Source organism: Oryzias latipes, chromosome 3, assembly GCF_002234675.1.
Source record: "Oryzias latipes chromosome 3, ASM223467v1".
NCBI classification, from domain to species: domain Eukaryota; kingdom Metazoa; phylum Chordata; class Actinopteri; order Beloniformes; family Adrianichthyidae; genus Oryzias; species Oryzias latipes.
In genome coordinates, this window is record NC_019861.2 from 22,509,630 (window position 1) to 22,653,808 (window position 144,179).

A 144,179-nucleotide genomic window follows, 5' to 3' on the forward strand; every position below is an offset into this window, starting at 1 on the left:
CTGCTAAAATGAGCTTCATCCCTTCCATGTCACCGATGAGGGTTTAGCTGATATGGAATTTAATTAATCATTGACTACTTTATTGGCTAATTATCTTTTCTTTCAGCACCTCACAAAGGATTCAGTGTTCCTGCTACAATCTTTCACCCACACAGACAAATGATGTCAGACATCAAATCAATTCAAGGGCGTCCTGAGGCAGACCCACAATGGCGGTGGCTTCAGCCCACTGCAGTGTTGCTTAAAGAATGTCGGTCTTTAAAAAGGAAATGCTTGACTCACCAAGCAAGTAAACACTTTCAGTTCACACAGTCACACTAAGTCGGTGTACACTAAAATGGGTCCACAGGTCACACCTTCCTGGATTTTTTCTGTTACCAGGCTTAACTGAAGCTCATCGTTGAGCTCTGTAGTGGCCTCACAATGACAGTTATAAAACTCATTAGCAACAAGGCTGAATTTCATCAAATCCTCTTTCGGTAACAGCTCCATTGGGATGACACATAGGCCCATTTGGAATTTGACAATAATAGACAGGTTATGGTCACAAAATCTTTTATTAGCAGTTTTTTAACAAAATACGAATTACATTTAAAGCGCACTGTCATGTTTTAGCAGTATTTGTAAGCTCTTCGTGCTAATATGTTTAAAATCTACTGCAAAAGAGGATAATAAATAGACATCTCACAGTGCAAATGTTACAACATATAAATTTGTTGCATAGAAAACACAGAAAAAAACAACAAACAAAAAAAAACCACCAGTGTCATTTTAAGGTTATACAGTGGACAGACGACTGTTCAATAGTGATAGATGAGAGCAGTACAACATGGTAAAGAATGGAAAATGTTGCTATGTACAGGAGAAGCTGTCAGGTACTTCGCTCTTCTTCCTCGCATCGTATTAGACCAGTTCTGAATCTGCCCAGCATCCATTACAATCATCAGTCATCCATGCAAAAGGCTTTCAAACAACATCATGACTTCTATATCTCCTATTTTACACAAATGTATCCCTCTCTGTGTTTTTTACAGCTACAATATTCCTAATAAACAAAAACATGCCTACTAAGGCAGTATAGACGAACACTTAAGGGGGGAAAAGCAGACGCCATTTTTGATACATTGCTAAAATTCTGGCAAGGTTTAAAAAAAGAAAAAGACAAAAAAAACGTTACAGTTTTATCTAATTTGACCAGCTTTGACCACAACTATAGGACAACAAACTTTAAGCGTCACACATTCTCCACACTGCCCTGAAAATACTGAAGGTACACAAAAACACAGACCGGTAGCGGATAGACATTCAGTAGGAAACGTGTTCACAAATTTACATATACTCTTTGAATTAGTGAATTTTGATGCCAACTGTTATGTGAACGCTCTTTACAACCAAGATTCACCAAAAGCGTAAAAACGGATCACAATTAAACTAAATCTAAGTGTCCACATTACACCATTATCATCTCAGAAATGACATTAGATTACGTGATGTGGCCGTGGTCACTTTAAACACCGACACTTTGTGTAAGGATTGACAGGTCAGTCACTTTGAGAAGCAACACAAATAGGGCCTGATATTTACCAAAGGTTTTGGTGTGCTTCAAACCCTGACACAGTTAAACCGTGAACTGGGCTTTCACACCGAAAATCTCATTCAGTCAGGATGAAAAATTTAACATTAAAATTTATGATCTAGCTTGAAGCTTCCATACGGTATTTCTGCTTTTCCACATTAGTTACATCATAAATGATAAATGTCAGCTTATATTACACCCATTGAAAGCTCCAAAAAAGCTTACACATTGCAGACAGTATACAAACACACAGGAACTACTACATGATCCTTTCTTCGTCCTTAAGTAATCAGCTCTATTACAAGTGCAGCACAGCTGTATGGTGGCAAACGGGAAAACAGCATATCTTGCTCGTCAAAAATAATTGTCAGCTTTGACCTTGTAGTTCTGACACACTTGATATATGCAGAGGGAAGGATTTACACTGGAACTGCTCCAAAAGATAAGTAGTTACAGGAATAGTCTCCATCCACAAACTGGCCTCATTACACGAGGAGCTTCCCTCTGACTCCACAGTGATACAAACACCACCCAAGCTGATGTTCAGATTAGTTACCGGTACTGGATTTAAAACCATGCTGCCTCTTGGAGTCTAAATGTTTAACTTGTGAATAAACACTGACCTGTTTTCCTACAGTTCATTTGGAAGATCAAATTAAAAACACACAGATGTAAGACGAGCCGCGGTCTGGAAACTGCTGTGTGATCAAACAGTGGTTGACGGATGAAGATGAAGCCATGAGGTGGCTAAAAGCTTTTTGGTCATTTGTATGGAGTGTCAGGAGCAGCATTTATACCAGCACAGTGACGACTGTGAAGTACATTTTCAGCAGCAAGTGCTACTTAAACGCAGTCACCAGTACAGAGCTACTTTGTCTGCAGACTTAACTGCTCTGTTAAAAGCACAGAGTGACGCTTAGCAATAAAACAACCTCAGATTTCATTTTCAAATGCACTGTTAAGTTTGTGTATGTACAAAATATGCTTCTATTCAAATGCAAAAATAATTACTGTGTAAGTATGAGAACCTGAAGAAAAGAAGGTCCACAGGAGTGATAAACCTTTCAAACTGCAGTATTTACAACATTTATCTCATAAGGGGAAAAAAGTTTTTCATTGAAAGCAGGAACTGTCAATGAATGAATCATATGGATTAAGAGCTATTTAATTTATGCTGGTATAGTTTCTATTCCGGATATTTATAAATCTGTATTCCACTGCTCCCTTTGGTTAAACTGTGCTGATTTGTACTGTAAATATGAAAAAATATCTAGTCATTTTCATTTGAATGCAGAAGAAAATGTGCAATTAAGGAAATAGTTGCAGATTTGTCTCATAAAAGTAATCTTTTTGATAGAATATGATGTCCCTGGATTGCCAACCATCTAATGTGCTAATTATTATTATTTTAACAAAAGAAAAAACAAAGAAACAAAAGAAATGCATTGCACTTGATACTTCCACCATCAGGACTAAGAATAAGGCATTTTATGGGATGACATTAAGAAATTATACACCCATTTAGTATATAAAATAAACATCTATATAGGCTATAGCTCAGTAGGTTTCCTCCAAAAGAGTGGAGGAACAAATTTCTCGTCAAGCAGTGGTTCTCCATAGAGAAAATATGTTTTCATGCAAAATAAGAAACACATTTTTAGGGAAAAAACATCAATTAAATGTTAGAAAAGAATACGCAGTGAAGCCTATGAGTATTGCACAGGACTGCACGTTTTCCGTGGCACATAACGTGACGTGAGTGTGCCCTCCCAAAGGGCAACCCGCTGCACTGAGCCCTGGAAAAAACAAAACAAAAAGAAAAACCATCACCCAGCATCTCCCACCACAACAGTAAGGGACTGTCAGCCTCATCCGGCTAATGTGTTCTGAAATATCACAGGACAATGTGTTGCATCATTGTCTGCCCGAGTGTGTTTGTAGCTGACCTGGAAGAAAGATAAAGATTTAACAGGCTGCAGTCATAAATAAGGTACCCGGGGATCAATTACGCGCAGATTGCGCGCGGCGCCAGCGAGCGCTCAGATAAAGTGAATCCATCCGTTTTCCCATTCCCGTGGTGGGGACATTTTCAGGCCGTGGCGTCGGACTTTGTAGTTGTTCCCGTGATTGTTGTCCCAAAACTCCCGTCCGCCTACACAGTATTTGATAGCGAACTGCAGCGCGCCTCCGTTGTCTAAGTAGGTTGGCATCACAATCTTGAAGCAGAACTTGTCGGTCACGCCGTCGCTAGAGTTGGGGACGTACGTGGCCAAACTGTCCATGAAGGTGATCCAGTTATTTAGGGAGTACCTCAGAGAGACGCTCTTTTCGAAAGCCATGTTCAGGACGCGCACGAACCCGGAGAGGCTGAACTCGTCTGCCTCCACGCTCTCCAGCAGGACTTTCACCTCCCGGACTTTCTGCTCAAAGCCCGGCAGCGTGCCCGGGTTTGTGAACTGCAGCTCCATCAACACGGGCTGTGAGGGCGCGCGGGGGAACTTCGTGTACAACCAGTGCAGGTTTCCCTTGTGGAGTTTAGCAAGGATGCGCTCGGGCACCTCGGGGTCATCTGCATCGTTGAAATGCTTCACCGATATGAGCTCCAGGCCCAGCGAGTCTGCAAAACGAACCTTCTTCTGGCTGGTCGGACTTCTTTGGCGCACGATCTCCAACTTGGCCCTCTCTGTGGGTGTCGGGAGCGATTTGCACCTGCGGCGGAGGTTGGGGCTCTGCGGGGGCTTCAGGAAGATTTCTCTGCCCCGCGGTCTTTCGTCCACCACCGGGCTATCGCTGGGCTCGCACGAGCCGTTCGTCACGTCCAATTCCTCCCCATCTTCAAGCCTCGGGTTGGCCGCCGTCAAGCTCCCGAACAGCCCTGCGATGCAGCTGTAGTTCCGCGGGAGGCAGTTCTTTGGGGGCAGCATGACCGCGGCGGGGTGCACGGACTCCGTGTTCATGAAACGCCACAGCGCCCGCACTGCAGAGCCAAGGTGTTTGTGATGGGGGAGACCGGAGGGGGAGCAGGCGCCGTGAGGTGGCGGTGGCTCTATCGCACACATGCGCACGAGCTGCGTCAGAAGCTGATGACACTCTGCGGCGGTGGACCAGTCCAGGTCCTGAGGACAGGTCCACTGCTCCAACCGGGCTTTTTTATTTTTACTCTAGTGATATTTGCTTTTTGAATACGTCAAACTTTATTAGTTTTAATAGCAAATTAAAGGAAATACCAAAGGGGGCGTGGTCAGCTGTGCTGCTTTGTAGCTGTCTACGTGCAGAAGGTAACGTAGGGACAAGCAAAATGGTTCCGCCATCTAGCTCCTTCCTTTCTCCTTACGACACTGTCTTTCTGGCAAGCCTGGCGCCCTAAATGGGCTTAGCAGCCCTGCTTCTGTTGGAGTGTGGGTCACGACATGAACATGTGAGCGTCCACGCACTGTGGGAAAATCACACGCAGCATCACTGCTGCCTGTCGTCACCGGCACAGCTGATCCATGCAGCAGAGACCCACGCTGCCCGCCTACTCTCTATACGTCACACGTGTCACGTGAGTCGCCTGGGGTTACCACGGCAACGGCTTTGCGGCTCAGTCTGAAGGTATCCGCTGCCGCCTCTTCTACACTTCAGGAAAACTTCAAGCGGAGGGAACCACTTAACATGCAACAGGAATTGAATATTACTCCATTTTTTTGTGAGTCAGGACTTTTTGTAATCTTAGAGCAAAGCTTTATGGGAGTTTTCCCGACCAATCAGTGAAGCCCTGATTTCCTTTTTAGTCTAGATTTAGTCACAAACTACCATGCAGATCCAGCCAGGAGATGATCAGGTTGAGGAGATGAGAGCTGATGGACAGCTTTCATCAGAGGAGGACACAGCTGGGCTCCAGACATGCAAGTTGACTCAAAGGAAATATGTTGACGCCCTCCTGGACATCAGTGAAGAGATGAACCTAAGAGACCAAAAGCCATATGAGTATTACTGTTACTCTGGTTGGGAAGATGCTGTAAGTTTCTTCACTTTAGCCGTAAAATGTATTCCAACATCACAGTTAGCAAAGTAAAGTCATGTTTTTGTTAGATGTGCCATATGAATGCCACAACTTATGAGTACCACAGAAGTCTGACATATAAATTCCACCTGTATAAATAAATTTAAGTGGAATAGTTCATGGTAAGAGCATACAGGCAGTAGAGTTGTTTGTTTTCAATCACATTCGTGCTTCTTATTCTGACATGCTTGTGGTTTAATTCAGATGCAGAAAAATACATCTAGAGTTTGACAGTTTTAACTCTATGCTTGTTTTTTTTCAAAAAGGTCTGCGGCTGGGCCAGAGCTGCTCCTCTAAGCTGCATACTTATGAGCCAAAAAAGTCATAAGGATGCTGAAGCTCTTATCCCGTCATCTGTTCACCAAACACCCTCTAGAGAAGAACGCTCGGCCAATGTGGCAGATCTACGTGACAAGTCTCAAGCAGGACTGTATGGCTTAAAGAAAACTGTGATATTATACCCACATGCTGGTGAAGGAACTCACCCAATAGATGCAAGAAAAGTACTTTTTTTGAATGCCCCTCAGAAAAATCTGAATTATTTCTTTGCTAAAAAAAAGCTAGAAGAGGAAAGGATCCTTCAAAAGGGAAGTTTAAGGCCTCACCGCTGGCCCTCCAAATGCTTTGTCTTTGAGAAGAGGCCAGCTAAGCCTCGGCGGCACAACCAAAGACCCCAAAATACAGCTATTCCAATTAGAAACTTCCCATTTCTCCCCGCCATCGAACCTCCACCTGTCAATCAAAACGTTCAGTGTCGTGGTTGCAGAAACTTAAATGTATCAGAGAAACACAATTTTTATGACAAAATGTTTGTGTTTGATAAGAATGAAACAACAGTGGCAAGAACAGACACTGTTACCAAGTCTGAACTTTACAATGCAGCCTTGTTACCAAAGGACAACTCAAGACAGAATGATCCTTATTTATTCCCTGCTTTAATTGGTTCCTTTCCAAAAAAGTATCAAGTACCTGTCTGTCAGTCTTGACAAATGTTACCTTATTATCTTTTTAAGGTCAAAATTATCCTACAAGCTCCTTCACTGTAACAGAAATCTGTGAAATAAAATTGTTTATAAGTCTTTACATGTATTAAAGACAATTTTAGTGTTTTCTTGTTAACATAACTTAGAACATTTAAAAAAATGTCTTGATAAATTGTTTCTTAGTTGTAATAATTTCCTGGCAATAAACCTTTTGGTATTACAAAGGCTATTTCTTTTGTAATAACCGTCGGATTTGTATTGAATATGCATTTGTGGAATGAGTTTATGTGGGTTTGAACCTTTTGACAGTGTAAACCCAGTCTAAAAATGCAGACAGTAGACCTGCTGTGATTTTCTTGAACAGTCGTGTCTGCCACACATGCACCAGAACCTGGACATGTGGAGGAATAATCACATTTAACCACGAGTCCAGGTTCTAATAATGGTTATTTGACTGTAGGGTCTAAGTGTAGAGACTGTTATTTCTTTTGGAAATCCCTATGTAGAAAAAATAGAGAGAAGATTCTCCAAGGTGGAGGGTGTGGCTTAACAGCAAAAAGGCCTCGATTCAAATCCCATGGGATCTGTGTGGAGTTTGCATGTTCTCCCCATGCATGTGTGGGTTTTCTCTGGGCACTCCAGCTTCCTCCCACTGTCCAAAAACATGCTTCATAGGTTAATTGGTGATTCTAAATTGCCTCTAGGTATGCATGTGAGTGTGACCCTTCAACGGACTGACAATCTGTTCAGGGTCTAACTGAAGGGATTCATTGAGTTCTGAAAACGCCAAGTGCTAATCCATTACTTCAGCAGTTTAGGAATGAACACTTCCCTCTGAAATGACAATAGTACCTGCATCCAAAAAGCATGGATTTGGGAATAGATGGAATGACCTGTCAGAGGTCACAACCTTTTCCTATGTTTTGATTCATCTACTGCAACATATTCCACAAACACCTTTCTCACCAATCAGGGATAGCAGTTAAATAACAGGCTTTTCAATAGTTCAATACCGAGAAATATAGTTTTGACAAAGGCTTGCTATTTTTACGATGCTTATTATTCTTTTTATCATTCTTTTTCGTAAAGTCTCCAAGCAATATTTTGTTCTGTTGTATTTTTCATGAAATAAGTCAAAAGTTCAGTAAATTATTTTAATTATTTTGGTCACACTAAAAAGGAATGACTTTTATTATGTCTATGGTCGTTTTACAATATAAATACATTCCTAAAAGATTTGTCTGCATAATCTGGATGCCTATTAAAATGACAAATAGTATATGTGCGTCATTTACAACATTTCTGTTTCAGCTCTACTGTTTAGTATTTATAGGAACAACAAAATAAGTGACACAAGACATTAATATTCTGCAATTTATTAACAGCTGTAGTGAGGACCAACAAATAAAGAAGGCAAGAAATAATTTAAAGGCAACAAAGACAAAATCTACCCAAATGAATATTTTGAAAACATGCATGCATTTGCTTTCATTTTTCATGAATTCCAACAATGTTACACTTTAGTCAAAGCAGCAGCAGACAGTTTTTCCTCTTCTGCTTTTCTGTGGGAGGCAGCTAATGTTGCATAAAAAAGGCAAACTAATCGTGCGAGTCTTGAACACAGAAAATAATGACACTTTAAACAAAGAAGACACACACAGAATTTGGCGTAAGGTGCATGTTTTTCATGGGCACAGCGTTCTTTTCTCTACATTCTTCAGTTGCTGTAAACTTGCAGCATAAATCACCAAGTCCTTTAATGTCTGATACTACATGAGCACAATCTTAAAGACAAAACCCAAACGAGGACATTCCTACATTTCATGCAATCATTACGGAAATGGTTTTTCAGAGTTTGCCAACATGCATTGAGACAACACGGATATTCTTCAAGAATTACAAAACATTTCCAAGACAAAAGTCTGTGTAGAAGAACCAACGAAAATATTCTGATCAAGGCACGGGCAAAGACAAAAGTTACCTTTGATCAATTACAAACAAGACAATTCTGAAGCTGAATCTTTTGTTGAACATTGTACCAGGATGCAACTCAAGTTCAACTAAAGCCAGTTGGCTTCCATTGAAACACTGTTCTCATAAGGAAAACAAAATTCAACAGGACACCTTTCGGATGACTAACATCTAATGAATAAATAAGCCACCTGCTAATCATTGTGCTACAACACAGTAACATTGTTAAATCAAGCTAACGGTGCTGCTGGTGTATACACTTACACTCAGCTTATGAATAAGTCAAGTTGAGGAGAGGCTTGCCCCATTCTGCTCTTGAATTGCTTGAAGCCCGCACACACAGACTTCACAACCACAATGAAGGAAAAAGATGTGCAACAACCAAAAACCTTAGCCTGTGCCACATCTACACATGGATCCCAGAGGTAACAGTTATGAGCAAAAGTCTGCTGTTAGAAGGCCTGCTTTATCTAAGAGACAGCTCGTCTTTTTTAATTTATTTTTAAAGTTGAGCAGTCTATTGTTAAATCTATTGTTAAATCTATTGTTAAGAGTCAGTCATGAAGGGAACAGGTGCTGTGTCTGTGTCCTACGTATTCCTCTCATTTAGAAACTAAATATCCAATATTGCATAGTAAACATGTGCAGACAAGATAACATGAAAAACTATCACATACCGTAACAGTTTGACTAGTTTTCTTTTTTTTTGACAGATAAATACGGCCAAGGAAGTCACTCCATTGATAAGCAGGTCTAACATTTATGAAATGTCATTTACATGACTGCTAGTAAGACTAAACGGTACAAATCAGTCACAGTGGTTATACACTAAAACATTTAGGTTCAAAATAACTGTCCACACACACACAATGTTACTTTATGTGCAATAAATATGTAAACTGTCACAAGAGCGGAGAAATCATGCCCACTGAGCGAATAAAGTGCAGCTGAACGGTCAGGAAAAGCTCTGGGCATTATGGAATGGTTAGAAACATCTTATGGCAGACTTCCTTTTACCAAGACTGTGGTCTTTCATAGCACAGATGAGACCTATCGGTCATCTAAAAGGCAGACTACACTGCAAAGACTCAGAAACCCATATCGGGAGGAATTTCAACTGTTGGGTTTGTCTGGGTGCTGAAAGAGAGCACACAGCTCCTCACATGTCTGAGTTTCTACAGAGCTTAAGTGAGAATCCATGTTCCACGCCATGTCCGCAGACAGGAAGTCGTCCATGACCGTCTGCGTTTCATTGCTGGTCAGAAAGAGGTGTCCTAAGCCTTCTGCCTGCCTGGTTACTGTCTGAGTCTCTGTGCTGTTTAACAGCCTGACATGCTCACCCTGACCTACGTGGGTCTGCAAATGAGTACCTGTTGCAAATGCAGGAAGATCAGTCTGTGTTTCAGTGTCTGAGGACTCTGTGCTAATAGAAAAGCTTGAATGTCGCAAAAGGGTGCTCAAAGGTAAGTTACTTCCAGAATTTAGCAGGAAATTGAGATCAGTCTGAGTCTGAGTGTCGAACAGTTCCAGGTCACTGGCTTGAGGTCGGGTTGATCCATCACTTTGGTCCAACTCATTCATGAGGAAAAAATCCGTCTGTGTTTGAATGTCCAGAGATTCTAGAGGGGAGTCCCCAGACAGCCCGCCGAGTTCGCTCTCTTCCGTTTGTGTATGAATGTGGACAGCATTGAGGAACTCCTCAAAGTCAAACTCTATTCCAGTGTGCTGCTCCTGAACAGAGGAGAGGCCTGAGCCACAGACGGTGGAGGCCTCCGTAAGGGCGTGGTGGCCCGTCATGCTACCAGACAGAATGTTTTCCAGGTCATTTAACAGAGTCATCGTTTGGGTCTGGTTGTCAGCCATGTTGCTTGAGCTAAGCTCTTGCGTCTGCACCCCAAAACTCATGCCGCCCACTGACTTGGAGTCCTGATATATGGTGCTGCCTGATGTCCCCAGGGACTCATCGAGATCTAGGGTTGTTTGGGTGGAAACACTCTGGGAGTCAAAACCCAAGAGGTCAGAGCACATAACAGCCGGGTCTTGAACCTTCTCCTCCAACTGTGGTATAGAAAAGTGTGTCTGTGTCTGCCTGGTTTTGTATGGGAGCATTGTTGAAGACGGAGTCTGAAGAGGGAGTTTGGCTGTCTGACTGTCTGTTTGAGCTCCAATCGAAGACTTGGCTTTGGCTGGAAAGAAGAAGGTCTGAGTTTGAACACTGACTGGCAGGAGAATCTGGGCACTCACACTAATGTCCGTTTGAGAGAAAGATGAAACGGAGGGCTCAACAAGACCACTAAACTCCATTCCTTCCTCACCCTCTGTCGGCATTCTCGACAAGATGGACTTGTCTCTTTGGATGTCGGTGGAAGAGCCCCCTCTTTGCTGTGCAGCCATGCTGCAGGCTAAATCGTTTGCGTTCACAGCTTTCAGATTCACCTGCACCCCTGTACTAATGGGACCTTGGTTAGAGAAGCAAGCTGTCTTGCTTTCCTTAAAAGCACTTTTTGCATTGACATCCTCTGCAGTGTGTGGCAGGAGCTGAAGGGTACTGACAGAACACTGGCTGTCGACGGCAAGAACCACAGACCTCAGAGGGCCACTTTCAGTAGAGGGAACGAGGACAGGCAGGTGAGCCAGCTGCATGACAGGAAAACTGACCAAAGTCATCCTGGGTTTAGGTAGGAGAAACTTCTGAAGGCTTCTATTGGCGGTGGAGCTCTGGTTCAGTGGATCAGGAGTGTGTGCAGTTGAGTCAGTAGGGAGAGTAGTCTCTGCATGCTCTTTCATAGCAGGCACTATGGAGTTGGGAAAATCATTTGTCTTAACCTTTTCAGAGCCACTCAATAATTTCTCCATTTTGCGCTTCTTTACTGGAGGAACTCTGCAAACAAAAATAAGTAAATTAAAAGATAAATAACCACCTAAAACACTGAGGTTTGATGGTGACGTACCTGTGCTCTGACGGAATTTCATGACCTGTCCTGTAAATGTGGGACAGTAAAGCTGCCCTGCTAGCATAAGGGCAGCCACATGTACACTGGTAGGTCTTCCCACAGTCTTCTATGTGTCTTTTCAAGTCCCATTCTGTGCTGTAGCCATTACTGCACTTGGAACACTTGTGCTTTTTTTCGGCGTGCATCTTCATGTAGTGCTATAACACAGATCAAACCACAGTAATTAAGTAAACTAACATTAGCCCTTTTTCTTACGACGGCTGAGTTCCTTAAGAACAACCCATAGTTGTTACCACCAACCCATAGTTCTACTCAATAATCTCAGAGATGGTGTCTTCTAGTTGAGCCATGTGCTCTGACACACATCAGAGCTGCTAAGGAGAAGCTAAAAACATGACAAACCCACTTAAAAAGTTGACCTGGCCTTAAAAAAATCTATCGATCCCAAGCAGATTGAACACCTGCGGGATGCGACGGGAAAAAGCCGTATCCACGGAGAACCCAACGCGCAAACTGCAGTCACCCCCCCGTCAAGACCTTTTGGCTTCTCGAGCGGGACCTGCGTGATATTAGATAGGTGAGTTTAATGTCATGGTTTTCTGCTGTTTTCTCTATTAAATAAACAAACACTGACACAACAAATGAAGGACCCAACCACAGTTATATTGTCAAATAGATTTGGATTTTTTGCGAACAACAGCCTTTAACAAAGGAAAGAAGAAACGTAAATGGTAAATGTTACATAACAGCAATTCATCTATAATTAACTGACAAAATGTTAAAGATATCCAATCTACATCTGGATAGAAAGGCTATTCACACTGTCAGAATTATATGTATGCTAATTCTGATACTAGAAATTAGATGAGAGAACATCAATGCATGTTGTTGTTATATAACATGGTGACAACAGAAGGTGCGTGCAATTCTGAGAATTATGTATGACTTATTAGGTAACATTTTTATTCCGTCGTTACAGAAACCATTTTCCGGAGACAACAATTCTCAGCTCTGACCAAAAGCTTCAACTTTCAGTTGTCTCTGTATAAGAACATCAAGAACAGCAGATAAATGAGAATTTACTAACTTGCTTAACAAGGGAGAACTGGGAGAAGGGTCTGTTAGGTCCTCTTGGACAACCTTCCACAGGACAACAGTAAACTTTCTGAGAGGCCTTCATGTCCTTTCGGACTGTAGGATTGATGATGCCATCCTGAAACACACCAACAGAAACAACAGATGAGAAAAACAGCACAATAACCATAGCTTGCACTTTCTCCTAATAGAAAACTGGGCAGAGAAGGTTTCCCAAAAATCTTATTAAAAAAACAAAAAAAAACAAATTTTTTAGTCAGCTAATTAGTCTAAACTCCTATCTTTAATCTAACGGAGTATTAAGAATCCACACCATTACAAATAAACAGCCTGGATCTAAGCTGGCATTTATAAAGCTTAACCTTAACATAAGTAAGAACAAAGCATACGGTACTCAAATAGCTGCAGACTGCCTCATATAGACACAAACTGGAGTCATTTGTCATCAGACAGTTAATAGGGAAAAGACGTTCCGATTCACCGTCCTGCCCCAGCAGGGTCAGAACAGTTTTGCAAAGACTTGAGATTGATCTTCTCTGTGGGACTGAGCGGCGGATAAATGACATCAACAGTCGCTAAAGTTCTACTCTTCTTGTCGCTAAGTGTAATAGATTGAGAGGCACAAAGCTGCCTTGCTTTGTGCCAAGCCAAACGGCCACATTAGCTCCAAAGGAGGTTGAACCGAGTCCCCTAAGAAAAATAAGAAAATTCTACTGATATATAGATGTTTTTTTTTAAAGAGAGAAACCCAATATTTCATCAGAGATATTGTCAATATGTGACCTAATGATACTTTTTGTGAGAGTAATGAAGCTAAAATATTTATGCAGAACAATCAGAATGCCAATTCTAGAAAAATTTTAACACATGTAAGCTCCTAACAGTATAAACAACGGCGAATTCTTCTCAGTTTTTTCAACAGTTAAAACATGTTTGGCAGATGGGCAAGTGTCTAAGATCAGAAATAGCACTTTCTTTGAATACTCTTCCACTTTTCCCTCTTTGACCATCAACAACCTGTTCTTATTCTTACTCACAGTCGCTTCTGTCATTTAAAGAACTCAGTATGTTATAGGATAACACTGAGTGACCTTAAGAAAGAACACATATTCAATAAGGAAGGACATTGACTCAAAACATCCCACAAGAAAACTCAGTCCAGCAAAAAGAGAGAATGTAAACCTTTGGGAGAAACGCAATGAATACTTTCCTTGTTAACTACTAGTCAATAATAATAATAATAATAATAATAATAATAATAAAACTGCATGTACGTACATACATCCACCACAACTTACAAATCACAGTCGTTCATTCATTTGTTGCTTAAATTATCCTAAACATGATAAATAGCTTCACTCTTTGCTGTTGCAGTGATGCACTATTTCTTTGAGTTTAACCAGCAACAATGTCCGTTGGTTTTTAGTGGCATAAATTAAATGTATTTGAATAATTTATAAAGCTAATAAACATTACAGTAAAAATGGAAAAACTTGCATTTCCAATGTCATCTGTTTTGTTGTTGGCGTAATTATATTATCTTAACTCTTTGCATCTAAATTATAACTGGAAATGAAGTCAAACATTAGATTTAGGAACTGACAGCGCGTTTTGCTAACCCTTTAAGCTAGCTAGCTAGCTAGTTTTAACTAACAGTTAACTAGCATAAGCTTAAAATTAATGCATTCCCTTTAAACAAATGCTAACTACAATGCCTTGTTTCTGTTTGCTACATCACTCCTGCTATAAGCGCTAGCTATGAGTTTGAATGACTTGCGTTTTTATTAGTTGGCAGGTAAAGTCAGCAGTAATTAGCTCAGCCGGCCATTGGTTCCACGCATGCTAACTAAGTGTTCGTGATCAGAGTGATTACCTTTATTCTGTGCGATTTAACAAGATGCATGTTCAATGCAGGTGTGTTGGGAAGAATCTTCCCGCATCCTTCCACTGTGCAGAGGATGTTTTTCCTCACTTCTTTGGTCAGCTCACTGATGGTGGGTTTTATAATTTCGCGACATAGCGGCAGGGAATCCTCTTCGCTTTTGAGAGCGTCTGTCGTCGTGGAATCGCTGTAATTCTTCTTGTTTATCGCAGAAGCGGCCATGTTTGTGTTAGAGATCCACGCTGTGTTTGCCGGAGCTTCAGCTGCAGCTAAGAATGAACACTCCATACACTGAACATAACACAGACATAACGAACGCCCCTCCACTCTGTCCGAAAGGCTTTCTCACCTCCACGTCATATCCAGGATAACGTTCTGACTTCCGCTTTACAAAATAAAATGCAATTCATTTTTAAAAGCATCTTGGCGGATATTTGTGCAGTGTACGAACATTTGAAATATTTTTATTTTTTGAACTTTAAACATACACATAACTACACACAAAAAAAGAGAGAAAAATAAAATAAATAAATAAAACAAAATATATAGAATTGTAGTTTAGGGATTGTGATACAGCATGTGATGGAGTCATGGACATTTGAAATATGACGACGAGTTTTTTCTCGTCATGACGAGATTAATGTCACCATGATAAGAAAAAACTCGGCACAAAGTTTCGAGAAAAAACTCGTGTCGAGATAAAAGTCGAAATAAAGTTTCGTAAATTTAGGAGATAAAAAAGTCGTAAATTTACGAGTTTTTAATCTCATACATTAACAAGGAGAAAACACCGAAGTTTTCTGTTTATCGGAGCCTAGCTTGAAGATGAAATATGTAGAGCCTTTTGTGAAGCTTTGTTTCAGGATTATTATAGGTTTAAAACAAAGAGATTCTGAACCTTTTGGCGACTCAAAATCAGATTATTGTCAGTGGAGCCGGCTTTCCGGGGTTCGGTGTCAGTAAAGCGGACTTTCATATGTAAAATAAGGAGCTCAGAGACACGATTGGGTGTAGAGGACCGCTGCAGACTTTTATTCTCCTTTTCATTCACATAACCTGAAGTTCATCTCACCTTACGTCATGAACCTGTCATCCGAACACCAATGCGGAAGTAAACGGTGTTACATACGCCACCTCCTGCAGATGAAGCGTCCTGTTTCAGCATAAAACAACAAAGTTGAATGAAAATTGTAGTAGCTTGTGGGAAGGAATGACAGGCTCGTTGTTTTCTTCAAGTGTAACTTTATTCTCCAACCATAGCCGGCTCGCGCCGTGTACAACCTGCTGGCAGCTCCCCGTCCAGCTTCACCCCTGAAATCCCGGGGTGGCTCAATACTGCCCCCTCGCGGCCTGAACGGCAACAGCTCCTGTGGCTATTCAACAAAAATAGTCCGTTATATTAGCATTATTGAAAAAACCCAAAAAAGTGCTCCTCCTTTTGACGGAAGCGTCACATAGGCGTAGTGGTCTTTGGTGGAGGAAGAAAGGATTGAAGTGGACAGCTGCAGGGATACCGACGGCTTCATCGGGCTGCAGAGATCCTGCAAAACCACCCATCAATAAATAAAACTTTAATAAATCAAACAAATGAGCTTCCAGACATTTGGAACGTTATCAATAAACATTCAGATCACCTGTTCCACCAAGTTTAGTCGGTCTGCTCTGTTGCTGCGCGTCATTCACCTGCTGCTCCGCATGCTCACTTCCACTTTAATCTCGTAAATTTATTTACGAGCTAAAATTTTGTCAATTTGAGTTTTTCTCCTAAATTTACGAGTTTTTATCTCTTAAATTAACGAGATAACATAACACTGAATACTCCTGAAAGACTGGCAAGATTGCGACTTTAACCTCGAAACTTTATTTCGACTTATCTCGACACGAGTTTTTTCTCGAAACTTTGTGTCGAGTTTTTTCTTGTAATGGCGACATTAATCTCGTCATGACGAGAAAATTTTTTTTTTCCCTCACCGTGGCCCTAAAACTCCGTCGTAGAAATATTGTAGCTGGGACTAAAAAAAAATAAAATAAAACTGATATATATATGATAATGGAAGCAAGCGTGGAAAGTTCATATAGTTAAAAAAAACTATTTGTTTTTACATCAGCAATGATTTATTTTTTTTAAATTATTTTTTTATTTGCCAGGGATTGAAAGGCAATGAATCTTATTTAAAATAAGGTTTCCAATTCCCAAAATGTAAATTACAAGTTTTCTAAAACAGTTTTCATATGGAATTTTGACAATCATGTTGTATTGAAAATTAGTTTAGTTTGTAACTTATAAATCAAAATAAAATGAATTCAGTAATTATTGTACCATGCCTCTATTACAAATCAAAAATCAAAGAATTTGGCAACACTCTGCGAATCCACTTGCAGAAGTTAGGGTTATATTCACAATCAATGCAGTATTTCTATAAATAAACACATATGAGAATTTGTTTCCTATTATTTATAGCTAAAGTATGACATTTTACTGTATGAAAACTTTTCAAATTTTAAACTTTTTATTAAATTTGTATTCTGGTTTTTCATTGCCTTTAAGCTGGTTCTGATTTGACCCCATAGACTAACCACTATAATGTAATTTGAGAATTTAGACTCATAACCACATGCTTATCACTCGAATCATATCAATACACAGTTTATTTCTAAAGAATAAAAAACTTTATTATGAAGAGCAACTCACAAATGCAAATAATTACAGAGGAAAAAAGTTGAAACTAGTTTACAAAGGCAAAAAAAAATAGCTAAACAGTCGTGGTTTGTTAATGTGTTCATTTTCCCAGTTGTAGTAACCATTGTCAGTTTTGACCATCTAAATTGGTTTTTAATTCATAAGAACATCATCACATAACTAAAAGAGATCATTCTTTTAGTTGTCTTAAATGTCTTAAATTTTCAATTACATTTCCAACTAAAACGGTTACTAGTTTGTGTTTATTTTGCCTGCATGTTCACTTGAGGCAAATTTGGAAAGGGTAGAAATTGCAAGTTTTTTGTTCCCTTTTTTGGTCACATTATTATATTATATATATTAGCACATTTTTGTATCAAGTGCTAATATGTCAAATTGTTTGATTGTTATTGACTGATGTGTTTGTTTTTACTGTTTTGGGATTTTTGACCCATTTTATTTCTAGTACTTATTCAATGAAATTAAAAGCAGATTAGTTTCTTTTTCTGATCTTTAATCCATCAGTTTTGTGTTTGATGACCTTGTGAAGATGGGCCAGGAGTATTGTCAGTGACAACAAAGTAATTTCTTCCTTTTAATGGGATCGATGACAGCAGGGGTGTAACAGGGGCCGAGGCAATGCCTGCAAAAGAAGAGAGGCCACAAACTGGTAAAACCAACAAAGACATCAACACTGGTTACATTTTCTCCAGAAAAACTGTTTAAGCTCACAAAACTTAGAAGATAACAGAAAGTGGTTTGCTAAAATCCCGTTTATGCCATATTAAACATATTTGGAATGATGCTTGTTTATAAAAATACCAGTAGGTAATAGTAGTTTTTTTCTTTAGCAGTGGTCTCAAACTCTGGTCCTTGACGCTTCTGTTGTGTTAGCTTTCCAGTTTCCCCATCCTTAGTTCCTGATTATCTTTAGACCCTTTGATCAGTCAATCTCAAGATCCAGGTAATCAGCAATAACTAGAAAAAGTACTCTACTGCCCTCTTGTGGGCACGTTTGAAGCCGCAATTGGTCCACATGTTGAAATCCTGACTGTTGAAATGGTATTTACTTTATTGGAAATGAAAAGCTCCACTGTTGGTGTAGAAAATGAAATCTTGGTACCTGAAGATGCACAGGACCGGAGCGACTCGAGAAGGTCGATACTTGAAAATTTCACAACACATTTGAATGTTTCTTCCCGCTCCGTCATGGTCCTGTTGTTTGGGTCTCTGAATTTAGTGTCCAACTGAAGAAAACAAAGATTAAAACACAGTTTAAATATTTACACAATACAAGTTACTGAAAATAACTGGATTATGGGTATTAAGACCATCAGAAGACCATATAAACTGCAGACTGTAGTTGAGGTAACATCCCATCTCCAAAAGCCTGGTGAGCCATGTGTCGCCTGTGTGCAGCGACGCCGCCTTGTTCTTTTTCAATGTGCTGGTCTGTGCACACAAGGTAAGAATTTAATCACCACAAAAATTCCTATATGGAAATACACAAACAAATTACACAAATACATATACATTTACACAAGAAGAGCACACAATTATGAAAAAAAATTAAAAAGTGACTTCAAATGGTGAATGGCATATACTTGTCTAGCGCTTTTCTACCTTCCTTGAAGGCCCAAAGCGCTTTACAGTCATGGACCCATTCACACACACATTCACACACTGCTGCCGAACACTAGCGCCAATGTTCCAGAGGCAAGTTGGGGTTTAGTTGCCTAAGGTCACTTCAACATATGGGCGGGCAAGGCGGGAATCGAACATGCACATATTCTGATCAGGGGTCGACCACTGCACCACGGCCACCCTGCACCACATTTACACAGCTGTATAAGACTTTTAGGAATAAAACTATACATAAAACATACTTAATACAGGTTGATCCTCTTCCTCGGGAGGACTGCGATACTTTGTGGGAAACACCTGCAAAACAAACAAACAATAACATAAATACAAAAGCAAACTGACAAGAAAACATGTATGTTAAAAGCATGAACTCTTACAAAAGTGGACTGAACTGAACTGCAGAAAGTTTGAGAGGGCAGAAGCAAACCTGTGGATTATTCTGCATTGTTTCTAAGGAAAGGGAACACAGGAATCTTACTTGTTGGTACTGCCTCATGAGTAAGTCTCTGATGGAAGTAAGATTCCTTCCACTGAGGTTAGCCTCCTTAACTCCTTGATGTCTCGTAGCCAGAGTCAAAGCCTGAAAATACAACTTTTTTCTTAGATTAAGAGTTTCAAAAAAAAAAGAAAAAAGTTATGTCACATAAATTATGTTTTCCAAAATAAGTCATGCATAAAAAACCAAAACACTCTGATCATCTTTTGTAAAAGCGTTCTCAGTGGTCTATTAATAAGGATTATGCAGTTTTTAGCCAAAATTCAAAATCCTGTATAGTTTTCTAGGTCATAGTTTCTGCAGAGCAGCTGTAGTGCATTAGAAACGTGCCTCTAAGTTGTGGGCGGGACTGTGTATTTCCTGCATCACAAATAAGCTCATTTTCAAACAGCATTTTTTCATCTGCTCCTGATTCTCAACGATTTGAATGAAGAAATACTCCAAAACGCAATTTTAAACTTGAATTCTAACTACATGTTCTCCATCATCAGAAAAAGGCTAAAAGAACATATTTAGAAAACAACATTTTCATCTTAGTGGGTCTTAACGGATGTCAGGGACAGCTCCAAAGACTTCATGAAGCATCATGAAGAGCCCACAAGGAAAGCAGAAAGACAGATCCTAATCACAAACTCTGACATTAACAGCAGAAGCTTCCATGCAAGTCACCGAGCTATTGAAAAATACTAAATCAACAACCCTTTCCAAATAACTGGCTAAAGGCAGAAAAGGGCTTCAGGGCATCAGTGACCACCTTCCAATAAGAGCAAACTATGAAAGTGTTTGTAGAGAAATCAAAGAAAAAAGGCAAATAGTTCACAGAAGAAAACTAACAGAGGAGTCAATAAATGCATTTTAAATCAGAACTACAAGCACAAAGATGGAAAACCTTTTATGAAAGCAACGATCTCAACTCGGCTTGTGAAAAATATATGAAGAGGTTTATATCAATATAGGACAAAAACTGCCCATTTACAAAAAAGAAAACAATATGAGAAAAATCCATGGATAACAACTGGACTGAGAAACGCATGACAAAAAAAAAAGAACTACAAACAATTCTTAGAAAATGCAACGGTTGAAGCGAAGCAGCGATACAAAAAAATATAAAAACAAATTAACCAGTATCATGAGAACATGCAAATAAAATACTATTGTAAGAAAATATTAGAAAAAAGTAAATCAAAAACTCAACAGAGTTAGAAAGTATTGAACAGTGTCAATAGTGCTAAATTTAACCTGTGGAGTACCACAAGGGTCAGTATTAGGTCCAAAACTTTATCCTATTTCTAAATGACATACCGGTACACATGGTGTCAAATACACTCAAATACTTTTAATATGCCGATGACACAAGTATAGTTCTACAGGGGAGAATCTCAGGGAAGTTGTAAAAATAGTGCTTACAGAGTTAGAAAAAACTAAAACAATGGTTCGACATGAATAAACTTGCTCAATGTCAAAACTAAATTCATGATTTTTGGAAATCTCCACATTCCTGCAGACGTAGAAATAAAAGTTGCCATTGATAATCATGTTTTGGAAAGAGTGACTGAAATTTAGGACCACAAAATAAGCTGGAAGCCACAAATAAACTAAGTCAGAGCTACACTCATTCACAGAGCACATTCACTAATATATTCATCAATAATACTACCATATTTACAGTACAACGTAGAAGTTTGGGGAAATACTTATAAAACAAATCTACAGTCTTTCTATATCTTAAAATACATATCCATTGGAATAGTTCATTGTGTGGATTATGGGATACATACAAATGCACTATTGTTAAAGTCGCTTTATTGAAGTTTTGGGAACTAGTGAAACTTAAAACAGCACTCATCATCTTTGAAACCAAAAATAACTTACTTCCAGTAAACATACAAGAAATGTTCAAGGACAGAGATGAGGGTTACGAGTTAAGAAATCAACTGAACTTCAAAAAGGTAGTGCATTCATACAAAAATCTGCTTATCAATTTGTGGTGCGAATGTATAGAATGGGTTGGATGAAGGTTTAAAACAAAGCAAAAGTTTACCTGCATCCAAAAAAAAAAAATCTACAAAATATCACTGATTAATTTTTACAAGTCTAAAATGATCAATAAAAAGAGAAGCAAATGTCTCTTCTGCAGAGGTGCTAAACAGGTCATTTGAATGTTTTGAGGGAAAGAAAACTGGAAATAGAAATACGCAGAACCTACGGTGTTGTAAAATGGGGAGGATCATACAAGATTTCTCTTCTACCCACTCCTTTTCAATCGCACTGTTTTGTTTTATCTATTTTTAACTATTGTTTTTCATTAAGTGTTTCAAATAAAATTATAAAAATAAAAGTAAAAAAACCAAACATCTTGGAAAGACTGATAAGAGCCAGAGCTTCCAACTCCACCGAACAAGACTAAAGAGAAGAGCTGGACAAAACGTGGATGGTGAACGCAACTGTGGTCCTGACGGTAACACCGGGATGTGATGCTGCAACTGAGAGAATGGCTACAGGAGATTCCAGAAAAGATACAGTCAGTCCTACAAAAAAACTGAGATATTGTGCAAGACCAACAAGCTCCCGGGCCTCTAGTAGAGGATTTCATCTTGAAAACAAATCAGATTACTCACAGAGCAAATGGGGAATCTTTTTAAACAATACACCCGAACATAAAACCAAAATGCTCTTGCCTTCCACATGTAAGCAGACACGCACATATAGAAGAGTAGGCTTTTTTTCTCACCTGAGATAAGAGAGGCTTCAGCTTTGAGGTCAGATTCCTTACAAAGACATATGGCGTTTGAAGGTAGTGAACGACATATGTTGGTTTCAGGTGATTGGGTTTAGAAAAGCTGCTCCCCAATGCAATTCGAATCCATACAGCTTCATCTGTGTGCTTCTTTATTTTCACAGACATCTTAGATGGAGTGACAGAGAGGGGGTTAAACACCAACATTGTAACCTTTCATTAAAGGTTTAGCTACATTAAAAGGAAAAAAAAATGGCAGACTTACTTGTCTTAGAAGCTCACTGAGGTGGCATTTGAATTGCTGCTTGAACTGTGTCAGCTCTACGGACTGAGCATCATCTAGAAAACAGAGGAAAAGGTAAATGAGACAGGAAGTGGAAACCACTATTGGTCTATGTGGGGAAAAAATCTCAATGTTGTCATTAAAAGGAAGAAATAATAAACAGTATTTAAATGGACTATCATAAAAGGTAAAAGGCACTGGGATGGTTTGGACATGTTGAAAGAATGGATCGGGAGCGATTGGTGAAAAAGGTGTATGAATCTGATGTGAGTGGAGTGAGAATGAGAGGAAGACCGCGAATGGGATGGACAGAGGGGGTAAAAAGAGCTCTAAATGCAAGAGGGATGACTGTGGTGCAGGGGAGAGAGGCTGCTCAGGACAGGGATGGGTGGAGAGAGTTTGTGTATGAATGAATGGATGGGTGTGGTAGAGGTCTGGGCTTGGGATGAAGAGGCAAGGGGAAACCAGTCTTGGCTGAGGCAATGCTGTGGAGGTGCCCACACTGGGCTGTGCAGCTGACCCTGGTGCAGTGTGGTGTGGCTTAGACCAGACCTTAGACCAGTCACATACACACACACACTGAAGGAGGAGGGTTTGGGGAAGAGCAGGAGGGCAGTAAGAATGGGTGCCCTGTCTAGGCTACCCCACTTTGGTGGGACACAGCCTGGGTATATAAATAGATAGATCATAAAGGTAAACAAATTACATAAAAAAGAGAGAAAATCCCAGCCAAGGAAGTTATGCAGAAGAAGTTATGTTCAAGATCCCCAGAGATCAGGGACAACAACCAAACTGCGGTCTAACATACTCTCTGGTTCCAAGAGCTGAAAGGTGTACCACATCCCCTGATTTGGATTCTCCATGGCATCTAGAACAGACAAGAACACAATTACACATTAGACTAGAACAATACTGTTGTTAATCCAGCTTTTGCAGACAGAAGTGTAGTTAATGCCGTACATTTAATTAAGACGTAAAGCTATAATAGATGTTTAAAAAAAAAAAAAAAAAAAAAAAAAAGGAAGACAGAAATAGAGGAAAGAAGTGTTACATTACAGACATTTAATTAAGAATGAAAAGGATGGTCAACTTTAAATAAAGATAGTAATGATGAAAACAACCAGGAAGTGTCCCCCCCCCCCCCCAGTTCTCGTTAAAACAAACAAATAATAATAATATATACTTACGGATCATCTCCAGTTCTGCTAAATGTGTCAAAGTCAATTTATTTTCCTGAGGGAAAAAAAAGATGAAAAAATGTTAAAACGTCAACATAGTATTAAAAAAGACATGGCACAATTTACTATTGATTTGTGATACAAAAATATAACATTATTCATTATAACAAAAAATAGCATGCACCTCGCAGACAGACAGCAGTTTCTGTGTTAACGCCCATTTTGACTGAGTAAAATCCATAGCTTGCCGCTGTTCAACCGTCAGACGACCCCACTTGTCCAGTGTTGCTTTAAGCATTTGAGTCGGTATCCGTCGCACAAGACGCTGCAACAGCAATTTAGAAGTGTCGTCCATGGTTTTCCAGCGAAGTAATTTAACTCTCCTGAAGTTTAACCCGCTTTCTAATTTGACTGAGCACAAGGGAGCAACTAAACAAACCGCGTCTAAGACGCAAGACAAATCGACCAATCAGGTATCAGCACATTGCTTTGTGTGTGCTCTTTACTGCCCTCTGCTGTGCCGGAGTAAACGGGAACGGATGAGTAAAACGGAAACGTAAAACGGAGTAAAACGGAACGGAAGATTAAAAATATACCCGAGTTTAATACAAAACGCATTAGTTGTTGAATGAATCTGTAGACGAAATAAAAAAAATTACGGCACAGATAAAAGAAAAGCAGATATGAAAAACCATCTTTTTTAAACTTCCGGTCTTTAAGTCCCGCCTTAAATAGATGGCTACACTCCATTGGTTTATTGATCCATCAGTCTGCTACCAATTCGCTGTAACTTCTGTCAATTACGGAGAGACTCCACACCAGTAGGTGGCGGTCATGTACCTCAACGATATGTGCCATCCGCCATAAAACTCCACCAGAAGACGAAGAGGGCGCTGGAAAGTTACGAAAGCTTTGCATGTCCTCTTCTGGTGTCTGACATCGCGTTTGTAGCTGTGCTAACTGTTTATGTTGGGTTAGCATTTTTGTTTTTTTACAAATGGAAATTATTTTATAAAAGTAGTTAAATTGTAAGAGAAACGTACTTTATTCGGTGTGGTGTACATTTTGTTCCGACATATAAGGTCTGATTATGGAAGTACTTTGACATTAGCTAACTTAAACTTGTTGTATCAGATGAGAACACGTCTTTCTACGGTAAGTTTTATTCATTCCTATCCAGCACAGAGACACGCATATTTATATGACCGTAAAGAACAAAAAACATGAACCTTGAGTCGGTTAGGGGTGACTGTTATTTTTGCTAATATTGGGCATTTTTGTGTCTGCAGGTAAGTGAGTCGTGTCCTCTGGAACCTTCCTCTTCACAATGACAGAACAGCAAGGAGAGGGATGGGGAGGCGTTAGTATCCTTTAGAAGATTTGGGAATAGGTTGACCGTAGTGCATTTGTTACCACTTATGACCGACATTTATACACCATTTGGAGTTGTATTAGTTTTTTTTTGTTCATTTTTACAATATTCCTTATGTCTGTGACTTTTCAGTACAGCTGCAGTGGTTCAGTAAACCCTTAACTCATAATGCACCCTGACCTGTCCCCTCACCTGCACACAGATGAGTGCAATCAATTCATATCTCTCCTCAGGCAGTGCCACAAAGAGGTTTGTCATTTCCTGCAATTAGGTCGTTGCTGTGTTTTTTAATGATATAAAATAATATCTGTTTGTCTCACAACAGCACAATTTTTTGAAGTTCTTCGGCACTTGTAATGATTTGGACCGTGCAATGCGTGAGTGCCTAAAAAGAGAGGTCAGTTACCTTGTTTTAATCTTTAAATAGTGAACTCTAATGTAATGTATTGCATTAACCTGGTGTTTCTCTTGTTATCATCTTAAAGAGACTGGAAAAGCGAGAGCTCAGCAAGAAACACGCGGAGGAAATGAGAAAAAGGCTGAAAGAAGGACCGAAGGACAGTTTCTGAAGATGGTTTTACTTTTTTGGGACACTGAACAAAGCATGAAACTACACGAGTAGCGTTCATTGCTCTATTGAATCTAAAGGGGGTACAAGGCTATCCCTGCTTGTTAAAGTGTGCTTTACTCGAGCATTTAAACATTTGGAATGAGTGCATAATAATACAATTAGGTGGGTGTGCATAAAACACTTTGGATCGAGGTGGAACACAAACCTAAAGGTTAACGTTACAACCCATCTGTCTCCACAGAGCTGAAGATTTTTGCTGCTGTCATCACTTTTTTCCCCACTACAGCAGTGCCCCTCTGTGAAACTCGTGTAGTTGTAAGAAGTGATCATTTCAGCCCAATTAATGTCTTGTGTGCAGTGGATCTCAGGAATGTCTTTTAACTTTATTGTTCACGAAAGCAAGGATTATGCACCAATGAATGTTGAAAGTTTGGTACATTGGTGAATCATATTGATTCAGGTTTGAATAAAGCGAATTAATTACATGAATTCTTGACTCATTTAATAAAATATTACAATGGATTAGGCTAAGAATACTTTGATTTTCATTATTGCCTGATCAGCAAAAATCAAACTGTCTGACTCAATCTGTGACGAAGAGTCTTTGAGATCAAAAGTATGAAAAAAGGTCCAACCCCAAATTTGTTTTCTTATCAGGATCCTTTTTAGTGCTGTGTACAACTTTGCTAAGTGTTGTTGGGTAGAAACTGCCTTATTTTTTCTCCCATAAAAGATGTTTTCAAAAATAAATCAACTGAATCTCATTCTCCCTTTTCTCTGCTACTGGTGTCTACACCAGTGAAACGTCATAAAAGGCAGCGACATCTTCATCCACCTCTTTGGACCAGGAAGGACCCAAAGATAGGAAATTTAGGAAGATTGAAGACCAAACGGTGGCGCAGTGGTTGGCGCTCTTGCCTTACAGCAAGAAGGCCCCCAGTTCAAGTCCTGGCTGGAATAAGGAATGGCAGACTTGTGTTTAGTTTAGTTTAAACCTTTCTGTGTGGAGTTTGCATTTTCTCCTTCTGCATGCGTAGGCAGGGTTTCCAGCTTCCTCCTACCGTCGAAAAACGCGATCATATGGCAACTCTAAATTGTCCATAGGTGTGAGAGCTAATGTGTGATATCTGGCCCTGCGACAGACTGTCAACCTGTCCAGGATGTCCCCTGCCTTTGCCCACAAGTGGCTGGGATAGGCTTCAGCAGCCCCACAACCCCAAAAGTGATCAAACAGAAGAAGATGAATGAATTTAATATATTTTTATGTTAAATTTTATGTGCAAACAAAGTGGGAGAGTGTGCTGTTCTCTCAGGGAAGGAGTGGACCCTGCCACCTCAAGGAGGAAATAAGACAATATGTCCATACTACTGCTGCTGCATAAACATATTCTAAGAGAGTCAATCTGGTAATAGATAGATCTGACTGTAAAGGCAAAAGCAGAAACAGAGAAAATACTGTTGAAAGTATCAATAACTAATTATGACTGATAATCATCAATGCAGATGATGGTTGATGTCAGCCCAAAACAAGAAAAGTGCAGTGAGAGTGGGAGGGGAGGTATCAAAACATGACTGCAGTCATGTCAGGAATGTTGTATGTAGTGTGAGGATAGTCTATCTTTTGGAGGCTCTGAGGGAGATTGTGAGGAATGGCAGACTTGTGTTTAGTTTAGTTGAGTTTTATTTCTCCACAATGTGTCACCAAAACAAATCACCTCACAAAACAAACGTGGAAAAAATGGACACCTCGAAGCAGATGCTTATTATCAGGGATCCCACATTTTAGCCAAGCATAAAGGAATAACAATTTGTGGTGGAAAAAGAAAAATACAATAATAAAAGTAAATAACTAAAATGATAACATAAGAATTTAATGGTGGTATTAATGGAAATGTTATTATATAAGTCAATAAACTCCAACAACATAAACTCAGATGCGTATACACGTGTCACGAACAAGGAGAGACAACAGCCAATAATTGCAATTTCCGTTTCCTTTTAAATATGTATATTGTAGCACACTGTTCAATTTTGTTGTCCAAATTATTTCAAATTTGTGGATCTCTAGTGCAGACAGAAAAGGTGGTACATTGTAACTTCCTATTTTTCTCTTTTAGCGTATGCTTATTCCTGTTGTCGTGGTGATGAGAGGGTGAAAAAAGTGGTAGGAGGTCACACCACGACTCTGTAACCCTTGTGCTATCCTAGGCACTTTGACATTGGGAGTTGGGTCATATAGACCCACTAGACAGTGCTCTGAACCTTTTTCTTCAATGATTTGTGATCTTCACTGGTGTCCGTGGATTACATGAAATCTTTCCACCTTTATCCACCTTTGTCATGGTAGGGAGAACACGTCAATGTAAGGGTGGAGTCACCTAAGATAGCACAAGGGTTAATTTGTTAACAACACTACACTGTGCATGCATTATGATATGAATTGATTTCCAGTATCTTAAGGAGGCTGTATCTGTGGAAGAAAGGATCTGTTAGAGAATTTGCCGGGGACCAGGATATAGCTCTTGTAGCTGTCTTTTGTGTATTCGGAAGTTTTGCAGTGTAGGTAGAATATGTGTTATTCCATATGATATTAGAATAATTCAGGTGAAGCGTTGTTAAAGTGCCACTCTGATAATCTTTTGACCCATTGTAAAAGTCTTCCCAGTGCCGTCCTCCATCATCAAAAATACCACAAGAACATGTTAAAAACACCAAAAAGCAATAAAAAAAATGCTGTAAAGATAGAAAAAAAGATACATTTGTCAAATGGATTGGGGTATAGTTTATGAAAATATAACAAGGGTATGAATAATTGGACAAAATAATTAAACTGAAATAGAGAGCAGACCTATGGGCAATAAAAAAAAAAAAGTGTTTCATCCTGTGTTTCTGTTTTGACCCTGTTCCCTGATTTGACTAGCTTTGGGCTCCTTTTACAACATTTTTAACTTTCTTATTTGGCAACTTTTGTCTTCTACTTTAATTTATTGACGATCCCTACTCTGTATTGTCAAAACCACTTCCTGGTTTGGTTCCCAAAATATCCAACCTTAGCTGACTCTCTGATACAGTTAGCTTTTAATTCCTTGTTATGCTCAGACAGTTAATTGACATCTTTTACGTTGGCTGTTGTCTTCTCGGAGAGTCGACTTCATCTGCTCCCCGTCCCAATACCTCTAAATAATTAACCCAAAGTGGTTAAAACTCCCATTCGTTCTCCACCTCTTGCAAAACTGATTTTTCTTTCCAAAGCATGTTTCTCTCTTTTCAGGTCTGTATCCACCTGGCTGCTTCCCTCACTGCAGAGCGACAGTTTTATCTGTAAACATCATGGTGTGCAACTTATTCCTGCCAGAGCTAATCTGTCAGTCTGTCCATCACCACAGCGAGCAAGAAGAGTCGATCATTGATGCAGTTGCACCTTTCCCCTGAGTTCCCCCCTCACATCTCTCCACTGCTGCTCTCACAAGCTTTCTGCGTCATACTGTATGTATGTAAGGATACATATAATAGAACAGTTTTTTGATCATTCTAAATACTTTAGATAATAATGGGCCACCTGATGTAATCGGTTCGGGGGTGAAGGTGGACTTAAGAAAAGAACCAACTGGGTGGTAGCATCAAATGTCTTTCATTTAAGGCAGCTGGACAAAATGAGGTGCATTCTTCATCCAAGCCTTTGTTACCACAGCGCTGGATCACTGCAGTTCCTTTTGTGTGTGGGTTAGTGCTGCAGTTGGTTGAAAATGCCACTGGACGGCTTTCAACGAGAACCAAAGCAGCCTAAACACATCAAACAAATCGTTTCATTTGCACTGGCTGCATGTTCATCATTTCAAAACCCATTCAGAGATTTTCTTAGAAATCTTTGCATGTTATGGTACCTTTCTGTTACTTTTGCAGCCTTATATGCAGAGGGGACCATGCTATTTCCGCAGTAGCTGCAAAGCTCTGGAACAAGCAGGCAGTCTTCTTAGCTTTATTTTATTGAGTTTCTTTTTTTAAAACCCATTTTTGACTTTCACTAAATTATCATATTGGATTTTTATCACTTTTGTAATCATTTTATATATTTTTCATTATTCTATGTGTAATTTAATAGTACAGAACTATAGGTTTGTGGAAATTGTTTGTGTTTTATACATAAAGTTGATCTGAAGATTTGTCTGCAATCCATACATCCATAATAGTATCTCTACATATAGATATAGCACATTGTCATGTGCTTTTTTTGCAATTCTATTAACGCAATGCAAATAATTAACACTCTCAATATTGCATTTGCTTCACTCTTCATTGTCTAACATGTCAGATTTATGCCTACATCAGTGCAGTACTCATCATCTGCACCCATAGACCCATGCTGACAAGTGCTGTCAATCAGGTGTTAATCAGGCACCTGGGGTTCCCACAAGCAACAACAAAAAAGGGGGCACAACAACACACAAAACAGTTTGGCTGTAGCAGGAAAGATCTGACAACCTTTTCATGGGCTGAACCGCACATTTGAAGCACTGATTAAAATGCAGCCTCCAAGAACAGTTTAAAATGAAATTGTAAGATGCACTATTACAATAAAGGTTAATAAATCTACCTAATATTAAACAGCTTACATTTAAAGCAGATTATAATATCCAATTAAAGCATTTGTAAACTGGCTGTGGCTGCATCTAAATGAAATCCTTGCTTCAGGCACGAGTAATATCAGATGTAACCCAGCCTAAAACCAAATAAAAAATAGGAAAATATTGTTGTGATATTCAATTTTTAAGACAAATTATCTTAAAAGAATTAAACTGCAAAGAAAGTGAAGTGGTTAACCACTTGTGCTTGCAGTAAGAGCAACTAGAAAAGAATTTTGCAGGTTATGAACGTTTTTTGTTTTTTAAATTTAAGCAGCTCCATCTCATTATATGGACTTTTAAATGTCAGAACTGCAGACTTAGATTGGAGAACATGATATAGGTGGTTAAAAAAGAGACAAAGACATCCATCTTTAGAATAGGCATTTATAATAAATATTTGAGCAAAAATAAGTCCTTTCTGGGTATTTTTCATCTTTTAACTGTCATCCCAAACACATCATAAAGCACATGCCAGGACACAAACTTGGAAAACAGGACAGAGGAATTAACAATTCAAAAATAAAAGTATCTTGTATAAAAGGTGGTGTGTAAACAAAAGAACAAAAAAAAAAAAGAAAAGAAAAGATTCCCGCCTAATGTTTGGGAATCATTGTAACTAACACCCTGCAGGTCTAAGCGATTTGCTGCTGATGTACAGAAATTGCAGTGCTAATGACCTCGTTGCTTCATAACTTGGCTAAAAGCAGAAATGGAATATACGAACTGTTACCTTCTGACAGATAGGTGTATCTTTTGGGTTTTTTCAATGATTAAAGATTAATATGAATAATCCTTAAGAGTAAGAGGACCAATTTGTGTAAGTTCAAATCCTTTTTCTCACACAAGTTTCTTTGGGCTAAAATGATTAAGTCAGTGATTGTAGTTTAGGTTAATTAAAGTAGCTGAGAGGAAAAACATAAAAAGACACAGAACAGAAAAACAAAATTTCATTGAAGTGCAGCTAAACTCATTTTTCAATTTCTTTATACCAATAAACTCTGCAAAATAAAATCTCTCTTAAATTACTTTACATTTGCAATACACAATAAAAACAATCTCCCACTATTAAACAGGTTGAATTTTAAGTACCATTTACTATTTGATTTTTTATCTATATCATTATCTCCATCTAAAAGTTTTGGGATTATTCAAAAACACGACCGATACATGTTGTGGTGCCTTTGGAGCAAACAAATTTGCACAAATAAAGGAATACATAAATACAAATATAAACGCTCCACATTACTGCTACAATACTGACAATGCATGTACAAATTATACCCTAAAATTCAAGGCATTCTGACAGGAAATACATTCATGAAGTATATTACATGCTGTACAAACATTGCAGAGAGCAGTCAGTTTTTTAGGTCTTCTCTGAAAATTGGACAAGTTTTACAAAAACATTTACATACACCGGCAAACATTTACACTTTGGTAAAACAAAATAGATCCCTACATATGGTATACTATGAAAAATATAAAATCTTGTTCAAACTTTCTTTACATGCAGGTAAATACGAACTCTCCACGGACAAACAAATTCCACAATGCTGTTCACCGACGTTTGATTTCTTCTGTGTCCTCAAATATGTGCAGAAACAAAAACAGTAGTCAAACAATAGCAACACGATTATCCAATTTTTATCATATGACAATTACATTACATCAGTTCTACGGATGAACAATCACAGTTTAATGTGTGAGGTTGCTGCTTGGAGACGAGTTAAACTTCACTGATCCTTCTTTTGCTTAAATCACAGTCAGCAGTCACATAAGACTTCTAGTGTTCTGCACCTCTTTTCTGATCTTTATTAATATTTTTGATGCATTTTGATTACTTATTAAAAAAAACAATGCAATGCAGCTGGTTTATTAACCAACAGCTTTCATCTGACTACATTTTTGTTGGCGATGATAATGAAGATTTTGGGAAATAAAGACGTGAAACTTTTTTTTTTTTAATTTCTATTGAAAAAACTGAAAGTTTTAGATCTCTAACAGTAGCCTGTTAGTTTCTGTGGGAATTAATCAAGTTTCCTACTGTTTTACATACATGTTTTACATATGACTGAGCAGATTGGGGTATAACGCAATGGCATCTTAAAGCCAAACTTTGGTTTGAATCTGAAATAATTACAATATTATATTTAAGACAACGTTGAGAAAAACCAAAAAATATGATCAGAATAAACTTGCGATATTAGAACAGTACATTTTAAATAATGTTAAGGAATGCCCCAAACAAAACCATAAAGGGAAAGTAGATGAGTCTAAAAAAGAAGATTTGAGGATAAAACTGGTGAACTAACTTTGATTTCTTCCTTTGAAATGCCGGCAGGTGTAACCATAACACCCTTGCATCACTCCATTAGTAAATTTTACTGCTTCTTGGAGTGTGATCCCATTTACTGTTTGTAATTTGTTTTTTCTAAATAGATGCTTAAACAGATTCTTTAAAGTCTTAAAACCTTTAGACACTATGTGTCTAAATACAAAAAGACATATAGGGTAAAGTTAATCTTTTACAAGTTTATTCTTTCAAGCGTACACTGTTTTGCTCAAGACGGGGCTTAAATACAGCTGTGTATTAAAAAAAAACCATGAAAAATACATTTCCACACTAAAAAAGTATGGTTTGCAATTTGAAAAATATGATATATTCACTCAAACTCCCTTGTAATCAAGCACGACACTGATTTTCTATACCCCCATGATGTTGCTGTCTGCTTGTTAATAGTGTGCATTTGGCTCTTTGCTGTTTGACTCAGAAGAGAAACTGGATCCAGATGTCAAAAGAAATTCTGCTAAAAACCTAAATCACAAGAACAGTATTTAATTTTCTTCGTAGAGATGAAAGACAGTGCAATATGTGAAAACTCTCCAGGAGCATGGATGGACACAGGCCTTTAGGGCGTCCTCTGCAGATGCTCTCTCACATTGGCCAGGTTTAACCTTCTGGACGTGGACTTTACTTTTCGTAGGTTTTACTGTGAAGGTAACTGAAGAGTGCCTCCAGGCCTTTGGTTGAACACCACAGCTGCTTCAGAATCTGACACTCCTTCTCATTTACTTCTTCTAGGACCGACATGACGAAGCTCCTCACCAAGCATTTGGACTCTTCTAACACCTTTCATTCAAAAGAGGAAAATCTCATTTGAATATACTCAAGAGTAGGTTTTGTAATCTGAGCTTGGTTAACAACTTACCATTGCGTTACACAATGCCATTTCTTTTACACGCAGCATCACCTCTTGGTTGAACGTAGTTGGCCAGAAGACCTGTGAGACCAGACCTCGACTGCACGCTTCTTGTGCTGTGAGTTTTCTGCCGCAGAATAGCATCTCATTAGCCTGAAAGATAAAATGCAGTCTTGTTGTTTGTTGGCTTTAAGAAAACATATGAAGTCAAAGAATCTTGGAAAAAGTTAGAACTTCTTCTTGGATTTACCAAAGCCACACCCAGGATTTGGGGAAAGGTGTAGGAGGAGCATCCAGAAGGTGTTAGGTGGAGGGCTGCACATGGAGTTTGGAACCAGGCTCTTTCACTTGCCCAAACCACATCACACAGCGGCAAGATGGACGCCCCAAGGCCCATCGCAGGTCCATTCACTGCCACCACAATGGGTTTCTTAAAGTGGATGAATGCCAAGACAAAGTCCCTATGGAGTCCCAGAAGGTATCAGTGCAGAGTGTCAATATGTGATAGAAAGAACCCACGTCTTTAGAGAAAAGGATCTCCTCTTACCGAACAGCATCAGATATTCGGCTACTCTCTTTTCTTCGGTCTGTGGATAAACGTCCAATCAGGTATGACGGCTCCAGACCGCTGCAGAAAACAGTCCCCACAGAGCTGAGCAGCAACAACTTACTATCATCAGCAGCTGCGTTGCCCAAAGCCCGACACACTTCCTTCATGATCTGAGGGACAAAGACAATATTCCTTTTGTCGAACTGTCAACTTTTTCCAATTCCCATAATTAGTCCTCCATTATTTACATCCTTTGACTAATTGCTTGTTCAAAAAAGCCACTAGTACCTTCAGGGAATGTGTATAAAGAAGGGCTACACACAGTTTGGACAACCCTTAATGATCTAATGGATGACACTGAACAGCACTTTTGAAGACACCCTCTATTTCTAATTATGCCATCAAGTTTGATGAAATCATGCAATAGGCTTATGGGAGAAAATAAATGATGTTCTACAAAGCTGGCTAAGTTGGATAATATATTATCAGCTCCAGCAGCATCACCTACCTGAGCCTGGAGCTGAGCCTTAAACCTTAAAGCAGAGCTATTGAATGAATCCATCATTGCATTAGATGCATTTTCCTCTATACTGCTTGCACCACCGTTTCTAGGATTGTGTTAGGATGTCTGAGTAAGTCTGGACTGGACTGCTTACGCAATGTGCAATATTCAAATGCATTTCAAAAAATGTTTAAAAGCTTAAAACAAACAACAACACATGTCATTTTCACTGTGAAGAATAAACGTCTGTGGTCCTTTACATGCAGAATCTGCTTGCAGCTTATTTATGCTCCTCTGTGTAAAATGCAGAGTTTGAATAAGATGTGTACATTTTAACTTGCAGAGCAGCCTGTTTACTTGGCACTCTTCCTGTTAGCAGCAAGTCACCCGACTCTGTTGACGACACTTTTCAGCCATAGAGACACGAACAAATAGCATTAGATCTCAGAAATAAGCTAAAAGGCTCAAACAATTAGCTTTTTGATCAGAAATATTTACCATACTAAAATATTTTGGCCGAGTTAGGCACATTTTCAGAAAGATGGCTGTTTTTCTATTTGGTCGACAGGGAAAAGAGGTGTGAAGATTTTTCCTGGCAGGGGTGGGGGCTAGGTAAAAATCAGAAACAGATTATTTGACATGACAGACTTGTGACCTTCAGCCTCCTCTCACACACATCACCATCTCCCCTCAATCACCACTGTCTGCCGCTGCATTTTAATCAGATTAGCACTCCTGACCCATATTACCCGTTCAGTCTCAAAGTGAACTGATGTCTCCAAACCCATTCTCTCTTCTCAGTTGTTACTGATAGGCCTTCAGTGTGGGTGCAGCCCACATTTATTCTTCTTCTGACCCTGTCATACAAGTGCACTTGTGAACATGCTAAAAGATAAAAAGCATGTTTTTCCAAGAATAGAAAATTGCCTTTGTTTGACATTTAGTCTTTATGATAATGAGCTCAGGTGTAGCGTCCTCTGAAATAACATCATGTGGGTTGCATGAGTGTAAATTGTGGCAAAAAATGATGTTACTAAAAAGCAAAAAATCACATGTTTGCTTCTTTGCATGTGGCAAATCTGAACTCAAACTGTTGTCATTCTGTGGATAAGGCAGTCATTTAAACAAATCAGTCCCAGCGAGAACACTAGGATTTTCAAAATAACTGTCAATTACAAAGAAGTCTGGAGCTGCAGCAGCCAGGCAGTGATTCAGTGTTTGGTTCTCCTGGTTATCTGCTTTACCACATTACATGTGAGGTAACACATTGTAGAGTGATATAGGGCCCATTTTAACCACAGTTCAATGTTTTTATTTCCTTTCTTTTGAACTTTTTTTGTAAAAAAAAAAAAGTAAACCCTGACCCCCTATGCATAAATGAAAAGGGTTCCGAGGGGCAGCAACAAATCATATCAGTGAGCACAGGGAAATGATAAATCTCTCAACCCTTTGGGACTCAAAAGTTTAAATGTTAACATCAGGAAAACAAAACTCCACAAATAAATAGTGATCATGTCAAAACAACAGAAAGACTTAACAAGTAAGTAATAATCCCAGCTTTGGGCCTGCTTGAAAAATCTAAATCCTTTAGGTAAATTCAGGCAAATTCGATGTAAAGTTCATGTCTAGTTGAGACTAGGGATCCAACAATTCACTTTCCCCACAATTTGGTTCAATCCTCGGTTTTTGGGTCATGGTTTTGTTTCAGTTCGATATATAAAAGACAATCGGCTGCTCTCTGCCCCCTCTGCTCAACCCCGTCGCTCCCGCTGGCTCAATAAAGCCCAAAGACAGTTTCCACCTCTTTGACCTGTTGCTCTCCGGGAGGCAATACAGGTCACTGCAAACAAGAACAAACTAAGAAACAACTTCTAACTCAGAGCTGTCTTAGCTCTAAATATGAACAGAAATTAGCACCTTAGTTTGACTTTTTTCTTTGAAAGATCTTGTTACTTTCTTAGCCCTTGTGCTATCCTAGGCACTTTAACATTGGGAGTTGGGTCATCTAGACCCCACAAGACAGTACGCTGAACCGTATTAAATTCAATGATTTGTGATCTTCACTGGTGTCCATGGATTACATGAAATCTTTCCACCTTTATCCACCTTTGTCGTGGTAGGGAGAATACGTCAATGTAAGGGTGGGGTCATAGGATAGCATAAGGGTCAAACATCTTGTTACTTTTTTAATGTTGTTGTTTTCCGGGGCCTTTGCACAAGAGAGTTGCTGATGAATGTTGTTGTACCTATACCATGACAATAAAAGTATTTATGTAATACATAAATAATAGAGAAATACATAAATAGTAAATAAAACAAAACAAACAAACAAAAAAACCCAAAAGAATAAAAATCCTTCTCTTAACTGGCTAAAAAGCAAGTAAAAATTAAAAACACATTTTCAGTTGGCTCCTACTAGCCTTCTGAAAGTAATGAAAAACATTAAGTATATTAAATTTAGCACAACCCCATGTGTTTGATACTCTCAGTGTAAACAAACAAACAGATGTAGTATGGATGCAACAACTCACTCTCCCCAAGATTCGGCTTGATATCCTAACATAAGGTTAGGTTTTGAAACTGAGAATTTTGGCATGATTAGTTGAAACAAAGGCCAAATTATAAGGATTTTGCTCTTTTATGAATTTTTAGAAACTTTTCATAAACAGGAGCCACTTAAATTTTATTCACATAAATGAGCAAGATTTAATGTCTGATTGTGTTATTGCCAATATTATATGAGTCAAAGAAATGACCACATCATCAACTCTCATCAACAAATCAGAAAAAATGCCTTGTGATGAAAATAAAATATTTTACAACTATATATAAATGAAATATAAAAATTCATATTTTGTTGGATACATTTAGCAGATCCTTGTATTCAAAGTGACTATCAGATTTGTTGTAGTTGAGGAGAATGTAGGTTAGAAGTCTTACATAAATTCACACAGACAACTTGTAAACAGTTGCTTGACCCAATAATAACTATGTATTTACTGTGCATTTATTGGCAAACAACCCACTCTTTAATCTGTATGGTGAATAGACAGATTTAGGGAAATGTAACAGACAGGAAGTACATACAGTACATTTAAAAGTAGATAAAGAATACTTTATTTAGTGTTTCTGCAGGTACAGTAAGCCCAGACATGCGAGAGTATCATCTGAAGGTTTGGGGATCTTATTGTATAATACTGTGGAAACACCTGTAGGGATGTTCTTTAAAGTTTGCTCAGCTGTTTCCATTTAGAGAACACATCCGTAGACTCTCTTGTTCCTGCTTCAAAGGCTGAGAGACACAGCAAGAGCTACGCGAGCTGTTTGATAAGCTTGCAGCTTACTGGCTTATCGTGACGCATGAAAACACACACACACATATGTGCACACACAGTTTAAGCTACTTGAGTGCCTGTGGACTACAGACTGCAAAACCTATGAGTCTGCATTAAAGACAGACTAGGCCTCTGGAGAAGGTCTGGGACAAGGTCTGGAGAAGAGAATAAAATTCTGTCTTTGTAGTGTAATTAGGCTGAGATGGAAAAACAATCATCCATGTCATTATTGTGACCAACTCCAATCACAATGTTAGAATATCTAATAAAAACATGAATGCTAAAAAAAGTATTACTGGGACTAATAACCATAGACTGAATGAACAATCTATGGATGGATAACCTATGATGTTACACATTAGATTCTGATTGGTAAAAATGAAGAATCAAGTTGGCCAAAATTAGCTGTCAACAAGGAGCCGAAAGTGGCCAATTGGGGGGGCAAAGAAAAGTGAGGCCAGCCGACAGACATAGTCTCTCCAACGTGTCCTGGGTCTTCCCCGGGGCCTCCGCCCAGTGGGACATGCCTGGAACACCTCTCCAGGGAGGCTTCTATGAGGCATCTGGACTCGATGCCCGAGCCACCTCAACTGGCTCCATTCGATGTGGAGGAGAAGCGGTTTACCTCCGAGCTCTCCGCGGGTGACCGAGCTTCTCACCCCATCTCTAAGGGAGCACCCAGCCACCCTACGGAGGAAGCTAATTTCAGCCGCTTGTATTCGGGACCTCGTTCTTTCGGTCATGACCCAGAGCTTATGACCATAGGTGAGTGTTGGAACGAAGATCGACTGGTAAATTGAGAGCTTTGCTTATTGGCTCATCTCTCTCTTCACCACAATGGACCGATACAGCGACCGCATAACTACGGACGCCGCTCCGATCCGCCTGTCAATCTCACGCTCCGGTTTCCCTCACTCGTGAACAAGACCCCCGGATATTTAAACTCCTCCACCTGGGGCAGGGACACTCCACCCACAGAGAGATGGCAAACTACCTTTCTCCGGTCGAGAAACATGGCCTCAGATTTTGCGGTGCTGACCCTCATCCCAGCTGCTTCACACTCGGCCCCAAACTGCCCCAATGCACGCTGGAGGTCCTAGCCCGCTGAAGCCAACAGGACAACATCATCTGCAAAGAGCAGAGAAGAAATCTTGTGGCCTCCAAACCAGACCTCCTCCGGCCACTGGCTGCGCCTAGAACCGTTGATAAAGGGCAGCCCTGCCGGAGTCCAACGCGCTCCTGGTACAGGTCTGACTTACTGCCGGTATGCAAACCAAACTCTTACTCCGGTCATTCAGAGACCGGACAGCCCTTAGTAAGGCTCCCCGGACCCCATACTCCCAGAGCACCCTCCACAGGATACCATGGGGGACGCGGTCGAACGCCTTCTCCAAATCCACAAAACACATATGGACTGGAAGAGCGAACTCCCACAATCCCTCCAGCACCTTAAAGAGGGTGTAGAGCTGGTCCACTGTTCCACAACCAGGACGGAAACCACGCTGTTGTTCCTGAATCTGAGGTTCGACAATCGGACAACTCTCCTCTCCAGTACCCTGGCATAGACTTTCCCAGGGAGGCTAAGGAGTGTAATTCCCCTTTAGTTAGAACACACTCTCCGGTCCCCCTTCTTAAAAAGGGGAACCACCACCCCTGTCTACCAGTCCAGTGGTAAAGTTCCCAACTGCCACGCGATGCTGCAGAGACGTGTCAGCCAAGACACTCCTAGGGAGTGTCTCAGGTACTCAGGGCGGACTTCATCCACTCCCGGAGCCTTGCCACTGAGGAGCTTGTTGACTACCTCAGTGACTTCAGCCTGTGTAATAGACAGCCTCACCCCAAAGTCCTCGTTCTCTGCTTCTTCAACAGAAGGCGCGTCAGTGGGAATGAGAAGATCCTCGAAGTATTCCTTCCATCTGCACTGAAAACGGTGCCTATAGAGAACTGATTTCCCCTCCTGAGGCGCCGGATAGTTTGCCAGAATTTCTTTGAGGCCAACTGATAGTCTTTCTCCATGGCCTCACCGAACTCCTCCCAGGACCGAGTTTTTGCCTCTGTAACAGTCCGGGCCGCAGCTCGCTTAGACTGCCGATACCTGTCAGCTGCCTCTGGAGTCCCACAAGCCAGCCAGCCCTGGTAGGACTCTTTCTTCAGCTTGACGGCATTTATATTATGAAATGTGACTCACTATGAAATTGCTAGCTACCAGGCAACAGTGGTCATTTGGGAACTGCAAAGCTTTTTACTTATAAATCCTTTATCAATTTTTAAATAAAAACTGGGCGGAAGTATCTGGGATTGGCTCCAACCCCCGTGACCCTGCACAGGACCCTGCAAGCATAAAATTTCAAGATAGTCTTTTCATTTCATCCTGTTGTACATATCTAGCCCTAACAGAGTCAATTGAAGTGTTTTTAATAGTTTTGAGTTTTGGACTGGAACATTGTCAAGTGGTGATGAATCAGATAGCAATCTCAGCATTCAGGAAGAAAGTCTGATTTGTCACAGACAGCATACCAGAGAAGTCATTTATCACAGCATGGCACAGATGATGCCTGACACATGCCTGTAGAGGGGACCCAGCTGGTTAGTAACATCTAATCAGAGCAGCTTCTCAAAATAAAGAAACCCAGCTGACTGTGTGCAGTCTTTAAAGATATTTGCTAGAAAGTAATGCTTAAAGGCTTTTTAGGAAAATTACTTAACTCACAAAAAGTAAATTGATTGCCAAATTTTAACTTTTTTGGGGGGGTAAAATTTAATGAATTAGACCATCATTTATGATATGAAATGTTTTATAACTCAGAAAAACTGAGCTTGGCTTAAAATATGTGATGTTTGCTGCAAAATCTACATGAAATGACATTGGAATAAATGAAATCAACCCCTAAATACTTCTAGATTCCTTGTTTATGAGAAGATAAAAAAACAGCTTTAATTTTAATTTCTGAAACTGGCTTCAAGAATGCTCCCTTCCAGTCCTGGACAAGTACCCGTAGGGTTTTTATTACAAGATTAAATTAAAAACTTTCTAATGAATAAAAAAGCCCAATACATTTTTCCATGTGATAAAATGTACATTCTAGCAAAGGCCCAAATGGAAACAAAGGAAGGATAGTGTGTACTCTTGAGCTCACCTCTGGTGTGAGAGCATTGTTGTCTGTTGTTTGGCTTGAAAGCAGGATGTGTGTGAACCCTTCTTCTTTCCTGACAACAATGTCTCTGAAGCGACAGTTGCTCTCGTTCTGTCGCACGTTGTACCTGAGCCGCTTGTCAAACACGTAGCCCTTCTCCTCCGCCAGCTTCCGCTTTACTGAGCCCTGGACGTGAAGCTTTCCATTGGCTGCAAGCGAATCAGACACAGATGTTCAAATGTGGCTGTCAGTTTATGGCAAGTGATGACGAAATACAGGTAGTTTTGCAATAATTTCCTAATATTTTGAACTTTGTATCTAATTTGGCCGCTATACCTGCTGCATGAAGGAGACACAATGTAGGAATGATGAAATCCTTAACAAAAACCATTTATTTTGGTTGTGTGGATGAATGAAACGTGAATCCAAATGGTGCTTCTAAAGTCTATAAAACTGTATATTTTTAAGGCTGCATACTAAAAATAATAGAGAAGTTGTCATAAATGTTACACATTTACATTAAACTTATGTAGAACAGCATTATCACTATAAAAATGTTGATGAATTTTTTGCATTAGGCCATGTTGACAGGTGAATCTGGGAGTGCTACAATACTGGGGTATTTCCTTAGGAGTAAAAAGCTTAGAATCTAAAAGGCCTTAATGAGGCGACGGTATACATGTTTACTAGTATGGCAAAGATGAAGTTATCATGTTCTGACAATGCTGGAGCCATTAAGGACCTACTTAGAGGCTACACCCTGAACTTAAAGAACCACATGCATAATGAATTAACAACATTAATGCAGAGCTTTTTTATGCTTTTGTGTTTATGTTTTAGTGATCCTGCTTGAAGCACAAGACTCTATTGGGTTAATGAAAAATAGCTGGCAACTGGAATGTTTTGATTCGCTAATTTATGCATTAGCTAATGCTAATAAAATGTTCATTTTCACCATCTTTTAAGTAACATTTAGGACTGATACTAATCTACAATGTCTATGTATCAAAGTCTCACAGTATGCTACTAATCAATTTTTGTTAACTGCTGAACATTGTGACTTTGTAAAACTCGTCAGACACACAACTTCAAAATTAAATAGTAACATTTTAGAACTTCAAAGAGACAAACACTGATATTAGTTTAGTCAAATAGTGGATCCTCGTTTAGAATGAACCAATTTAATTTTGAATTATTAGCACAGAACAGGCGTCGCAAATATTAGTTTTGCTGCTCATTTTATTTTAAAATCTTCTCTGATGTTGGCATTTATATTCTAAGCCTGATGTCTTCATTACATCAGCAGCTGTCATCTCTGTGTCAGCTCAATCCATTTCACTCACACACCTCTTTGATCTGTCGATTCTTTTTATTTTTTTAATTTAAGATCTATTAATGCTAACAACAAGAGTTTAGTTAAATTATAAATTAAAAACTAACTTTTCTTTGGGAAGCTGGTAATCCTTGCATGAAAAGTACAGGGAGCAAAAGAAGTAAATCAAAATGAAGCCATGTAGTGAATAAATCCCACAGTTCTATGCAAACTAATTAAACTGAATTTTACATTTATTTTCAATAAAACTAAAGTAATATCCAACTTTGAAAAACATACCACTGAATATGTACAGTATGTAATGTTGTGCAGTTAAAGTAATGACCATTTCAAAAGCCCTTTTATATGATATAGACTCTCTTATAAAGTTCAACTGACCTTTTTAAATGACAACAAATGATTAACTTCAGTGGTTCAGACCCTGGACTGTGACCCAAGAGTTGGATTTACGTGTACTATCAACTGCGATGCAATAAAATAAAAACTTTAGGGATTGTGGTGATGACAGGGTGTACACATGTTTCGTATATGAAACATCTATTGCAAATAAAAGAATATGCAAACTTAGGTTTACTGGACTTCTGTGCCAACTACTTCTACATTTTTTACTGTCCATGCTGGGATTTGGATGTAAACCTCTACAGACTATACAGTCCAAAGGATTCTTGAAAAACAAAAGGTCAAATTTCAGGACCAAAAGTGATCGCTTCAGTCTTTCATGAGGCAAACTTTGAAACTATATTTCTTGCAGGAGGTTTTATTTAATTTCAGAAAAGTTTATGGGGTAAAAATGTAACATTACAAGTGAGGATTAATGGTTCAACACATCGACACCAGATGCCCTTGTAACTCTGAAGCACAGACATGCTGTGTGTTTTGAGGTTGCATTTTAAACTCTGAATTATAATGTACAATAATTGAAAAAGCCGGACATAAAATGGTTTCATAACACTAATATTGGTTCAAGCAACAGTAATCCAATCTATGGGTCTCATATTATTTGCGTAACAGACATGAGTCTGTGCCTTTGTGACCACTCGCTTTGACTATTGCAATTAAGCGATGCATATATTGAACCGGTTTGACTTCTAGTTTCCACAAGCATTTTTATAATAAAAAACACTTTATATAGCTAGTAATGCAAAATGAAAAAAGTATTGACATCCTATATTTTCTACATCAGAAATTATCTAAAAGATGCTTTTTTAAATGAAAAAATTCAAAATTATCTCAGAAGAAAAGATGACTAATCAATTTAATGAATCATTATTCCTTCTTAAGTAAAGATCAAACATTGACTAATAACAATTTTAATACAGGCCCTATCTGCAACGACTCGCATGTGGTAGGGATTTAACAATTCATTTAAGCAACAATACAATTCACACCATCATTTGTGGCTGCTAATATGATTCATTGTTGATATTGATTCATTTGGAACGATCTGATTCACTGGCTTAAAATGGATCCAGGACATCTTTAGCCAAAAATTCAACCAGTGTGACTCAGAGATAAATACCTGGATACTGAACAGTGAAGGTGAAGTTTTCCAGATTTCTTGTATTTCTTGCAAGATAATCAAGTATAAATTAAATATGTGTACAAACATACTAGTAAAAAAGAATTAATGGCAAATCCATTCACATTTTAGCTTCATCAAGTTCAGCCCACTGTTGTTTTTCTGCATTCTACCACACTGTGTGGTCACATGTCTTTGCAAAAATTTAAACTATTTTCCTACACACTGGGCCATGATTATTTTTTGCTGCCATCACATGTGTGTTGGTCATTATGATGCACTTAGTTGTTATAGTCAAATAAACCTATTGTGCTTCAATTCAAATGCTATTTTGATTTATTTAATACTGAAATGAATTTAGAATGGTATAGGTCAATTCAATTTGATTAACAACTTGCCTCAGACAGATCGATCTATTTCATAGGAAAATAAATTGATTAATCAATTAGGTAGATTGATCGTTATACCCCTAGTGGTCTTAAGCCCTTTCAAAAAGTTGCTACAAGCCTTTTAACTGGGACTTCTAAACTAGAGCACATCACCCTTATTTCACCTTCACCACACTGGCTGCAATTTTTAGAGACTTAATTTAAATCTCTTGATTTAGAATCTTTATGTCTTCTCTTTATCTTGCAGAGTTTTTGCACCTTCACACTCCTGCTTGACCAATAAGATCAACAGATCAAATGCTCCCGAATGTCCCCAGGTCCAATTGAAAGCTAAGAGGTGAAAGAGAATTCTCTGTGGCAGCACCTAAATTGTGGCAGCCTTCCACTTTATTTTTTCCAGTATTTTTATCCATCAAATATTATTTCATTATTATTTCAAATAGTGTTTCATTTATTTTAAAGTCCTATTTTGTATTTGTAAATCAGAATATTTCATCTAAAAAATATGCTTAATAGGATGATTGTTGATTTAAAATAGTCCCTTAGGTGTGAGTGTGTGTAGTTGTGTGTTCCTGAGATGGACTGACATGTAGTACGATTTAGCCACCCCCTGTGACCCTTAATAGATAAAGAGGTATAGAAAAATGATTGAATAGGTAGTTCTCTTTCCTGTTTGTGTGATGTGTATTTTTTCCTTTTGTTTAACTGCGCAACATTTTGGTGCTTTGGTTGTGACCCGTTTAAAATATAAAGACGTTACCTAGTTCAGTAGGAAAATGTGTTCCAGCGGTGTCTTTGTGCCCCACTTCTCCGTCCACTCCTTCTAAAGGTAGTCTTTGTGACCTTGCTGCTGTCCTGTACATGGGTGCTTCCATCTCTCCGCTTTGCAGTCTGCCGTCGGGATCTTTCAACCGGTGGAAAAAGCGAGGATCCCTGTGTGTCATGGCTTTACTTATTTTGTCTCCAAAAGAATGTTTTCCTGCATCAACACCTGCCCTCCTCTGCTTCTGAGTAGGTCCCAATCCTCCACCTCCAATTCCCAAACCAGAGCCGACTTTCACCCCCACAGGTTGTTCACAAGTTCTTTTTTTTTTAGGAGCCTCAGATCGAGCTCTGGAGTGTTCGAATGCAGAGGCATGGCCGATGGTGTGGGGGTGGCTGCGGCTATTCGGGAGCTTGGTTCGTTTGCGTGAGTGCAGTCTTAAACTGTTAAACTGGTCAATGAATTCCTCACAGTGTAGCAGGTGATGCTCGGGTTCCCAGGTGTCCTCTTTACTACCGTATCCTTTCCATCTAATCAGGTACTCCCACTTTCCCTTCTTGTTCCGCCTCTTGTCCACGATCCGCTCCACCTGGGGGCCAACACAGAAGAAAAGAGGGAGGCTCAGAAGACAACAAAAAACATTTTGTTTTAGGAAAACGGGCAAGAAAATATAGATTCATCACATTCAGCTAAGAGGAAAATGATTTTTTGTAAAATATAACCACAACCCTATCTATTTTACTTTTGAATTTTATCAATCCATCACAGAAAACAGAAAATGAGGATTTTGCAGTTTCTTACATTTAAATAGATAAGAGATTTGTAATGTTTATCATAGGTATACTTCAACTGTGAGACAGAAAGTATGAGAATCCAAGAAGAATCAAAGATATGGATAAAAAAAGTGTCAAAGTCTGGGTTCGTTTCTCCACTGCTGCATTTTGAACCAAAATGCAGCAGTGGCTGTTCTTGTGACACAAAGTCATTTCAGTTTTTTTTCAGGACCTTACTACATGTTAAGTATACCTGTTTTGAATGAGATGCTCAGGTTTTAGGAGCCTAAACACAAACAAGTTCACAAGTTTTTAAAAGTTATATTTGAATTGACTAGCATAATTTGTGTGCAAAAAATGTTTTAAATGCCCCGGTCCATTGGTTTCATTGTTTTTCAAAGACAATCCTTTGTTGTGTCTATTGAAGATAAACCAGCTAATAAATTTGAGGTCATACTGTCTCCACTAAGGCACATGTGTCAAACTCAAGGCCCTTTTTATGTGGCCCACAAGAGCATAAAAGTTTTTAATTTCTTAAAATAAAAACAAAAATTGGTGTGTATTTATTCATATTTAGGGGGAATTGGATTTGAAATATCGGATTGGGCAGCTATACATTAGGACTTAAACACTGTCCATATAACCTAACCTGACAGAATCAAATGTAAAAGGATTTATGCTAGAGTAACAAGCAAACATGTGTTTTCTATGCAACTGTAATTGTCACTTTAAAAAAGTTATAATAAATAAATAATGAGTTATTTTACATTAAGGAGTAGTCGCGTTTATTTTTCATTACATTTAGTTACATGTATAAGTTATATCTGGCCCTTTGAGGACAGCCACTATGCTGATGTGGCCCTCGGTGAAAATGAGTTCGACACCCCTGTACTAAGGTGATAAGTAAGCATTGAAATATCTTATGTTCCTAAAAAAGTACAAGTCAACACTACACATGATCATGACAGTTAGAGACCCTTCAACTCCCCTTGTGCTTCATTCTGTCTAAGGTCTGTGTGAGGGTCTTTCACATGTAAATGTTTTATTTTGTTTTTGAACATCAGATGAACAATAAATAGCTTCAGAGAACCAAGTATTTTTAAGGTTTTTCATTTTTGAAATTATCTTATTTACATTTTCCAAGTCACAAATGTTTAAATTACAAAAATGACTAAGACAAACATGACTTCAATCTTTTGATGCATTTAAAAAAAGTTCCAATCATGCCCACTAACCCCTGTGTTGTTTTCTGCAGACCAGCAGCAGTCGATTAGAAATGTGGGCTTCAAGCTTTTTTCAACGGCATTTTTTCATATCCTCCTGACTCACAGTGGTTTGAATAAATAAACACTCAGAAATGTTATTTTAAGCCTAATTTTTCACATATATGCCATCCATCATCAAAAAATTGCCATAGAAACATGTTAAAAACACCAAAACCCGACTAATTTCATTGGAGTTGGTAATTAGCCAGTTAAACTTAGTTGAGAAAAATATGAGTGTTCCTCTTTGACGGGGGTCATCAACTCAAATTTAAAGAGGTCCAGTTGGAAAACATTTCTTGAAGTTAAGGTAATAAAATGATGTTCTAAATATTCAGTGTAATATATTTTTCAGTAGCCGAGGATTGGTGGCACATCTTTATATGTAACTCTCACTTCTGAGTAATTGAGTAAACTTGAAACTTTGACAGTATTTAATGTCACATAACATAAAACACATGGAACTGTGCGCCAGACAGACAGCCACACACACACACACACACACACATGCACGCACACACACACACACACACACACAAAACAGGACAACTGCCAACATCACCAAGAAAAATGAATGAAAGGAAGATCCTCTATCCCTCATTAGCTTCTTGAATCCATTGTGTCTGCATCTTTATTATTGTGAGATTATGTAAAACATTGGAGAGTCAGTCACTGCATATTATGCAGAGCAACTTGGTACGTGGAAACAACTGTCTCCACAAATCCATACATTGAGGAAGACTCCTGGTTCTGTCTGTAAACAGCAGCTTTATGTTTCTTTAAAGTTAAAAACTCAGTTTTCTCATCAGCTCTTTTCTCCCCAAAGAAACTTTCCAAACACGTATTTTTCTTTGGCTTTTGTGAACTTTTAGCTTTGGGCTTATAACTTAGCTAGCGCTCCGAGCAAGCAGCCCCTATTCGGCACGCGACAAGTCAAGACGGATGTGGTAAACAGAATCCGGTAGTTTTACAAAATAAAACTTGAAAATAAAAATAAAAAAGTGGAAAGAATCACAGTTAGCGTATCAAGCGGCCCTCGGACCCCGGACCGGTACTGGTCCGCGGCCCAGGGATTGGGGACCCCCAATTTTTAATTTATTGGGAACAGGCAGTACGTCGAAAAATGACGAGTTGGGGGACACCCAATACGTCAAAAAATGACACGGAGAGGGCACAGAAAATATGTCCATATATGACAAGTTGGAAGTGAGTATGTGTTGGTTGCAACGACAACAATAGCTGCACCATTTAAAATAGAGGTGCCATTCGTATTAGTTTTGCGTCAAGTTTGGATCTGGGTCCGGGTCCACATGACCCAGTGTCTGGGAGGAACACGATCTGCTAGTTAGTGATCCCTGCTCTATGAGCTTCTCAAAATATCCTGCTGATTATCAGGTCCTCTTTGTAAGAACTTGTGATTCTGTATTACGTTAATCATAGGCTTCATTACTTTTTACTATATTCTTACAGGACTCAAGTTATAGCTTTGTGATGATTGTTTCAATATGCTTACTTTGTTGATGTTAAGTCACTTTGTAGTTCATTTTACATAAGTCATAATATATATTTCCTTGACATATTTATTATATCAATAAGTCACTGAGGGTGTATTGGACACATTTAGTTTAAGTGAACCAGAGTTCGTTTCCCTCGATAATCCGGAATTTTTTTTTTTAGTCTGAATACACCCAACCCTGGTCCGGGACCAGGAACTGCTCTCAGAACCATTTTTTGAGGTGGTCTCGATTCATATGCCATATGTTCATATGTCACAAACACTTAGTATACCTTTATACCCGACATCTTCTCATAACTGCAGTTGCTAGCATTTTCTGACTAACAGCACGCACGGCACGTCACCTTGCCAATATTCACCTTCCATCATGCCTCCGCCGTACCAAAGTAACAAGTAAGAAGTGTTGTTCCCGACGTTCAAAAACTGGTAATCGCAATATAACGTTTTAACTATCCCGACAAGAGTTGTAAAGCGCAGCACATCCGTCTTTCTCTTGTTTTAACCCATCCTCATAGTTCCTGGCCAATGATAGAAGAGACCTTTAGTCCCATGGTTTTGTTTAGAAGCTTTGGTCCTGAACCGGATACTCCGCTTGACAGCAGTCTGAATACAGACCAAACACAAGGTTCAGGACTCGATACAGAAAAAATTAAGTGGACTCGCTCCCCTTAAATGATTTTCCCAGTCTGACTACACCTTGTGTTACCTTTGCTCCTTTAAAATTGTTTCAAAGCACATGAGCATAAGTTAACTACCCAACATGTTCACATAGAACGTGTTTGTTTAGTGCAAATATGTAGTAAACACATTATGGTGGAGCGCATTGGTTGATGAATCAGTTGTAAGCATCTGTTGTTTCTTGCGCTGGTGTGAAAAAAAAATATGTGGAAGAACTGGAAATGCACTGCCCACGCTGGGGCTCTATCTGTATGTTTTGCCCTATCACAAAAGAACAAGAACAGGTCACGGTTCACAAAGAAAAACTTATTTATAAAGTGTTAAGTTTAAAAAAAAATCCTCAGAAAGATCAGAACACACGTTTATGGGCACACCTGTTTGTTAAAGAGCGGGTTGAATGATCTTCACTGATCCCCTTTAGCTAAGAATTAGAAATCAACAATACCATTGAACACTCATTTGCGATCATAAACCTGTATTTTACTGATTGTGTGTGAGGAAATACATTACATAATCAGAGTATTTGCCTGCCAAATGACTATTTCTTTATCCTCTTATGTCTTTGAGACCATTATGACAGAAGACACCTCCCACAGCTTAAACACAAAGAGGTTTATGTAAACATAAAGGTATAGGATTATTTTTTTAAATTATATCATGAAGGATTTTATTGTGAAAAATAACCTGTTTAAGAGGGGAGCTTTTAGGCTCACACACATGCACAAATGTTGGTTTGAACACATGCAAATACAGTTTTTTTTGTCATCTGGAATAGAAGTCAAAGCTCTTTCTATTTTTTATGATATTTAAAAAAGTCAGTTCACTGTTTACTTTTGTTGTCATGGTAGCCTGTGTGTTTGGGCTGCCATGTTTGATAGTATGCTTCTGTTTTCTTAGTTTGTTGAACATTTAATACACAAAGCAGTAAATAAGCTGAAGTGTATACAGAACCAATCCTTTTCCATTTGCCTCTTTTCTGTTCTGTAGAAGTGAGACTTATTATCTTTTGCAAGTAAAATAAAGCAAGTAGTTCCTTTAACTCCACTTCTTTCAATTTGTCATTTTTAGAGAGATCACTCATTTATTTTTTTGATCATTTTTTATAAAGAAATGCAACATTTATACAGTATACCTTCTAAGGATAAAAAGTGGAAAAGCTGAGACTATAAAACATGACTTTTATTTTGGTAAATACCCAGCCAAAATGTTGTACATGGACCTTAAACATGGTTTAAAAATGAAAAGCCCAAATTTCTGTATTTAACTTGACAGCATTGCTGCAAAGAGCGTGTTTTGAATTGAACACATTTTTGTCAAAAGACATTCTGAACTCAAACTTTTGGAAATCTCAGACTATAAGACAAGTGGGCCCTTGTGGGCAGTATAGCATGCAGCACTGCTAGTTGTCTCTTCGGCTGTGAGGGACAAGAAAACCCTGAGCTTTTTTCAAAAGATATTTATTCCACGTACATGTAGTATTTTGATTCTTTTTCTTCATTCAGAAAACACCATCTAATAGTTTTTTTGGTTAGCATAGAGCCTGATGAGCAAATGATGCATACTTTGTGTTTATGTCTGCTTACCTTCTTTCTACTTTCACTGTAACAAGAAATGAAGATCTTTGTTTATATTTTTCTTTTCCATCCTCAGGTTCAGTCATCTGTTTTTATCAAGATATGGCAGCAGTCTTCACGAAGCTCCAGTTGTTTCATGAGGTCATAACCTAAAGTATTTTTCTGTGTTTACAAGTCTCCCCTCACTTGTCTATGTTTTAATTAGGGGTGCACAATGTTGGATCTTTGTCAATTTTTGGAAAGATGATACTCGATGAACCTATACTTCCAGTAAATGGTAAATAGCGTATATTTATATAGCGCTTTTCTATCTACAAAGCCCAAAGCGCTTTACAGTCACAGACCCATTCACCCAGTCACACACACATGCACACACTGATGGCGGCAGTACATTGGATACCACTAACTGGTATCCAAAATTCTTACCTTTAGTTTGATTAATTGAAGATATTCAACCAAGTCAGCAGTTTGGTTCCAAATTAGCTAAAATAAATCCTGCTTATGATGAACCATTGCCACATGGCAGTGTGCTTAAATGTTTGGCATTATGGAATTATCTGCATTATATTCTGGTTTGTTTTCTTTATGATGTGTACTCATGAGAGTCATGTGATTTTTGAAACCACTGTGTGCTGTCTGGTTTTTTTTTTGTGTTTGGTTTTAGTGTATTCTACTGATAAGTCAACACAAGGCCAGATAACTCACTAAATGAGACTGGGGGAAGGAACACTTTACAAGTAGACTTTAGGGACTTTACAGGGGACCTGAGAGTAAAAGTACGTCTATCACTAAAGATTGCGAAGTTGAATTGTCGAGGATGACTCCGACTCCACCGACTTTTGGATGTGGATTTACCTTCCGGTATTATCTGCCTGAACTATTTACTTTGGTGAGAGGATCCCTTTATTTTGCTTTGGTGTTTTGTCCTGGAAACACCATGGCATGAAACTGAGCATTTGGTCACTCTGAGGGTAAGATTGCATTTTGGAAAACTGAAAGAATATGTAGTTACTTGTTGTTTTTTGCGGGTTTCCTGTTGTTGAAATACTGTATTGCCAGTTCTGTCCTTTTTTAGGCTTTCAGGCTGAGAGAATGTGTTTTAAGCACAACTTTCATTGTGCTTTGACTGAAAGATTTTTTCAAAGGCAAACCACAATGTTTTTAATCAAAATTCTAGTGTTCTCAAAAACCCACAAAGTTCGGATGTTAAAACAAATGGAATATTAGCAAAACAGTATTTAAAGATAGAGCAGCAAAAATCTCAATCTGTATCCATGTCTGTGCATTGATGTGTGTATTTGTGGTTCAGCATAAACCAGGAGTGTCAAACTCATTTTCACTGAGGGCCACATCAGCATAGCGGCTGTCCTCAAAGGGCCAGATTTAACTTATACATGTAACTAAATGTAATGAAAAATAAATGTATCTACTCCTTAATGTTACATAACTCATTTAATTATTTATCATAACTTTTTAAACTGACAATTACAGTTGCATTGAAAAAACATGTTCGCTTGTTACTCTAGCATAAACAACCCTTTTAAATTTGATTCTGTCAGGTTAGGTTATATGGACAGTGTTTAAGTCCTAATGTATAGTTGCCCAATCCGATATTTCAAGTCCAATTCCCCTTGATATGAATAAATACACACCAATTTTTATTTTAAGAAATTAAAAACTTTTATGCTCGCACATAAAATGACATGGCGGGCCTTGAGTTTGACACATGTGGCATAGGCATATGTGTAAAGGTTTTTGCGGCCAACAACTATTGACTTAGAGTGTGTGGATGTGTGTGTTTGTGGACAGGTTCAGCCTGATTACTCCCTTATCCGTTGTACCCATGACACTCCCCCCACCCCCCGTTATACGTGGTAAAGTGACAGTCTATTATACGATCCATTGACTGCATAACAAATAACTGGATATATCGCGCGTGATGTCACCCATAGAAAATGCTTGCTACAGGTTCCTTCCAAATAAAGTAAAATTATTATTATTATGATTAAATGAATTCAATGTATTCACCATTTTTCGGCGATATGTCCTTCGCCATGTGGGAAGATGTTCTCAGTAAGCCATGATTGGCCCATCTACGTTTCTATGATCACCACTCTCTCCAATCAGGAGTGAGCATGTTAGAAGGGCACACCCCTATCACTGAAGGCAGGCTCAGGAGAATCTGTCTAACGCTTATACATTCAACACAAGGTCACCTACTCTTTTTGAGGCATTTGATTGGTCAGTTTATAACTTGAATAACTTGCACTACTGCAAAAATGTAATGAAAAAATGTTTTATATCAGCAAGAACATGTTAATAAAAGGTAGTAGAGCAAGAATGGTTATTCTGATGAACATAATGGCCGAGTAATAGCTGTTTAATTCTCAATAGTAATCTATGGGATTTTAGCCTTTTTGGTTTGGGTCTCTTACCTGTTTTATTTTTCCATTATCATTGATGCTAAAGGGAAAAAAAATACCATAAAATAAGAAATGTTTATTAAACCACCAGGAAATATATTAATTTGCTTGATATTTCATCAATCCATTATTTTTAATTCACTTTTATTTTCCCTGCTAAATCACTTAAGGGGCAATATTTTTTATCCCAATTTCCATTTTTTTATTTTGTGACTTTTAACCCTGACATCATTAGCAGGGGAGAAAAGTTGACAGGCAATTTAGTTAATGGTTAGAACATTAGTGGAACTCACTTGCAAGACATAGGCTTTCTGTTGGCCTCCAATATGAAAAACAGGGGGGGGGGGGGGGGATGAGAAAGAGACACTGATGATATAGTGAGAACTGTAGCCATATAAGCGGGATCCAGATCTTTCCTAATATGAATGAGGAAGCTTTATATAGATGCTGAGTGTTTAGCTTCTAAAACTCAATTGCAGAACTGAAACTAGAGTGAATATGGCATATTTGCCTACATTACTGGGAGCATCAGACCTCAGTAAAAAAAAAAAAAGACGTAAAATTTGGATTTAGGATAAACATAACACATAATTTAGATGTTGCTATTAACCTCAAACTCCTCCATTCAGATATTTATCTTACTTTTCCAAATGCAATCTAAAGCACTAGACCAAAAATCAGCATAATCTGGCTAATATAGACCATCAGATAAACTATATTGGCAAAATAGGTGAAGCAGGGAGGGAAAGAAAGAGTGTTTGTGCATCAAATGTGTTGCCCTGTGTGTAGAAGTGCAAGAAAAGGCAAGTGGAAGGTGATATAAAAATAAATATAAATGTAGGCGGTGGCACAGGTGTTCTATATTTAAGCTAATTAGTACAATTAATGGGAAACAATGAACAAAAGTCAAGAAGTTCAGTAGTCAAACTTATTACAGTTGCAAGTTAGGTGACTGGTTTGAAAACATGCCTGCCATTATGTCAAGGAGACAAACCGATGAGAAGAATAATGCTTTGGAAAAGAAAGACTAGAGAATTATCTAATCTGGAGTAAATAATATTTTGCCTCGCAGAGCCATCTGTGAAACCTTTCATCAAAACTGTTCTGACATAGATATAGAAAATCTACAAGTGTAGCTACGGGATTTCCTTGTTTCAGAATGAACTGTTGGTAGCCTTGCAAGATGGTGATATGTTCAAGTTCTCCAAAGCATCCAGTTACCTTCGCTGACTGAATACTTTTACTCTAAATCATGTTTGTAAAAAAGCAATCAACCAAGTCTAGTTGACTTCTTTTTGGGCAATAAAAAAAAAGTAAATTAATCATTTGAATATTACTAGCTTTTGTTGGTCTATATCAGGGGTCGGCAACCTTTACCACTCAAAGAGCCATTTGGATCAGCTTTCCACAGAAAGTAAGACACATGGAGCTGCAACACCCTTTGGAAAACCCGATGTTTCCATTGGCATAATTTCACTTGTTTTTAAAGTTCGTGAAGATATAAGTTTTTTTTTGGTATCCTCTTTCATTTAATGGGTTCTGATGAGAACTATTTCCAGAGAGGCTACAAAACTAGCAAATTTGTCATAATTAACTAGCAGTTACAGTTTTTCTCCATGGGTTTGGCTCATTTCTTAAAACAGAAATTACATTCTGAAAATTCTAAGATCATTTGGCAAATCAGTCTTACAGATCAGCACAACACTATAGCTCACTTGCAAAATCTAATATAGCTCCCAAAACTGTTCACTCATGCTTCAAAACTAAATTCCTTTCCCATGTAAAGTCAGTGCCACGGAAATGGCAAAGATCATTCTCAATTGCTTTGGCTCATTTCTTGAAGCAGACCGGACGTTCTCAACACTCTTGGTGCTTTTGCCAAAATAATGTGGATGGTTCGGAACAACACCATGGTTCACCTGCAATAGCTCACATCTCTTCCAAAACAATTCACTCATGTCACAACTAAATTTCCTTCTCAATTAATCAGTCAGTGCCTCCAAAATACTTCGTCCCTTTGGCATTGTGTAGGCACTGCAAGTCAAAATAAGTAGATGTTTTGTCACTATAGCAGAGGACAACTGAGATATCCCTCATGTCCACCTTTCAGTCTTAGCTCAGTCCTTTATTGACAATGGTTACTGTACTGTTTTTGTAAAGCTAACAGAATACAATTTTATATAAAACTGAAAAAAAGAAAAAGGATTTTAGGGTAAGAGTAGCCTCTTAGGTTTAACAACACACATTGCACTCCTACTGCCAAGGAAATTGTAACCATTATCATTCACACACATAAAGTAACTTTCATACATCAGAGTAAAAAGAAAATGTATACAGCATAATATACTTTATAATATAAACAAAAACAATGAGAATGATATGCAGCCTACAGTGCTGTAAATAATGGTTGAGTTTCACAACTAACAGTTTTTCACTGGTCGCTGTCCTCACCCTCCCTCTCTTGGCCATCGTCCTCAACCTGCTGGCCATCCACACGCTGCTGTCTGTCTGGCCACAGACTCTCCTCCACATCACAGCATATATTCTCCCTTGCGATGCAACGAAGGAAGAAATGGCGTGCATACACTGATCTCCTGTACACACGCAGCATCCATTGCATGGAGCAAGGACCTCTGATGTTGAGCCCGATGCTCATTCACTCTCCACCTCCAAGCGGAGAAAAACTCCTCAATAGGATTGAGGAAAGGAGAGTAAGGTGGTAGGAACACTATGACCATCCTTCTATGAGAAGTGAACCAGGCCCTGATGAGCGGGCCACGGTGGAAATTCCCATTGTCCCATACAATAACATATAGTGGTGGGTGAGGCCCTACGAGACCTCTCTCATTTTCAGGGATCAAATCAAAATGAAGGCAGTCCAAGAAGAAGGGGGGAGCTTCTGTGTATTGTTTGGGCCACGACTTGGGATGTGAGTGGCCACACCATGCTCAGATATGGCAGCACACATAGTTGTATTGCCCCCTCGTTGGCCTGGGACATCCTCCTTCGTAAGTCAAGTTCTAGTTTCACCTGACTGTCAAATGCCGTAGTAAATTTATCAAACGTTCCAAGGGATTCATATATCGTATTCATGGTAGGGCTGCACGATATGAGGAAAACTTGCGATATGCGATATTAGTGATCAATATTGCGATAACGATATATTTGCGGTAAATAAACAAATAGAAAAATAAACAAAAACATCATTCCCATTTCATTGCAACAGTTTAAAAATTATACTCCAAATGACCCTCATCGACATGGGGGACAAACGTCAGGGTGGCTAACCCTGGTCCTCAAGAGCCTCAACCCTGTCTGTTTACCAATTCTCCCTAGACTGCTCGATAATGATAACCAAAATCAGGTGTGTTCAGTCAATCAGGATGTGAAATCACTTGAGTCAGCCAATCAACAGCAAGCTGGTTAAGGAGAGCTGGAAAACAGGCAGGGTTGAGGCTCTTCAGGACCAGGGTTAACATAATAGGCCTCCATCTGATTGGTCAACAATGGGAAGGCGTCCATCTGATTGGTCAAAGCATAAAGGGATTTATTTGATTCGTTAAATGCTTCAAGCTGCTAGAAGATTGTTTTAACACATTTTGGGTTTGCGATTTATTGTGATATTCGCCGTCTTTTGCGATATGCATATTGCAGAGCTGGATATTGCGATAACGATAAATTTGCGGTATATTGTGCAGGCCTAATTCATGGTATTATGATAATTATAATTTTGACAATTGAACAGACTATTGTGCATGTGATGACTTACACAATGAAATGATGCTGACTCATTTTGGAGCGAACAACCATTAGACTGAGAATCAACAATCAGTTTAGATCAACAAGATCTATTCACTTGAAAATTGTGCTAAATACCTGTACTTAATCAATTGCAAAGATGTACTGAGACATTGAGACATGTACTAAGACATTTGCAATTTGATGAAATTAATGAGAAATTCCATTCTATTGAGAACAATTGCCAAGTGGTTTGGAGGTTTGTCCATGTTGTTTTGAGAATGTAATTTCTGTTTCAAGAAATGAGCCAAACCTATGGAGAAAAACTGTAATCCACTCCTCCAATAGATTTTTGTCAACAAACAACATTTTTTCTTTTCTGGATCAGGATGGTTTTGGGCAAAAGCTGCTTGTTTATTCTGGGATGTCTCGCCGCCACATTTGAGACTTTGTTGTTTGCTAATTCCTCATTACATATCATCATACTGGTAAAGTTGTTGAAAGCAAACTAATCTGCCCAGGTGCCATTAAACGTACTGTTTTCTTCAGGAACTTCAATTTTCTAAAAATTCTCCACCGTTGTCCTACCTGGGTCGGAACATTGTTGGGATTACGCCGGCGGGAGTCGTGGCTCTGACACAGGTCGATAGTCACGTAATACTTTACTTAGAAAATGTCTATTTTTTTTTTTATTAAATCCTAATACTCAGCCAGTTAGTATTTTTATGAACCCGTCCTGTTTACTGCTTGCCCACCGTTGCCGTCAGCACAGGAGAGCCGCTCCAGGGGTGAGCAGTTCGCCAAGTTCTGACCTGCTCCTGGTTCAGATCTGCTCACAAAAATACAACAGCTGGTCGACAGACAACCCAGAGAGGTTCTGCATGATGAGGCTTTTATTCACTACTCATTCAACCTCATTCAACATGTACTGTCTTTTTAGAAGAACTTTCCATCCCATAACAGACTCTGGTCTGCGTTCACAGCCGCAAACACACCCTCTCAGCGGGTTCACGCTGCTTTCCTCCTTCTGCCCACTTGCATATCCAGGCGGTGTTAAAAGCACCACGACAATAGAACATAATAGTTATTTTACAAAACCACAGAGAGCCAGAGCACAGGGATGAAAGAGACGCTGGTTGCCGACCCCTGGTCTACAGATATAACGCCCCCCAAAAACTAAAGATCAGGGCAAAGCTACTTTTCTTTGCTTTAAGATCCGGTGGAATTACTTTAATTGCGTAAACAACTGAAGAGTGACGCTAGTTGAAAAAATGTCAACAATGGAGCTCTTGCTGCGATGCAAAAGGGTTAACAGCTTTTCAAACATAAGGTCATTGTAAGGAGGTATAGCAGTATAGCAGCTAGTATAGTTTAAATAGCTCTGAGTATTGGACAGGAATCATGCAGGTGCAGTAAACACAAAGCCTATAAACTTGACATGAACAGAGAAATAAACCACTCCACCGCCAGAGATAACAAGTGCTTACCTTCTCACGTGGTTGGTGAGTCACAAGTCTGATTTAGAGTACACTATGATCACATTTTTCTGTTCTAATAGGTCAAATTAATGTATGCACAATCTCAACAAAAACTCAGAACTCTTCTGCCAATGTTTGCCAAAACTCCAACATTTCTTCACAAACAGAAATGCCCATCACAACAGTTTTACATTAAATCGTTTCTGAGAATCATCACTTTACTACAACAGCATTCTTATAGTCATTTTGACATTTAACCAACGTTTGAAGCATCCTCCATAATATCATTTTTTAACTAATTTGTGTAACTGAAGACTGCCAATGTACAGAGATGAAATCTCTGGTATGGAAGTCCAGGCCTGGAGGGCCAGTGTCCAATGTTTTCCAACTAAAATGTCATTGCAGCTTATTATTAGCAAAACACACCTGATCCAGGTAATTACTCAGCAGAGGGTAGTGGCCCGGTTTCTGAAGAACCGGCAGGATGCTGGCCCCTAGAGGTCAACACCCACAGATTTTAATAATGTTTGAGTATATTATAAAAAAAATAGAATAAAATAAACTGTACTTGAACAAGGTGTGTAATGGTTCACTTTCCTCACAACTTGGTGATAACCATGATTTTTGGTTTGCGGTTTAACAACAACAGGAAAAAAAATTCACAAGACCTTTTTTTTTTAAATTGCTAATAAGCAAGTAACAATGCAGAAAAACCTCAGTTGGCTTATACTAAGCCTGGTGTATTATAATAAAAAAATACATAATAAATCCTTCTTACACATGTGTTTGACACTTTCTATGTAAACAAACTGATATACAGTAGGAATGCAACAATTCACTTATGCCACTTTTTGGTTCAATGGTGTGACATATGGTTAGGTTTGAAAATTGTGGCAACCCTACTTTGAACTGACATGATCTTTATTCCAAACTGGATACTTTTATTTTATATGTCAGAAACTCTAGAAATGTGCATCTTACGCTTAAGATGACAACATAGTGAGACAGTTTCATATGATGTTTAAAACAAAACACAAAGTCACTAGTATTAGCAGTATTTAGTTTGAACAATCCATGCAAAGCCAATAGAGCTGCAACACACCCTACTGCCTGAAATAGAGTTTAACTCAAAAACATGACTGGGGGAATGTCAATCTCTGGTTCATCCCTTTGGTTCTAAAGTATACTGCAGGTCACTGGATCCTTCACAAATGAAAAATGCATATATCTACTTCAAAACATTTATTTCAGTATGGGCTGTAATCCCAGACAACTATTAAAACATCAAATGTTGGTTAATTGGTTAATCTAAATTGTCCATAGGTGTGAGTGTGAATGGGTGTGTGTGATTGTGGCCCTGCGACAGACTGGCAAACTGACCAGGGTGTCCTCTGCCTTCGCCCACAAGTGGCCGGGATAGGCTCCGGCAGCCCCGTGACCCCGAAAGGGATAAAACGGCAGAAGATGAATGTTGGTAGCAGGATTTCTAGACAGTTGATGTTCATCTTTCAGCATATCTCTTAGGCCTCGCCACAACGAATCAGCTTTCACCGAGTCACACAGGTGGTTTGGCAGAGAGTTTTACACCAGATGCCCTTCCTGACACATCCCCACATTTTAGGCAGTAACCGAATACTCATTTGACTGTGAAATGTATAGCATATGTGTTGCATAGCTGATAAATAGAAGAAATCAGCATCAGAAAACCACAATGACAGGATTTACTTTTAAAGATTAGGATGCAACCAACAGTAGCATATTTTGGGTCAAATGTGGCTGGAAAATAAATGTATTTACAGCAGAAAAAATGATTAATTAAAGTTAAATAAAGTTTAAAGTCATAACACCATATGGGGAAAAGCAACTCTATTGACAGTTTCTCTTTAACTTCTGCTCTATCATACAAAAGATGATGCCAAAATTGACCACTTGTGCAAATGTATGTGAGTGTTGTGAGCAGATAATGTTATCTACAGGAACAGAAGAATGCCATGGACTTTTTTGTGTGTTTGCTCTGTCATGTTCCACAGACAATGTCGGCCCAATACGTTTGAAAAATCATCTGAGACCCCATTTGCCAGCACAGTGAAGTGTCTGTCTGCCTCAGGTGGAGATGAAGGGCTCCAGGATTTTGCGTGTCCCTTCAGCCAAACCCGATTGTTCACGCAACTTTTCCACCCATTCTTCATCACGCATCAAGCTTTTTTTTAATGGAAACGTGCGTCCAGACAGCCTGCAAACAGTCCCCAGTGCTCTGAAGGCTGGGAGGAGGACACATTTTTGGGCATGCACGCGCACCTTCAGAGCCCATCACTCCGTCTGGAGCTATTCACCATGCCCGTCCGCTCCGCTCCGCGCTGCGCTGCGCCGCGCCGCGCCGCGCTGCTGTCACTTTACCACGACTTTCCACTCGGCGTCAGACAAGAGTTCAGCCCCCCTTCAATTACATCTTATTCACAACAGTCTTTCACAATTCCCACAAAGTGTACCAGAAGCGACTTAAAGTACGAGCGCAAAAAACACAGCCTGGTCTCCGCGAAGCTCCAGCGGGTTAGTTTCGCCCGATAAAAAGGCTCAGGACACCGCTTTTTACATACGTGACGCCCTTCCCTTTACTTCCTAATTCCAATATTCGTCAATATTACAGCGCTTTTTTCCGAGGACGGCTCTTTCTCCTACCTCGTAAAGGTCTCCAGAAGCCATGGTGGGGTGCGGACAGCGGCGGAGCGGCGTTCTAGCCTGCCCAGCAGGATTTTTTGGGACCCTACTCTCGGCGTTCCGGCGAAAGCCACGATAGACAGGAATTAGCGAGCAGCCTTGTTATTCTGAGCAATCCGCAGCAGCAGATCAGCAGACAGTGTCAATCGAGCCCGGCGCTGTGCGATGGATCGTTCCACTCTTAAAACAAACAGCCAATCGGGGTGGTGGTGTTTACCCAGACCCGAGCGGAGGACCGGAAAATAAGCGCTCGGCTAAAAAAAAAAAGAAAGAAAAAAATAAAAGAATGCGCGGCGTGATGGTCTGCACGCCCCTCACATTACCGCCTCAAAGCAGCAACTCTGTGGGAGATCTGTTAGATGTCCTGTGTTTGTTCACACCATCTGAGTCCGATCTGTCACCATACCTGTCCACTTTACCGCCAAAGACACCTGACCTCACCTGAATTTGACGCAGTTCATCGACAGTCACAGGTTACCAAGGATTACCTCAAATTCACGACATTTAAACATGAAAAACCTTTAATGTAACTTAAAAAAGTAAAACAATCATACACTTTGTTACATGCACAATTGTCTTAATGGCAGACGAAATTTTACAAAATATTCATAAAAGATCATAATAATTATTGAAACATGGTTTCAACAGCATGTGACTTACTGTGACCCACTGATTAGCCATCTATCTATCTATCTATCTATCTATCTATCTATCTATCTATCTATCTATCTATCTATCTATCTATCTATCTATCTATCTATCTATCTATCTATCTATCTATCTATCTATCTATCTATCTATCTATCTATCTATCTATCTATCTATCTATCTATCTATCTATCTATCTATCTATCTATCTATCTATCTATCTATCTATCTAGACTGTGTTTTTGAGTATTTCTTCATTAAAATCTTTGTGAATCAGGAGCGGACAAAAAAATGCATCTTCTTGCAGAAAAATAAAACCATGTATGTGTTTGTTTTCCTCGTCTGAGCTGACATCTGGCTCAAACTTGTACAGCTGGATAGATCAGATATTGCTCATCATTTTTGTTGCATTGCAAATGTTAGCTTGGGGTTGTGAGGGGTTGTAAGCCAGCTGGAGAAAGCGTAAGCAAAGGGATCATGGGAAATGCACACAGACCACTAACAGTCCTGCTCACAACTCAGTGGTGAACTACTGATGAACTACTGCCACTGTAGGTACCATAACCATTCGGCCTGCAACAACCGTTCGGGGTCCTTCGACTGGTGCTGACGTCACATTATGTGGTCCAATGACGTGTAAGATAGTGATTGGTTTGGACAAATTACTATATTACTATAGAAGAAGATATCATGCGGTCCGCTGTAAACAAACAGCTCTGACACAAAGCAAGATTATCTTCTAAACGTGCTTTTATTATTTTTATTATTATTATTAAGTGCATTGCAGCCGAACGGACTGCGGTCCGAACCCTTATCCGAAGAGCACACTATAACAAAGCACCTTCCCTGCCTGCGAACACGAAACTACGAGACTTCAGCTGCTCTGATCAGAGACACGTTTCGCTTGTGTGGAGCAGCCGGTTCATTCTAACAGCCACAGATCTTTTTACAAAGTGGGTTGTGGCAAAATCTCTCTAATAACATTACAAAGAATAATGTCAGACACAATTTATGAGGAAAAGAACTTTAGGTTACAAAAGGAAACATGAAATGAAAATATGTAGAGCCTGAGCAGATCTCCACACTATGTAGTTTGTCCAAGTGGGGTTACCGTAATGTAACGTTATCCTCAGTCAAAAGGACCCTGAACGGTTATTGCAGGCCGAATGGTTATGGTATCTACACCACCCTACAGAAACGATGTCGTAGAAAACAGTTTTATTTATTTATTTTTTTGCGTAAAAATGCCATAATCAAAAGACCACTGGGAACGCTTTAACAATAGATGAAAAGATGATTGGAGTGGGACTTTGAATTTGTCCCTGCTTTTATGCACACAGGATTGAACACAAAAAAAAGAAGGTTAAACTTTAACCCTAAACCTTGACCTATACGTTTTTAGTCTATTGGGCATTTCTAGTCCTTGAAGGGTGGGGTCAGCCATAGTGCAGAGGTAGGGCAGCCAACCCCTCAATCAGAAGATCACAGGTTCAGTACCCACCTTGCCTACCCATGTGTCAAAGGGTCCTTAAGCAAGACACCAAACCCCACCCACATACACACACATTGGCTATAGGAACTGTGTGTGCATGGGACTGTGACTGTAAAGAGCCATAGAAAAGCACTATACAAGTATTCACCACTATACCATTTTAGCATGAGATAGATTGAAATGACGGCACTTTATCAGGTTGCTGGAGACTGGTGCCAATTCTCAGTTAAACCTCAGTAAACATGCACTAACCATTGTTTTGCCCATAGCCAGCCTAAAATAGGCCATGCATGTGTAGGCTTCTAATGGGTATTAGAAATGAACCATCACTAAAACGGAAAAGCATGGAGTTTTCTCTCTATGTATAGAAAAGAACCCAGAGTCAGTTAGCTGGACGCTGAAGAAGCTTGAAAGGAGTGCCAAGTTGGTTCTTGGTAGTGAAGTGCAGATACACAGATGGAACAGTCTAGGTTCTTGTAAGGGAAATTAGGATGGGGTGGAGGTAGACAGGGGAAACACAATCTTGATAGACTCGTACGAAAAACACAAGGACTTCACTAAACCAGGAAAGTGTCCTCAGCTGTCAGTTGCAGGGGGCACCTTAAGGGATAACAGAGCAGTTGTGGCAGACTAGTTGCACCAGAGCAGGAAGGTGAGCCACGCCCTAAGTTTTACAGGTACAACCAAACATGTACACAAACAAGATATATGGGGGGAATAAGAAGAAATGTGAGGGGAAAAGAGAGATTTTTGGATTGTGGCAACACTATCACCCTATTACACACTGAATCCTCAAAATATATCTGAAAGAAAGTAGCTTGGCTTTAAAAGCTAGCACATTTGCACTAACATTTTTTACAACTACATGTTTATCAAACTATTTGTTGATTAAGTCAGTGAGTGCATTCCTGTGTCAGTAATGGCACATGGCAGGGTTTGGTTGTCATTCATACACTAACTGAAGCAACAGTACACACAATAATGCTACATAATTTACAGCAGGAAATCAGTTTATCTGATCAAACTCTGATCTAACTTTCTGTCCAACGGTAACCTTGGTTTCTTCTAGATGTGCAGCTGCATGCCACCAGGCTGGTTATCTCACTTTGAGTTTTCTATTCGTGTGCAATTTAATGACAATTTAATGACAAGTCTGTCTAAGTAACATTTTTCTCATGTGATCTGGGCAAAAGTTGATGTTTTTTTTAATCACAAGAGCGCAAAAACAAGCACAATTACCTTTTTTCATTCCACTGAAGATCCAACAGACTCATCCCAATTTCTCAACAGAGGGGGAAAAAGTATCAGTGAGGTGAGTGTGATGGTCTGTAAAAAACAAAACGCTCATTTATGCCGCTCCCTTACATCAGGTCATTTGGAATAAAATTACATGAGCTCAGGAAAAGGAGAAAAAAAAAACTATCCACAGCAACCGAGTGTACCTGGCTGAAATATTAAATCCCCTAGTTCCTGAGGTGAGCAGCTCTGTTCCCCAAAATAACCACTCAGGAGATCTGTAGAGAAGCAACTGCAGAGGTTGGGTTCTTGTTAACGGCAGATGAATCTTGTTGACTAATACTGTAAAACTATTGTCTATCCTCTTTGTACCATGGCCCAGGATTTTGCTTCTGAACAGTATAGACTAATCAAAACACACATGAAGCAAAAACGTAGCATCTAGTAGGTTTTACGTTATAAGGCAGGGGTGTCAACTCATTTTCACTGAGGGCCACATCAGCAAAGCAGCTGTCCTCAAAGGGCCAGATATAACTTATACATGTAACTGAATGTAATGAAAAATAAACGTAACTACTCCTTAATGTTACATAACTCTTTTGTTTATTTATTATTACTTTTTTAAGTGAAAATTGCAGTTGCATAGAAAACATATGTTTGCTTGTTACTCTAGCATAAATCCTTTTACATTTGATTCTGTCAGGTTAGGTTATGTGGACAGTTTAAGTCCTAATGTATAGTTAGCTAATCCGATATTTCAAATCTAATTCCCCCTAGATATGAATAAATACAGACCAATTTTTATTTTTATTTTAAGAAATTAAAAACTTTTATGCTCTTGCGGGCCACATAAAATGACATGGCGGGCCACATTTGGCCCACGGGCCTTGAGTTTGACACAGGTGTTATAAGAGAACTGGACTGAATGTAATTCACCCATAGAAAATGGCTTTACTTCTACCTCCATTGAAATGAAGTCAATTCAGTCGCCTTTTTATTTTATTTTATTTTTTTTACAATTAGGATGCCGCCATGATAGACCCAGACACCATCAGTAAGTAGTGATTTTTTCAAATTGGTTTTGGTCACCATTTCTACAGCAGTAAAAGTCCAATCATTGGTGAGTTTGTTGGAAGTCCACACACCTGCCATTGTAAGTGGACTCAGGAGAATCTGTCAATTATACTTTTTGAACGTTCATCAGGTAGCCAGCGGGCACTACATACAGTACTTTCATTGAGGCATCTGAATTAGTCAGTTTGTGACTTTAACAACTTGCAATAAAGAAAAAAAATGCCCCCCAAAAATTAAAATGACCAAGAAGATGTTGAAAACATACAGTACAGCAAAAATTGTGATTCTGACAATTATAATAACTGAGTGATTGTTTATTTTTCAATAGAAGTCTAGGACGTCTACAGGAAAGTGAGGGGGAGAGGTCACTCGTTCCAGTTCTCATATAAAGTCAATGATTTGGTTTTAACCAGCTGGCATGGCTGCTGGACGCTGAAATTAGAGGAGTGTCATAGAAAGCAAACCAGTGAACGAGGAAAAGAAATAATATAAACTACATGAAACCTGCATAATAAGATCCAATGCAAGATTAATGCTGGTGCAATATATAGAAATGTAACTAATGTGTCAAAAATCTTTACTTTTTGTTATTGACATTTTTTTTTAACATTGGTGTAAGTGTATGTTGGAATGCTGGGAATAATAAACATAATTTGCTAAAATCTTATTCTAATTGTCTCCAGAACACAGTTTCAAATAATCAGTTTAATCTTTTTTCAGATGACCTTTTTGTTTTCTGCCATGATGTCATTAATTTAACAGCAGGTTAACTGCATGATTAGTGTTGTGCAGTTTATTTAATGAAAATTGTAAAGTGACGATTTAGACTCACAGATATTATTTTAATTTTTATAAAAAAAAATTGTAGTTTATTTTTAATCTGGTTTTATTGGACACAAGCTGCAAAATAAGTCCTGGATAGTTTTAGAGTCAAATTATCAAAGGGGTAGGAATGGTGAACTCTGATGGTGGAGGCGTATAGAAGGTGGGGCATAGAACAACTTGGGAAGCAAGAGTGAACGGTGAATGAAAGCTGAGCAAGGAGTTAAACGAGTCGACCAAGGAGAGGAGCGGGCTAAATGGTGAGAGGGTCAGAACGAGTAAGCTGAGCTGATGGCAGGGGCAGGTGCAGGAGACCGGGTCAACAAGGCAGACTGACATACAGGATGAGGAAATGGTTGGATCTGGGACACAAGGGGGAAACTGTCTTAGTTCAATGAGATACAAAGACAGGACATCAGAGACTGACGTGATAAACCTGGTGACAGCCACACCAGTGTGGCATTAGCAGAGAAACCTGAACTTAAGTGTTGCAACTGGATGACGTAATGGCAGGCGGGCGTGTCTGCTCATGTAAGCAGTAGGAAAGCGGAATCATCATACCTACTGCTGCAAATGTACAAACAAGTTGAGATAAACAGGAAATTGACAAAATGTAAAGAAAAAAAAGACTTCCCTAAAACATTTGTCTGGCTGAAAATAAGCCCTAATATTTGTTGACTGAATAATGGACACATTATAAGCACTTTGAGCATCTGGAAGAGCGCAGACACATCTAATCTATTATTTTTACCAACCTTTTTCAAACAATTTTACATGAATATCAGCAGCTAAAACATGAATATAAAGCAGCTACTTTAACAATCAAACTTCTGTTGACTCTTTACCAGCAGAAGGTGTGCAGCGAAACTAAGAAGGAACTGTGTGTTGAACATTAGTTAGAGCCAGAACTCCAGCGATCTGATTTTTTGCTACTACAGATGTCTTTGAGTTATGGAATACTACTTTACTTGTAAAACAATGCTTTTATGGTTTGCTGAAAATAGACCACAGTCTATTTCCCACGTCTGGAGCAAGTGTGCAGGTCTGAGTACTCATGAGAACTCTGGTCCTTAACAAGGAGTTGGACAGAGACTCATCACAGGAGGAGGTCTCGATCTGCTTCCAAACGAACTCTGGTTTGCTTTGCTTTGTTTATCTATGATGAATTAGAATCGGCTTTTTTCTGAAAATGATGAGAATCTTTTGCAGGGGATTACAATTCTTTTTATTTTTAGGAACAACCACTGACAGCAAAAAAACATACCTTTTTTCAAATTTGTTGTAATACACAAGGGCTGCTTGGTGGCACTGTGGTTAGTACTATAGCTTCACAAATCACAAATTCCCACTGCGACTTTTCTATGTGGGTATATCCAGGCACTCCGCTTCCTCCCACAGTCCCAAACCATGCTTTATAGGTTGATTGATTACTCTAAATTACCCCTAAGAGTGACAAAGTGCGTATGGGTGTGTGATTGTATAGCTACAGGCTGTCCAGACCCTGCTTTCGCCCCACAATAGCCAGGCTCTGGCAACTATGTGACCCTGAAAGGGATGTAGTGGGTTAAGAAAGTGGATGGATTGATGAAATACACAAGTGGAAAACTTAAGTGAGCCTACTCTGAGGACCAACTGATGGATAACAGTCTATTTTGAGTTGTAAGAGAGACATTTGTCTTTTACAGACTGTAAGAACGTTTACAAATTTAGACATAGAATAATATATGAACAACTTTGACAAATACCTCCAAACAGGATGAAAGCTAAACTGTAAAACTATTACTAAGGATGGAACAAAAACAAGACAGTTGACTGGACAAAATGAATAAAGAACAAGATCTTAAAAGTACTGTGGGATGACTGACTAAAAGACAAAGAGTTCTAGGATGATTAGCAAAGAAATCATGTAAGACTGAGACTGTTACTTTCACATGCACCTCTACCTCTTCCAACCCCTGACGCAGTATTGTTGCAAGTCATATCTGTCTCAGTTGACTCATCTAACTCAGGACAGGACAGGAACAGGAAACAGGTTGTTTCTACCTTCTGTACTGGGGGAATACCTCTTAAATCCAGTAATTAATAAGTAGTATGGCCCACTTTCTTAAACAGGGACTCTTATTTTTCTTTTAAAAGCAGTCTGATATACCAAAAAGTTATACTGTATGTTATTTTAAATAAATTATATGTATAATGGTGCAGAAAAAAGGTATTTAAAGCAGAAAGTTAACCTCAAGACTTTATAATGTAACCCTGGTTGGCAATGATAGAGGTCAAAGCATTTTTGTAGGTCTTCATAGGTTTTCACATCCTGTAGCTGCTATTTTGGTCCATTTATTCATTTCATGCAGATCTTTTCAAGAGCGATGATGTTCAGGCTTTCTGGGCAACACAGACTTTTAACTCCTTATTATTAAACTCCTTATTATCTATTGGATTGAGGTCCAGAGACTGGTTAGACTACTCCAGAACCTTACAATGCTTTTTACGTAGCCACTCCTTCTTTCCCCGGGCAATGTGTTTGAGGTTATTTTCATACTGGCAGATTCAACCATGTTTCATTCACAATGCTCTCCCTGATGGAAGGAGATTTTTGTCAAAGATCCCACCATACATGGCACCATTCATGCTTTCCTTAATATGGATCGGTCATCCTGCCCTCTTTTCAGAAAAGCAGCCCCACAGCATGATGTTTCCACTACCATGCTTCACTAGGGGCATGGTGTTCACAATTTTTCCCTCTCAAATACAGCAAGCAGTGTGTCTACTGCATAGTTCCATTTTGATCTTGTTTGATGGCATGCTGTTTTCCTAGTCCTCCTCTGGATCATCCAGATGATTTCTGGCAAACTTTAGGCGGGCCTGGACGTAAACTGGGTTAGGCGGGGGGGGGCTTTTGGAGCACTTCAGGATTCGAATCAACAAGAACATAGTGTCTTCTTAATAGTAACCTTTTTAACTGTAGTCCCAGCTCTCTTCAGGTCATTTTCCAGTTTCCCCGTATAGTTCTGGGCTGTTTCCTCACTCTTCTCAAGATCAATTACACTCCACCTGGTGAGATTTTGCAGTGACCTCAAGGTTGGTGGAGATAGTCAGCGATGTTTCATTTCTACCACATTCTAATAGTTGCTCCAACAGTTAATCTCTTTCCATCAAGGTGTTGGTGTTTGTTTTATTGTACATCGGTTTGTCCCAGTCTTGCTCGGGTGTGTAATCTTGTCTCTGGTGTCTTCAGACAGCTCTTTGGTCTTGGTCGTGATGGAGAGGTTGCAGTCTGACTGTTTAAGGGTGTGAACAGGTATCATTTATTTAGATATCCAGCTCAAACAGGTGACATTGATACAGGTAGTGAGTGGAGTATAGAAGAAGAAGAAGTAACAGGTTTGTGAGGGACAAAAGTTCTGTTTTATTTGTTGGAGCTAAATTCTTGTTTTTTGCACGATTATACAAATTCCATGAACATCATACAGCGGGATTGTACCATACCTTTGACGAATACTACAGACCTCTCTCATCTTTTGAAGTGAGACAACTTTTAGAATGATTGACAAATACTTCTTTGCCCCACTGGTAAATAAAAGAATCGACTCAGATGACAGTCATTTTTAAAAGTTCATATCCAAGTGACAATATTTTAGAACCCTAGCACTTGAGAACACAGGTATTCAAACCCACAATAAAACATTTTAAAGGCTTTATTTCTGTGGCATTAATCAGTGCTTGTTACATGTTGTATGTGCATGCCATGGCACCAATATGTCATGTCTTTTCTCATTAACATTTCCAAGCCTCAGTGACTCACTTAGCAGGTTGGACTTGTCAGTTTTCCCTTCAGGTCACCGCGACTAAAACATAACTTCCTCAGGTTTTATATGAGTAGCACTAGCTAAGAACAAGGGAAGACAGATGTTGTGTTTGTTTATATGTTTATAATGTTTATGATTATAAAGGAAAGCTCAAAAAAATAATTACTTTCATCGCTCTGTTATAAAAGCCATCAAAATCTTGAAAATGTCCGTCTTCGTTCACATGATCCTACCTTTACCTAAGGTGGGGTGATTATATTTTTCTTATTTTTTCCCCTCTGGAATCAGGCTTTTTTTTTTAGGAGTTTTTCCTTAAAGAAGCAGAGGATCTAAGGGCAGGGATGCCCAGTTAAGCTAAATCTGTTTAGTTTAGTTAAGGAATCAGCTATTATATTTTGTAAAGGATTTTAGGATTTTTACATTTACCGGTGTGAAGCCCATTGAGACAATAATTCTGAGCTATATAAATAAAACTAAATTAATTGAATTGAATGATGAAAATAAAAAAAATTACCTTCAGTCCCAGGACTAGGACCTCCTGTCATCACAGAACCCTGATCATCTCACACTGCACCAACATGCCTCTGACAACAGGGGGTGTCCTCCTCTCAGGAGCAGATTGTTTACCCCCTCATGCCTTCTCTTCTTCTTTTCATTCAGAATATAGTACGTTGATTGTTTGCTCCCAACCTTAGTGAATATGGGGGTAGGGAAAATCGATTCCGCGATGTATCGCGATAGTTCATTAGGTGATATTTGTACCGATTTAAAATACTATCAGGAGGATATTTATTCAATTATTTGAGCTTCTATCAGGGTCTGACTCTTGTTTTCCAGTTATCCCCTGACCGCTAGTTGGCAGCACTGCACATTGAGGCTCTTTGATCTGGTGTACACCACACATAATTACAAGATATCAGCGAGAACCAGCTTGTTTTGTTAAGGATCTTAGCCACATTAAAGCGCTCTCCTTCACCCTGTCATGTTGCCTCATCACACTTTATTGTTTCTGGAAAGAATTGGTGTTATTTTTTCCCCGTTAGTTTTGAAGTACTGTTCAGGCTCCTGAACCGCTTAAAATTACTGAAGAAGCTACATTAAGTAATGTTGGAACTAAACATTTTTACTATACATACAGAACATGTTTTTGCAAGAGCAACTGCAAAACCTAAGCAAATATACAATAGGAGCATACCTGAGACATTTTCTACAAAAATGACCAACAATATATTCACGCTCATCATGTTATAAAGTTAAATTTAAAAATGAGAAAGAAAAAGTTGGTACACTGAGGTTTTACTTTCTTGGGGTAAAGAACAACAATTATTTTATTTTAGTTCAGTTTTCAGTTTATTGCGACTATTGGTAACTTCATTTGCGTCTCTTTTCTTTTTTTAATTTTACCTGCTTTCTGTTCTGTTATTTTCCACAATTTCAAGTCTTTCTTTGGGTACAATTTTGCAAGAAGAACAAAACTTTACCTTTGCTTAAATAAAGACTCAGACTGATTTTTAACTGTGACTTTTGTGATAATGAAGGAATTATCACCCATGATGGCATCACTACCATACTACCACAAGAAATTGTATCCAAGGGTGCAAAGTTGCAACATGTTTGATTGGCTAGACTGAAGATGTTTATCTTTGGGCCTTTATACTTGATTGGTGGAGACAGTTCAAATATTTTTGGAATGCAAGAGTCAAAGGGTATAGAGACATTTTTTTTTACGTATTTCGCAATATAATGTTTGTGTTCCTAGGCAAGTTAAAGGTGATGTGAAACAGCTCATTGTATCTGACAAAAATGTTCTCAATACTTTTTCCTTTTACTCAATGCAAGATTTTTAGTTTGGACATTGATTTTGTAGAATGTACGCTGTTGTTCTAGATCTCTCCTCTGCTGTTGCTTCTCTCCATGCCCCAGTTGCAGCGCTCTGGGGCAATTGATGTTGGGAGCCCTCAACACTGCCTGTACTCCGTACTTCATCTCTGATCCATCCAGCAGGGGCTTTATTTGGCACCATCCATGGACTAGCTGCCAAGTGTGGTGCAATTCTTTTCCTCTTTTTTGCTGTCATTTTTTTATTTCTGTAAAAATCTCAATTATTGTAGATGTTTTTTAATTGGGTTTTTTATTCTTTCACAACCACCAATTTTTGCCAGCATAAATGTTCATTATTTTGAGATTTTTTTACTTTTTATTTTACATGTGCGGTTGCTTTGAGAGGGTTGCGTCAGGAAGGGCATCCGGCGTAAAACATTGCCAAGTTTACCATGCGACTCGTTCGCTGTGGCGACCCCTTATGGGAAAAGCCGAAAGAGAAACAACATTTTACATGTGCTGAATGTATTGGTTTTTTATCCTTGTCCATTTTTTAAATTTTTTTTTAAAATTCCACTTTCTCTTGAACTTTTCTTGAATGGGTTTCTTGTCCATTGTTGCCTCTAAGTATGTTCATAATCCTGAGATGTGTGTTTTTTTACTCCCTTTTGCAGCATGTGGAGCTTTTCCTTGTTTGCATTTTTCTTACAATCTTTACAATATTTTTTAACCTTTTTTTGAGTGAGATATTTTCTTTTTTTACAGCATGCATGTTTATCTTTTTGAGTTTTTTTATTTTTTATTTCACAACAAAAAAACAAAACAATATTTCTTGTTCTAGGTATTTCTGGTCGGTGGAAGTATAATTGAACTTGCCTCTGTTAATAATTTCTTTTAATAAAAAAAAAAAAAATCTTCATATTTAAGGTGTCTAACTAGATCTGTTACTTTTAGCTTTACAATTTTAACTTCTATTTACAGTTTTTTAAAATGCCAATCATAATTTAAACAACCCATTGTGGGTTGTGCGCGCTACTCCCCAGCTCTAGCTCTCCGTGAAGACAAGGTAAAACTCCATGTAAAGCCAATTTAAGAAGAACCCTCGGGAAAGGCAATTCAAAGAGAGATCTCCTTTCCATCGATGGCTGGAGGGTTAAAGGAGCTGCAGAAATAAAGCTACTGTAAAGAACAAACAGCAGCAGGAGACCTGGAAGATAGAAAACAGCATGTTGTTAGTTTAAACTGCAGTAACTTCTGTTTTGTGGGTTTATTTGCTTAATGACATAAATCTGTGTTTTATTCACCTCAGTCTTTGTCTTTCAACTGCTCCCTGTAGGGTCACCTCCGCCAAGCATCTGTCTTCATCAGGTTCTGTCCTCTCCCTCCTCGCTCACTCCAACCACAACAAATGTTTCTGAAAAGAGCTCAAACACAGAGACAACTTATGAGTGAGTAACCCACATCAAAACATTATTCCATGCATTCTTTAGAGCCTAACCCCTACCCTGATACTTAATCTACCCCTTACCCGTTTATCCATAACCCAAACTGAAGCACAAATAGCACTAGGCTCTAAATCTAACCAACTATATTGCATTTTGTCTTACAAGGAGTGGTCCAATGTCCTAACAAAGCTAACAAGGCTAGTGCAATGCTTTCTAAAATCTGTCCTCAAGGATCTCTGCCCTTCATGTTTGACAATTTCCCCCTGACTACCACACCTGATAATGACTCACAAATATAAGTAGAAACTAGCAGTGTGGCAGAAATGAGGATAAAAGGTCAGGAGCGAGAAAGCCTCATGTTAGATGTTTTAGAGATTAAACAATAGAGAAGCCAGATTGACATGGTTTAGATTTGGTAAGAGGATAGAGAGTGAAGAAAGGATGCCAGGATGAAATAACAAACGGTAAAACGGAAAGCTCCCAGAAAGAAGGCTTGGAAAGAACGAGTAAATTCATAAAAATATGGAAGTGGCACATTAGGACATTTACAGTTTAAAAAAAAATGAAGAAGAGAAAGAAGATAACAATGGGACAAAAAACAGGAACTTGAAGGTACAAGAAGGGAAACACCAATATGTAACAACAGGAAACCAATTCCAACAATAAGACTTAAATTTTGTCCTGAACTGACAAAAAATAAATAAATTTAAAATTGCAAAAATTACCGAATGCCTCTAAGATCGATAGTTTCTGACAATAGGGGAGTACCCGGAGAGAACCTCTACCCTCTACTTTATATTTAGACTTTGCGACCCTCTACACACACTAATGTAACTTCACGTTTCACAATCTCTGTGTTGCCAATATTCTCGGAGAAAACCCCATGTGCACTTTTAATTTAGACCCTGATATTGTTCTAATCGGTATTATTTTTGGTTGAATTAAACAAATAAACAATAAAAACCCTCGACACACATTAAGGTCTGTTCAAGTTTGCTAATCTCTGTGTTGCCATTTATTTCTGATTTAAAGGGGAAACCGGAGTGGCCGAGAAGAACACTTACGGCGTACTTTTAATTTGGACTTTTCTATGGTTCTAAAAGAAATCTATAGATATGAAGTGTGTGTGTGCGTGTGTGTATGTATGTTTGGCATGTGTGTGTGTGTGCATGCTAATTTCATCTCACCCATGGATGCAGCAGTAGGTCAGTCAGTTTGGGCCAGTCCTCCAGGTAGATGGTCATACATATTGGCAATAACCTTTCAAAATCTGAACAGAAAGGAGAATTACCGATGAAGATGAGAGCTTCATGTGCTCAAAAAAAAAATCAGTGAGCAGAGTTTTTCTTACCTTGTGACAGGTGTTTGCTGATCTTCACCATCCCTCTGAAAAATGCTCTTGTTAAAAACGGCTCACATTGATGCAAAGCTTCATGTAGAACCACACCCAGCTGCCACACCGTGGTCGGTCCAGCTCTGCAGCTGCAGTCAAATAGAAACTCTGGGGGAGCATGATTGGGCATGTCCAAAAAACACAAGCTTCAAATAAGTTTATGCTTGTTAAACGTTTTCGTATTTGCAGATGCAGATCTGTTACTTGCAAAGACTTTGTAACAGGATCGCTCCTTGGTGACGCAGCTTACTCCAAAGTTGATGAGACGAGCACGTGGGACATCTGAGCTTAGTCTCAATCAGGATTTTTCAAGAGTTTTATGTCCCGATGAAAGAGGTTTTTCTCCTGAAAATCTATTGCAGTATTGACCAACTATTTCATTATGATCTAAAAGAGATAAGTGAGGAAAAAGAGTTGACAATAATTTGCTTCTCAGGAGTGCAGTGTCTGTTTTACCAACTAGATTTCAGGCCATGAGCATACCTTCCACCTCAGGAAGTTTCTTTAGAAGTAGAGTAAGAACATCTGAGGCTACGAACACAATGGGCATTTGACGCACGTTCAAAAACTTGCGTTTAACCCACCGTGCTCACACTTGACAAGGAGTGCATGTCCACCAGTGCATGTCCACCACTTACAGTTGAAAAATCTCACAATTTGGGCACAAACAGAAAAAAACGTCCTTGCAATAGCGGATAGGGATTGCCATCATTCAGGAGAGTGGCCTTGGCTTATCTTTATTTGAACAACAAACGCAGAAATTGAAAGGTTTGTCGTGGCATCTGGGTTCACCAAACAAACTAAATCCATACGTCAAATCCAAATCGAAAAGGGCATTTTTGTGCATTTATGTAAACTTTTCATTGGAAGTGGCCACCAAAACGCCAGTTGCCGAGGGAGATGTGAGCATAGCTGGAAACTTCCTTTGCTACCTATACAAGCCAACATGTCTGTAGATGGGACTGGTCTCTCTGTAACTATGGTGGGTTCGCTGTGCAGATTGTATCAGTCCAGCAGAACGACTGGTGCTGCTTTTTCAAATGACTGACTTGCTGCATCTTTTAGTTTGGACATAATGGCCACCTCCATGAAGAGCCAATGGTCATGTTCATCCTGGGAAATCACAGCAAAGAGAAGATGAGGAGGAGATGCTGCATACAGAAGCACACTGAGAGCAAAGATCTTTATCAGGCTTTAGCTGCTCATCATGGGTCACACTTACCTTGGCTTTAATTGGAGATGGGAATGTTTGATGGCTCCCAGCAAGACATAAACATCTCTGGTTCAAAAAGTTGAAGGTGACATGACCAACAGGAGACAAACTCAGACTGTTCAGATAAAACCTTTAACAGGATTCAGAAATTCATTCATTTTCTATACCGTTTTTCCCTTTCGGGGTCACGGGCTGCCGGAGCCTGTCCCGGCCACTTATGGGCGAAGGCAGGGGACACCCTGGACAGGTTGCCAGTGTGTCGCAGGGTAGAATGTCCACAATCACACATCCATTCACTCTCACAGTCATACCTATGGACAATGTAGAGTTGCCAATCAACCTATGAAGCATGTTTTTGGATGGTGGGAGGAAGCTGGAGATCCCGGAGAAAACCCACCCATGCACGGGGAGAACATGAAAACTCCACACAGAAAGGTCCCCTATTGATGTTGTTTTTCACGTCCCCCAGCCAGGACTTGAACCAGGGGCCTTCTTGCTGTGAGGCAAGAGTGCTAACCACTGCACCACCGTGCAGGTTCAGAAATAATTTGCTTGAACTACCAACTCTGCTGCACATATTTGGCTTCAAAGTCAGCTCAAAACGAAAACATAAAAATGAAATATTAGTTCACTTAGATTGAAGCCAATATTTTTGTATTTAACATAAAATCAGATTTCAAAATTTAAATAATTAAGGAACTTTTGTCCAAATCGACCACCGACCGTTTAATTATTTGGCTGATTAGTCTTAGTCTGAGTCTTTTTGTTTGGTTTTTGGGTTCTCACTCTTGTTTGAACTTGATGATCTCTTGTTTCTTAAACAGAAGCGATAAAGCTCTTTCTCATCACATTTATACGTTTATCAAATTTGTGGCGACTTTCTGGAAAGGAAAATTATTTTTTCGTACTGATGATGAAAATCACAGAAACCCATGTAAGTTCAGTGAGCAGAGCAGATGCAGGAATTTACTTTCTTTTGAAAAAAAAAATCCTTGTTCTGCATTCTTGCTTGTTTGTAAGCAATCCACATTCTGTTTCTCAAAGTGAAAACACAAAACCCAAAAAACAAAAAGAAACAAAAATATGTTGCACTTCTTTAAATGACCCCTAGAGAGCGGTTTTGACACGAAGCAATTAAATGGGCTTTTTATGCTGAAAATACCAACTTTACAGCAACGTTAAGCCTGATGTCCAAATCTCTCATTGTTTATTTTGTGTATCGCATTGATGCACGGATGAGAATTTCAAGATGTTTTTCTTAAATGTGCTTAAATTTGTGCATTTTTAGGACCTGTTTTTGCAAGTTTGTGGACACATGATTAGACTCTTAGAATCGTATATGTGATACCAGAGATTATTGGCCATGTGCAAATGTTATGTCAGTGACTGGACAGACAACCTCCATTACTGATCAAGAGTCAAACACAATTTGTACTTTCAATCTAATATGATCTGATTCAATTTTCAGCCATAGCAGGTTCAGGTTGCCCTATACAGCCTCTTGTCTTTTTTGCTTGATTGTTCTGAGAAGGACATCAAATATCCATGATCCCTTAAACTGTGGCTTTCCGGTCATTTGGAAGAAAATCCTGATATACCTAAAGCCTGTTTCCACTTCTCCCTAAAAGCTACAAAGCATTCCACCTTTTTCAGCTTCCACCACTTGGTCTTCTGCTCTGCCCTTGTCCTCTTCATTTTCCTAACCACAGGAGTTGTTAGAATCTCTAACTGAAAGTAACTGACAAAGGTTGTTAAAACAACAATCCAGTTTTAAACATTACAAGATTCTAACTTGTTCAGTCACTAGGGGGCATCATTCTCTAACAAAAGTAAGGTTTCACAGTCCCATTTGAAGAGAGATCAGGTGAAACAAAGGTTGTACCTGGTTTTCTGTCTTGACTATGAAAATCCAAAATACTTTTTTGGCATGAAGCTTTTTGCAAAGTTAATTCAGTTATTTTCAAAATATGTAAACTGGATCATTAAATAAGTAAGCATAAATGAAGTGATAAATCAACAGTTATAAGTCTTAATACTAAAAATCTTCATTGTGAGCAACAAAAACTACTTCCTGAACCTTTTAGCGACTTAGTTACAAAAGCCTTATTAAAGTTTTAAAAGATTGTTTTCTTGCATTTCATCTCACGGTGCATACATTCTTTGTCTAAAAATCCAAGTCAACGAGATCTCATTCACACCAATAAAAATAGTTTATTTTAACTCTTATAGTTCTTCCATTCTTTCTAAACGGGAACATTTCTTCACCCTTTGGTCTCTTCCACATCTAACTCAGCTTATCAGTCTCTTTTTAATCTTTACATGACTGTCCTCACATTTCAACACAAGACTTTCCTAATTCTAAACTGACCTGTAGGACAGTCAAACATATAATTGGCATATTTGCTGACAAAAAAAGAAGGCTGGAGATTCACTGTTTGATGTGCTAAAAAAACAGCTGACATTTCAAAACACTTATTGTTGCTACATCCCTGCATTTAGCTAAATATTTTCCATCTACATCGCTTTAAAATATGCTTATTTGACACCAGATAACTTGTTAACTATGTGTTTGAGAAAGCAGTTTTTAATCACATGTCCTTTACTTATACTATTTATATACTATATTTTTTACAAAGTATAACTTAAAGTTTCTCATAATAAACCGAGAGCTAGTGGCTTCCTCTTTCAGTGTTCCATCCAACCCTGTTCTGAACCACGCTTATGTGTTGGTCCATGTTCCTGCTCATTTTCTCAACCCACACCTGATGGGAGCTTCCATGCAAGATATGACAGTTTAACCTATTTCTTATTGGTTTGGTTAAGTTAAGAAAATGTTTCTTCTCTGAAGAAATTGAATCTGTCTTTCTGATAAGAGAGGTAAATAAAACAAGCAATGTTTAAAGGCACAAATGATTAGTCCTAAGGTCAGACATTATGCAGCTTCTTCTTTCAACAAAGGTGCAAAAACATGTTTAATAATTTAAGAAAATGAAACAATGAGGCTTCATAAATCAATAGAATAAAAATAATAAGTACAACAGCATCAATATGTTATCTAATTCTCTATACATTTTCACGTGTTTGATGTGTTTGGGGTCAAATAAAACAGACGCCACATAAGCCTCAACCTGAAATCTAAATCAGCCACAAGTCAAAGGAACCTGACATAACTGAGGCTAAGTTCAAAACATTTGAATAGTGTGTGATTAAAAAAAAAGAAATGATAAAAAAAGAAAAAAAGAAATCATTTTGGGTTTTCATTCTCTAAAATTCTAAATTTGGGCTGCACGGTGGCGCAGTGGTTAGCGCCCTTGTCTCACAGCAAGAAGGCCCCCAGTTCAAGTCCCAGCTGGGGGACCTGGAACAGAACATCAATGGGGGACCTTTCTGTGTGGAGTTTGCATGTTCTCCCTGTGCATGTGTGAGTTTTCTCTGGGGTCTCCCACTTCCTCCCACCATCCAAAAACATGCTCCATTGAGTAATCTAAATTGTCCCTAGGCATGAATGGGTGTGTGAGTGTGCCCCTGTGACAGACTGGCAAACTGTCCATGGTGTCCCACAAGTGGCTAGGATAGCCTCCGGTAGCCCAGTGACCCTAAAAGGGATAAAACGGCAGAAGATGAAAATGAAAATTCTAAATTTAGCCGTAACAACGTCAATCAAAATCTTTGTGAGGAAGTTAAAAAAATGCTCAGTTGTAGTTTGGTGTCCAGCAGAGGGCAGACAAGTGCTGCAAATGTCAATAAAAAATTCATACCTTCACTTTGCTCACTCGGCTGTATTAATTTTTACCTCATAACATACATTACATAATGATGTGTGTTACTTTTAAAAATACAAATTCAGAGAGGTTAGAGTATTTCTTTTGATTAATTTTGTAAGTTCAAAGTGAGGACATATTTTACAGTACATTGAGCAAAGTTTAGAGAGATGTGTCCTCCACCATTGTCTCCTGATAAACAAACCCACCAAATTCCAGTTTGTCAAAGTTTAACCATGACTTACCCTAATTTGTAACCAGCTCACATTTGCAAGTACTTAAATATTACAGAACTATAAGAACGAACTACTTAACTGCAAATAGTGTGATGCCAATAGTAATTGCTACCTGTGCAGTGCTCTTGTGATTCTAAATCAGGCCATTGTTAGACAAAGTTTCTGCACCTCTCATGCTAAAATTTAGCACTTCTATCAAGTTGCAACCTGTTCATGAACATGCACAACCAAGATGGTTGCCTACAGACACTTGCCTTCATCCACCAAGAAGCTGAAAAGTGTGACCACACTCAATTAACCAACTAATGTGTGTATACAACAACTGAGCATGCACAGAATACAGAAATTCAAGCAAATTAGGGAAAAAATGACTGTAGAATATAAGCAATTAGACATTTTTAAAATTAATGTTCATGAGCAACTTTAAACATTTGACCAATAATGCTAAAACCCTATTTATTTTTTCATTTGTCTTATCAAAACAAGTTGATTAGCTACTCAGTACGTGAAAAGTATTTCTGCCTCAAACATGACCTAGAATTTATTTCTACCTTTTGACGTATTGGATTTTGTCTTTTCCAATTGAGAGTGTTGATAAATCTGCAGTGAGCAAGAAGAAGCACATTCAATAAGAACTAAACTGCATTAAAAGAAGAATAGAGTAATAGAGATAATTACCACAATGGACATATTCTGCCTCTGCTACATGATAGTTGGGACAGGCTATCGCAATTCCTTTTGGTCAGCTTTTTACGCTCATTGTTTGGTGATATCCATCTGTATTATCATATAAGTTTCCATTTTTGCTTTTGTTTTGATTTCAAAAACACAAAGGATAAAAGGCCAAGACAGTTGTAAGTTAAAAAAAACATGATTCAGGTGCAGACATTTTCTATCACATAACCCCTTTCCTTTAGTTTTTGCCCAAGAATGTTTAACATAAAATTAACCTAATAAAAAATTATTAATAAAGACATAATAATGTGTATTGCAGGAAACAGCTTCAATAGTGTAGCAGTACCCAGAACCCAGGTTTAAATTCCAGTTCAAGCAAACCTCTAGTAGAGGACCTTAGGCAAGACACGATGCCTCACGCCGCTTACCTCTGATGCGTATAATCATCCTCAAACTCTGAGAGAGCGTCTCGAGTCCCAGTGACAAAGCTGAATTAGGCTTAACACAAGAGAATCTTACTACAGATTGATGATCCCAAACAACATGGGTGGATAACCAAGATTAACTGAAGTACCTTCTGAGGGTGTACTAAAGTATGTGAATTCAGCACTACTGTTCCTGCCACAACTGTCACTGAGACCACAAAGCCAAAAGGTACAACAGCAGCATTGATGCTTTAGATGCTTGTGTACAAGATAAATACCTCAAATAGGAAGCAGTATCCTCCATGAAAACAGAGGCTGGAAATAAAGACCATGGAGAAGTCAACCGGCTATTGGAGCAGAAGAAAGGTGTAATGAATAAAGGGATTCCCAAGAAGTACAACGAACTATCTATAGCTAAGGCATTGTGGACTGCAAAACCAATACTTTGAGCCTTAGCTGAGTACTTTAAGAGCACAAACCAAAAATCGATTGGAAAAAAACACCAAAAGAGCAAAGCACCACCTGATAGATAGAGCATTCACTTGGGTCTGCAAGACCAGACACACCAACCTGTGCACTGCATTGCAAGAAAGCTTACAACTTGATGCCTCACACATCCTGAAGTGGTTGAAACTGTAGACCAACAGAACACAGACAACATTTCCCAGGAAGAGCGGCACCTACCAAAGATGCCACTGTCTCTGAACTTTTACACAAAAATTGGGGGAATGTCTCTGGCAGATACCAGAAACAACATCTGATATCTGTGTCCAGATGAGTGCAGACATAGCAATAGCTAACATACTGCCCAGGACCCTCAAACTCCCAGGCTTCTAGTAGAGGAACCAAACTATGATGGAACCAAACTTCTTACAGGACAAATGTGTAATATATATTCCCCACATACCATGGATACTTTTCTTTACATGAAAATAAAGCTAATAGTATAAAAAGAAAATTAGAGTACGATATTAAATAGCACCTGCTTACAGCTGTCACAGAGGTGAGGTTTCAACAAGGTGATGCTATGTTTTCTGCAGCAAATATGAGCCAGTTTGTAAAATTCCATAGAGGTAACATATCTCATAGACTTGTATTGTTCTAAAAACATGTCTGGTATCACGTTGACATACTTACATAAACATACCTACATGTGGAGTTTTATGGGCAGTGATTAATAAAGCTTTCGTCACATGCCTACGTTGAAGAATGGGTTGATGACAAAAAGAGCATTACAGGTAATATTGCCATAACAAATTGTACAAGTTGATGCTAAAGCAGTCATCGAAAACTTCAGTAGACAGAACAAAATCAGTAAGTCAGTACAGCAGTGGTTTTGCAGTAATGCTCCATTAGTTATAAACCGAATGAGCTACAATGCAAAGCTTCTGCTCTGATCAACAAAAACCCTGTAAATCCATTTTTTTTCTTTAATTTTTTTATTTGAATGGTTAAACCAGTTCCAGTTCCAACATGGAAACAGAAGTATTGATGGCAGTGATAAAGGCATATGATAATGTCATGAAGCCAGACAGGGCTAAGAGCCGTATAAAGGGATCAGCTCAACAGTGTAACCAGAAATCAGTCAGCGGGGTGAAAAATGACAAGGCCAATGCGAGCAGACAGAAATAGGGAATAAAACATGGGACTCATGAAGGCTGAACAGAGCAGAACAGGAGGAAGGTGGTGTAGAGGTGACCTGCTCTCCGAGGGGACAGGCCTGTCGCCTTTTCTGATTACAACCAATAGGTCTCAATTTTATATGACAACCTCAACTGCTCATTTGGGGCAGTGTCTATATTATAAAGGGGGTGTGGAGGGCAGTGTGGTTATTGTTCCACTGGGTCTCCAGCACCGTCCTAAAAGATTAACTTTGATGATGGAGAACATCTTTATATTTTTTGGCAGGAAAACAGCAGAATTGAGCCACAAGCTTTGCCTGTGGATGTATGTTTACTAAAAATAATATGAATTCTTTAAATTAAAATTTATTTCATCTATTATAATGTAGAATGAGTAGCTGTCAGCCTTAAACTTCCTGTAGTAAAAACTCAGGGATGATCTAAAGAAAAATCTTACAGTTAAAATATTGGTGATTTAAATGACAAAATCAACATTCTTTCTGTTTTGCAACCAATTTTCACAGATGGCATGTACTTTCTATAACTGGAATGGTACATAGCGCGCATGAGATTGTCAGGCATGCAAGTCCCTTTCATATTTCACCAGTGCTCCTTTTCTCTCCTTCTGATAGTTTATTCACTGCAGAGGGGTCAGATGCTGACACCAGCACAAGGGTCGCTTAAGTTTCTCTCAACATCTATCACCGACTCTATAAAATAAGCTTCATGGCACACAGGATACTTTGGCCTTATGCTGGAAATGCTCGTTGATCATTGGTTCCTCAGCTCCAGAGAGCTGTTTTTTGATGATACGTTGGGGATTTCAGGAGATGAAAGTTCTGATTTAGCCCTAATCTGTCTTTATGAGTAATTTTTGATACAAACAGCTTGGGAGATGTATCACTCAGCGAGAGTGAAGGGTTGAAGATGATGAATGGTGCTGGTTTACAGCTCTACTTACTTATCAAGAGGAACTTTGGTCTCAAATCCTGCATGGTGCTCAGTTAGAGAGCCAGATCCTAACAAACTGTCAGGCCAGCAGAAAAAAAAAAGAAAGATAAGACAATGTCCAATTTTGACATTCTCAGTTCATACAACATCATCTCCTTAAATCCTGCATCCAAGACAAGGAACATGAAAACGTCTACAATATTTTTAGGTGTACTTTAGGATATCGGGACCAGCTTGTCATTTTAAAGGTTAAGCACCACCATTAGCAGGAAAAAAGTGATACCTTTGGCAGAAAAGGATCATTCAAATAAAGGTGAGGATTTGCAAAATTTGATAGATAGGCATACTTTATCCATATAGTCAAATTGTGATATATGGTCAAACATTGTCACTGTGATGTATTGAGACATAAATTTTCTGTTGCTGATGAGCCTAATTCACTTGCTGCTATATTATGCTATATTTTGGGACAATGGATTACTGTTAATGATTGTTAAAAAAAGCTTCTGGTTATTCTGTATCCACAGGCTTTTATTTAAAAAAATATATAAAGGTTCTAATATTTTTGATAGTTTGAAATATTTATTTGAACAATCTATGTTTTTGTAAGCTATATAAAAATATGCAAACATAAAAGGTTTTAAAGGCTGATTTCTTTGGAAGTAATCTTTCTGTTGAATTCCTCTGCAGTAGTGAAGTGGATTATTTATTTCAAACAGCAAAGCAAAAACTCTGAAAAATAGGCTTGGGCTAAACATTTCAAATACAACATTTGAAAATTAACATCAATGCAGTGCTATGCATATTTTACAGGCTTGAGTAGTCTGAGGTTATGGACATGAAGCCAAGGGTCCCAGAATATAAATCTTAAGTGGAAGAGTAAAATGTGTCTTGAGGAGCCAAAAAGAGAACAATCAATGACCCAGAAAAGAGAAATTATTGTCGAAGCCCATCACTTAATTTCTTTAAAAGCCCTTTAAGAAGTCAGAATCACTCGGTGCGCATCCACTAAAGTTAACACTCTTGGTATGCCACACAATTTAATTATTAGAACATGATTCATTCAGGGAGTGGTCAGCCATTCAGTGGGACCATTTATGGGCCATCTTATTCCTCACAGCTCACGAATCATGCTTTTGGTCAGTAATCACTGAACTGTACAAATGTAATTTAGATACTTGATTGAGGAAGAGATTTTGCTAATTAAGAGTTTTTGTAGAGTCTATAATCGTTTTGGCTGGCTATTCATCAGGAACAATGTGATGATTAGCTCTCATGCCAGCCCAACTGTGGCTTATCTGCTGCAAAAAAAAGCCTAATGTCTCTTAAAGAATCCTTTACAGTATAATCAGTGTTTGAAAGCCAACATTTTTTTAAACTAATTAACTAGATGGTATTTCAAAATTGCCAAGTTGAATAAATACAGTGTATAAAAGGCTTTCAGGCTATTTCTGTGGAGTATTTTTCAACATATTGTGTGCAGTGTGTTATACCCATAAGAATGTTGCATTGTGAATGCGCTAAATCCTTGACTTCACAATGGACAAATACTTATAATGAGGAGTTCTAAAAAAAAATGAACATGCGGGGACAGCTGAATGTGCGATGTGGATTAGATGATAAATCAAGACTTATTTTGCGGAACATTGGATGGAACTCTAACAGTTGAAATAAAAAAATAAATCTCGAGGTTATTTCTAGTGAAGCGGTGTTGAATGCTTCCAAAATGCTTCAAAGGTAATTAATGATGGCTGCTTAAAGGCAGAGAATAAAATCCTGGAGAACCACAGAGAGTGGATGTGTTAGCCTAGGAAATCGATTTTGCACTGGGGTTGTGTTTTATATTATTTGTATTTTATTATTAGTTTAGTTTTGGTTTGTTTCAGTCCAGAGAAGAGAGACATAAAACATAGGGGAAAAAAAGGATGGTAATTAGGTAAAAGGGCAGACGCTATGGAAAAAGAAAAATGATGGACATATTGAGAAAATTTACAAAGGTTGCTAGTTTTAATCCAAGCATACTATATATTTCTTTAAATCTTCTTGTGAGTTTTTATTGTCCAAAATGAGCACTGACCAGAAGGAAAAATAAAGAAATACACCAGTGTCATTGCACTCACTTGTGAGGCTTGCAGTCGGTGTCAGATTGGTTCATCTCCTGTCTGTTGCCAAGTCTTGTGTCAAGTCTCTAAATGCTTCACATTGTACCTGTCCTTAATTTCTGTCACTGTCCAATCCCGTACAAGTGTTTGTTCTGATTTATTTATTTACATTTTCTTTACTTAAAATTCACATTCAACTTTATTTGCATAGCACTTTTCCTGCTACAAAGCGTTTCAAAGTGCTTTCCATAACAAAATAGATACATAACAAAGAAATTATTAAAAAATAACTAAAAAACAAAAGTTTATTGATTTTTGTATAATTTGTTGAAACAGGCTAAGAACATTAAGCACTTAAATTATTTTTTATCAGACACTGGGTTTGTTTTGTGTAAAACCTACCGACATGTTTCGGCGGAATGCCTTCCGCCTTCGTCAGGGTCGTCATCAGATGGTGGCGTGTGACGTCTTTAAAAACAGCTGATTTGTGACTGAGGCGGAGTCACCTGTCAAACTTTGACAAGTGACTCCGCCCCTTGATGTCCGTCTTTCTCTGGAGGATGTTGCTCCAGGTGTGAGAGAGCAGGAAAGCCCCCTCATCCCGGTTCATGGAAGTGTGGGCTAACAAATCAGCTGTTTTTAAAGACGTCACACGCCACCATCTGATGACTACCCTGACGAAGGCGGAAGGCATTCAGCCGAAACATGTCGTTAGGTTTTACACAAAACAAACCCAGTGTCTGATAAAAAAATAATTTAAGTGCTTAATAGAACTTATAGACACAATGAACTTCATTGAATCATTACGAAAAAGTTTCGGACAATTATGCATGAGAGAACTCCGGCGTCTGGAAAAAACTGGAACGTAAACGGGCACGCCAGAGGAACCATTTGCGGTTTAACCTCCGCTGCCGGGATGAAGGGATTATTCCAACCAGTCTCAACATAAAGAACCCGATCAGAACCGACAACGCAGAGCGGATGATCAAAAGAGTGCGGAGGGCTTTGGTCAAAGAAAGAATCCGGTGCACAACAAACAAGATCAACATTTTGGAAACACAGCTGGAACGGGAACTGCAGGACTTCACACAGCGACACTCGCTTGACAAAGAAACAGAGGAAAACCTGAGAGGACATCTACGCAACGTGCACAGCAGTGAGTACGAAAAAACAAAAACACGCCACATAGAAAAACTTGAAAAACTAATAGCCAAAGCAGGAAAAAAGCAAGAACTAAAAAATACCATAAATGATAAATGGATTTCCAACCTATCAAAACACACACTATCCGAAGCTGAACGCAGTGTATTATCACACGGATTAAACTACGCCATAACCCCAAAACAGATCCCGCATGAGGAGTTCATCGTAGCCACCGAATTAGCATGTGAAAAAATACAGGACCCAGGAGAAAAGGCAGCACTACGCAATGAAATAGCAGGCATTCTCAAAACCGCAAAATTACCACCTAGTAACATAACCAAAGAAGAAATGGCAGCCATCCACAATCTGAAAAACAATAGAGAAATTACAATACTACCAGCAGACAAAGGCAGAACCACGGTCATCATGGACACAGAACAATATGAAAAACAAATTAATGAGATGCTTCAAGACCGGAACACCTATGAGGTCCTGAAAAGAGACCCCACAGAAGCAAAGAAGAGAAAACTCAAGACTATACTCAAACAGTTACAGGAGGAAAAGAAAATAGACAAACAAACCTATAACCATCTCATACCAACAGCCAGCATCATCCCCCGGATCTATGGCACTCCAAAAATACACAAACCTGGAGCACCACTAAGGCCCATAATAGACAGCATGGGATCAGTAACATACAACTTATCCAAATTCATCGCCGATATTTTGAAACCCCTCCTAGGAAACACAGACTACCATTGTGAAAATGCAAAACAGCTGGCAGAAGAACTCAAAAACACAAAGATGGAAGCAAACGAGATATTCATTTCACATGACGTAATATCATTATTCACTAGGACTCCAGTAGAAGCCACTCTACAAATAGTGCAGGAACAGTTAACAGCAGACAAATCACTAAGGAAACGCACAAACCTTACAGTTAATGACATTACACAACTCCTCCAGTTAATTACTACATCCACGTATTTCCAATACCGCAACACAATTTACAGACAAAAAGAAGGCTTTCCCATGGGCGACCCACTATCAGCCACAATGTGCAGCTTTTTCATGGAGGACCTGGAAAAGAGAGCAATAACATCCGCACCAGAGCAATGCCGTCCAACCTTGTGGAAACGCTACGTCGACGACATTCTGGAAAAGATCAAAGCAGGACACACGCAGGAGATCACAGACCACTTGAACCCGATGGACGATACGGGACAAATCAAATTCACACATGAAGAGGAAAAAGACAACTCCATCAACTTCCTGGACATTAACATCAGACACATGGAAAACAAAGACATAAAAATAAAAGTACACAGGAAACCAACTCACACAGACCAATATTTATTATGGACCTCAGAACATCCTACCACTCACAAAATATCTGTCGTAAGAACCTTGTTTGAGCGTGCAGAGCTGGTAACGGACGGGGAGGACAAAACGGAGGAGAAGAAACACATAAAAAATGCACTAACCAGGTGTCAATATCCTCAATGGGCCATAAAAAAGGGACAAACACAGGTGGAGCAGAGGAAATGCAAGGAAGTAGAGAAGGAAAATCTGAGGAAAAAAACAGAAAACAAAGGAATGGTTACATTGCCATACATCAGGGGAATCACAGAACGCATCCAAAGAGCCATGAAAAAGCATCACATCAGCACCCCAGTGAAACCGTATAAAAAACTCAGGCAACTACTGGTTCACCCAAAAGATAAGATTGAACAAAATAAAAAATGCAATGTCATTTATGAAATCCCATGTCACACCTGCAATAAAACATACATCGGAGAAACAGGACGCTCCTTCATCACAAGAAAAACAGAACATCAAAAAGAATGCGAAAAGGAAACAAACAAAATACTAACAAGAGCCAGACGACAACAGGCAGTTCAAGAAAACATGAAATCAGCCATAATGGATCACTGCAAACAAGAAAACCATATCATGGACTGGGAAAAGGCCAAAGTCCTCCGCACCGAAGACAACAGACACCGCAGATGGATCATGGAGGCGGTGGAGATCAGAAAACGAGCCCACACTTCCATGAACCGGGATGAGGGGGCTTTCCTGCTCTCTCACACCTGGAGCAACATCCTCCAGAGAAAGACGGACATCAAGGGGCGGAGTCACTTGTCAAAGTTTGACAGGTGACTCCGCCTCAGTCACAAATCAGCTGTTTTTAAAGACGTCACACGCCACCATCTGATGACGACCCTGACGAAGGCGGAAGGCATTCCGCCGAAACATGTCGGTAGGTTTTACACAAAACAAACCCAGTGTCTGATAAAAAATAATTTAAGTGCTTAATAGAACTTATAGACACAATGAACTTCATTGAATCAGGCTAAGAACATGCTTAGAAAGTAATTTTTTTCAGTCCTGTACAAGATACACAATGTGTCTTCAAAATATACTGACCATGCCAAATAAAAAAGAGCAAATACAAAAACAAACGTTGTTCTAGTCTATTCTCTTCAAAAATGGCCCTATCAGGTTTCAGGCTCCATTTTTTGCTCTTGAGGCTTCTGAAGAAGTGCAAGATATACTTAACCCCCCCTCATGTTCCAAACAAGAAGTACCCACGGGCTCTAAGAAGCCAAAATCCTATAGACTTCTATTCAGAAATAAACAGCTATTATTTAGTAATTCCATAAGTCAAAATAACCATTTTTGCTCTGATACATTTTTCTCAACATGTTCTAATTTTTTCATAATAATTTGTGCTTATCGCAAGTTATTCAAGTGGGTGTAGAATAATTCAAGATTTATAATATTTTTGTCCCTGTTTTCTTAGAAAATAGTAATCAAGATAAAAGTTATCGAGTCTAGTATTTGCGGTACTCTAAAGAGCTATTTAGAAGTGCTGCTAGGCAGTAATGAAGAAACCAAAGCTTTCTGAACCAAAATGAATCAAATTGCATTAACTCTTGTGCTATCCTAGGCACTTTTAACATTGGGAGTTGGGTCATCTAGACCCATTAGACAGTGTGCTGAACCATTTTTCTTCAATGATTTGTGATCTTCACTGGTGTCTATGGATTGCATGAAATCTTTCCACCTTTATCATGGTAGGGAGAACACGTCAATGTAAGGGTGGGGTCATCTAAGGCCGCATTTACACTGCAAGGTTCAAGTGACCCAATTCCGATTTTTTCCTCTCATGTGGCACAGATCAGATATGACCGGTGAACGTGTAAGCAGGACAAAAGCGCATAGATTCAGATTTTCTCAGATCTGATTCAGGCCTCATTCATATGTGAAAATAAATCGGATACGATAAGGATACATGCATTTGCATGTGCCACGTAAGCAGACAAATCGGATATTCCCCAGTAAATGCGAGTCGTACGTCTGTGACGTCAACTCAGGACACCACCAACTGAGATCACATGACTTATTAAGGTGCTTTTGTTATTTTGCTGTTCGAGGACAGCTGAAGCCCCATCAGCGTGTTACCTTTCAGCTTCAGGCTTCAGACCGTAGTCGGAAACTGCTGTCGCAAACGGTAACTAATCAAGCTGGACACCGTTGCTCTGGAAAAGGCTCGAACTCAGAGAGAGCACATAAGCCGGCCGAGCAGCCCTCCTTTTTCCTCTCCCGCGCATCCCCTCTCCTGCCTCATCCAGGAGCGCCCAAGGCAACGCCTCCTTCTGTCGCTGCCTTATGGAGTTAATTCAGTCTCAATAATCAGAAATGCACACAACCTGTTTTACAAATGCACACGCTCCGATTCACAAATGTCATTTTATGCAAATGTGAAAAATAAATTCGGAAATACACACCCTGTGTTTCACAAACACACAGATTGTGTTTCACAAATGCACACTAAATGTTTTACAAATGCACAATAAGTGTTTCTCACAAATGTGCACACTGTGTTTCACAAAAAACATTTTAGAAATTCACAATAAATGTATCAGAAATACACAGTAAGTGCTTCACAAACGTGATTTTTAGGTACACATGTGATGTGAACTCACAGATCATTCGAACTGCAGACTGTGCATTCAAAATCCCGTTCTCGTTTGTGAATCTCTCCGTGTGTGTGAGAGATTTTTCTACGGTGAATATTGAGACTCATCTGACGGAGTGGGTCAACTAATGTCACCATTGGCTAGTGAATCTGTCAATCAAACCCATCGGCAAAGCAGGCGGGTTCGCTTTTAGCCAATCGAATGGCCCCTTACACTTTCTCTACGCTTTCTGCGGGTGGCAAAAGCCCCGCCCATATTTGATTCTGTACCAGTCGGTCGTTAGCGTGTTAGCCTTAGCATGGCTTGTCGGATCACTTTGCTCCGTACCACGCAGTGGGACTACATTACCTAAGGCTCATCTCACTGTCAATCACAGATACCCAATACACCTCCCCTGCTCAGCCCGAAGTCACTTTGCTTGACCTTAATTTTATTTTTTTAATAACTCAAATGTCATTGATTTTATATTGTAACCATATACATATACACCTCTTGGCCAGGTCACCCTTGCAAAAAAGATCCTCATCTATCTGGGTTTTATAGCTGGTTAAATACTACACAACAAAAGATGGTCATAGAACAACAAAGTGCAAACATTCACCCTTTATTGCAGAGTAAAATTCAGTGAAAACATGGACAGATTAAAACATCAAAATTTAAGCAAATGTGGGATCTCTACTGATTTGAATTTTATTTAAACTGGAACTAATTTTCATAACATCCTTACATACAATGAAGTCCCTTGAACAATACAGCAGTATTGGTTTGAACTCTGTCTTGCTCCCCTCAGTCTCTCTTCTTCTGTATGTAATTATGTCGCCTAAATTAAGTTCTAAACACACTGGACAGTAAAGATGTAGGTCCACTCCCAAACGGTCTGAATTCCACAATGGGTTGATGTCCTCTTGCAGTTCCAACATTTGTGGACCCAAAAGAGGACTGTCCCATACCGGGACATTGATCCCAGGATGACGTTCAGCCATGGATCCACTCTCCTCCCATTCAATCTCTGGAACCAGCATACCCTGACAAAAAAAAAAAAAAGATACTGTTTATGAACAGCACTGTTTTTTTTGTGTTTTAGATTATGTAGGAACAGTGACCGACTAATAATAACTTATATTGTTGCTGGCAGGCAGACCTCATATCTCCATAACTGTTTATAATTTGCAAATAAGTGAACCTTAACAAAGTAGTGACATTAGTACATCTGATAGCTCATAATGCCATGCATTGTGATGCATTTTGAACTTGCAGATGTGCTATTCTTCCTACAAACAAACAATTTAGGGAAATTGTTTGCACCACACAACAATAATCCTTTTCATTCATTTTCGATGAAAATTCACTGTAGTCATTATGATTTCATGATACTCTTCTTGATACTTTCCACTTTAGTCAAACTGCACACAAATCAGTTGTCCAGTACAGTGAGATTAAATAAAGCATTTACCCGGGGATCAGAAACAGGGTTCTGGGTCAAGCCCAACTGCCACAGCTGATTTGGTGTCATGCTTTGCTCCGTCCTGATTGGATGGCTGTCCCACGCGTCACTAAAGACATCCAAACTGGCCTGAATGTGTGGTAGAAAAATGTAATGGCAGCAGAATACGTGATGTGACTGATATTGAGCAAGTCTTGGTCCTCAGGAGAGTGCAGGATGTTGTAATATAAACCAGTAACACTCACGAAGACATCACACCAGAGGGGCTCAATCCTGTATTTGGAAAAAAGCAAAAAGAAATATTATATTGTCAGATTTATTTTTAATACATCATTCACTTTTATGTATCAGGGCTCCAGACTAACTTTTTTCACTAGGAGCACAGTGGACCCTAACTGAAAATTTTAGGGGCACAACCAGAAAATTTAGGGGCGCATACCGTAAATCAACATTCTAACCAAATCTACTAATTTTCACTGTATTATAAAATAAATACTTTAACAATAGATGCAGAAATTACAATGTGCTGTTTCTAATTCAGTGTCATATTTTATTCTGCACTTTTGAAGATGCAACATGAAGGTAAACTGACAGCACCATCGCTGTCACGACAGTACAACTAAGTAAAAAAAATACCATACTTAAAATAATAATAAAATAAAAAAAAGTTTTTAGTAATTACCGTAGTAACCTTTCGTAATTTCACAGTTTCAAACAATACTTAAATGTATGTAAATATTAGAGGATGGAAATTCATGTTGGCGACACCAAATAGGTTCAGCCAAGATGCACAATAAGCGTGTTTGAGATCACCCAGATGGACGCAACACTGCACAGATCACCTGGTGTGTGACGTATATTTTTGTTTTTGCTCCAACATCACCTGTCAATCAAAACAAAAATATCACAAGAAAGGGGTGAGAGCAAGACACCAATCAGAGCGAACGCAGCTGGAAATTTAGTATTGAACTGACTAAAAGCTGCCCTACAGACTACAAAACAATGCATTATGGGACATGCGTCCTGATGGGTTTTTTGTAGTTCACTGATCAATTAAAATAATTTAAAATACCAACTGATTAAAATGAGGCTACATCCATTACAAAACATTAAAATAATTATAAAAGATGTAATATCACAGCTCATACTTAGGGGGAGAGGCATATTAAAACGAAATTGAATGTTAAGGACAACTCCTAATTCCTGGTCTCTTTCAGTCTCGCTGCAGCTTCGATTTCATGCGAGTTTGAGACCCCTGCTGTACACTCTGGCACTGGTACACTAGCTGCAGGTCGGAAGAACGAATCAATAGTTCGCTTGCTCATAGCTCAGACGCACATATCAGGTTGTGATGATATTTGTCTCCGTTTCCTTCCCACGGATGTTTACGCGCGCTCGATTATCTCTAGGCCCCGCCCCTCCACACATTTTAGCCACTTGCAGTGACTTTCCCTATTCTTCTCACACGCATTGGCCGCCTCAGGCATCACTCAATGAAACGCGAGTGTGTGCTCGCGTGTGCTCCAGTCTCATGAGTATTCGCGCGAGTGTGTGTGTCTGCCTGCGTGCGTGTGCGCTCGCGTTTCATTGATGATTTCATCTCTCATTTCATCGATCATTGACGTGCTCCTTTCATGTTTAATGTTTAAAAAATACGGAGGGTGGAGGAGGCAAATTTACTGGTAGCACATGTGCGACTGGGTGTAAAATTCAGTTGCACACTCTCAAATTTTGGTCGCAAAATGCGACCAAATGGACGCAGTCTGGAGCCCTGTGTATATATTAAAGCTTCTAAAACTAGGTTCAACTCACCGTTGATTGTGTGTACACTTTTCCCACAATGAAGCCGCAGGGCTCGACATAGCCATTTGTCCGCTGGCCCGGTCCTGTTTTTCGAGCAGTACGGACCACAAGACTTTACTTTTCACTTGTCCGCTCGGGCCACTAAAATATCTAACGGTTTATATATTCTTCACCTTTTTCAATAAAGTATATTTTGCGAAAACGTGTAGATTTACCTCGTCTTCATAATTTAGTTTTTCTGCTAGTCCTGTGTTCAGACTTCAAGGGTTTCTATGGGAAACCTTTGATCACTTCTCCTTCTCTCCCGCCTGCGCGCGCGCGGCTTTCACTGCTGAGCACCACGCGGCACGCGCTCACTACTTTTTTTTTTCAAACTTTATTGAATGTAACAATTCAATACAAAACAATGTTAAACAGCAACAACGAAGGCACAAGCCAGTGGGTTATTATTACATTTGATTATAAATCCGACACAGTCACTGAAGAGAGACTGAAGCATGTCAGAGATGTGGAAGACATGGCAGGAATAGATAGGAATATGTTGGATGGAGTGACGGGTGGAATTAGTGCTATGGACAGCAAGATATTTAATGAATGCATTGAAGATGAAACTGTATGCACTAAGCTTTAAGCTGAATGTTAAAGAATCAAAGGCAACTCAAAATACCTGAATCTCAGAGTCAAATGGAGTATAAGGTCAAACTACTTAATTTAGTTTTTCTTTACAACACTGTAAGCAGTAAGTATTTCTAGTTAACTGAATGATCTCAGTAATTTAATTGTATTTAATTTTTCAATTATTTCATTTAATTAGGTAACTAAAGTAACTAAAAAGTAAATGTAACTTTGCAACAGTAACAAAAAGCAGAACCTTAAGGCAGTCAGAGCAAAAAAGTCAATAAAACTTCTTAACTATTGATTAGGAACAAATGTGAAATAGCAGTGATTAGAAGCAGCATGAAAACTTCTTAACTAGTGTTACCTACTACACTGCAGCGCTCTCTTCAAAACATCTGAAACAGACGAGAGCAGATTTAAGTTTGATATGCTCTATTTTTAGTCATTGAAAAGTGTAGAAATAAGTGCTAGATGTCACCAGAATGCACCAAATTGCACCATATTAAAATTTTCCGGGGGGGCATGCCCCCGGACCCCCCTAAAGTTGCAAGCACCTGCGGAGCGGCGGGTCTCGCTGTGCGCTGTGTCGGGCCAGTAACTTTCAAAAACTACTGGCCCTGTGGGCCAGTGCAAATTTCTGGGCTATGTCAACCCCTGAGCCGTTTGTGTCAGTTCTACGTACTGTGAGCATTAACTCGGCTATGCCCACATTTTCTCCTCCGTGATCTCCTCTCACCCTGACAATAACATGAAAATCATGTCTCAAACACATAATTACAAATGCATCGCCAATACGGTACACATCAATTTAAAATGTAATGTTCTTATGTATGATGCCAATAAGTAGAATTTCTAGGTTAAAAAAATTGCAGGAGTGGGTTACATGTATCACTGGGGGAAAAAATGAGGTGAGAGAGACTGTTAAGGGGGGGGGGGTAAAATGTTATTCATGAGGGGAAAGTTTTAGAGTTGCCTTTGTTTATGGAGAGGAGTCTAAAAAAAGTACCGGTAATTTTATTTTTGTACAAATAACCAAGTACTTATACTGCCTGATATGTGAATAAAATATTTCTTTATGAATAACATGAATACCTCAGAGGAAAGCCATAAACGTTCACAGCGTCACTGAAGAAGGCCAAGTGGGTGTCTGCACAGTTGTTCTCTGCTATCTTCAGGTACAGGATACATGGAATACAAGTACAAATACTTTCAACTGACAGATATTTACAGGGGCAAAAATGCTAAATTCCCAATTGACAGGTAAAACAGTAATACAATAGGATGATAAAATATGAAATAGAATAGAATAGAAGGGTATTTAATAATCCCTGAGGAAAATTTTTTTAAAAATGGCCATCTTAAAAAAACACATAAACACACATGCATTACATATAGAAATATCACAAAATAAAAAGATTGATAAAAAAAGATAAATAATTGGAAAATCAGTGGGTAAAATTAAAAGAAATGACTTGTAAGATGCCGTGCCAGAGAGTTGTATTGCCTGATGGAACGAGGAACAAAAGATTGTCACGCTGTCACATTCAGTAATTCCTAGAGAATAAATAAAAACACGGATTAGATAATTTAGCTGTCTGATCTTAAATTACATAATTTTCAAATATATGAAAGGGGAATTCTTCTTGCTATGATTACTTGAGCTTGTAGTAAAGAACAGCTTTAAAAAAAATCAGAGACAAGACACTGATCACAGGAAGCCTGTGTGTAATACTTACAGTAACTTCTACTCAAATCACTGTTGACAGCTGATTTCTCCCATCCGCCCTTTCTGTGACTACTTATCGACTACAAAACAGCCTAAAAACATAATGTTTGGGATTCTTGTCATTACGTCATTGGAAGTAAAGATACGGGGATTTTAGTGGCTGTCACTCTGACACAATCTCACAGGGCTGGTCATCACAATGAATACGGGTTCTAACGTTAGAAACTTAATGAGGCTTCTTTCATTCAACAGTGGATTCATGTATGTTATATTTAAAAAATGTCGTTTTCATGAATGTCATATGAATTAACTTTGTTGCACAGTCCACCCCGTCTTAAAGTCTGGGTTGTGAAAATGCTGTGTCTAACTTTAACCCGGATCGCGTTTACATAAAGGCAGCACACGGAACAACTAGCTAGTTAGCATAGCATCAGTGTTTAAACAATACTTAATACTTAATCGATACTTTTTATTAAACTTTCTTTGCTGCTGTAAATCCGGCATGTTTTCCCCTTAGTTCTATCTGAATCATGTTAAGAACCTACAGATCATTGGCTATAGACGCTAGCTTGAACCGACACCGGCTTGAACTTCACTCACACTCACACAGACACAACTTGCACAGGCTAAGCAAAACAAAGCTAAGCTAATTTGCGGTGGGGGTACTCTGCAAACGACTCGGCTGCAGTGTTCATAAAGCATTCACACATGTCACTTGGCTAAGGAGAACGCTTCAACTTAGTGTTCAATAACATTACAGGACGTACAACGAGGGAATAATAATCAAATAAATGCATTACTTACGGGCTGAGACTGATCCCGTTCAGAAGACCTCTCCGCCATGTTTGCCGCCCGCGTCCTTTCAACTGCTGTGCAGAACAGCTCCCTCCCTCGTCACTTTGAAAGTGAAGAGTGTAAGGGGCCATTCGATTGGCTAAAAGCGAACCCGCCAGCTTTGCCGATGAGTTTGATTGACAGATTCACTAGCCAATGGTGAGATTAGTCAGCCTGCTCCGTCAGATGAGTCTCAATATTCACCGTAGAAAAATCTCTCACACACACGGGGAGATTCACAAACGAGAACGGGATTTTGAATGCACAGTCTGCAGTTCGAATGATCTGTGAGTTCACATCACATGTGTAACTAAAAATCACGTTTGTGAAGCACTTACTGTGCATTTCTGATACATTTATTGTGAATTTCTAAAATGTTTTTGTGAAACACAGTGTGCACATTTGTGAGAAACACTTATTGTGCATTTGTAAAACATTTAGTGTGCATTTGTGAAACACAATCTGTGTGTTTGTGAAACACAGGGTGTGTATTTCCGAATTTATTTTTCACGTTTGCATAAAATGACATTTGTGAATCGGAGCGTGTGCATTTGTAAAACCGGTTGTGTGCATTTCTGATTATTGAGACTGAATTAACTCCATACTGCCTTGCCTCCATGACAACTGCAGTCACACAAATGAAACACAACAAAAAAGGGGTGGGGGGTCGCCATGCTAAACGTTTGCCGTTTGGACCTCCTCTAAACGTGCTTTTATTACTGTTATGATTATTATTAAGGGCCTGCTCGCACATAGTTTTTTTAAATCTGGGCGGTCAGTGCTCAGGTCCGCGGAAGGCGTAAATGTACGTAGTCCTCAGAACGTCTACGTTTGATAGTTTCAGCATTGTATAGTGTAAATACCCGGATTCGGGTCACTTTTAAAAGACTACGTAAGTGGGTCGTCAAAAAAATCGGATATAGTCAGAAAATCGGATTTGGGCATCAAGACCTGCAGTGTAAATGCAGCCTAAGATAGCACAACGGCTAAAGCATTGACACACTGAAACTAGTGACATCTATAGGCCAGACTACAAAATTACATCGGAATGAAACAAAGACAAGCATGTCATGAAAGTCATTAGTGTGTTAAGTCATTTGTAGCAAAAATTGTTTATGAAAATTAAAAATTTCATAAAATAAATAGAACAGTGAAATTCTCGAGCTACTGCTAAATTAATATACAGGCCTATCTGTGTTGAATTTGTGTATAAATGTATTTATATGAAAAAAATGTTAGATTCATGTGACCATAGCAACTATGCAAGCAAAAACTCCTTCGCTAAAACTGAATTGAATAGTATAATTAATTAATTCATGCATCCATTCATTTTTTCTATATGAATGAATGAATTCAATAGTATAATAATGATGGGAATTCTGGTTCTTCTTAAAGAGAACGGTTTCTTTGGGCTTGGCTCACTAAATGGAAAAGGAGCTTAGTTTAGGCATATGATATACGTCCAGTCCGGCACCAGATGCCGCTGTTCTGTGTGGCTTCAAAGCTCTGAATGGTTAGCTCATTTTCCCGGCACAATTACATGAACCCCTAGCAATGCTTCACGGGGCTTCTATTGAAGGCAAGCCAGGAGAGATTTCACAGGGCTTTCTCCCCTTTTAATAGTCTTTGGGACATACCAAAAAAAGCAAACTCACACTCCCTCTGCTATTGTGAGAGTGATGTACCTCCTTGTGTACCTCTTTTTGCCACTCCCACCTAATTAGGCATTCTACTCAGAAGAAACAATTATTCTAAGAAATATGTGATATTTCATTTAACAATATATTCCACCAATGTCCTTCATTTAATTTCACATTTATTTCAACCAGAGTTATTTCCCCTAAAATATTAAGTGAAAATTCAAGAAACAAAAACAAACAGATTAAATTAGAAACAGCTGTCTCAAAGACTGACAACATTATATAAACAGAAAAAAAAAACAAATCCTCGGTTTGGCTGTCAATGAAGGGGATGTGGTGTGGCTAAGACGCCGCCGCTGCTGCTGCTGAGCTGCCGTGAACTAGTGATGACAAAGTGTCCACCCGAGGTCTAAACTGTGAAAAATGAAGGGAAATTCGTAAGAAATGATGGTTTCACAACAGAAGAGTTTGTTTATGACGTGGACGCGCGCACCAATCTGTAGGTGTGAACGGGTGTGCTCAAGGTGCTCGCTCAGACAGAGACGAGTTCCATTGTAAAAAAACAAAGCATAGAGCGAGATGATCTACTAAACGTGCATTTATTGTTGTTATGATGATTATTAAAGGCCTGTTCGCTCATAATTTCGTAAATCTGTGTGGAGAACCCAAAAAAGGCTGACAGTACATCAATTTCATATATGCGTCTTGTGTCACCAAACAAAAAAAGAAAACAAAAACAAAAACATGAAATTTACTTCCTGTATTTAATTTATCTCTTTAAAGACGAACTTTTGCTGGACTTTATTTTTGAATTATTGATACTGTTGTGAAGCTATTAAACATAATCATATGCATATCTACAATAACCGGTATTTAAGCTTGTATCAAAACCCAACTTTCATGAGCATTGTAGTCCATGTATCATTTAGTTAATTTCATGTCTCTCGATTGACTTTAGGCAGTACAGTATGGTTAAATATGCATAGATTTCCATTTATTGTAGGCTTCTGTTTTTTAGCATATTCCTTTGTGCTTTGAAGCGTTTCCCTGACTAAGCTGAACTCCAGAGGGAAAGTCCACTAAATCGACTGCACCAAACATTGTCCAAACATTTGGACAGCTTAAACATGGGTATTGTTGAGTCTGCCTTGGCACAAGACCTCTGTTTCATTTACGGCTTTTGCTGGAAATCTGATTAACAGAGGCATTTTTATGGAGTTAATTCAGTCTCAATAATCAGAAATGCACACAACATATTTCACAAATACACACGCTCCGATTCACAAATGTCATTTTATGCAAACGTGAAAAATAAATTCGGAAATACACACCCTGTGTTTCACAAACACACAGATTGTGTTTCACACATGCACACTAAATGTTTTACAAATGCACAATAAGTGTTTCTCACAAATGTGCACACTGTTTTTCACAAAAACATTTTAGAAATTCACAATAAATGTATCAGAAATGCACAGTAAGTGCTTCACAAACATGATTTTTAGGTACACATGTGATGTGAACTCACAGATCATTCGAATTGCAGAGTGTGCATTCAAAATCCCGTTCTCATTTGTGAATCTCCCCGTGTGTGTGAGAGATTTTTCTACGGTGAATATTGAGACTCATCTGACAGAGCGGGTCAACTAATCTCACCATTGGCTAGTGGATCTGTCAATCAAACTCATCGGCAAAGCAGGCGGGTTCGCTTTTAGCCAATCGAATGGCCCCTTACACTCCTCACTTTCAAAGTGACGAGGGAGGGAGCTGTTCAGCACAGCAGTTGGGAGGACGCGGGCGGCAAACATGGCGGAGAGGTCTTCTGAACGGGATCAGTCTCAGCCCGTAAGTAATGCATTTATTTGATCATTCCCTCGTTGTACGTCCTGTAATGTTATTGAATACTAAGTTGAAGCGTTCTCCTTTGCCAAGTGACATGTGTGAATGCTTTATGAACACTGCAGCCGAGTCGTTTGCAGAGTACCCCCACCGCAAATTAGCTTAGCTTTGTTTTGCTTAGCCTGTGCAAGTTGTGGCTGTGTGAGTGTGAGTGAAGTTCAAGCCGGTGTCGGTTAAAGCTAGCGTCTATAGCCAATGATCTGTAGGTTCTTAACATGATTCATAAGGAACTAAGGGGAAAAGCATGCCGGATTTACAGCAGCAAAGAAAGTTTAATAAAAAGTATTGATTTGGAGACGGCGATTTGTTTAAACACTGATGCTATGCTATGCTAACTAGCTAGTTGTTCCGTGTGCTGCCTTTATGTAAACGCGAACCGGGTTAAAGTTAGACACAGCATTTTCACAACCCAGACTTTAATAAGACGGGGTGGACTGTGCAACAAAGTTAATTCATGACATTCATGAAAACGGCATTTTTTAAATATAACATACATGAATCCACTGTTGAATGAAAGAAGCCTCATTAAGTTTCTAACGTTAGAACCCGTATTCATTGTGATGACCAGCCCTGTGAGATTGTGTCAGAGTGACAGCCACTAAAATCCCCGTATCTTTACTTCCAATGACGTAATGACAAGAATCCCAAACATTATGTTTTTAGGCTGTTTTGTAGTCGATAAGTAGTCACAGAAAGGGTGGATGGGAGAAATCAGCTGTCAACAGTGATTTGAGTAGAAGTTACTGTAAATATTACACACAGGCTTCCTGTGATCAGTGTCTTGTCTCTGATTTTTTTTTAAAGGTGTTCTTTACTACAAGCTCAAGTTATCATAGCAAGAGTGTTTTAAAAAAATTCCCCTTTCATATATTTGAAAATTATGTAATTTAAGATAAGACAGCTAAATGATCTAATCCATGTTTGTTGTGTTTTTATTTATTCTCTAGGAATTACTGAATGTGACAGCGTGACAATCTTTTGTTCCTCGTGCCATCAGGCAATACAACTCTCTGGCAGGGCATCTTACAAGTAATTTCTTTTAATTTTACCCACTGATTTTCCAATTATTTACCTTTTTTTTATCAATCTTTTTATTTTGTGATATTTCTATTTGTAATGCATGTGTGTTTATGTGTTTTTTTAAGATGGCCATTTTAAAAAAATTTCCTCAGGGATTATTAAATACCCTTCTATTCTATTCTATTTCATATTTTATCATCCTGTTGTATTACTGTTTTACCTGTCAATTGGGAATTTAGCATTTTTGCCCCTGTAAATATCTGTCAGTTGAAAGTATTTGTACTTGTATTCCATAGATCTTGTACCTGAGAAGATAGCAGAGAACAACTGTGCAGACACCCACTTGGCCTTCTTCAGTGACGCTGTGAACGTTTATGGCTTTCCTCTGAGGTATTCATGTTATTCATAAAGAAATATTTTATTCACATATCAGGCAGTATAAGTACTTGGTTATTTGTACAAAAATAAAATTACTTTTTTTAGACTCCTCTCCATAAACAAAGGCAACTCTAAAACTTTCCCCTCATGAATAACATTTTACCCCCCCTTAACAGTCTCTCTCACCTCATTTTTTTCCCCAGAGATACATGTAACCCACTCCTGCAATTTTTTTAACCTAGAAATTCTACTTATTGGCATCATACATAAGAACATTACATTTTAAACTGATGTGTACCGTATTGGCGATGCATTTGTAATTATGTGTTTGAGACATGATTTTCATGTTATTGTCAGGGTGAGAGGAGATCACGGAGGAGAAAATGTGGGCATAGCCGAGTTAATGCTCACAGTACGTACAACTGACACAAACGGCTTCATTGTGGGAAAAGTGTACACACAATCAACGGTGAGTTGAACCTAGTTTTAGAAGCTTTAATATATACACAGGGCTCCAGACTGCGTCCATTTGGTCGCATTTTGCGACCAAAATTTGAGAGTGTGCGACTGAATTTTACACCCAGTCGCACATGTGCTACCAGTAAATTTGCCTCCCCCACCCTCCGTATTTTTTATACATTAAACATGAAAGGAGCACGTCAATGATCGATGAAATGAGAGATGAAATCATCAATGAGACGCGAGCGCACACGCACGCAGGCAGACACACACACTCGCGCGAATACTCATGAGACTGGAGCACACGCGAGCACACACTCGCGTTTCATTGAGTGATGCCTGAGGCGGCCAATGCGTGTGGGAAGAATAGGGAAAGTCACTGCAAGTGGCTAAAATATGTGGAGGGGCGGGGCCTAACATCCGTGGGAAGGAAACGGAGACAAATATCATCACAACCTGATATGTGCGTCTGAGCTATGAGCAAGCGAACTATTGATTCGTTCTTCCGACCTGCAGCTAGTGTACCAGTGACAGAGTGTACAGCAGGGGTCTCAAACTCGTATGAAATCGAATCTGCAGCGAGACTGAAAGAGACCAGGAATTAGGAGTTGTCTTGGGATGGATGTAGCCTTTTTTTAATCAGTTGGTATTTTAAATTATTTTAATTGATCAGTGAACTACAAAAAACCCATCAGGACGCATGTCCCATAATGCATTGTTTTTTAGTCTGTAGGGCAGCTTTTAGTCAGTTCAATACTAAATTTCCAGCTGCGTTCACTCTGATTGGTGTCTTGCTCTCACCCCTTTCTCGTGATATTTTTGTTTTGATTGACAGGTGATGTTGGAGCAAAAACAAAAATATACGTCACACACCAGGTGATCTGTGCAGTGTTGCGTCCATCTGGGTGATCTCAAACACGCTTATTGTGCATCTTGACTGAACCTATTTGGTGTCACCAACATGAATTTCCATCCTCTAATATTTACATACATTTAAGTATTGTTTGAAACTGTGAAATTACGAAAGGTTACTACGGTAATCACTTGTTACTAAAAACTTTTTTTTATTCTAAATGTATGGTATTTTTTTTACTATTTTTACTTAGTTGTACTGTCGTGACAGCGATGGTGATGTCAGTTTACCTTCATGTTGCATCTTCAAAAGTGCAGATTAAAATGTGACACTGAATTAGAAACAGCACATTGTAATTTCTGCATCTATTATTAAAGTATTTATTTGTAATACAGTGGAAATTAGTAGATTTGGTTAGAATGTTGATTTACGGTATGCGCCCCTAAATTTTCTGGTTGTGCCCCTAAAATTTTCAGTTAGGGGCCACTATGCTCCTAGTGAAAAAAGTTAGTCTCGTGCCCTGATACATAAAAGTGAATGATGTATTAAAAATAAATCTGACAATATAATATTTCTTTTTGCTTTTTTCCAAATACAGGATTGAGCTCCTCTGGTGTGATGTCTTCGTGAGTGTTACTGGTTTATATTACAACATCCTGCACTCTCCTGAGGACCAAGACTTTCTCAATATCAGTCACATCACGTATTCTGCTGCCATTACATTTTTCTACCACACATTCAGGCCAGTTTGGATGTCTTTAGTGATGCGTGGGACAGCCATCCAATCAGGACGGAGCAAAGCATGACACCAAATCAGCTGTGGCAGTTGGGCTTGACCCAGAACCCTGTTTCTGATCCCCGGGTAAATGCTTTATTTAATCTCACTGTACTGGACAACTGATTTGTGTGCAGTTTGACTAAAGTGGAAAGTATCAAGAAGAGTATCATGAAATCATAATGACTACAGTGAATATTCATCGAAAATGAATGAAAAGGATTATTGTTGTGTGGTGCAAACAATTTCCCTAAATTGTTTGTTTGTAGGAAGAATAGCACATCTGCAAGTTCAAAATGCATCACAATGCATGGCCTTATGAGCCATCAGATGTACTAATGTCACTACTTTGTTAAGGTTCACTTATTTGCAAATTATAAACAGTTATGGAGATATGAGGTCTGCCTGCAAGCAACAATATAAGTTATTATTAGTCGGTCACTGTTCCTACATAATCTAAAACACAAAAAAAACAGTGCTGTTCATAAACAGTATCTTTTTTTTTTTTTTTGTCAGGGTATGCTGGTTCCAGAGATTGAATGGGAGGAGAGTGGATCCATGACTGAACCTCATCCTGGGATCAATGTCCTGGTATGGGACAGTCCTCTTTTGGGTCCACAAATGTTGGAACTGCAAGACGACATCAATCCATTGTGGAATTCAGACCGTTTGGGAGTGGACCTACATCTTTACTGTCCAGTGCGTTTAGAACTTAATTTAGGCGACATAATTACATACAGAAGAAGAGAGACTGAGGGGAGTAAGACAGAGTTCAAATCAATACTGCTGTATTGTTCAAGGGACTTCATTGTATGTAAGGATGTTATGAAAATTAGTTCCAGTTTAAATAAAATTCAAATCAGTAGAGATCCCACATTTGCTTAAATTTTGATGTTTTAATCTGTCCATGTTTTCACTGAATTTTACTCTGCAATAAAGGGTGAATGTTTGCACTTTGTTGTTCTATGACCATCTTTTGTTGTGTAGTATTTAACCAGCTATAAAACCCAGATAGATGAGGATCTTTTTTGCAAGGGTGACCTGGCCAAGAGGTGTATATGTATATGGTTACAATATAAAATCAATTACATTTGAGTTATTAAAAAAATAAAATTAAGGTCAAGCAAAGTGACTTCGGGCTGAGCAGGGGGGGTGTATTGGGTATCTGTGATTGACAGTGAGATGAACTTGAGGTAATGTAGTCCCACTGCGTGGTACGGAGCAAAGTGATGCCAGTTTCTCCACAAAACCTGTGGAAGTTGAAGATTTTTCTCCTCCACCTTCATATGATCAAAACCGTGTCTGAGTGTTGAAATGACGCTAGCATGAAAGCTAAGAGAATAACGTACAAACAATCCCGAGTGAAACGTTCATTGTAAATCCCATGACCAGTACAGAGTTCGATGGATTCTATGTCAACTGCATTCAACCACTGTTGCCTTGCTTCCAGGTCCACTGAAAAGTTGCACAAGCCAGTAATTTTTGACAACCGAAGGCAATAAACCGACAAGCCATGCTAGGGCTAACACGCTAACGACCGACTGGTACAGAATCAAATATGGGCGGGGCTTTTGCCACCCGCAGAAAGCGTAGAGAAAGTGTAAGGGGCCATTCGATTGGCCAAAAGCGAACCCGCCTGCTTTCCCGATGAGTTTGATTGACAGATTCACTAGCCAATGGTGAGATTAGTTGACCCGCTCCGTCAGATGAGTCTCAATATTCACCGTAGAAAAATCTCTCACACACACGGGGAGATTCACAAATGAGAACGGGATTTTGAATGCACAGTTTGCAGTTCGAATGATCTGTGAGTTCACATCACATGTGTACCTAAAAATCACGTTTGTGAAGCACTTACTGTGCATTTCTGATACATTTATTGTGAATTTCTAAAATGTTTTTTGTGAAACACAGTGTGCACATTTGTGAGAAACACTTATTGTGCATTTGTAAAACATTTAGTGTGCATGTGTGAAACACAATCTGTGTGTTTGTGAAACACAGGGTGTGTATTTCCGAATTTATTTTTCACGTTTGCATAAAATGACATTTGTGAATCGGAGCGTGTGCATTTGTAAAACCGGTTGTGTGCATTTCTGATTATTGAGACTGAATTAACTCCATACATTTTGAGCAGAGTGACATGGAAGAGGGGAGACAAATGGAAGAAAGGAACAGATACTTTCATTAAATCACCAATCGATGCCCATAGTCCCCAGAGGCCAACGCATAGGAATTAAGGAAAATAATGAAATGTCATAAAAGAGCAATTTCCTTTTCTTTATCTAAACAGTTTGAGCTGATAGATGCATCATTACTTACCAACAGGGGAATGTTCTGTCCCTTTGCTTTGTTTGGCTTCACTCTATCTGTAGTACTTTTTTACTCAAGGATAGGGCAAGAAACCATAAACTACACCTGCCTCTTTAAAAGATGAACAAAACTGATGATCTGCCAGGGAGCCAGCCAGCCATTTAACTGCTAAAAAGGCCCAATCATATAGTTCAGTGATTAAAACGTGCCATTATGAAACACTCGAGAAAAATCTCAGAAATGGACCTGAGGCGTTGTGCTGAGGGGTGCTGAGAGAGCGGTCTTTTGTCTGGCAGACAGAGCTGATCTGCAGTGTTATAACCCTAAAAGACAGTTATTTCTCTAAAGGATATATGCACACTTTTTTAGTTTCTAAGTTGCACCTTTGAAAACAGACAGGACTTCGTCTTCTTTTTGGTAACTTTATTCACCCCGGAATTTGTATATTTTTATATTTAGTGCTTTCTTCTGAGGCAGCCAGAGCAAGAAAAGAAAACATGATGGCACACAACTCAAAGCGCATCTCAATAACCGCACGGTGAAAAAATAAGTTCCGGTCACTTAGCTTAAATGTTTTGTATCACTGCGACGGTTTCTTTAAGACAATCTTTTGCTTCATCATCTGGACAAAAACAAGCGGTAAGAGGTGAACTTTCTCTCTGAACCGATGCTTTATTCAACCCATCGGAAATATCAGCATATATATATCGTTGAAACTTGACTGTAGCGAGGGTGCGGCACGACGTGACGCGACGTGACGGGGACGCGGACCATACAAATATTTCGCTTTCGAGGAAAGCGGTAGAAATAAAAAAAAAAAAAAAGAATTAAGGACTAAAAACGGGTAACTATTTCTTTCTTTTATAATTGACCATGCTATAAGCGGGTTAATGGCCTTTGAAGTGTGCATTATCACTTTTTAACGCACTTCGCATCGCACGGTTCAGGCTTCCATGGCGCGCGTTGAAAAGTCATGCATACTTCGTAGGCCATTAACCCTTACTTAGTGTTTTGGGGTTGCTGGAGCCCATCCCAGCTATTAAGTGAAAGCAGATACACAATGTGCTGGTTATACACTTATACCTAGTTTTCAGGCCACACAGAAACATACAACCACACAGACTCATCTATGAAAGGGCACATTTGAGTCACCATTTAACCTATACAGCAGGGTTTTGTACTTTGAGAGGAAGCTAGATCACTTTAAGAAAACTCATACATTCACAAGGAGAATATGGAAACTAAACACAAAAAGGACCTAGTCGGGATTCTTCTCGCTAACCACTACACGGCCAAGGAGCACCAGGAATAAACTAAAACACAAAAACATTTTTTAAGTCTTAAAGATCAGCCATATTCTTAAAAATAACCATTTTCTTATAGTACCTGTCATCCTGTTCTGATTTGTAAGAGGTTGTTGCTTTATACAGACTAAGATTGTGCTATAAAATCAAACACACAAAATGGTTACTTCTTGTTTTTGCTGTAAAAAAGGAAAAATCAGGACATCACTAAAATGTAAAAAACAATTTTCCTTGGCCCTAACGAGGATATTGTAATTTAATCCTGTTATTATTCTACTTTTATTGATAATATTACTGATGGGGGGACAAAAAAGGTGAATATGAGGGTTCAATAACAGTTTGAATGAATGAATTCCTTTACAGAACAAAGGTATGGTTTGAAAGCCACACATACTGTCTGAATGTTGCCCATGTATCATTTTTCTGAATGAATCTATAGAATGTTTTATTTTATAGAACATTTTTTAAAAAAAAACTCCCTTTTTGATCGGGTAATTGTTTAAACTGCCAGACATGTTTTTCAATGTTGTTAGAACATAACAATCAACTACAAGTAGTGACACATTTTAAAGTTTGTTCACCCTAAACATAAGTCAAAGTACTTTGACAGCCTTATGGCAAATGGCTCCATAACATAATTTCTTTTCATGAACAGCTGCAGAGGTTATTCTTGGCTTGCTTTAGCCATACCTCTGTTCCCAGTTCAGTTTTTCTTTGTGTGGGCTCACAGCGCTGCCTTAAATAAATGGTTGAATGAAGAGGAGGCAGGGTGAAGAGTGACAAGTGGAGTGGCTGCTACACTATAAATTGCCTTGCGTTTATTTAGCTTCATCTGTTTAAGAGAGGCTCAGTACTCTCCTTTTAGCTGAAGAGTCCCAGGGAGATTCTTATCCCTGGGCATCTGGCCTTGGTACACAGCTCTCCCCTTCAGGTAAGCGCCTCTCCTTTAGCTGCATGCCTAATGATCCTTGCCAGCATCTGGCACAGGAACTCCCTGTGATTCTTCATACCGGAAGAGGAATTGACAGCAGGTCTCCCCTTTCCCTGCCCTCTTTCTTTCTTTTTACTCCAATACATGAAGTATTTAGAGTCTACAGATTTATATGTTTTGCTGCTCCTTTTTAGAATTTAGAGTTCTGCAAAGTTTTTTAAACATTACCGTTTCACTTATTTTATTATTTTTATCACATGTTGTTCCATGATAGAGTGGGAGGTTTTCTTTTTGAGGTTGTGACAAGATCACTACAATATCTGATGGAGTATAATAGGAGCCTTTGGGCTACTTTCAGTCAGAAATAAAAACAATCTCAAAATTATGAATTTTTATTTATTTTTATTTATCATTCCCTAAAAAATCCCATAAAGACAAGTGACTCAATAACTACAATTGAAACCAAACCTGCTGTTTGTTTCCCATGAAAGAAAAGACTGTTCTTACAGTGCTGTTACTGCTAGATCAATAAAGATGGCGTGCATTTACATAAATCTATAAACAAAGAAAAAACAAACTAAAGCAGGGTATCACAGTTGCTCATCGACATTCTCATAAAACTATATAAATATGGATGGATGGAAATTATTCTACCAGAATTCTAGTTCTTTGTCATGAGTGCCAGAAGTAAGAATAGATGCTGATGAAAGTTGGAATTTTAAAAGGCAGCCAACAGGATGTAGGGGAGGACTTTCAATCCTGTCTGACTCGCACCAAAATCAGAAAAATACCGTTAACTCACAAAAGGAAGAAAAAAAAGGAAAGCGCAAAGAGAGAGACCAGGATAAAGACTCCTTACAAGCCACTGTTTTGCAGTTGGTTAATTTGGCCTCACATCACTTGTAATAAAAAATAAAAATAAAATAATAGATAACAGCTGAGTTTCTGAGATACTTTTTTCTTCCATACAGTTTAGACTTCACTGTGACATAATATTAATGGCTTCTGTCAAACAGGTTTATAGGATACTCCCATAGCATCTAATACCTCTTGTACTTTTAAATGAGTAGAAATAAAATGCATGGTGATTGCAGGCAACAGGTAACAAAACTCAAGCTTAAATCAATTAATGTCTGTCTTTCATTTGTGCTCCTACAAAAGAGCCAATTAGTCTGGTTTTATGTCTGGATAGGACTAAAGGTCACATTCATGCTCATTTTTTAATATTCAGGAGGTGTTTTTTTTATTTTGCTATGAACACATCCTATACACTATTAGATCTGGTGTGTATAGTATATTCAAACTACTTTTAACTGCGTACAGTTTCACTATTACCTTCCAATTACGAAGTAGAATTACAAAAGACAAAAAAAAATTGGTTTAAAAAAGCTCTTTTGACAGTCCTTTTGCAAATATTTTGCACAGGCACAAAGATAAATGAAACTATCCTTATATGTAAGCTGTTCATTAAGAAAAAACAAATGCAAGGATAAACCTCAAACAAATGTGATTAACATTAGAAAATGAGACCACAAGTTTATCATGGCAACACATATTTTGACATACTGATTTTTTTTATTTTTAAATTGAGAACCTATTTGACTCTTTTTCACAAATAATTTTAAAATATTAAAATGATACCAATGCTAATTCTTATTTTAATGAAGCAAGGAATTGCATGGTCATAATAACTCTGCTTGTTTCACTATGGAGTTTGTAACATAACCCAGCCTGCCTTTTCTCTTGGTCTAAACAAAGACACATATTAAAAGCAACAACTTTAAATTTCTTGGATTCTTGGACTTCCATTAATTTTGCCAGTGAGACACATAATCAGTTTGCATCCCAACATCTTAGGGTGTTTCGGCCATTCATCACAATCCACCCTCCGCTGAGGCAGGCCCACCGCAGGTTGATCAAGCCTGGGTGTGTCTCGCTTTTGTCCATGTGATGTCACTTCTCCTCAGCCACAGCCAATGGCTCGCCCTCTCAGCGGTGTTGGTCATTTCCTTTATAGCCTGTCTGTGTGCCCCGCCCTCCGACTCCAACTTCTCTGAGGAGCTTAGTACTGTACTGGCGACAAAGCCCCTGCATCCCACCTCCACTGGGTGCACCCTGATGTTCCAGCCTCTGTCCTAAAAAAAAAACCTCATACCTTTCAATATTTGGGTTAAAATATTTAAAAATACTATACTTAAATATACATAGCTTTGTGATTTTCCTAAATTGTTTGAAAACAGCACAAGTTAATCACATTTAATAAAGTTTAGGCATATAAACAGCATTGGCGATATAACATGTTTGTGATGAGGTGGAGATAAACCTATGAGTACAGAATCTAATATTGTAAGGCATTGGCTGGCCAAAATCCAGTACTCATTATGGTGTTAGCTTGTTAGCTGAAAGATTTCTGTCAGAGCTATTTACCTTCGTGTTTAAAGCTTTTCCATGATCACACACGGAAAAAATAATTTCTTCTTTAGTCTTTACAGTTGTAGTTCGAACCAAACACCAGTGACTTTTTAGGTCACAACTATTAAAGCTTGACAGAATCCCTTTCTGCAAATTCTATATTAAATTCTATATTAGTGTCCACACTTTCCACTGTTTTATTTGTCAAGATACTCTGTCTCTCGAGGTGTCGTTGTCATTTAAAGCAGCAGTTTGCCCCAACTCATCTAATTTACCCTTAACTCTGCTTTTGCTTAATTTAGTATGCATAAAGAATACAAATTAGCCACTTAGCAACCACATCAATTATCCACCTGGCTTTTTATCAGCAAAACACTCATTACAGTCCTCTAGTGGTAAACATGGACTTACACCGGTGAAATCTGTGTTATGGTTCGCTTTGGAACCAATTAACACTCAATGCTGGTTCTCCTATGAGACTAATAAAATGCAGCAAGAGGTTACAGCTTAAAGTGATAATGTTCAACAGTTCCTGCATAAAAAATTATATATTACAAAACAAAACAAACAAAAAAACTTTAATTTAAAAATAGCTACTTAAAAATGCACAAAACCTGAGACAAAATCAAATTTAGATTGCACAAAAGTTATATTATAGTTTACTACTCAAATTCATCTTTGGAGTTTGTTAATTTGCTCACCAGCCCCTCATACCTTTTAACTGAGTTTTTACATTTGACCTTTATTTTTCTGGACCCCTGTGCTGGGGACAATAAACATGAGGATTGTACTCTCATTTAGTTGTTTTTTTTTAGTTTAGTTTTGTTAGTTCTCCACATGCTTTCTTCTCAGGTCAGTCACCAGGTGCAAGTTGCTAATTATCCACAGCTGTCTTCATTTAAGCTAATCAGCCTGCCTCTCCTTTTCAGCTCATCCCTGTCAGGTTATCTGCTGCTCTGTTAGTCTTTTTGGTTCAGCATTGGGCAGAAGTTTGTTCAGATGTAAGTGTAATTCCCTTTTTTTTTTTTTTTTTTTTTTTTTTTTTTTTTTTTTTTTTTTTTTTTTTTAGTTAATCAAGGTTTTGACGTTTTTGCCATGTGCTCATGCTTTTTGGGTCCAATACTATATATGTATATATATATATATATATATATATAAAGTTCATCAGCAATCAAATTACTTATATTTTTCAGTATAATATATGTTGAACTATTTTATTTTAAGTGTCCTGCCAACCTTGTTCCCTTATTTTTCTGTCAAATCTGTGGCTCCATGTTGAAAGATGACTACATGCCCATAATTCCCTGTATTCTTGTCTTGAAGCAATGACATGCATTTAGAGTCTTGTCATTCAAATGAAACCAACGTACATCAGTTTAAAGCTACGTCAAAAAGCCCCCTAAGCCTGTCTGTTCTGTTTTTCTCTGCATATTTACATATTCGAACCATAGTTGGGGATTTCACAAGTCCTTTGTCCTTTGCTTAAAGGTGAGTTTATTCTGGTTATCTTTTAATTTTATCTAACTTTTTTTTTATGGTGGATGATCCCAAATTGACTTGAAAGTTTTTAAGTTGTTCTGAATGAAGTAAGTCAGCATGGCCACCGACAAAGGTGGTCCCTCAGGAGATGTCAGCAGAAGCCTTTTTATGGCTCTTCTCCATTTCTAGTGGGAGGATTGACCTGCTATCATCCGGTTGTGCACCCAGTATAGATCATGTATTTCCGGATGGCAGAGCAGAGGTATGGGAGGACTTAGCTTGGGGAGGAAGAGAAGCATAAGGAAGTGAAACCGATCTGTCTTTCTTTTGTGTCCTTTGTCTTTGTCAGATGGCAGGAAATATCTTAGACTCAAATGCATGCAGCTTTCAGAAGCTTGATTTAGATCAACTCTGCCCCACAATGAAACAAAAGAATTATGCTGGTGTTTTTGAACACAAGAATGCTGTGTGTAAAGCAGGTGAGTATCAACAAGAAGGAAGCCATGTCATACAATCTGCTGTGGAAATGAATCTATCCAATGAATGAATGAGAGCTTAGTAAATCCTCCTGAAATTTAACTTCTCACTATGTGTTGATTTGAATGGCCTAGCATACACAAAATATGAAGTATTTTTACGTGTCAAACTCTTTATCTTGACAGAAAAGTTTGCATTGCTCTAAAATTAAACAGGAATTCATTCAAGAAAACGGCAAGCTCATTTCACCAAGAAAAACTGCTGTTCGATACTTGTCCAAAAATGCGTTCGTAAACTAGATGGCCTGTGGGAGAGGATACTTTTTTGCCTTATTGCTACATTAACTGTATATCTAATTTACAATACACGGAAGACACTCATGATGTTGGGAGATCAGGTTTATTTATTGTGAAGAGCTCTACCAAATAATTAGTAACTATGTCTCCATGTCTGGGTTCATGAGATAATTCAGAGAGCGAGGTTCACAATCTACTGCTGGAGCTACGTCTAAATAACAGCTGCTTTCATTGGTACTTCTGTCTCTCTGTGACCCAGTTTGAAGATTTGTAGTCCTGCATTAGTAGGAGAAAAAAATAAAAATACAATTAGAGGATGAGACCTTATTATTGAACCAATGACACAGAAAAAGCAGTACAGAAGAACCAATTATTGGTAACCAACGGGAAACAAAGGAAATCCTATAAAATAGTGCAATGGTGTATGTAGTTTAACAATCAAGTGCTAGAAATTTGCTAGAAAAATGCTGGTTATGCCTTTGAGCTTACACTGCGTACATTTGCTTCATGGGAATTCTAAAAATCCTATTATCCACCCTTTAGGCCTTAAAGTTTAGCATTACTTATAAAAGGGACTCTGGTCTGGACCATTGCGCTAAAAAGCATGTCTGTTTCTTTGGAAGTTCTTTTGCACACTAGTGGAGAGCTTGAGCTTTCCCTCTGCATTTTTGCTAGACAAAAGAGAGTCTGCATTGGCTATGCCAAAACTACATGATGTTATCTGACAACTTGCAGGGAAATCCAAAGGGAAAAGCTCAATTGTAGGAATCTTGTGTGTAGGAATGAAAACACAGTTGACAGACCAACAGAATCCCAGAGCAGCTACCACACAAGATGAGCTTCAATGTGAGTACAGTAGGCTGTATGCAACATGTGTGCAACAGGTGACAGGCGTGCTCTCATGCTGGTGAAATCCAAATGTTTTTAAAACTGAATGTTTAATAGAAACAGCCAAATGATGGGAACTTATTTTAGTTTATGACAAGCTCATCATTGTCAGATGTCTCAAAATTCAATTTGCAAACATCTGCTCCTTTGTTCCACTGAAAAACTCCCCTGCCCTTACAACCACTGTTCTAGGATACTGACAGTTTTAAAGTATTAAAAATCCTGAAGACAAATGCATCACATTTTCTAGCTTTGATAGAAATAACAAGATTGACAACCTCTTTAAAAACTGAAAGGAATGCAACATGTTTTGAGACCCATTCGCCTCACTCTGTCTCTCAATCTCTCAATGTAGAAGCAAGGGATCACTGTACCATAGTCATACTTTTATTGTTTGGGTCACTTCTTATGTAATTGAAATTCAAATTCTTCACACACAAGTTCACCTCATTTTTAAAGATGAGTTTTTTCAGTTAATAGCTTAATTTAAGCACAGTTCTTAAACACTGAATATGGCTCTTTTAGTTTTTTTTAGCTTAAAAAAACACCTTGATTTTAAGTGTAAACTTGCTTTTTCTATATACAGCCCTGTTAACTAACCCTATGTGTTAAAATATATGTATATGTGTATGTGTATGTGTATGGGTGTGTGTGTGTGTGGGGGTGTGTGTGTGTGTGTGTATGCGTGTACTCGCATACATCAGGGTAAAAAAGGAATACTGACTTATATAACAGAGGAGAGTTTTTCAAAACATTTGATAGATGAACAATTACCAGGAGGAGCTGGAGGAAAATTTAAGTTTTATAGAACACAAAGAAAAAGCCTCACAAAAAAATAAATAAAGCGCTTCCTCTCCTCCTTTAAAAGATTAAAGTTTCAAGGTAATGATTAGAAGAAAAACAGATCTTTTACCTGGTAAGCATAACATTCACTGTAAAATGCAATCATCTAACTTTTTGAACACAGAGAGTCCCTCTGAGTTACACACAGGGTCATTAGGGAAAGAACACAAAAGAAGTTTGCTACTATGTGACCATTCCTGTGGACTCCAATGAATGCATATCACGGTGAGGAGCTGTAAGCTGGAACCATACAATTGCAATCTATCAACAACGTTGTCAGATTGAGCAGATCCTCAGATGAAAATGATTACTTCAAGCACTAAAGGGGTGTTTGAAATCTTTTTACATTTTGCATGAGGGAACCAAAGCATGCTTGTGTGTGAGTGTGTGTGCATGCAGACGGTTGGTTGAGGGTGCTGAAAGATAGAAATGTATGAAGTAAAAACAGATGGTGGGTGTTACACTTAAAACACCATATTTGTGATATGACTTTGCTACAAGCTAACACTTTAAAACTAATATTTTGAGACAGAATTTCTTTTAAAGACTCACTCCAATCAAAATTGTTTTTGGTGTTTTTAACATGTTATTGTGGCTTTTTTCAATGTGAATGACACATAAAGAAAATTAAGGTACAATTCTGAGTATTTCTTTATTCAAGTGGCTTTAAAACTACAATCGGCAAGCCACAAGCTCCCTGCTCTGCTCCATTCTGATGCAACCACTTGCACACAAATAGATCCATGAATGTCTTCGTTTTCCTTGTCTCAACTGATGCTTGACTCAAAACCGTACGGCTGGATAGCTCAGATATTGCTCGCCATTTTTGTTAAGCCAGTAATGTTAGGTTGGGGGTGTGAGGGGTCGTAAGATAGCAGGAGAACATGTTAACAGTTGGGTGACGGGAATTAGGAGCAGGTTTTCTCCGAGCCAACAATCCCACCAACAACTCGGGGGGGCAAATTTCCAATGAATCACTGCTGTTCTGTAGAAATTGTCCTAAAAAATAGTTTTTTTTAATATATATATATATATATATATATATATATATATATATTTCGCCTAAAAACAATGTAATCATAATTAAGACCACAGGGGATGCTTTTACAATAGATCAAAAGGTGGTTGGAGAAGGACCTTACATAAATTTAACCTATTTTAAACAATATCTTGTTTATTCCAAAGTCTCAAAAAACCCTCTCAGGAATAATTCAAAGGGTTATGACCTATGTTACATTGTCTGGGAATTTAAGATTCATGTTTTTGTTATAAAGTCGGAGTTCTATAAATAAAAACAAAAAAAAAACAATTCATCTGGCATGAGCAGCTTTCAAAGTAAATTCCCATCCCTTAGCAAATTTCTATTTCCTGTCACCAGCCCATGGAATATACAACACTCCTCTATAGATCCTTCTTTTAAACCAGCCTCCACTAACTCAAATAATTTCAGAATAACCCACACTGCACTAGTTACCAATGCTGAATAAATAAATGTCTGGCTGGGCTGATGGGTGGAGGGAGGCTTCAGGAAATATTTTACCGGGGGTTGAGTGCTTCCAGGTTGATATCCCTGTAATGGATCAGTGTGTCTTGGAATGTCGGAATTGTGATCTGAAGTGCAGCTACAGTTTCAGATGGATTAATAGGAAGGAGGCAAGCCAGCTGTAACCATGCCCACATGGCCTTAATCAATGGAGCTCTGTGCATGTGGTATGGTCACTGGACACCATAAAAGGCGAAAAGGGTGTTGGTAGACCACAGATATGGAATAAATTTGCTTAAAATCTAAAGGGAAAAAAAAAAAAACGAAAAACATTGAGAGAAGGGAAAAATGCAGAATTTGTTTTTTATTATAATTTTTTAATACAAATTTGTGGAGAACAATGTGACAATATAACCTGATCATTTTTAAAGCTGTTTGTTGCAAACCAGTGAGAAAATTTTTGCATTTTCTCTTTGCCAGAAAATTAGGATTTCAACTTGAATGATGCATGCAGTTCTTTAATAGTGACTTTGTTAAGCTATATTTACATAGTAAAAACCTGACTAAATTAATGCAAAGCAACATACATTTGGTGAACTTGTTGCTTACATTCCCACTTGTAGTGTCATTACTTTGCAGAAATGGATGAGAATATGGAAGGTGTTTGTGTGTTTGAATGTGTGAGGTTTTTTCACATGGGAAGAAGTTTATAAGATGCTATATTAGCATAGATATTTACTGTTGCAGACAAAAAAAATCATTGGAATAAGAATAAGGTTTGAACATATCCCGCATCTAGCAAGCTAATCCTGGTGTTCTTAAGGCTGCTGAGTTGGCAAGAGGTAGATTTAAAGCAAGTTTTATAGCAAGTTTCTGATTCATCTCTATATTAAAGGGGAGATTAGTTTGCTTCAAAGATTGGGTGTGAATTCACCATGTTGTAATTTGTAGATTTAAATTTGAGGAGGACGTTATCCTACCTCTGCTTTCTAGTGCATTGTTTTTTCCTTTTTGTGTAATGTGTGGCAGAGTGGCACACGGCTTTGCATTTTTATTCAAAACAGCATCTGTCAATATCAGAGTCCTCCTATGCCTGCTACAACTTCTTTCAGAGAGTTAGTGTCTGCTGAAGCACATCTACAACCGGAAGTCCTTTGCCAGAACTGGTAGTGGTGCACGTACGGGCGATACTACCCTCATGCAGCACTCTAATAGTTAGTAATTTGGGCGCACTAGCGTCTTACTGAGTGTGAGCAATGCTGGCACTGGGTCTGCTTGAGATATGCAAGTGCCCATAGGTTCCCTTCACAAAATACGCTCGGATTCTCTAACTAACCTAATTTCTTCATTTCTAACAGCCAGGCTGCACGCAAGGAGAGATAGCCTATCACTTGCAAAAAGCAAGTCAAAGTGGTTAAAAAAAAGAACAATCTGTACAATGTGAGTGCGTCTCACCCACTTCCACCCTGCTTACCTGTATGTGTTGCTTAAATGTTCACTACAACCTGCCGCCTGCAGCATGCCCATAGACAAAAATGTGCATGAACATTTTTGCCTTATGGACTCACCAAGAAGCCTACAAATCTTAACATTTCGGTCGGGTCACCTGCATGCTCAAAAAATGTTTCACCTGTAAACAGCTCATATCCACCCGTTAGTTAGGGACATTTGCATTGCAGAAAAAAAAAGGCTCCATGTTTAAAGTCTGTTTTTTAGTTATGATAAACTGCAAATTGAGCCTTTGACATCTTGCAGGAAACCTTGTGCACATGTCAAGTCCTGCCTATAGACAATTAAAAAAACAAAACAAAAAAAAGCTATCAGGCCCGGTTGCTTCAAGGAAATGTTCAACAGCAATGATTTTATGGACTTGGAGAAATGGCTGTTATATTTTCCACACTTGGAAGATGCCTATAAGGCCTCCCCACAAGCATTTAAACCACAAACACTGGAACATGCAGAGTTCCACTTCACTCTCAAACCAGCACCAACACAAACCTGCAAACCTCCCACATCCCTCTTGGGGACTTGTTGGTTGGCAGCTTATGAACAACACACAGTTACCCATGCGCGCACACACTCTTTTCCACACACTCTAATTTAATATCCATAACAACATAACCTTGAAGGATAAAAATGCAGGACTCATTTAAATGCTAATTTGTTTGTTAACATAACATCAAGATTCCATGCGGGACAGGTTACAGAACCAGGCTGTCACTTGATATGTATATTTTATTCCACTTTGTTATTTTTATTGGAACTTTGATTATGATAATACAAAACACTAAATAAAACATTAATATAAACGGGAAAGACTTGAGTATTATCTTTTATGTATTCGGGTGCTTATTATCAGGTAGAAAAATATGAGTGACACCATGAAAAAGGATGAGGGATTGGAGGAGTTTTTTGAGAAAGCATCAGTATTTCAAGAAACTGGTTATTCCAGATGCACTTATACTTATGGTTAAGATTTTACTTTCCTGTCAAATGTATAGATCATTTTAAACTTGACAAAAATTACATTTACAAAAGACATTACTGAACAGGTCATAAAGAATTTGGTTTGTTTGCCAAATATTGTAAGCAAATGTATTCATCCATTACAAAAAAGATGATTCAATAATTATGATAACTTCTTTCTTCTAACTAGTTATTACCTTATCCCAGGGAGATGTTCACGGTTCAACACGGAATTTGTTTTTCATCATAATGTTAAAGTAAACATAGAATTGTAGCTCCGGATTATGCAAGCTAAATATTATATATATATATATAAAAATAAGTAAATTAAAATTGAAATGTAGAATCACATTAAAAACAAAAAATGTCTTTTTTTTTTACATCACGTGCATATGCTGTGGTCTATTTTTTTGTATCTCATATTCTATCTCGCATACAAGCCACATTCAAAATGTTTAATTTTTTGAATAAAAGTGTATCAAAGACAGCAAAAACTCCCATGCAACAGCCCAAACATTACTGAAAAAAATATCTCCTTCATTTTAGTTTAAAATTTACCTTAGTTTTTAATGCCACAAATGCTGCCAGTGAGTTGGATGCTTTTTAGATCTGTTGTGTTAATGTGTTTTAGATTGAGTAATATACTGTTTGCGGCCATTTTTCAATAAGCTGTTTTTGTGTGTAATCTTAATTGTTAAAGCTTTTTTTTGTGTCATTTTTATCTAATTCCTCCAAAAAAGACAAATATACCTTTTTTTTCTTTTCTTAAGTCCATAGGATGATAGGTGCTGTTTTGATGCAATGTAAAAGATCCTACAATAGACACAAAACCACTGCATTGTGATGGTAAGGTTAAGCAACACTTTTAGCGGCAGAGTTGGAGTATTTATGGGGTTTGGTCTGATCTGGCATGACTTCCAATCACAAGCCAAGGCCAGCAAACATTGGTGATGAAGTGATAAGAACGCTGAACTCTTAGAGCAACAGAGTTGCATTACTTGAGAGGATGTGCGGTTCCGCAATTATTGTATCAGTTTTCTACAGCTCATCAAATAGACATCACTTCTGAATGTGTTTAACCAGTGGATCCAACTGGGGAAAACAAAAGGACTGGATTTGGTCTTTTGTGCTTGAGAGGAAAGCATCTAAAGAGTACCGGTAGTCTTGTGTTTTTAGGTCCTAAGACTTTCATTTCATTATTGAATTTTTAAATGAGCAAATGTCTATGAATGAAAGTTGGCATGTATTTAAACATAACTGTCCCACTTGACTACTATACTTGACTATTATCCTGTTTATGCATATTTATACTCACAATTCTATACAACTTTCAGGATACATACCAACCAAATGCACACTTTAAAAAGCATACTTTTTCCTCTACTTTAATTTGAGACTAAAGAATTTGACTTTGGGAGAACAAACGGGCAGAGAAAGAGTGCTCTGCCAGATGATCAATAGAGGCACAGCTTTAGATGAGCCTCCTCTTGATGTGAGCCCCACTCCAGTTTGCATCAAGACAAGACCAAGAGGAACACTTCTCAAATACTTCACTTCTCAAATGTGGAAAACTTTGACAGATCTGCAATATGTCAATGTTGTCAGCAATACACTGAACCATACGTCAACTCATGGGTTCCCTAAATTGAGGTGAGCACTCTTTGTTGTCACAATAGTACTACATTTTCATCATTGTACATTTAAAGGATTCCCAGTGTCATCATGTAGGATTCGGTTTTTCACACAAGTCCATTTGTCTATTTTCATAAATTCTAGTCAAGGGTTTATGGTGGGAACATTACTCTGCTTTTCCTGCATATCCTGTCTTTTGCAACAATAGCTTTTAATTTAATCATAGAGTTGACATAAAATGGTTGTTTAATTTAACAAAAGAAATACAGCTTGAAGTACAGATAAAGTACTTCACAGAATGTTCTTACTGAACTGAAGGGCCATCCATCCATACATTTTCTTAATCCGCTTTATCCCTTTCAGGGTCACAATTTTGCCAGAGCCTGTCCAGACTGTTGGGTGAAATCAGGGTACACCCTGAACAGTTCGCCAGTCTGCCGCAGGACACACAATCACTCAATCACTCACTCACTCACACATGCACATCTAAGGACACTTTAGAAAAGGGGTAGGCAAACTTTTTGACTTGTGGGCCACAGTTTTTATCTAAAAATAAAAACTTTTAATTTAAAAACTTTGGTTCTCATTTTAGAGCCATTTGCACCATATGATGTACCTCATGTAAAACTTAGAGAAATGCTGCCTTCATGTGGTGTTTGAATGATAGAAAAACAAAAAACACCAAATCTTCCAACACCACATAGATGCACATTAACCTTTTTTCTAATCGTCAATTTATTTGTTGTGCAGCATCTATGGGCGCTAACCACTGCTGCACTGTTTAGCCCTGAACTGAATGTATTCATAGTCCTGCCAGAGTGACTTTTGTATAACATGCTAGCATAGTTGCCAAAAAAACTGGACTGCAAATCCAGCATTTGTACGTGCTTTGTTTGTACATCTATAACCAATTCAATTTGTGCCTCTTGCTGGACATTTCCAGATAGTAACGGTAATGTAAAAGTTAGAGGAAAAAGTCAAGTAACACTTTCATGAAGTGGTTATTTGTAAAAGTAAATTTGGCATGTAGAGCTCCAAAAAATATAATGTACTTCAAACTTATTTATCTCACAAGCATTCCCTGGTTTATGCATTTTTAAAGGCAGCTTTTCCAAATATGAACTATTTGCAAGTTTCAGTTTCAGAAGAACATCTAATCTCTATTTTAAATTTCGTTTTACTAGTCACAATAACAATTAATCTAATCTAAAATTAATAGAGATTAAGGTTGTCTGATCATACAGACAGTTTAGATGATGCCAGGTTTCTTAGCAATTCAGTTTTAATAAGTATAAAATATGAGAACTTGCTTAAGAGTGAGATGTGTTTTTGCAACATGCCTCATGAGGGTGGGAATAGAGCCTTTGGGTTTAGTTTTAATGTGGTGTAAGTATTCAGACTATGGGATGGGTAGATTTAAAAAAAAATGGTGCTGGGTGTAGAAGCATAAAATTTTTAAGTGTGTGTGTGTATACAATCACACCCAACATTACTGTAAGAATATCTCTGCAGGCCTACATTTACAAGCATCTTCGCATTAGGTACATGAACACGCAGGTACATGTGTTTCTGATTAAGTAGACAGGCAGGAATATAATAGTTAGTGGCAGGAATGGGGTCAGGTTCCCCCAAAGGTCCTGCTCTAGCAAGGTGGGCGATGGGTTTAATAGTGGGTTCAGAAGAGTGTATTTACACACGAGTTTGCCAGAAAGTGTGTATTTGAGATTGGGTTGTTTTCACAGAAGTGTTGTTGCAGAGAGCAGGACCCACCCGAGTCAGGAACAGAGGCTTGATTGTGTAGCAGAGTGGGCTGGAGGGCCAAGCCTGCTCTGGGGAGAGCGTACGGTGTTATGGATTTCCTTTATAGCCACATTGTGACAGGTGGTAGAGAGACTGCTGTCACAATATGGTCTGGCATAAAATGTGAAATCATGCAGAAACAAACTCGAGAGTTGATTTTCTTTGTTTCAACCTTCAACTGCTCACTTTAATTGCAGACACTTGAAACTTTGTTTTAACATGCAATCTAAAAATGGACCTCTTCTTATGGTTTTGTGATCTAAACTGCTGTCTTTTGTCAGTTTTGCTCATTCGTTCTGAGCTTAGCCAAAGTGTAATTTCCCAACTTCAAATCCATAAGTGCTACCAGGGGAGGTGCTGGGTGGATTACAAGGTTAAGGCTTCATTTTGTCCCTGAGCTGTGGAAGAAAACGAAAAGCAACAAACTTGAGTGTGGCCTTTGCTGGTTTGTGGTTCCAAGGAGAGCATGAAGCTGCCCTTCAGGCTCTGAGGTGCCTGAACCACTTTCACTCACTTCTCTCACTGCCTCAAACTGTTATTGAACTAGGGGCCTCAAGAGGGCGACTAAAAATATTGTTTAACGTGCCTTGACAGAAAAATGTTAGATTGCAGCAAGAAGTACAGCAGCGCGGTGCCGAAGCCACTGCCCTGATCACACAAGGCAAACAATGAAACTTGTGTGGTGTGTATTTGATCCCAACACAGACCACAAAAAAGCTAAACATTAATCAGCGCAATTATTTACCTTCAAAGGAACTCATCCCTTGGCAATGCAATAGACTGGCAACCTGTCTAGAGTGTACCATGCCGTCGCCCTGCAGTTACTGTGATAGGCTCCAGCCAACCCCCCCCTCCCCATGGCCCGGCACAGGACGAAGCAGTAAAGGAAGATGGATGGATGCAACTTGTACTCTGCACTAAACAGGGGCCATTTGTTCTGATGAAGTTACTTTTTTTATTTTAACTTCGGTTTCAGCAGAGCTTATGTTTCAGTTTTGTGGTCAGAAATCTGATCAAAGTTCTACAGCAAACACAAACGGATACGCTGACCACATCAGCAGCAGATAATTCAGGGTGGTGCAGAATCTGTTTGAAGTGATCTGTGAAAAATACGGCCACTGGCGCCATGCAATCTCTGCTAATGAAATCGGAGTGAAGACTGATGTAAAAATAGAAGTTTTACAGACTGGAAATTTTAGTTTTTGTTTATAAAATGTTATTATAAAAGAAGAATGATGTTTATATTTAAGCATCATTTCATCCAAGCTATATGCCTTTTTATATTTAACATATTTACATAAAAACCACAAAAAAACCCGCAGCAGTTTGGATAATTTTTTAAGAGTCTACTCTGTGTAAACAATTGCCACAGTGATGAGTACTTAAAAATGATAAATATTGAGGATTTCATTGTACATTTAATTATAGTCGGCTCCTGATATACAATAGAAGTTATAAACATAATAAAAATGTCCAGGATATTACAAACCTTAAAAATACACAATTTTTGTGCTTGTTGGACGGCATACTGTTGTCACTGGCTACGATGTAACTTATTTAAAGAATTACTTTCCAAATCAATGAGATTTTGAAGATTGTTTATAAAGCAAGTATCCGAAGATGCTCAACTTTTGCAGTGCTGAAATATAGCAAAAGAATAAAATAATTTAGAAAGTCGTGATGACAAATTAAGCATGTTTTCCATCCAAATAATATTTTCCTTTTTTTTTGAATGTTCTGTTTTACTTAAAGGTAATATACATTTGATTACTTTTCGTTTATTTATTTTTTTAATAACTTGATTTTAATAATCTGAGTATCTTAGCTGCAGACGTTTTTAAATTTGCAATGTGTTTTGCTGGAGGGAAAACAAACAAAAAAATGTATTTCTTGTGATTTCACAGGCAGTTTTCAACAGACTGCTTCACACAGTTAAATGAAATACAATTTATTCTAGTATGGTAACATTTAGTGAGACAGATTTGTGCTGTTTTTATCTTTGAAGGGTTTGGCATTATTGTGCTACTTTCATCACAAAAGACAAATGGACCAAATGATTTTGAAAAATCACGGCTTATAAACGAGATTCAAAGAGTTTTTCACCCATAACGGTGTTGGGTATAGAATTAGAAAGAAAACTGTTTCTGACAGCAGGACATTACACACCAATTCCCCTGATCTCCCCCTTGCCTCCTTCTGCATTCAAAAATATACACTCTGCCTGCTTCCCCTAATTACCTAGCATGAACATGGCTGTTTCCACTTTCCACTCACACATAATAGAAACTGCGTTTTAATAGCCAGGCATCATAAAATGTCATGCTGACTTAACAGACACGAGGAACAGAAGGAGCAATAACAGAGGAGGGGGATGGAGTGAGGGATGGGGGCAGGGGGAGAGCAGTACAATGTAGGAAACGCTCAGAACTCGAGATGGATTTTGAATTTACTTCCACTTACCTGTTATTTTCTTTTTGGCATCCCTTTGCCTCCCCTCCTGGGATTCCTGCTGGTTTGCCGTCTTTCATTCTCATTTAGTCTTTTTCTGTTTCTAGAGACTGAATGACTAAGAAAAAAAAAAGATAATGTATGTAATCACAAATTAATTTGAACTTTTCATAATTTCACTTATTTCCCCTCTAGTTTTTTAGTACCACCATTGCCATTGGATGCCTTTCATCCCCACTCTCTATCCTCGGCCACCATTTAAAGACCCACCATAATGAAAATCCTGTTTTTGGTGTTTTCAACATGTCTTGTGACCTTTCTGTCATGATGGACATATATTTATGTATAGAAATTACGTTTAAAAAATGAATTTCTTTATTCAAATTGTTCTGAATTAAAAGCAAAAATGCTGTTGGACAAAACTTGTGGCAGTGACATGCAGTAAGTGCTACAATCGGCAGGCCATAGGCTCCCTACTTAGCTCCGTTTTAATTTCAGACAAATGGATTGATGCCAGTGTTCAATTTCCTCGTTTAAGTTGGCATCTGAATCAAAACTGTAAGGCTGGATAGTGCTGATATTTTTCGTCATTTTTGTTGCACCACTGATGTTAGGTTGGGGGCGTGAGGGGCTGTAAGCTAGCAGAAGCCCGCAAAAACAAAGGGATGATGGGAAGTGTGGCAAGGCTTACATTGCACCAACAGTCACGCCCACAACTTGGCGTTCAATTTCTAATGAGCTTCTACCGCTCTGCAGAAACCATGTCTTAGAAAGCGACACAGGTTTATAGATTTTGGCTAAGAATAGCATAATCGTACTAAAAAGACCACCTGAACGCTGTAAAAATAGATCAAAAGATGATTGGAGTGGGACTTCAAACAGCATTGGGATGTTTTTTTGTAACACCAACAACAAAAAACAGAGCGGATCTCAGATTAGTTGACTTTATAGTCAGCTTAGCTTTTACAGCTTGTCATTACTCAGACATCTGACGCATTTCAACAGGAGCATTAGTCAACCTGTAGCCAGCACCACCCATTGGGGCAACAGAGATAAATCACCTGCCAATTTCTGCAGCATTTTTCACCATCTTAAGGAAAGACAAAGACGGCTTTCAGAAGACGGTATTCAACTTATCGGCCCACCTTCTTTGCACACGATCTGTCAGGATTCCAAAAACACCTGCTTGGTCTCTGCTCTAATATCATTGCTAATGTTTTCTTGATCTGCTCCTTGCTGTGCCTAAAGATTTGCTTAAAATATTCTCCGTTCTTTTAATAATATACCTAAGAAGTATAAATTGCAATCATTTCCGCTCTTCCTGTTGGCTGGGCCAAGCCTCCTGCCTGTGTCTCTGGGCTTTCATTAATATTTCATTGGGCATTGTGTGATGGATAGGTTGTATTTATTCAGTGCTTTGCATCTGCTATGTGACTATGACTCATTTTGGGGCATTATCTATTCATGGCTTTGGATAGGTTTTGTACAGGAAGTCATAATTAATGTGTCACAGCAGGAGGTGTCAGTAGATAGCAGGTTTGTTGTGGAGCATAATGTGATGTGCAGTGCAAACAAACAGAAGGATATTTATCTGCTGTCCAAAACATGAACAGTACTTCTTTCTCGGTCCAGACCTCCCAGCAGATCACAGGCTGTTTCAAAGCACAGCTGGTATTATAAATACTGGTTTTAAGTGTTGATCTTTCCTAATAATTTGTTTTCTGATCATTACTCATCAAATTCAAAAATTCTGCTTGGTTTTGTGGTGACCATCTGTCTAGAACAGCTTAAAAAATTAATAATAATGGTTCAAAAGTGGGGCTGCAAGGGTTGATGCCCTTGCCCCACAGCAAGAAAGCCCCCTGCTCAAGTCTTGGTTGAGGGACCCGAAACAGAACACCAATGGGGGACCCTCCTGCGTGAAGCCTGCATGTCCCCCCTCGTGCATGCGTATTAAACTACCATGATACTTTTATTTGAACATTTCGTGACATTGCCGCATTTGTCCTCTACACCTGATTTTCGAGCCAAAGCTACCGTGAAGTGCAATTCACACTGACAGATTTTCCACAAACACCCCCCCCCCAAATTTTTTTTTTTTAGAAATTAAAATAAATTCCAGAAACCAAAATACAAGTCTAAACAGATGAAATTAAATTAAAATGAAATGTTTCGCAAAACAAAAGTAACTACCAGGAATCAAATTCAAATGTTAAAAAACCAAAATGAAATCAGAAAGGTGGCTAGGTAGACCTACAATGGGACATCGCTTATTGGATGATAACGTTGAGTCTTTTCAAATGAGTCTTTAATGTCTGCATACTATATAGGTTTTATGATTATTATGGAGTATACCCAGTATTTCTTAATGCTAAATGAAAAAATACATCACTAAATAAATACATGTATTTATTCTAAATACATGATGGTCAGTGATGTCCCAGAGTACCTACCTTTTCCAGATTTTTTAAAAAAATGAAAAGAAAAAGTGTTTTGGAAAACAAAAGTAATAACAAAAATCAAATAAAAGGTTAAAAAGGACAGGAAAGAAGAAACTGGAAAAAGTAGATACTATAGGACATCGCTGAGTGGGTGATGATGTTTTACCATCATTTCAACTGAAAGTTATTTGGGATGGAGTGATACTGGATATGGTCCATACCAATAGAACTTGTAATAGCATGCGGACAATAAAGATGCATTTGAAAAAACTCAAATGTCAAACGTCTTCATCTAATCAGCAATGTCGCCAATGTCTCATAGTACCTCTTTTTTCGCTTTATTATTGTGTTTTGTTTTTTAGCATTTCATTTTGATTTCTATAAAGTACTTTTGCATTCAGAATTTTTTTTTTTCTTTTCAGTTTTTTATTGTGTTTTGGTTTCTGGAATAGTGTTTTCATTTTTAAAATCTAAATTTATTTTATTATTTGTTCAGCTTTTTAATTGTCGTTATGATCTTTAATATTTTTTTTTGCGTTGAGTAATTTGTCAGTGTAATTTGCACTTTCACTAACTTCAATATCAGACAGTACACCAGCTGAAATGGAAACAATGGTATCTCATTAGAGATGTCGTGTTTGTTGTTTTATAACTTTGAAGAAAAACTGTGTTGTAAAGTAGCAACTATGAATAAGGCAATTAAAGAAAAACACAAAAGAACCTGGAGTTTTCTTTTCTTTCCGTTTTGACTATTCTTGTGTTTGATGTTTATTTTTCTGAGGTGTCCATCTTTTTTCTGTTTCTTCCTTGCGAAGTGCTTAGTCTCTCCTAACTTGGAGCCATTCCTAATTCCACTTCTGTTTGTCTGCTGTTGGCCAACCTTAATCACACGCTGTTTGTTATGTTGGTGGTTCTGACCACTTCCAGGTGCATGACCTGATTTTCATGCCAGGTAGGTGGTCCAGCAGCCACACAGGGGTGTCTATAACCAAGCGGCACGCCTTTCAGAGCGGTCCAAATTTATGAGTGCACTTACTGGAGTCATTACTTTCCCTTAATGCAGAGTAAAAGAAAATGGTTTCTGTCGTTTCTATCTTACTTCTATCTCTGCTGAAAATGGTTCTTTCCCTCAGTCTGTCAGTGGGTGCAGAAATGATGGCTGCCTAGTATTTGTAGATGTCAGCAGATCCAGATCCTTTCGCTGAGTCTCATAACCTTGTGGGGCGAAGACGGTCCCAGGCCAAGAAAAACATGTGAAAACCAGTGTGAAGTCGGTGCTAAATGGAAACCTATTCAACAATTAAAAAGCAGTCAAATAGGCTCAGTCAAGGCCCCCCTCTGAAACTTGATGTAATATAAATTATGCAAGTTTAACATCCATAGTTGATGGTATATTTTGGAGTTGAAACAGAAGACTGTCTTACGGTTTGTCTTTTGCCAAGGAATGTTCTAGAAATCCACTAAGTAAACAGACTGCTGTCTGAAACCACTACCAGGCTCTCAACTGTACAGAGCAGGAGGCTTTTCCTCTGATCCGCAGTTTGGGAAACTTCTTCTCCATGATCCTTGATCCTCTCTTTACTTTTTCTTTTTCTAATGTGTGAAAGCTAGAAACGTTACACGCTCCCTTTCACTTTCCGTCTTTTTTCTTTCAACGTTTGGTGCTGTTGTAAACCAGCGTATTTATTTTCCAGATCATAGAGGCTTTTAGGTTGTTTATTGTCTAAGGGGATGGAAATAGAGGAGGAATAATAAGAAGGGCTCAGTGTTCTGAACGGGGTGTCAACCCTCCCCGTTTGTTTAAATAATTTATCGTATGGGGCAACGCAAACATGTGTGTTGTACATTGTGGACCAGTTTAGAAAGTGCTACTAACCAGACACTGGTTGTGCTGAATATCAGATTTTTGAGCAGGTGGTGTTTATTTGAAAATTTGTTGTTGAGATTTTGACAGACTTTCCTCCTCAAGTGAACCTCAGTATCAAACCGTAAAACATACAACACGTGTGGGGTCTGGGGTTTGGCACTGAGAGTCCCAAAACGTAACTTATTCTTCTTTTTTGCTCCAAAACACTTTATTTGTGAAACTACTTATGTTTGACAACTACAGTAAAACTTTTGCTAAGGTTCTCCTACATAATTGTTCAGCTGGACTGAAGAAGAAACTGAATATAAAAATAAAATGGAAAGACTTTTTGCAAGTAGAGTTGTATGCAAATGTGCTTTGGATGTAGAAGCAGGGCTTTGTGCTTGTTAAATATGATTTCTGATTAGACAAGAAGTCTGAGTGTTTTAGTCAACGTCACTGCCATTCTGCACACATCTAACCATAGACCTGCTGTGTGAGTCTTTTGAGTCTTCCATTCCTGTTGATTGCAAAACTCCATTCATTATTTACACTAATATATTCCCAAGCACCTAGAAAGTTACCTATTTCCCAGCTCCAGCTATTCTGAAGTCCCTGAAATATTCCAATCTCGAGGAAAGGCAGAAAAGGAAACATCACACCGAAGGGAAGTAAATTCAGAAGATTTAATGCCTCTTTTCTTTAAAATGCAAAACAGCTTGTTATTTTTGGGGCGACTTTATACGCACACTGTCTGACAAACCTAAAAGGCTTGGCAGTGCCCCGTTAAGTTACATGTTTAAAGATTCCAGCAGTGTTTATGGTGTGTGAAATGCAATTTTGGAAAGTGTCCAGTTTGCTGAGACAGAACACGTGTTTTAATTGAATTCCAACACATTTCAGAGTCCCCTCAAAACTGTGCCTCAAATGTAATGTGAAAGCCAGATGCTGCACGCAGAGCATTGTGTGTTGGTTTGAGTTACAGGCAAACACGGATAGACTCTGGTCCAACAGACTCGGTTATTACTCAAGTCAAACACAATCAAAGGGACTTTAAATAAATTCTGGGCTGGATTATAATGGAATACTGAGATGCTGAATGCTATAGATGTTGTGATAATTATCTTGACTTCAGTGGTTCTCTTGCTTGTTTAAAGCTGCCAGGCTTTTTTCTAGTGGACTTTTTCACCCTAAGAAAATGTTTTTTTTCCTCTTTACAGTCAGTCGCAACTTTTTATGTGCTTGGCAAATATATAGTCACTTGCTGCAAACTTCTCAGCAAGATTTGTGTAGTTAAATACTTACCAGTTTAAACTTCTGCACTAAAAATGTTCAGCTGCATTCAGCAAATAAAACATGTGATTTGATGCCAAACACTGCTTTGAGAGTCCTGTACCAGTCAATGACATACTGAGCCTCTGACATCTTTGTAATGATGCAGTGTGTTGTTTTTCTGTTTGGACATGGATTTTTCCATACAAGTTTTTGTCTATTTTGGTTGTCTTGCAGAGGTGTGTCCTATTGTTGGGAGGATAATAAACAAAAACAGTGCTCTTGTCAATGCTGGCACGTTTTAGTCATTAAAACAATATGTGCAAAGGCAAAAAAATAAAAATAAATACATGAAAAAAAAAGAATAAAGAAAAGAGAACGAGGCTAAAGAAGTGGGTGATATTAAGGGATCAAAATATCGATTTGTTCACGATTAATAATTGCAGACAAATTCGCGCTTTTGTGAGATGATGATGAGATGTGAGATGATTTCAATTTAAATCCATTTTTGGGTTTCCACTTGTTAGTCATTAACCGCACCTTGATTGGAGGCTGACTGACTTCAGGAGAGAGGAAGATGAGGAGAGTTTCAGAGGTGAAAATGGAGAAAAGAAGGACGGCGAATGAGGTACGCCGTCTCAAATACGCCTTTGGTTGTCATAATCCAAGTACTGTGTTCTCTGTTCCCTACTAGAAGTGAGTGCTTGATGCTTTTTCCAACATTATTTATTAAGCAGGTTATTTATCATGTGCCAAATGAAAGAACTTTAACTAATGTGTTGGTTTTCTTTTTGCTAAAAATTTAAATAAAAAGTTTGTGGTCAATATTTTTTGGATTGCTCAGGTAAGTGTACTGTTTTTCAATGTGTTAAATTAGGGAACTCTGTACCTGATGTCTTTTTATTCATTTATTTATTTAATTTTCCTCAATTATTCAAAAAAGGGGGGAGGGGGTACCTCTTGAAGGTGTAAGACTGGAAGTCTGTTTTAATGAAAAAAAAATTATAAAGCCGATTATGTATTTGTATTTTGATTTTTTTACTGTACCACAATGTCATGAATTTAAATGAAAAAAATCACAATGAGGTTTCCACGGCATGAGGTCCGATTAAAAATAATTACTTAAAATTATTAATTACAGGTCATAATTAATGAATGACAGCACTACATGATATATCTTTAAAGGCTAAATAAAATATTTTTGACATAAAAAAAGATTTTTACATAATAGAAATAAAATCTCCTTTTTTACAACAAATTCCAGCTTCTCTCATGTTTGTTTCTGTCGTTACAGCAAAACATTCACTCCCTCTCATTCCCTCTTCCTCTTTGCTTAAGTCATTCAAATTCATTATTAGAAGTGCAAATCTGAAAAAAGGCATTTTCTCTCTTTGACTGTATGCTGGGAGAAACTCTGTATTCTAAATGTTTGGTCTAAAGCTTGAGCATAACAGATTTAAAATCTATAGTAGATGAGTATGCTGGCCAGCCTACTTAGGCCCTGTTGCAGAAGATCAGCAGATCTGGTACTTTTTGCATGCTGATCCTCCATATGGCAGCACAGAAGTCACATACAGTGATTAATTGTACTCATAGCAATCTCTGAAGTTGTTACTGTCACAGTCGAAATTGCCCAGAGAAAACAGACTTTTTGTTTTTTTTCCAGAATGGCTTCTTCTCTGTTTAATTTCTACTTGCATCAAATGCATATTTGAATATTTTGTATAATTAAAAAAAAAAGGATTTTACCAGTTAAGCAGTTATGCTAAGCGTTGTTTATAAAGGCATCATGTAAGCTTTTTTCTGACATGCCCAAGGCCAGCACAGCTGCACTAAGAAAAGGTAGCCTTGACATTAAGTTAATTCCCAGCTCCATCTCTATTTTTAGTTCAGAAAACTAAATTTGGGCTCATTAGTTTTGGTATTTATCATATGTTTTTTTTTAACATGACTTGGCCTAAAGTGTGTTTCCAAGCAAAAGGAGCTGCAAATTGCCCCCGGTCTTATTTAGCTCAGTGGGCTTGTGGAGGCGTTAGTGTTGTGGTCAGCACTCTTCAGACTCTTTGAATTGCAAATTGTAGCCGTAACTCAAAAGTAATGCAACAGAGAACGTCACCTCCTGTCATTTTTCTGTATTTTGGGTGCATGAGGGCACCACTGTTCAGTAGCTGAAGTTATTGTTTTTGTCTCAAGCGCATCTCTTCCATATTGTGGAAATGACACAAACCCTCTTTTTAAACTTCAACCTTACTAATTTGGCAGATGGCTTTTATAGCTGCAGCACTGGCCAGCAATGTCTTTTTCAGCTTCTTGTGGTCATGTAATCTTCTGGAAAAACAAAACAAAACAAAAAATCCCCAAAACAAAACTGACATTTGGACTTGATGCTCTTCCATTAAATACAATATCATAAAATTAGCTGTTTATGACCTTTTTAAGAATATTCTGTTTTTTCTTTTTCAAAACTACCAGTAATTTTAGTTGTAAACATTTTGACTTCAATGAAAAACACTTCTAACAAGTGTCCTTTCAAAAAAAGTCAGGGATCATGGAGAAATCGGATTTCTGTCTTGGTCACATGCACCTGTGCAGGTGCAGTGGGTTATTGGGTTGTCTGGACTCATGAAGGGTCATAGACAGGAGTGACCGCATCTTAAGGCGAGCGCAGGTGTGTCTTGCTGTTACCTTGAAGCTCATGCCCTTAAGGGACATACCCTTGTCGTGCGAGGGGTCAGTGTAACGTGAAGTTTTCATAATGTAAGTTGTAAACACCTATGACTAATGCGTGATGATGTCGTACAGTGCCCATATGCTGCACTCTAGACGTTAGTAAGGTATGATTACTGGCCCCTTTTCGATTTTGTGCAAATGCTGCAAACCTTTCAGATTTCACAGAAATTAAAGAAACAAGTTAGAAAGATGCATAACGGGAAAGTGGACATATAAACGAGTTTGAGGAAGAAAATATTCCTCCATTGCTGTAGAAAACTGAAAGGGGGGCAAAGTTTGGCATTTTTAGGAAACATGCACTTTGTGTGTAGACAAGTGAAAATTAAATGTATGATGGTCTAGATTCAAAATTTGCTCTAAACTGGCTGTCAAGAGCTATGAGGTTTTATTGCCTGGAACCATGGTGCCTTTTGGTGAAGCAGAACCGTTTGGTGAAAATTATGGAGTGCATTGGACATAAATGGTTCCAAATTCATCTTGAAATTGCAGAAAATGTGCTTTTTATGCTTTTTGATAAATCCATTGATTTCTAACTCTGGTAATAGCTATAATACTACCTTCAAGGGAGTCTGGAGATCATCATGATTAATGGATTATTATCGTCCTTCCTCCAACCCACTCCACTCACAGATACATTTCTGCAATAATTTATCTAAAACAAAGTAAAAGCTTAAATTTTTCAGACCATCAATCACCCTGTAAAAACTGAAAATACTCAGTTTTCAATCTAGTTTCAATGCCCGATGGCTGTAACAAAGGACAGAATCTTTTCTGGCATTTCTTAATTAGTGACGCAGCTGATTGTGTATCTAGCCGGCAGGTGGGGGGTCGGGGTGGGCACTGGAAACCAAAGAGGGTCAACACAGAGGCCTTTCTTTTTGCCAGGCTAATTAATTCTGCATGTCTTTTCTCTCATTGCCTGCAGCTCGTTATGACTTTAACACCATGAAGCTCAGTTGATTTGAAATGGAGGGTTCTGTCCCACTCTTACTTTCTTTCTTTCACACCTTGTTGTTTATTTACCAAATGAAATAACCAGTGATAAGAAAAAGGCATGCACTATTGTGGCAATATTATTGAGAGCAGGTTGTGGTTTTGCAAAAAAAAAAAAAAAGTCTTTGCATTTTGAATGTAGTTTAATCCGTTTATAATTACACAGAGAGGAAGTAAAACAGAACTCAGATTGTTTGAATGTGTAATCCCTTTCTGTGCATAAACATGAGAATATTTTATCAATGGAGCTAGAATTATACTTGTGAATAATTGCCTGGGGTAAAACTTCTTTTGATAGTCTCACTCTGCCCCTTTTCGGGGGTTACAATGTCTATAAAGCTAAATAGAAGAGGCTTGGGAATTGTAAAAATTACCTTCAAAGGCATGTGTAAAATTGGGCAGCTCATCCCTGTAAACATGAAATGAACTCGATTTTCATTGTAAAGGACCACAAGGACTGATTTCATGTCTGAAAAGGTCAACAAAAAAGGAACTTGTCAGATGGAGTTTCAATTATCTCTAATGACTCGATACATTTGCTTAACAAATTGACCGTATATATTTCTCATCTGCATCGAATGATGGACATCAGCTAACACTTACTTCTTTGTCAGTAAACCCAGTAAAATTTTTGAACAGTCTTTACAATCATTATATTGATTAGTATAACATATTGTTAATTTCTGCAAAAAAAAACAAAACACAAAACAATTAACCATTTTTCTTTTTAATTGAACTGTGTTTAAATAAAAACCCAACAATCTTGGGTTTTGCCAGATTCCAACATGCTGATATTTTTAACCCAAGTTGGCCAATGTCAAAATGTGATTATTTATTTATTTTCATCTTTTTACGATCAAACACGAAGTCAAACTGACTAAAATTGTACCTAAAACCACAATTGCTCTAATCAAAACAGGAAAAGTGTGTTTGAAATAAACTACATTTAGTCCATTTAAGGCTCAAGGTTCACTTCAAACTGCCTCGATTTAAAAATAAATAAATAAAATAAACTTAAAAAGGCGTTGCTGGCAATCAACTGAACCCTTTTTTGTTACTAATCTTTTTTCTAATCTCCTCCATCAAACAGAATGTATTCCAGAGCTCCAACTGTTGCTGCAAGCTGCTTCTATTGAACGGATAAACGGTTTTTCCCCCTTGCAAAACAGTAACTGGGTTTTTTCTTTAGGTGTACATGCTTCCAGTGAAGGCATATGATTCTCAGTTAAGTCTGTCTTTGTCAATTTTTGCGTAATATCGAGAACTGTGAGGAAATATGTTTTTTTTTGCCTAAAATGTTGGGATTAGTTAACTTCTTTTCGTTTTTACGGAATCCGTTTTTTGGGAGTTTTTCCTTACCGCGAAGGGGGGTCTAAGGGCAGGGATGCCAGTATAGCTTAATCAGTTTGTTAGTTCATTTTAGTATTTTACTTTTGCACTCTTTGTATTCACGATCCTTTTGAGTTCATGTTTCACTTCGAAGCCCATCGAGACGACTGTTGCTGTGATTTTGGGCTATACAAATAAAATTGAATTGAATTGAATAAAAAAGACAGTGGCAGAACTCACTGTAGACTTGCAAACCCTGATGTTGTGACTCTAAATAATTAATGTTGGACTTACATGTCGTAACAGTTGCTGTGCCTCTGGTGTCGAGGGACTTGAATTCAGGTCTTTTAGTTAGATTGCATGTTGACTGATTGCTCCTATCTGAGACACTAAAGCCAGGATTGAGTGGGTAGATTGATATCTCTCAGATCATACACTGTATTGTTATTTTGGCAATAAAAAAAGATGTTCTATGTTCCCACAAAAATTTAAATGTTATGTCTGATGTGCCCATTTAGATTCCGATAAGTCTACTTCGTTATTAAAAACTTTATCTTTTTTATTGAATATGTTTTTTTTAATAAAAGTTTATTAAACAAGCAGCAGAAAAAAGTTTAATAAAAGTGTTTGCTAAAACATTCGTGGATAATGACTGTTTTGTGTACATAGAGCATACTGGTATGCTTAATTCAATTGAACTGAAAACTTACAAACATGAAGAGTGTCAGCCTATCCAATGGCAGTAAAGAGCAAGAAAAACCCTTCTGATGAAGAAAACCAATCAGATGGAGACGGACCAGCAGGAGCCCAACCCACATAAACCTTGTGATCCAGAAGTAAAACTATTAGATCATGTCTGCGGACTTTTGATCATCTTCCATCATGTTAGACCAATATTCACAGCTTTCCACATGCTCTTGGAAGTTTAACTTTAAAATCTGTTGTTCTATTTAATTTGTTTTTTGCTAGCTATGATAAAATTACCTTAAATGCTGTTCCTGCAGAGAATACTTTGACCTTACATGTGTTGGAAGTTTTAAAATAAAATATGTCCATGTTAAGGAGTTTTAAGACAGAGATTCAGAGAAAATAAGGGGTTCAAAAATTCTGTTTAAAATAATTTTAGGTTTTCAATCAATCAAATAAAGTTTTTTTTTTTTTACAAAAACCCATGTTTAATAATGTCTTTCACAATTACAAACAAATTAGCTTTAATAGAACTAAAATCAAATTACTTTAGTGGTAAAAAGCAAAGGAGCAGTAGTAAAGCCATAAACAAAAATATCAGAGCAATAAAAGAAACGATAAAACAGTGGTAGTTCCATTAAGCAGCAAATGCCATGTTAAATAAAATAATTTTAACTTTTACATTTAAATGGATGAGGTTTCGTGGTGGTCCGCAACTCTATGGACCCCCCCCCCCCAAAAAAAATGTCCTAATTTTGAAAGATGAGATGGTCTGATGCTTTTATGATTTCTTTTTATGTTTTGTTTTAAAGGATTAATTTAATTAAAGGCAATTTTAAACCTTTAGAAAACTATTTTGATACACCTCGTTTAAAACTGAAGATAAAAACTGATAGAAAATAAAATCTTCCTGTAAGACTTTCTTATGTACGTTTTGTAGCTCCTTCAACTCAGTCATATTAGACCAGCAGTCAGAGTATTTTCTATGACCTGTGTGTACTGCTGAAGCTGCTGCATTCTCAGTAAGACACCTGTGAGGCTGTCATCATCCTGGGAATGCTTGGAGATTTATTACCTATTGATACACACCCTCCCAGAACCCACCCTCCCGGAACACACCCTCGCCGAACACACCCTCGCCGAACACCCCCCCAAAGACACCCACAGTACATTGTTGACTCATGAATCGTGCAGCCGGAAGCCCATGAATCATTCTCTTGAAAAGAATATTTCTTCCATTTTTCCACACACATTTCCTGTGATTTAGCATCCTCTGTCAAATAGATAAAGTACTCTGTGGACAACCAAGTACAGGAAGCAGGAAGAGTTTTTTTTTTTTTTTTTTTTTTTTCCCCACCCATCATGTGTTTTCTCTTTTGGAAAGAAATGCAATGAAATGATGGTGGCTCTTTCATCTCTTTTATAAAATGTCCACTATGTTGTCTTGTTTATATATGTTAACAGCTGAAGTGACCAGGCACATGGGGAGGAAGCTACAGCTAAAGTGATTAGTGAGACAGGGAGGAGGGTCTTTGGTGTTCCATCTGGAATGAGCAAAGCAGATAAGGAGACTTGGTGATGAAATTAATTAGTTCAGCATTGTGTTAAGACAGTGCTTCTCAATTATTTTTTTGCAAGGCCCCCCCACTAGGAAAAAGAACATGCCCCCCCACTTGCCGCGGTGACTATAAATAAGATCAGTATCTATAAAAATTGTGTAAGTATGCCTGAAATTGTATCTTTTAACATTGACAAAAGAAAAAAGCAATATAAATCCACAGTCAAATATTAAATTTATTTTGCCACACAGAAACCCTTTTATAGTCTAAAACAGAAAAGAAGCTTAAAGACCTTAAAGTGCCTGAAATGAAAAACCTGTCAGTCCTAATTTGAACTAGATACATTTTTGACCAACTGAACCATTTGATGCTGGGAAAAATTATTCAATCAATAAATAATAATAAATGTAAATTGATCTGAAACATGAACACAGCAGCACCAATATATCTAACATTTTTAGTCTGAAGTATTTATGTTCTCAAAAAGTGGAGCTGTTTTACTGCATTACCTGCTGTCTTTATGTCAAATACTCACGCCAACTAAACGACAGGTGGACGCAAAGAAGACATTTATGGAAAATAAAGACGCGTCATAAAAATGTCTACCATAGTTAATAAAGAATGACCATTATTAGAATGAGTGTTTGAAATATCGTAATCAAAAGGCACACAATGTTCCTGGTGTTGCGCAATAGAGGCTGTGCTCCATGCGCAGTTTCACCTCGCTGCCTGTGCCCACTACCCCTCCCCTTTTCTCTCTCAATGACAGGAGCGCGCAGCTGCAGGGACGGCAGTTCACAGTTTTAGGCTGTTACAAACACTGTAATATAACAGATACTAGTAAACAATAGTGGAGCAGATTTTTTTCCAAGCCGCCACCGCTCCCCGTTAAATTTGCGTCCCGTGAAATTGCCGTATTGTCTGCTCCTTAAACCGCTACTACTGCGCTACTACCCTGGCATCGCATCGTGCCCCCCACTATTTGAGAAGCACTGTGTTAAGAGGAAAAGGTTTGCTAAGAAAAAGTGGGACCCTGAGATGACAGAAGATTGCAGACAGGAGTACAGGGAGACGTAGCACAAGGTGAAGGGGGACGTGAATGCCAAATAAAGTGTCTGAGGAATTGTAAAATAGGTTAGACACAGAGGGTGGAGAGGGGGTTTTGTACTGGTTGGAAAGCTGGAGAAAAAAGATGGGAAGCATCTCCATTGGGGGATAAAGGACAAGGATGGAAATGTGTTGACAGGTTCCACAAGTGTGATGGCAAATTTTAAGTAAAGCTGATGAAAGAAAAAAAAGTTACAGAACACAGAGTGGAAGGGGTTGGCTGCTGTCCTTGAGAGAAAACATACAATCAAAACAGGATTGGTCCTAAAACTAAACTTTTAAGCCTGGAAAGCTGTCAGGTGGCAGCTATACTTCTACATTCATCAGTTCATCTGAGTCAGGATTCTGGGATGGTTCAAAAAAATAAATAAAAAACCTTCAACTGTGAAATGCAGCCAACATGCAGAGAGCTCACTGTCTTTGTGCACTTTGGATTGAGTAGGTCATGGTTTAGGATAGACCAAAAAAATAATGCTTGAAAAATGGTTGACTTTACTGCTGTTTAACAGCAAAATGAAAACAAAGTTTGTTAATATATGAAACTGTAACGATTTGTGAATTTTTTTTGTTAAATAACTATAAACACAGTTTTATCATTTAAGCAAATCACTTTGTGTATCTGTTACTGTTCCTATTTAGGGAAAAGCTGCTAAAGAAAATGGAACTTTTAGAATAATTTTTTTACACGTTTTTATTATTTTACATCTTTTTTAGCATCTCTCACCAAACTGACCTTCCTTATTTCTGCCAATGCACTAATCTCCATTAAATGGGTTTATGTCATCAGTGTCGTATTATTTTGATAATTTTAGTGTAACAGACTTGTGTTTAAGAAAAGCAGAATCACATTGTCAGGCTCTGAGTACAATAAAGGTTTTCACAAATGAAAACCGAGGAAAACAAAAGCTTCACTGAGAACAATTATTGTCAGACCAGGATATAAAAAGCCCTCTGACATTTTACTAACAGTCCAGTCATGCATTATTTATCCAGAGAGTTTATATCAGTTTGCAAATACTCAGACCAGGCAAAGAAGCCATTTTACATAATAATCCCTTCCCTGTGTTTTATGATGAATGCTCTTAAAATTCTGTGTATTTTACCCCGAGTGCACATAAACTAAAAGCGTGCCAAAGCTATAACTCTAAAACACCCACTCTCAACACTGCAAGCGGCACTCTAGGATCTTAATCTGCAATATCATTTATCCACCTTTTAACGCCCCCCTCCCCCCAAAAAAAAGAAAAGAAAAAGAAAAAAGTTACGTATTTAGAAATTATTGAGATTGAGACAATTATCAAGGTGGCCTTAGAATATTTATTTCTACAAATGTTAAAAAGAAAAAAACAAATCCTTTATTTTGGTTAACATCATTTTAGGAATGGTACATTAATAGGAGCAAATATCTAGTACAGGTAGAAATTGTGCTTCATTGTACAATGGAAGTAGCTGGCACTTGTTTTGAGGATTTTTCTGCTTTAGATTGTTTCAAAGGTCTGCTTTGCTTAAGCACGATAACTTACAAAAAAAAATCATCAAATACCAATGATATACATTTGAGACAATGTGAGGCCATTGGTCTTGACCAAGGGTGGACTGACTCCCAAAGTTAGACATCAAATCAGTAATGAACCGATTAGTACATGGCACCTCTTTCTCTTGAGGTAAAGTAAGTGGAGCTGTTCACAAGTTGTACATCATCTTACGACAGTTGGATTTATGACTGCTGGGTTAAAATAATTTGTGGAAAGTTATGTTTCAGTTAAGCTTTGTCTACAGGGAAACCAGCATTTGTTCTCTGTTAGTTGATCCTGCATTCTTAACTAATTGAAGCACAACATCTAATCAATCAGTGTTGTCCAAACTTCTTGTTTTGTAAATTAAAAATTACAAGACTTTATTCTCCAAATCTATCCTTTGAATACATTAGTATCCTTTCACTCATTACCGGTACTTATTTTAAGTATTTGGGGCTAAACTCATCCAATTCTAGTATCCATTTTTATGCCGATGACACAGGCATTTTCTGGTGCTGCAAAAGCCTTTTTTTCCGCACAGGATTCTTTATTTTAACTAAAATGAGTGCTCAGTTGGGTAAGACCAAACTTGTTCTCTGGTTGGAAGAAGATACAAATCCCTCACTGTCTACAGTGTCCTTACAGCAACAACATAGAACTGCTTGATTTGTACTGATGGATGACTCCCTCACTTTTGTAGAACATAAGGAGAGTCTTGTGAATAAACTGAGATTGACATTGGGTCTTTATTTTTTAAATTCCATATTTTTACTTTGTTTTAGCATTTTTAATAATTGTTCATGAATCAAACACTATTCATTACCACAAATGTATTCTTTGAAAGAAGTCACAAGAATCTGTTTTCTTCAAATGTTTCAGTTCAATTTGTAAGCTTAATCCTATTTATTATGCTTTTCTGGGGTTCATCACTAACTGTAAAACATTGATAAAACCATCATTACATTTTTTCTTTAGTGGGCCCTAGCCATTCAAAACAGGAATCATTGGTGCATTTTCATTTTCAAGGCAATGCTAGGACTTTTGCTGCCACAGAAAATAATTGATTTATGCCTTCATATCTTAACATGAAGGCATACATTGTTTCTTTATGATTAACTTTTGAAGATTATAATTTAGACTGAAAATCACTAGCTGAAGTGTACGTTTTTTTTATGCATGGATCGTAGCTGAACTGACTTTAGACAGTGATGTCATCCCAAAGGGTCTTACTCTGTCAATTAGTAGCTTACATGTGTTAGATTTGCTTAAAAGTCACTGCTGTTCCTTTGCAACAACATATTCCTACTTTAATTCAAGATATCTTTAACAAGAAGTTTGAAAGGACAGAAGGTTGTAGTGGGTAGAGTTTGCACATGTGATAATGATAGACATCGGTTCAGCTGACGTCATGTGGTCTTGCTGCATGGGTTTTGTCTGGGTCAGACGTGAGCGGGATTTTTTTGGTGGTTTGTGGATGACTAGTCAACAATTTTCAGGGATCCAAAAGCTCCTGGGTTTCCAAAGAATATTCCCTTATGTGCTCAGTCTCTACTCTACTTCAAATAGGCTGGCCTCATGCCACCACAGAGCACACATATGTTCCACCAGAAATTCACAGTTTTACTGGCGTCAAATTTATATGCTCACCTGACAACCTTGTCCTTCATCATTTGTATTTCGTTTATGCTTGGTACGTTTCTTTATTTTCTCTTTCCAAGTAGTCCAATCTTTTTTTTTTTTTTTTTTGTCATTCAGCACAAATTTCACCTTTTTGTTTTATTTTTTAAAATCCCTATTTGTCAGGAGCAGCAAGATAAAATGTGGGGCTTTTTTCTCTCAAAGATGAATGTTGGAAAAGTATGTGGGCGGGAAAATGACAAACAAATCAGGAATTCAGACAAAGTAGGGATTGAGGTTTAAAGAGCAGAGATCCTTTCCTTAACCTCATACTTTGACTCGAGGTTTCTGGTCAGAGAAACAGGCTCTTCTGAACAAATCTAACATTATGTTTTACCATCTGTCCATTTAGAAAGGAAAAAGTCGAGCTGAATTAAACTTTTTGTTAGACAATAATGGTGAAACGCCTTATTCAAACCAAATAGATAATGCATAATGGCCAGCACTCTAATCCCACGGGCTTTTTTTTCTTTTTTTTTTTTGTTAATTAGATAAGCTATATGTGACCTTTTCTGACACACACATGACCCCAGAAAAATTGGCTCTCTAATTTTCTAGAATTTCGGATTCCTTCTTTATGCGATCTTGTTCAAAGGTCAAAACGAGTAATCTACATGGAATTGATTCATTTTTAGATGTTCAGAGTGTTCTAAAAAATGATTATTAGATCTTTAATGAGCAGGTCCGAAATTGCCATCTTAAATTGGTTATGCCTTTATACTCAGTTAATTAGCAATGTAGATTAGCAAATATACATTAAAGTTGGATAGAAAAACAACTGCACATGAATTTAACAAAAATATAATCGCTTCTGCCCAAACTGTACACACCCTTGTTCTCGATCTCCTCTGTTTATCCATGCCCTCTCTTTATGCCCTCTCCTGAGGCCAGAGGGAGCCCTTTGAAATGACCCGCCTTCTCTCTTGGCAAGGTTGTATTTCTTCATTAGACCCTCTGGGGGCTGCCAAAGTCCCAGAGGATGTCAGAGTACATTAATCCTCATCAGGACATAGGTCCTCTCAGGTGTGAATGGCAGCCAGCAGCTGTCGACAGAGCTCTCACAAACCTATTGCAGTTTGGATATCACACGAACTGCATGCATATATATAATTCCAGCAAAATCCCTGGTATATGAGCACATCTCAATTTAGGACCTGACCCATGATAATTGCAAAAGCCTTCATATATCTTAAGGTCTTTATGAGAACAGAAAGCCATCTCTGCTTAATTTTCCATCTGAGTAAATTTGCAGGGTGCATTTGAGGAGCCTTTGTGATTGCTTTGCCACAGAGGACCTTCACAAGATCGTGGATCACATTGATTCTGTTTCCTCTTTTTCTTTTTTTGGGGACATGGAATAGCATTGCGTGGGTTTAACCAAGACATTTTTTCAAGTAATTATGTCAAGTGATTTCTCTCACTGGGGTTTTTATGGCTCCCCCTGGATGTGCATACAAATCACACATTTTTGCTCTGTGGTATAAACTGAGCTGCCTCTAAAGACTATATTTTTATATTATGAAACCCATTTGTTAAGGTCTTCAGACAGCACATGACGCTGAAGGAAAGAGGCCAGCTTCAGATGTGAGACGTTAATTACTTCAGTTTGTTAAAGAGGACTTTGCTCTGGACTCTGGCTCACAGCTAAGCCTCTATCCACACGTAACCCTGACAGCGGTCCACAGTGGCACTACTCTAAGCAGAGTGTAAATGTTAAAATATGCAATTGGTAAACTTTTAGGGATTTGAAGCTTGTGTATAATGATTCCTTCCTATGATTATTTTGTCATCCTATGGTTATTTTGCCATCGTGGGGCCAGTTTTTCCAGCATGTGTGGTTGCTTTATGAAAAAAAAACAAAAAAAAAACTTTATTCTCTATTTATTTCTGTCTTTCTGTTCAGTTCTGGCTCTCCTAAAGCTTTGTGGCAGCCTGACTGTCTCTGGCAAATAAGACCAATGCAAATGCTTTAATC

General features: G+C 38.4%; 6 protein-coding genes and 1 long non-coding RNA gene across 10 annotated transcripts; 2 read left to right on the forward strand and 5 right to left on the reverse strand.

Annotated features, from left to right (window-relative positions):
- Positions 1 to 538: 538 nt before the first annotated feature.
- LOC101160970 (protein phosphatase 1 regulatory subunit 3E) lies at positions 539 to 4,656 on the reverse strand. Its single transcript, XM_004067346.3, has one exon. The coding sequence runs from the start codon at positions 4,633 to 4,635 to the stop codon at positions 3,616 to 3,618; it is 1,020 nt and encodes a 339-aa protein (XP_004067394.1). The 5' UTR covers positions 4,636 to 4,656; the 3' UTR covers positions 539 to 3,615.
- Positions 4,657 to 5,131: 475 nt separating this feature from the next.
- On the forward strand, positions 5,132 to 6,975 carry c3h16orf46 (chromosome 3 C16orf46 homolog). The gene is made up of 3 exons (XM_020714660.2): positions 5,132 to 5,264; positions 5,350 to 5,576; positions 5,888 to 6,975. Exons 2-3 carry the CDS (start codon positions 5,373 to 5,375, stop codon positions 6,605 to 6,607), a joined length of 924 nt encoding a protein of 307 aa, XP_020570319.1. The 5' UTR covers positions 5,132 to 5,264; positions 5,350 to 5,372; the 3' UTR covers positions 6,608 to 6,975.
- A 989-nt stretch (positions 6,976 to 7,964) lies between these two features.
- Positions 7,965 to 14,937, reverse strand: atmin (ATM interactor). The gene is made up of 4 exons (XM_004067347.4): positions 14,498 to 14,937; positions 12,617 to 12,742; positions 11,527 to 11,726; positions 7,965 to 11,456 (listed from the first exon to the last, which is right to left on the reverse strand). Exons 1-4 carry the CDS (start codon positions 14,792 to 14,794, stop codon positions 9,689 to 9,691), a joined length of 2,391 nt encoding a protein of 796 aa, XP_004067395.1. The 5' UTR covers positions 14,795 to 14,937; the 3' UTR covers positions 7,965 to 9,688.
- Positions 14,938 to 17,164: 2,227 nt separating this feature from the next.
- Positions 17,165 to 24,213, reverse strand: cenpn (centromere protein N). Its single transcript, XM_004067223.4, has 10 exons — positions 23,709 to 24,213; positions 23,534 to 23,579; positions 23,155 to 23,214; positions 22,329 to 22,402; positions 22,058 to 22,231; positions 19,309 to 19,410; positions 19,073 to 19,127; positions 18,529 to 18,638; positions 18,310 to 18,433; positions 17,165 to 17,829 (listed from the first exon to the last, which is right to left on the reverse strand). The coding sequence occupies exons 1-10, from the start codon at positions 23,877 to 23,879 to the stop codon at positions 17,708 to 17,710; spliced, it is 1,038 nt and encodes a 345-aa protein (XP_004067271.1). The 5' UTR covers positions 23,880 to 24,213; the 3' UTR covers positions 17,165 to 17,707.
- A 170-nt stretch (positions 24,214 to 24,383) lies between these two features.
- Positions 24,384 to 25,989, forward strand: cmc2 (C-X9-C motif containing 2). Of its 2 annotated transcripts, none has more exons than XM_020714673.2 (4): positions 24,384 to 24,679; positions 24,814 to 25,145; positions 25,222 to 25,293; positions 25,382 to 25,989. In XM_020714673.2, the coding sequence occupies exons 2-4, from the start codon at positions 25,065 to 25,067 to the stop codon at positions 25,463 to 25,465; spliced, it is 237 nt and encodes a 78-aa protein (XP_020570332.1). In that variant the 5' UTR covers positions 24,384 to 24,679; positions 24,814 to 25,064; the 3' UTR covers positions 25,466 to 25,989. The 2 variants fall into 2 exon arrangements, with proteins under 2 accessions (XP_020570332.1, XP_020570337.1); XM_020714678.2 differs by having other exon boundaries at positions 25,029 to 25,145.
- Positions 25,990 to 30,456: 4,467 nt separating this feature from the next.
- Positions 30,457 to 61,326, reverse strand: cdyl2 (chromodomain Y like 2). The gene is made up of 7 exons (XM_004067348.4): positions 60,939 to 61,326; positions 44,815 to 45,406; positions 40,817 to 41,022; positions 33,840 to 34,012; positions 33,543 to 33,753; positions 33,302 to 33,445; positions 30,457 to 33,222 (listed from the first exon to the last, which is right to left on the reverse strand). The coding sequence occupies exons 1-7, from the start codon at positions 60,960 to 60,962 to the stop codon at positions 33,064 to 33,066; spliced, it is 1,509 nt and encodes a 502-aa protein (XP_004067396.1). The 5' UTR covers positions 60,963 to 61,326; the 3' UTR covers positions 30,457 to 33,063.
- An 8,249-nt stretch (positions 61,327 to 69,575) lies between these two features.
- On the reverse strand, positions 69,576 to 76,110 carry LOC105357208. 3 transcript variants are annotated; one of them, XR_911235.3, is made up of 4 exons: positions 74,673 to 76,110; positions 74,509 to 74,591; positions 73,181 to 73,300; positions 69,576 to 73,083 (listed from the first exon to the last, which is right to left on the reverse strand). It is a non-coding gene; the product is annotated as an uncharacterized LOC105357208 (long non-coding RNA). The 3 variants fall into 3 exon arrangements; XR_911236.3 differs by having other exon boundaries at positions 69,577 to 73,083; positions 73,181 to 73,290; XR_002293219.2 differs by having other exon boundaries at positions 73,181 to 74,591.
- Between the last annotated feature and the right edge of the window lie 68,069 nt (positions 76,111 to 144,179).

Bases quoted from the DNA above. Each gene is read 5' to 3' on its own strand.
- LOC101160970 (XM_004067346.3), bottom strand. From the start codon at position 4,635: ATGTGTGCGATAGAGCCACCGCCACCTCACGGCGCCTGCTCCCCCTCC.
- c3h16orf46 (XM_020714660.2), top strand. From the start codon at position 5,373: ATGCAGATCCAGCCAGGAGATGATCAGGTTGAGGAGATGAGAGCTGAT. The intron at 5,577-5,887 runs GTAAGTTTCTTC...TTTTTCAAAAAG, and splicing joins ACTCTGGTTGGGAAGATGCT to GTCTGCGGCTGGGCCAGAGC.
- atmin (XM_004067347.4), bottom strand. From the start codon at position 14,794: ATGGAGTGTTCATTCTTAGCTGCAGCTGAAGCTCCGGCAAACACAGCG. The intron at 12,743-14,497 runs GTAATCACTCTG...GGTGTGTTTCAG, and splicing joins TTAAATCGCACAGAATAAAG to GATGGCATCATCAATCCTAC. The intron at 11,727-12,616 runs GTTAGTAAATTC...TCTGTGTTATAG, and splicing joins AGTTCTCCCTTGTTAAGCAA to CACTACATGAAGATGCACGC.
- cenpn (XM_004067223.4), bottom strand. From the start codon at position 23,879: ATGGACGACACTTCTAAATTGCTGTTGCAGCGTCTTGTGCGACGGATA. The intron at 23,215-23,533 runs GTAAGTATATAT...TGTCTGTTCTAG, and splicing joins AGCAGAACTGGAGATGATCC to ATGCCATGGAGAATCCAAAT. The intron at 17,830-18,309 runs GTACCAAGATTT...CTTCTTTTGCAG, and splicing joins CCGGTCCTGTGCATCTTCAG to GCATTGCCTCGGCCCCTGTT.
- cmc2 (XM_020714673.2), top strand. From the start codon at position 25,065: ATGCACCCTGACCTGTCCCCTCACCTGCACACAGATGAGTGCAATCAA. The intron at 25,146-25,221 runs GTTTGTCATTTC...GTCTCACAACAG, and splicing joins TCAGGCAGTGCCACAAAGAG to CACAATTTTTTGAAGTTCTT. The intron at 25,294-25,381 runs GTCAGTTACCTT...ATCATCTTAAAG, and splicing joins GTGAGTGCCTAAAAAGAGAG to AGACTGGAAAAGCGAGAGCT.
- cdyl2 (XM_004067348.4), bottom strand. From the start codon at position 60,962: ATGGCTTCTGGAGACCTTTACGAG. The intron at 33,754-33,839 runs GTAAGAGGAGAT...GGGACTCCATAG, and splicing joins CGAATATCTGATGCTGTTCG to GGACTTTGTCTTGGCATTCA. The intron at 33,223-33,301 runs GTAAGTTGTTAA...TTTGAATGAAAG, and splicing joins TGGCATTGTGTAACGCAATG to GTGTTAGAAGAGTCCAAATG.